At 45.5% G+C, this 144,179-nt stretch overlaps 1 protein-coding gene across 2 annotated transcripts; it reads right to left on the minus strand.

Moving 5' to 3' along the window:
- Positions 1-12,235: 12,235 nt before the first annotated feature.
- Positions 12,236-107,322, minus strand: RIMKLB (ribosomal modification protein rimK like family member B). 2 transcript variants are annotated; one of them, XR_006281219.1, is made up of 10 exons: positions 106,411-107,322; positions 104,952-105,460; positions 97,467-97,689; positions 40,640-40,870; positions 38,577-38,663; positions 35,427-35,630; positions 24,443-29,016; positions 23,838-24,018; positions 12,673-12,752; positions 12,236-12,436 (listed from the first exon to the last, which is right to left on the minus strand). XR_006281219.1 is itself a non-coding variant. In XM_038410906.2 (7 exons), the coding sequence occupies exons 3-7, from the start codon at positions 97,639-97,641 to the stop codon at positions 28,553-28,555; spliced, it is 1,161 nt and encodes a 386-aa protein (XP_038266834.1). In that variant the 5' UTR covers positions 97,642-97,689; positions 104,952-105,460; positions 106,411-107,322; the 3' UTR covers positions 24,035-28,552. The 2 variants fall into 2 exon arrangements, 1 of the variants encoding a protein (XP_038266834.1); XM_038410906.2 differs by lacking the exons at positions 12,236-12,436; positions 12,673-12,752; positions 23,838-24,018 and having other exon boundaries at positions 24,035-29,016.
- Positions 107,323-144,179: the final 36,857 nt, after the last annotated feature.

Below are 144,179 nucleotides of genomic sequence, written 5' to 3' on the forward strand. Positions count from 1 at the left end.
CTGTATTTTCCCCGAATGCATCCGATGAAGTGAGCTGTAGCTCACGAAAGCTTATGCTCAAATAAATTTGTTAGTCTCTAAGGTGCCACAAGTACTCCTTTTCTTACTTACTTTCTTGTAACTGTTGTTCTTCGAGGTGTTGTTCATGTCCATTCCACATTAGATGTGCGTGCGCCACATGCACGAGCATTGGAAACTTCTTCCCTTAGCGGCTCCCGTCGGGGCCCCCCCGTGCCGTGCATATATACCCCTGCCAGCCTGACCCCCTCCAGTTCCTTCTTGCCGGCAACTCCGACAGAGAGGTAGGAGGGTGGGTGGTGGAATGGACGTGAACACATCTTGAAGAACAACAGTTATGAGAAAGTAAGTCATCGTTTTTTCTTCGAGTGCTTGTTCACGTCCACTCCACATTAGGTGAATTAAAGCTTACCTCTGGAGGGGGTAGGAGTCACGGAACAACTGCTCCGAGGACCGCTCTGCCAACTGCCGCGTCCTCTCTGGCCTGCTGGTTGACTGCATAGTGAGTCGTGAAGGTGTGCACCAAGGAGCAGGTGGCTGCTCTGCAGATCTCCTGGATCGGGACCTGTGCCAGGAACGCCGTGGAAGTCGCTTGTGCCCTGGTCGAATGGGCCGTGACCGCCTGGGCCGGAACACCTACGAGCTCATAGCACATCTAGATGCAGCTTGTAATCCAAGAGTAAATCTGCTGCGCCGACACCGGGAGGCCTTTCATTCTCTTGGCTACAGCCACAAACAACTGCACAGATTTGCGAAAGGACTTGGTGTGCTCCAAGTAGAACGCCAGTGCTCGACGCACATCCAGGGTGTGCAAGCTGCGGTGACTCGGGTCCATATGGGGTTTCGGGAAGAACATCGGCAGACAAATGTCCTGGCCCAAATGGAATTGGGAGACCACCTTAGGGAGGAACTTGGGGTGTGGCCGGAGCTGCACCTTGTCCTTGTGAAATACTGTGTACGGTGGCTCAGAGGTGAGGGCCCTCAGTTCGGACACCCTTCTGGCCGAGGTAATGGCAACCAGAAATGCCACCTTCCAGGAAAGGTGGAGGAGAGAACAGCAAGTGAGGGGCTCTAAAGGGGGCCCCATGAGTTTAGAGAGAACCAGGTTAAGGTTCCATGGAGGGACTGGGAGACGGGAGTATGGAAACACCCTCTCCAACCCCTTAAGGAACTGTCCCATCATTGGGTGGGAAAACACCGAGCCCCGCCGAGAACCCCGGATGGAAGGCGGAGATGGCCGCCAGGTGTACTTTGAGTGAGGATGGGGCTAGCCCTTGCTGCTTGAGGTGCAGGAGGTACTCCAAAATGGCCAGCACAAGGGCCTGGCACGGCCGCACCTGACGGGGTTCACACCAACATGAGAAACTTTTCCACTTGGCCATATAGCTCGCCCTGGTAGAGGGCTTTCTACTGCCAAGCAGAATCTGCTGCACGGGAAGGGAGCACAGGGCATTTAGCCACAGAGCCTCCACGCCATCAGGTGCAATGACTGTAGGTCAGGGTGGAGAAGCCACCCGCTGTCCTGCGTAATGAGGTCCTGGTAAAGGGGCATGACTACTGGGGCCTCCACCAACAGCTTGAGGAGTGATGTATACCAGTGCTGATGGGCCCAGGCTGGAGCGATGGGGATCACCGCTGCCCTGTCCCCTTCGCACCTTGAGTAGGACCTTGTATACCAAGAGGAGCGGGGGGGAAGGCATACAATAAGCCCCCTCTCCATGGGATTGCAAACACGTTTGCGAGCGAGCCCGGGTTGCAGCCCTGGAATGAGCAGAACCGTCGGCACTGGGCGTTGGCCCTGATGGCAAACAGGTCTACCCGAGGAAACCCCCACCTGCGGAAGAGCAAAAGCACAATGTCCGCCCTAAGCGTCCACTTGTGCATGCGGTATGACCTGCTGAGGGAGTCCGCCAGCTCATTTCTTACCCCCCGGAGATAAGACGCCTCGAGATGTATTGCATGGGATATGCAAAGGTCCCAGAGGAGGAGTGCCTTGTCACAGAGTGGCGAGGAATGGACCCCACCCTGTTTGTTTATATAAAACATGGCAGTAGTTTTCTTTGTCAGAACTGTCACGCTGTGACCACTTAGAGTGGCGTGAAAGGTCTGGCAGGCGAGACTAACTGTCCTGAGCTCCTTCACACTGATATGGAGCGATCGCTCTGCTCTGGACCACAACTCCTGTGTCATGAGGTCACCCAGGTGAGCCCCCCCTTCCATGACATGGCGTCTATCACCAGCGTCAGATCCGGCTCTGGGGCGGCGAAGGGGATGCCTTCGCAAACCACGGGCTGGGACTGCCCCCACTGCAGGGAGTCCAGCACGTCCCTTGGGGCTGTCACTACCAAGTCCAGGGGGGTCCCTGCCTGGGTGGTATACCTGAGCGAGCCATGCCTGCAGAGTCCTGAGTCTCAATCTGGCATGCCTGACCATGTGCGTGCATGCCGCCATGTGACCCAGCAGCCACAGGCAGCACCTGGCTGTTGTCATTGGAGATTGGCGCAGGGAGGTGACCGCTTGCTGGATAGCCTGGAATTGGGATATTGGAAGGCTTGCTCTGGCCTGCACCGCGTCCAGGACTGCCCCTATGAATTCCACTCTCTGCGTGGGTACGAGCCTGGACTTGGGGATGTTGACCAGGAGCCCCAGCTAGTGGAAAAATCTCAGGGCCACCTCCACATGGCCCCACACTTCCACCTCGGATCGGCCCGCCAGGAGCCAGTCGTCGAGGTACGGATACACCTGGATTCTCTGCCTCCGTAAGAAGGCTGCCACCACCGCCATGCACTTCACAAACACCCGTGGGGCCGTGGCTAGACCAAATGGGAGAACAGCAAAATGGTAATGTTCTTGGCCCACGGTGAAGCGTAGGAACTGCCGATGTGCTGGGTGGATGACGATATGAAAGTATGCATCCTTCTTGTCGAGGGCAGTGTACCCCAGATCCAGGGAAGGGATGATGGTGCCCAGAGAGACCATGTCGAAACGGGCCTTGACCAGGAACTTGTTGAGCCCGCGTAGGTCTAGGATGGGGCGAAGGCTCTCTTTGGCCTTGGGGATGAGGAAATACTGGAAGTAGAACCCCTTCCCCCTTAGGCTGTGTGGCACCGCCTCTACCGCCCTGCCTCTAGCAGCGAGCGGACTTCCTTCTCTAGGAGATGCTTGTGAGAGGGGTCCCTGAAGAGGGATGGGGAAGGAGGGTGGGAGGGAGGAGAACTGCAGCAAGTACCCCTTTCACACCGTGTGTAAGACCCAACAGCCCGACGTAATGTTGGACCACGCACAGGAAAAACGGGACAGGTGATTCAGGAAACAAAGGGAAGGATCCAGTGATTGGTCCGGTATGATGTCCTTGAGCACACCTTCAAAAGTCTGGCTTAGTGCCCGGCTGGGGTTTGTGCTGGCTTTGGTTCTGGCCCAGCACGTTATTGTTACTGTTGTGTTGAGCCGTCGCCTGTTATCCCTGCCTCGCCTACGGTAAGGCTCATGCCTATGGCGAGGCTGGTACTGGCATTGAGGGGGAGATGCGGCTTAAAGGGCTTCCTCGGTCACCGGGGTGTGCATACCCAGCGACTTAAGCGTAGCTCGTGAGTCCTTAAGGCTGTGCAGCTTCGTGTCTGTCTGGTCTGAGAAGAGCCCGGACCCTTTGAAGGGGAGGTCCTGGAATGTATTCTGGACCTCGGGTGGCAGGCCTGACTCCTGGAGCCACACTGAGCGCCTCATGACCACCCTTGACGCAATTGGTCTAGCCACCATGTCTGCCGAATCCAGGGAAGCATGGAGAGAGGTCTTGGCTACTGCCTTGCCCTCGTCCACGTGAACTCCTGTTGGGAACTTTGCATGAGGTTGTCCTTAAAACTTCCCCACCACCGCCCAGGAGTTGAAATTATGCCTGTTGAGGATGGCCTGCTGGTTCGCAATCCTCAACTGAAGGCCCCCGGACACTTTTCTGCCAAAAAGGTCCAGGCATTTCACCTCCTTGGCCTTAGGGGCTGGGGCCTGCTGTCCATGGCGCTCCCTTTTGTTTACAGCTGAGAACACTAGGAAGCACGGATTCGGGTGGCAGAACAGGAACTCATAGCCCTTAGATGGGACAAAGTATTTACGCTCCACTCCTTTGGCCGTTGGAGCGCTGGAGGCCGGGGTCTGCCATATGATCTTGTAGTTGGACTGGATGGTCTTAATGAGCGGGAGCGCTTTTCTGGATAGACCTTCAGGGCTCAAAATGTCCACCATGGGATCTGCCTGCTCAACCGTCTCATTGCCCTGCAACCCCAAGTTCTGGGCGACCCTGCGCAGCAACTCCTGGTGGGCTCTATGGTCTATCGGTGGAGGACCGGACACTGCTGTACCTGCCACCGCCTCATCCAGGGATGAGGAGGAGGTTAGCTACTGCTCGACTCCCTCTGGCTGGTCCTCCTGCTCCCCTTCTCCTGTGGGAGGGGCCTCTGGCTCGGGCACTGGACTCGGTCCCGGTCTCTCCACTTTATCCTGTGGGTATGCTGGAGGCCTGGATACTGTAGCCTCCGGTACCATCTGGCATCGGTGCGGGGACTGAGATCGCTGCACCAAGTAATTTGCCCTGGGTGGGGCCCCTTGGCGCTCCTGATAGGCCCAGGGGGTCCAGAAAGGCCAATGGCCTGGCGGCCCCCATTGGCGTTGCCAGCCCAAATGAGGGTCCCTGCCGTCCGGGGCCTGGTGAGGGTAGCTATAGCTGCCAGTGACGCCAACGATCTACGCTGATGAGAGAACAAGCGGCTCCTGGCTGAGCGGTACTGGTATCCCTGGGACCGGGAGCAGTGTCGGCATTCCCTGAACCGGGACCATCTGCAGGAGTCCTCCAAAGAGGGCCATCTCGACTCATCCCGGTGCCAGTCTCTGGGTGGTGCTGGAGAATGGTGTGCCCTTTCTGGTGCTTCCTCACACCAACCCGCTCCCGGTGCCACGACTTCCTTCTGGGCCACTGGTAACTGAGTCCACGGAGTCGGAGCTTGACGGGGACCAACTCCAGGAGCGGTGACGGGACAGTGTCCTCAAGCGGCACACCATTGCCAGCTTACCCCTCGATGGCACCCGTGGCATGGATGCCAGAGCATTCTCCCAATATGGGAGGGGGCTCGCCGCCAACAGCTCAATGAGGTCCTTTGCAGCCTCAAAGGTGCCAGGCATGGAGGGCTGATCCGTTATGCCCTTGAGCCCACCCTCTGCACTGAGCTCACTTAAGTCTGGGCTCGGTGGGGCTTGTGTGCTGGGACCACTGGTGTCGGCGCTGGTACCATGGCCTTCCCACTCTTATCGGCGCTCAGGGCCTTGGGAGGCGCCAGCCTCCTGTGCAGAGAACGACCATGCCTTCCTTTAGGCTCCGCCGGGTGCCGCACCAGGAAGGACGATCGGTGCTGGGGCCTAGATTGGCACTTCGGGGATGACAGTTTACGGTGTTTAGCCGGTGCTAGGTCTCTCGATGGCTCCGGGGCACTACGCACCGAGGAAGCCTGAGCCGGCGTCGGGCGCTCCAGGACCAGTGGCTGCAATGCGGCCTCCATCAACAGCTGCTTTAAATGAAAGTCTCTTTTTTTCCTTGTTCTTGGCTTAAATGCCTTGCAAATCCTACACCGCTCAGTCTGATGGCAATGTAGACACAAGTCGTGGGGGTCACTAACTGGTATAGATTTGTGGCATGTGGCGCAAGCCTTGAAGCCGTGGGCCTGCAGCCCGGAGCGGGTGCTGGAAGTCTCCAAGCACCTAATCACTTAAGTGTCCATAATAAAGGTATGTTAACTAACTGATAACCGCTATTCTAAAGGCTAAGGGACTGCTCTTCTGAGAGAGAGGTTGTTCCAACGTTGCTATGGACGGTAAGAAGGAACTGGAGGGGGTTGGGCTGGCAGGGGTATATATGCACAGCCCAGTAGCGCCACTCAGGGAGCCCCGCCAGCCCGACGGGAGCTGCTAAGGGAAAAAGTTTCCGATGCTCGTGCACACGTGCACCTAATGTGGAATGGACGTGAACAAGCACTCGAAGAACTGTTTATACCAGGGCTTCTCATGGGCCAGTGTGTAGTTCCCTCTCCAACCAAGGGAAGAGCACAAAGGAACACAAATAAGATGGGGCAGATGACACTCATTTATCCTAATACAGTGTAGTTGAATGGCCCTTGAACAACAGCTGACCAGTTCCTTGTGGGAGTTGGCAGAATGAAAATTTGAGAACCAAGTAGCAAGGAAAGGGTGGAGAGATCACAAAGGAATCTCTACCTCTTATGAAGCCATGGTCGCTCTCACTTTTCTCAGCACTGATGCAGTGTTCTGACCTCCCTTACTTCAGTTCACTCCATTTTGGCAGTGGACCTAGACAGCTCCATTTCACTTTACTAGCTGCTCACTGCTGCTGTATTCGGGCTTCACATTCCTACAAGGGAATGCTTAATGTCTAAATAACAAACCTGGTTTTCACTAGAAAAAGGACAATAGGCCTTTTGGGGGATTCATTTGAATATCAAAGAGTGGCTGTCAATAGCCACTGAATAACAAATATGAATAAGCCTCTGTGATTTGGAAAGGGTGGGGAAGCAGGCAGCTGAAACAAAATTGCAGAGAGCAAGTAAGGCTAGTGGGTAGGAGCTGGAAAAGAATGGGGAAAGTCCCAGAGAAATTCCGAGGAAGCTACAAAGCCACTATGCTCTGGTGGCAGCCATTCTTGATATTGATATTTGAGGGTGTTGTTTTAGGTATATGTTCCAATGCAAAATAGCTGCAGATTGCCGATACTGGTATAGAGACTCTGCATAATATTAATCACATGCCTAGCTTCCACTGACATTTAATTAACACACAAAGACCAAGAATAAGAGGCACAAATAAGCCCGGAAATCAAAGTTCTACAACAGCTGTGTGTGATTGTTATAGTGAAGGTGTGTGCAGAAGCCACTGTCTCAAGGGAAAAAAATCATCTCGACATGTATTGCAAAAGGTTTTTTGGTTAAGTCAGAGAGCTGGCTACAGATTTCACTACATGTACAAATTTGTGCACAAATCTACTAATAATTTTTTTTAATTGTTTAGTTGTGTAATGCCCTGATAGTGCAAAATCCTGTGGACGGACATTCAACATATATATAATCAGCTAATGAAACAGCCTATTTTGGGGACAGAATGAGTGATCCACAGATCTCCTTATTAAGATGATGTTTTAAAAAAGTGAATGGTACAGAGTTTAAGCATGAAGTTTCTGGTTACCAGGGAATAACGTACAGACTAACTAGTACATCCTGACTCATTGCCTCAAGGCAAACATGAGAGAACAGAGTCTCATCCCCACTCCCAAAAAGTTCATTCACTGAGTGGAGTTGAAACTGGTCAGTACTTGGAGGGGATAACTAAGGCAGTGGTTTTCAACCTTTTTTCATTTGCAGACCCCTAAAAAAATTCAGATAGAAATGCAGACCCTTTGGAAATCTTAGGCCACAAGTTGAAAACCATTGATCTAAGGGACAGCCACATAATGAAGTGGGTTACTGATTTAGTAAGGGGCACTCTTTCCCAAATCTGTGTTAAGTGGTAATCCTGGCGCTAGGGGCACTGTACAATTGGAGCAACCATCGTTGGATGAATCATAAAACACAGCCCTTCACTCAGAGATCCTATGATATTTTTCTCCAGGACCTTGTCTTCACTAGAAAAACATTTTTATTCTTCCCACACATGAGCTAGCACATGTTAACCTTGTATGAACAAAGCAGGGCAGTTGTAGTCTTAAACACAGGGAAATATGATGCTATCAATGTTAAAGGCCCAAGCATATTGATAGCACTACTGTATATAATTTAACACTGATTCTATTTGTGCACAAATCTGCTAATAATAATTTTTAATTGTTTAGTTGTGTAATGCCCTGATAGTGCAAAATCCTGTGGATGGACATTCAATATTTATGATCAGCGAATGAAACAGCCTATTTTTGGGACAGAATGAGTGATCCACAGATCTTAAAGTACTTTACATGGGCTGTCAAGTGTAATTACTAGAGCTGTCAAGTGATTAAAAAAATTAATTACGCAATTAATCATGCCATTAAATACAATACTATTTATTTAAATATTTTTGTATGTTTTCTAAATTTTCAAATATATTGATTTCAATTACAATTATATTTATTTTGATTACAAATATTTGCACTATAAAGAACAAAACACTTTTTCAACTCACCTACTACAAGTACTGTAGTGCAATCTCTATCATGAAAGTGGAACTTCCAAATGTAGAATTATGTACAATAAAAACTTACGTTCAAAAATAAAAATGTAAAACTTTAGAACCTGAAAGACCTTGTTCAGCCAACCGCTCAGAAAACAAGTTTCTTTACATTTGCAGAAGGTAATATTGCCTGCTTCTTGTTTACAATGTCACTTGAAACAGGTGTTTGTATGGCACTGTTGTAGCCGGCGTCACAAGATATTTACATGCTAGATAGGCTAAAGATTCATATGTCCCTCGATGCTTCAACCACTATTCCAGAGGATGTGTGTCCATGCTGATGACAGGTTCTGCTCGATAACTATCCAAAGCAGTGCAGACCAACGCATATTCATTTTCATCATGTCAGTCAGATGCCGCCAGCAGAAGGTTGATTTTCTTTTTTGGTGGTTCAGGTTCTGTAGTTTCTGCATCAGAGTGTTGCTCTTTTAAGACTTCTGAAAGCATGTTCCATGTCTCATCCCTCTCAAATTTTGGAAGACGCTTCTAATTCTTAAACCTTGAGTCGAGTGCTGTAGCTATCTTTAGAAATTTCACATTGGTATCTTCTTTGCATTTTGTCAAATTCGCTGTGAAGGTATTCTTAAAACAAACGTGTGCTGGCTCATCATCCAAGCCTTCTACAACATGAAATATATCACAATATGCGGGTAAAACAGAGCAGAAGACATACAATTCTCTCCCAAGGAGTTCAATCACTAATTTAATTAATGCATTATTTTTTTTTAATAAGCATCATCAGCATGGAAGCATGTCCTCTGGAACAATGGCCAAAGCAGGAAGAGGCATATGAATCTTTAGTGCATCTGGAATATAAATATCTTGCGACGCCAGCTACAACAGTGCCATGCAAACGCCTGTGCTCACTTTCAGGTGACATTGTAATTAAGTAGTGGGCAGCATTATCTCCCGTAAACGTAAAAAAAGGGTGTTTCTCTTAGAGATTGTCTTAACAAGAAGTAGGACTGAGTGGATTTGTAGGCTCTACATTTTACACTGTTTTGTTTGAGTGCAGTTATGTAACAAAAAGTTGTACTTTCATGATAAAGAAATTGCACTACAGTACTTGTAGGAGGAGGACTGAAAAATACTATTTCTTTTATAATTTTTACAGTGCAAATATTTGTAATAAAAAATATAAAGTAAGCACTGTACACTTTGTATTCTGTGTTATAATTGAAATTGATATATTTGAAAATAAAGAAAAACATCCAAAAATATTTAATAAATTTCAATTGGTATTCTATTGTTTAACAGTGCGATTAATCATGATTAATTTTTTATCGAGATTTTTTTAATCACGCGAGTTAATTGTGATTAATGGACAGCCTTAGTAATTACCCCCATTTTCCACAAGGGGAAACTGAGGCACGAAGGTATTAAATAATTTGCTTGAGATCACACAGCAAATCAGTGGCAGAGCTAGGAATAGAGCTTAAATGTCTTGGTTCCTTGCCGGATGCCCCTTCCTTCGGACCATGCTGCTCATCATGCATGGAGCAATATGATGGTAATTTTCCATGGTACAAACCTCATCTGGAAGAAATCAACAAGCTGTATGAAATCACAACAGCTCATAACCACAACTGTGTAAAGCAATCCCAGATTATACACAAAACAGTCCAGTGACCTAAATGCTGACCAAACACAGACCCCTGGAAAACACAGACCCCAGGGACCACTGTCTTTTTCAAATTTCAACACAAAGGATCCTGTGGAAAGAGAATTGTGGACCAGTTTGCAGTACAGAAAGGACTGAAAGAATTCACATAGAATGGTGACTTACTAGTTAGCCAGTTTCAGCCATCTGGGATTTTGTTTCGGGCAGCTGATCAAATTGCTGAGGCACTGCAGTCAGCTCCCACTTCAGCACATTCTTATGTACTGTTACTCAGCCCATAACAAAGCTCTGCAAAAGTATTTCAGTACGATAATTTCTATCAAATCACGCACACATTTGGACCTAGTTGGCTTCTGAAAGTCTAGATGGCAGCAGTCTGCCTCCACCTCCCGTCTATACTAGGGAGCTTGCAACAATTCCTCTCAACATGTGGACCTCATAACACAGTTCGGTGTGCCTTGGTGATCCCCAGATTGAACCTGTGTAAGGTGCTTCATATGTAGGGCTACAGTTGAACTGACATACCAGAGCAGATTGGTGGTCTATCACATCCTGTGTACTGTCAGAAGTAGCTAGGATCAAATGCTTCAGAAGGAGTAAAACCACATAATGGACTATTATGGAATAATATGCCTAAAGAAAATTTGTTCTTGACCCCAGGCACTTGGGGATTGCTTATGCCCAGAACCATTAGAGTTTATATCCTTTAGATATAAAAAGAAAAGGACTTGGGGCACCTTAGAGACTAACAAATTTATTTGAGCATAAGCTTTCGTGAGCTACAGCTCACTTCATCGGATGCATTCAGTGGCTCCTTTAGATATGTGTATCCTATCTAAACCAACTGTAGATGTTTTTATTCACATAAAACCTAATCCTTTATTGAGTCCTGTTAAGTTCTTGGCCTCAGCCTGAATTGTACTTTGAAACTAACTACTTTGACACTGCATTTTACCTGCTTACTTAGTAGTGCTTTTTGAATGAAATATATTATATTGGTACTCCCTAAAACTGCACGAGCTTCCAACCTGGTCAGATGAAAGGAGTTAGTTTTAACCTAAAAGGCTCTTTTTGTGCTTTAGGTCCTGGACAGACACCACTTCTGTGTCTCGTAACATCCTAGATGGCTGCCATCAGCTATGGCACTTGAGTTTGGCTCTAGCTTTGCATGTCCAGAAGATCTCAACAAAGGGGTATAATGTTGAATTTTGTCAATCCTTATAGTACTTTGCAAAGCCTTCTACAGTCTTTGCCCTGGCTCTTAAAGAGGAACGTGAAACTGAAGTTCTTGGCTTCTATCAGGAGGAAAGAGTTCATTGACTTTGTGTCTATTTAGATTTCTTGTAAATTTGTTTCAATCTTTATATCACACACACCTAAAACTTTCCAAAGGCAAATTATAAAGTTAGCATTAGTCCAAATGTACTTTTCTTATATAAAGAAAAGGAGTACTTGTGGCACCTTAGAGACTAACAAATTTGTTAGTCTCTAAGGTGCCACAAGTACTCCTTTTCTTTTTGCGAATACAGACTAACACGGCTGCTACTCTGAAACCTTTTCTTATATATTGTATTTTACTAATATCTTGCAGTTCCCTACCATGGTGAAATGTTCAGAAGATGCATGTTCTACATCTCAGGTTCTTTTTTAAACACACATTCCTAACTATCACATGAAATAGATATTGTAATAAGTATATGGCTACCTAGGACATTACTGTTATAAGTATTTCACTGTGACCCCTTGGAACTTCATTGCAACCATTGTGGTAAAACTCAGACCCTCCTACTTCAAAAGCACAATCTAACCATTTAAAGCATTTCCATTTGGTGTCAGCAATACATGACCTATGACACACAGCTCAGCGGTTCTGACTGGTGCACACACTCTGCCGTAGGTCATTAGGTTTTGTATTATGGTTTTATTGATTTTCATTTTAAAACTCTGCTGGAATAAATATTTTGTTTTGGTTTTTGGTTTCTTTTAAGTCACTTGTCTTATTATCTGGATTTATAGCAGAGATCTGATAAAACTGAAGATCTGATGTTTAGTTTCTAAAACATTTGGGAAAGTAAATTCATCACAACTCTACCCCATGCCCACTCCATAAAGCGTTTTGGCATCTTTCAGAATGAAACGTGCTAGGGAAATACAAATTCTCCGTCCTGTATCTTTAAAATATCCTGGAGTTAGTGACAGGTTTCTGTCTTCACTGTACCAGTGCTGTGAGGTCATCACATTTCTGATGTCAGCTGACACTGAGAAATTAATCACAAGACAGAGGAAGAGAACAATACGTTTACAGAGAAACGACTACTGAAAAGAACATCAAATTTCTGTAAGTTACAATTCACAACACTTTAATTTAGTTTTTCCATGTAACAAAGGCAGCATCACTGTGGCTGCTATCATTTCATCTCAAACTCTGGCTGTCGTCCCACTTATTCAGTTCTGCTCTCTCATCCCTTCATCATCGAGAGTAACGGAGCGAGAAAAAGTATTCCCATAAAGGGGAAAGAAAGATCTCTTGCCGCTTCACAATGCCTAGAGAAATAAACCACAGAAAATCAGTCTCCTTCATGAGAATATACAATCAGAAATTCAAGCAGGCATCACAAAAACTACCACCACCAATTGGCAGTCTTAGAAGACATGCCAAGAACTAAATAGGCCATGGAGACCAAAACTCCCCTCTTGACCTTAAGGAAGGTCCCTCCAGCTCAGGGGGTGAGGAGCAGTAGAGGCTATGTGCCCTGAGGGAGAAGTTTGACCACTGATACCTGTGTGTTGCCTGTCCTATGGATAGAGGATTTCAATCTCTGGGGCTGCTGATCCAGCACCTTTCACCAGTATTACATTCCTGCAGAAATATTTCATATGGAGAGAAATGTGTGTAAAATGTCTACCAGAGTCAAACTGCAACCTCTCTCTCTCTCTCTTCCCAGCTCTCCCACTGACAAAGCCTTGGAATCTGCCACATGGAAGACAAACATTTCTGGCATTCAGGGAGGGGCACAAAGCCTCCTACAACAGATTGTGATTTTGGGCTACTGCTCCCATATGCTGCCCCACAGATGGGCAGGAAAGGTAATTAGAATGATGGTGTTGGTTCTATCATCCTTGTGTTTGTCAGATGGATAGGGCCGTATGGTGTTCTCACTCCCCTGAAGAAACTTAAGCAATTCATCTTGAGTGTCTTCCTAAAGCATCTAGAGTATATTGCAAGTTGTGTGCATAACATACAACAGCAGAAAAATGTCAATACCTGGACAGAGCGGAGACTGACTGACACAGTATTCCACACCAAAGTGGTGACGAAGAAAAACTTTGCACAAGGATACTGGGGGAAATCCAATTCTTATAAAAATGGCAATGAAGTCTTTAAGGTATAGACAGAGCCAGTGCTGTCTTCCCATCCCCCACCAAAGACATCCTGCCATCACTAACCATCTTGGCCTCTACCCCACAACTGCATTAAGGCATTGAAAAGTGGAGCTAGTACATGTATATACCAGTACTACCCATTCCCCTCTCTCTGCTGAAGTTTTAGGTATCTGGGCTCATGGAGCTGTGCTCCACAGCACTTCCTGCTTATTTATTTATCTAGGTAATAAGAATATGAATAATATGCACTTCTACAACTCCTCCCTTCCAAGAATCGAAGTGCTTTACAGGCATTAATGAATTAAAGCCTCACAACACCCCCATGAGGGAAGTCAGTATGCTCAATTTCCCCCCATGCTGCTTTTGTGAATAATGGAGGAAGCCTGCATGGTGAAATTGAATGAATTCCTCAAGGTGGCAGCAAGTTTGTGGCAAGGGCAGGAATAGAACCCAGGATTTCTAACTCCCAGTCCAAGTAATTTAACCATAATAGCATCCTTCTCCTTGTCAAATTCAAATTACCACACAATTTTCCAAAGACTCCGCCATATAATACAAAGAGTTCATATGATGGACTCAGAACAAAAATCCCTCGGAACAGTAACTATACAAATCTTTTTATGTTACCATAAAACAGTATCTATTATCAACTAGATTCTAGTTTGCTGCCCAACCACAAAATATAGGTCCGTCTCATACTGCCCTAGTTTAACCCAAGGATTTAACATTGCTACATAAATGCAGTGTATCTATAAATGAAATAACGGTACAGGACCACAGGAAAAAAATCATGAAAAAAATAATTGGAGGTCAGAAAGCAGCTGCCATTTTCTGCAGCAGTTATGTACTATTAGTGCTCTGCAAATTCAAAGAAAGGTTTTTGTAGTGCGCCCCAAAACAGAACTCTCCCTTACCATCATGCTGAGCATGGTATAAATATGCAGGCAGACTGAATAAAGACTGGATCCAACCACCACCTCTTTCCCTTTGTGGAATAAGTCTGAGCGTTCACAGGGGGGAGAAGAGAGTCTAAATGACAGTATTTTAAAGGATATGCCTAGACTATTATAAAAGGTGTATTTTTAAAACATTAGCTAAATATTTTAAAACTCTAGAGTTGACCAGGAAAGCTGTATTTTAATAGGTGTTAAAACCCCTCCTGGGAGTTTCCCTCAACCAGCTAACATGTTAAAATACAACTTGCTTGCTCTACAGACATTTGAAAATACCTTATTTTAAACATTTTAGCTAACATTAAAAAAAACACCTTTAATCGTAGTCTAGTCAAACCCTAGAACTAAAATTCACTGGTAGGTAGGTTTTGGCTAGGTACCCGTTCAGTCTAATCCTCCCCCCTCCTCGATCTCAACTCTCAACAGCAGAGGGCTTTCTGCAGCCAGCCATTCTTTTAGTAAGACATATACACAACCACACCAGGAAGCTATAAAAAGCCAGCCACAAAGGATGCAGTTATTCAAGGCAGGCAGCACTTTCAACTTCCCCCTCCTTCCGTTTCTCTTCCTCCTTTACTAAACAGCAGATCTGATCCTCTCCCAGCAATATCAATGAGTGCATGATTGGAACCAGACTAGATGGAACCTGCCTTTTATTTTACAGGCAAAATTACTGCTTACCAAAAACGCAGCTATGTTCCCCTCCCCCTTCCCACTCTGCTCCCTACAGGAGAGAAATTCCAGAGACTGGGAACGGGCAATGAAGTGACAAAACCATCGCTCTCCCACCCCCCAGGCACTTTGCTCTTAGGAACAGTGCTACACAAAGAGAAACCTCTGCATATCATAGTGATGCTATTTCTGTCTTTCTTATGCCGTAACTTGCCACCAAATCAGAAATGGACAATACCACCAAATAGATATAAGGGATGAAACCCACTGATATCTTTTTACGAAACCTTCTTCTGGGAAAGTGTTCAATCTACTGAGCCTCTGCCATACTGTTCCTCTCTGTCACTTAAATACTTTGGCAACACTTGCATCGCTTGTCATGCCATTAAAGAGAGTTTTGATTTGCTATCAGAAACTGTCCCCACTCCCTCTCTGCCCCCCATCCAGCCCCTGCATTTTTTTCTGATATGCTATAGAGGAGAGGAAAAAAAGAAGGCTTCTGAAGAGAACAAAAGGAAAATGGAGAAATACCCTGACAATGCCCTGCCTCAGCAAAATGTAAATGCCACTCTTTGTCCCAGCCTAATCCACGCTGGCAGGGCTGGGGGGGGAAGGGGGGCAAGGGCTGGGGTGACAGGGGAGGCTGAAGCCCCTCCCCTTTTCATTAATGCACCTCCTCTTCCACCCCCCTTGGACTCTGAAAAGAAATACAAGCCATTCCACTCCCTTCTTGGATCTCTTTACCAGTGGGGGTTGCAGCAAACACAGGGCACTCTGCTCTGTGCTGCATCTGGTGGGGAAAGTAGACTGGATAGACATTAAAAGAAAAGGAGTACTTGTGGCACCTTAGAGACTAACATTTATTTGAGCATAAGTTTTCGTGAGCTACAGCTCCCTTCATCGGATGCATTTGGTGGAAAATACAGAGGGGAGATTGTGTGTGTGTGTGTGTGTGTGTGTGTGTGTGTGTGTGTGTGTGTGTGTGTGTATCACACACACACAGAGAACATGAAACAATGGGTTTTATCATACACACTGTAAGGAGAGGTTTCAGAGTAGCAGCCGTGTTAGTCTGTATTCGCAAAAAGAAAAGGAGTACTTGTGGCACCTTAGAGACTAACAAATGTATTAGAGCATAAGCTTTCATGAGCTACAGCTCACTTCATCCGAGGAATGCATCCAATGAAGTGAGCTGTAGCTCACGAAAGCTTATGCTCTAATAAATTTGTTAGTCTCTAAGGTGCCACAAGTACTCCTTTTCTTACTGTAAGGAGAGCAATCACTTAAGATGAGCCATCACCAGCAGCAGGGGGGGAGGGAGGAAAACCTTTCATGGTGACAAGCAAGGTAGGCTATTTCCAGCAGTTAACAAGAACATCTGAAGAACAGTGGGGGTGGGGGGGAGAAATACGAAATGCATCCGATGAAGTGAGCTGTAGCTCAGGAAAGCTTATGCTCTAATAAATTTGTTAGTCTCTAAGGTGCCACAAGTACTCCTTTTCTTCATGGGGAAATAGTTTTACTTTGTGTAATGACTCATCCATTCCCAGTCTCTATTCAAGCCTAAGTTAATTGTATCCAGTTTGCAAATTAATTCCAATTCCACAGTCTCTCGTTGGAGTCTGTTTTTGAAATTTTTTTGTTGAAGGATAGCCACCCTCAGGTCTGTAATCGAGTGACCGGAGAGATTGAAGTGTTCTCCAATTGGTTTTTGAATGTTATAATTCTTGATGTCTGATTTGTGTCCATTCATTCTTTTACGTAGAGACTGTCCAGTTTGACCAATGTACATGGCAGAGGGGCATTGGTTGGCACATGATGGCATATATCACATTGGTAGATGCGCAGGTGAACGAGCCTCTGATAGTGTGGCTGATGTGATTAGGCCCTATGATGGTGTCCCCTGAATAGATATGTGGGCAGAGTTGGCTACGGGCTTTGTTGTAAGGATAGGTTCCTGGGTTAGTGGTTCTGTTGTGTGGTGTATGGTTGCTGGTGAGTATTTGCTTCAGATTGGGGGGCTGTCTGTAAGCAAGGACTGGCCTGCCTCCCAAGATCTGTGAGAGTGATGGGTCGTCCTTCAGGATGGGTTGTAGATCCTTGATGATGCGTTGGAGAGGCTTTAGTTGGGGGCTGAATGTGATAGCTAGTGGCGTTCTGTTATTTTCTTTGTTGGGCCTGCCCTGTAGTAGGTGACTTCTGGGTATTCTTCTGGCTCTGTCAATCTGTTTCTTCACTTCAGCAAGTGGGTATTGTAGTTGTAGGAATGCATGATAGAGATCTTGTAGGTGTTTGTCTCTGTCTGAGGGGTTGGAGCAAATGCGGTTATATCGTAGAGCTTGGCTGTAGACAATGGATCGTGTGATATGATCTGGATGAAAGCTAGAGGCATGTAGGTAGGAATAGCGGTCAGTAGGTTTCCGATATAGGGTGGTGTTTATGTGACCATCGCTGCTTAGCACCGTAGTGTCCAGGAAGTGGATCTCTTGTGTGGACTGGTCCAGGCTGAGGTTGATGGTGGGATGGAAATAGTTGAAATCATGGTGGACTTCCTCAAGGGCTTCTTTTCCATGGGTCCAGATGATGAAGATGTCATCAATGTAGCGCAAGTAGAGTTGGGGCATTAGGGGACGAGAGCTGAGGAAGCGTTGTTCTAAGTCAGCCATAAAAATGTTGGCATACTGTGGCGCCATGCGAGTACCCATCGCAGTGCCGCAGATTTGAAGGTATACATTGTCCCCAAATGTGAAGTAGTTATAGGTGAAGACAAAGTCACAAAGTTCAGCCACCAGGTTAGCCGTGACATTATCGGGGATAGCGTTCCTGACGGCTTGTAGTCCATCTTTGTGTTAGACGTTGTTATGCAAAAAATGAAAAACAAACATTAATTTAATCCCCAGTTTTCTTGCATCTCAGAAATCTTTGCTGAACACCTAAAATGGCTACCTCAAGCCTTGCCTTTGTGAGTAAGGCTCACATTTCTATACCCCTACCTCCCCAATTCAACTACCAAGATCAACTGGAGATGCCTTATGAGTAGGGCCCTACCAAATTCATGGCTGTGAAAAACGTGTCATGGACCATGAAATCTGATCTTTTGTGTACTTTTACCCTATACTATACAGATTTCATGGAGACCAGCGTTTCACAAACAGGGAGTCCTGACCCAAAGGGGGGCGGTCTGATATTGCTACCCTTACTTCTGACCTGCCTTCAGAGCTGGATGGTTGGAGAGCGGCGGTTGCTGGCTAGAAGCCCAGCCCTGAAGGCAGTGCCCCACCAGCAGCAGTGCAGAAGTAAGGGTGGTAATACCATACCATGCCATCTTTATTTATCTGCTGCTGCTGGCAATGACACTGACTTCACATCTGGGCTCCCAGCCAGCAGCCACTGCTCTCCAGAGGCCCAGCTCTGAAGGCAGCACCGCCGCCAGCAGCAGCACAGAAATAAGGGTGGCAATACAGCGACCCCCCTACAATAACCTTCCGACCGTCCCTGCAATCTCCTTTTGAGCCAGGACCCTTACAGTTACAACACAGTGAAATTGCAGATTTAAATATCTGAAATCATGAAATTTAAGATTTTTTAAATCCTATGACTGTGAAACTGACTAAAATGGACCACGAATTTAGTAGGGCCCTAGTTTTGAGACTAACGTTTTTGGTTAGGGGACTGACTATTACCTGCCCTCCTCACGCCTCTTGGTAGCCTCAGGGTAAAACTCACACTCAGGGTAAAAAATTGTCATTTTACTACGAGAAACATAGCAGCATTTTTAACCAGAATGACCATCTGTCTCCATGGACAGGAGCTGTGCTGGTTTCTACACCATGCCCATCCCCAGGTCCACTGCAACACTCAGTTTTTCTCCTCCATCTTGTGAAGGCTAAAAAGCCTTTTCCACAGGAGAGGAGGGTGGGTATGTTTCTTATTTTCTTCCTCTCAACGGACAGATGGGGAGTGCTAAAGCTGAGCAAGTTCCATTTTACCGTCTTGACTCCACTGCTGCTGAAACATTCACTTATGCTTTTGACTCTGCTTGCCTTGACTATCACAATCTGCTCTCTGGCATTTCAGTCTCTTAACTCTAAATACAAAAGCCTTCTTCTCTACAGCTCCTGCCATTTAGAACAACATTTGTGTATCACTCCACTGACCAGAACTCTCTTTACAAATCTCTACTCAAAACACCTTTCCAATTTGCACCTAGACCTTAGTTTCTTGTGCCCTCTGAAATAACCTCGGATCAAATCGTGCTTACTTCCCACACAATAAGTACTCCAGATGGTTTTAATGGGACTACTCAGATAAGTAAAGAAAACAGGATTTTGCCCTTAGTATTTAACCAAGCATAATATTTAAGTGCAAAGTGAACAGGGGATAGTCTTACTGAAGAAAAAAGGGACAACAGTATATTATTCACTGTATGCATTTTAATCACATCCAAGTAACATTTCTGCCATATCAATGTGCTATAACCGCAAGAACCTTCTTTCGGACTTTAAGACATTCTGGTGGGACAAACAGCAGAACAGTCTGTCTTGCCAGTTAATAACAGAGCTATTTTAGAAGGCAGGTTGCACATTTTACAAGTTACTTCTAAGGTACTTGATTTAGAAGCCAAATGCAGTGAGGTATGCTGTAGATTTACAAAGTGTTCATTATAACTAAAGGGTCATACATTTTGTTGCTTCTGAGGGCTGAGTGTATTGCACAAACCAGGTTCTCCTTGTAGCCCCTTAGTCCCCATAAACTACCTGTGTGCCACCCTCTCTATTTCAGGTACTCCCTGTAACCCTCATGAGCTCCTCCCTCTATTCCAGGGGCAAGGTGTGCCGTGCCCCCCCCCCCATTTCTTTTCTTTCTGTCTGGGAGGAAGACAGACAGAAACATGGATGCCATCAGGCTGAGTGTTAGACTAGGTCTACATTGCGCAACTTACAGAGGCACAGCTGTGCTGCTAAAGCCTTGCGCTGTAAAGCATGCAATGTACCTGCTCTTTGTCAGCAGGAGAGCACTCTCCTGGAGAGAAAACAAAACCACATCCAACAAGGGGCAGTAGCTTTGTCAGCAGGAGAGCATCTCCCACCAACAAAGCGCTGTCCACAGCGGTGCTTTTCATTGGTAAAACTTTTGTTGGTCAGGGGGGTGTTTTTTCCCCTCACCTGAGTGACAAAAGTTTTACTGACAAAAGTGCAATGTAGACATAGCCTTAGACCTTGCTTTGCATAGCCAATGAATAGGTAGTTTCCAGTAAGTATCTTTCACTTCTGTCTTCCATGAAGACCACACAATATCCTTTCCACTGTATTTCTAGGGTGTCTATCACATACAGTATTCTAAGTATCATAACATTTACATAGTTATATGGAGAGTGGATTTTATAATGACCTCTGCTCTTCACCTCTTCCTAGCTCAATAGCTTTTTGATTACCATGTTGGGTTTGTTTTTGTTGCTGTATTAATTCCTTATATCCTGTTATTATATAAAACTTTTTGATATTCTATATAACAAGTATAATCAGACAGGTGGGTTTTTTTAAATGAATTCCATCACTGATTTTAAATATTTGGAAGCCTTTTTCACATTTCACATTGTAAGCAATTTAACTTTTTGCACTTCACTTACCAATTTGACTTACTGAACTAGATCAAGACTAGGTGGGTGAGGCAGTATCTTTTATTGGACCAACTTCTGTTGGTGGAAGGGACAAGCTTTCAAGCTACATGGAGATCTTTTTGAGGTCTGGGGAAGGTAACCAGAGTGTTCAAGTTAAATACAAGGTGGGACAAACTGTTACACATAAGGGTTTGCCAAGTGTTGTAGGAGACCACTTAAAATGAAGTGGGAAATTAACACGTCTGCAGTCATAGGACAAAGGAAGGTTGTTGGCAACAAGGTATGTTAGAAATTGTTATGCGTCATAAAATCAGTGTTTCTGTTATGTCCATGGTTTTTGTGTGTCTAGCAGAGTTACAAAGTTACCTTCCCAGGTTCATCTTTTGAAGATGCTTTGCAGGTTTCCTTTGAGGAGAGGACTCGTATCCTAGGACCAATATGGCTACAACAACACTGAACCTGATGGGTTAGTTTCAATTTATATTCACATGCAGCAGTACAATGGTAGAGAGGACAGTGTAAATCCCAAGGAGATGACGACGACGACGACTTCTTATTTATTATTATTAATAAAGTATCATGGAAAATATTTCTACTCACATTAAGATTTTGAAAAATATTTTTCTAAGGAAATAATGCACTGAGCTGACTAGTACACCCACCACTGCTCTATACTGGCTGGAATCAGAATGGCTTCACTGTGTCAACCTCTACCCTGCTAATGGAATGTCCTTCAGTTCAAGCAGCTGAGCCCTGTGCATTTACTGAAGGACGATCTCCGCTGTTGCTGTGAAATTTTGAGTGGCCACGGTGTGCAGAAAAGTGACAACTGTGGCATCCTAGGCAGCACTGACTTGGACTATAAAACTAAGATACACAGCTAGTTGCATGCTACACAATATGCAGTTAATGCTCCCTACATACACTAAATGGATGAAAACTTGTCAGAATAGTACGATGAGAGCACTTGAGATTAAAGAGGTGACTGATTTTAACGTACATAGGAAAGTATTTTGGGGGAGGAAATGCTAAATATATTTATCAAGTGGTGTTTGTTATTATAGATTAATACTCAGAAAAATTCCAGAAAGGAATATATATAAAGTGAATAGCACACAGAGTAGCTAAGCATATTGGCTATGAGTCTTCTGGTTTCAGGGCTGATCACTGGCTGGGGGTCAGGAAGAAATTTTCTCCACATTTGACAACAAGTAGTATTATGGGGGCTTATGTCTCCCTGTGAGATATCCAAGTGTTAGCCCACGTCAGAGGCAGCTGGAAGTGGGATGCTGAATGTCAGATGACACCAGTCGAGAAGGGCCAAGGTGCTCATTCTACTATGATAATTCCTATGATGGGTAAGAATTGAGTAAAACCACACTCACCATTCAAAGTGACAGTTCAAGGACTCTGCCTCTCTCCTCTGTCCCCCTTACTTCAGTTAACATTTTGCAATCCATCTCTCCTTGAATTGTAGGTTTCGCAGGTCCCAGCCACATTAGTTCCTTCTTCTGCTACTGCCACCTACCAGTTTTATTATTCTGTTGCAGCAGAAGGGCATATAGAAGAAGTTCTTGTTCAGCACTCACATAATTACACAATAGGGATCCTTTTGTCTAAGTTGCCAAGACTTATTCAAGTTTCTCCAACATCCTCCCCTCACCCAACACACTTTGCAAAGCACTGGACACAAGCAAGATTAGTATCAGGCTTTGAAAGCCATTCCAGCAACAAGGGAGGGGCAGGAGAGTAGAGGATTGAGACATCAGCTTCAGTGGACTGAAAGAGATTTTCTTTTCTATGCTTCCCACCAAAGACTGTTTATAAACACTCACAGGGCTTAACGTTTTCTACCACCAAGAAAACTTTGAAGAAATATGTTAACTGTGGGTCTGAGTGCAAAGTCTAGAGGCAAGTTCAGATCTGGTTAACTTAAGGTGATGGGGGAAGAAGGAGGGTTCAGACCTATCTTTAAAAAGTATTAGAAATCCGCAGATCTTTCCGCAAAACAGAAGACACCCAGCCACATGCCTGAAAGCCTACTGTGTCTTTCAGCAGCTGATTCACAAAAATATACACAAATAAAGGAATAGGCCTGCCCAGTGGTGAGACGAGAGAAGTGGGCGTGTCTGAAAGGAAAAAGCATTGGAAATGTGAGTATAACAGGTCTGTACAATTATCTTGCATGTGAAATTAAAGGCACAAATTCTACACTCTGTTATACCAGTGAAAATCTGGTCATTTCACTGATACTTCAGATTAGCATAACAGAGCAAAATTTGGCTCTATCTAAAATTACTTCCCCCCCACCATCTTGTTCTGAGTATTGCTGCTCACACAAGCTGAATATACCAGCACTGTTCTTTTCTAGAGCACAGAGGAAACAAACTGAGATGGTCACAAGTCAAATTTTTTTAATGCTTACGAAGATCGGAGTTATTCACATATACAGAAGATCTTCAAAAGGGCAAGAGTACCTAGAAATAAATTATACGAGGGAGCACTTGTAAGCCAGCCTGAAGTGTCATACTCGCCCTGCTCAGAAACGCCCTCCAATACCCACTTCACCTCTTTGCTTACACCTGTAGAACACGGAATCTCCTAGCCCACAAAGGATTTGGGAGGTTACACTGTCAACAACTGCAAAGTGCGTTGAGATCAGTGAATGTGAGGTACTACAGAAGGGCAAATTATTTATTGGTCCTTGGATATTATAGTTAGGGGGATCATTAAAAATGCCCAAAACATATACAGTCAGCCCAGATGTAGTTCTATTTAGCAGAGGTATTCTCCCATTTGCCATGTCCCCCATATCTGCAAAATTTTAACCCTAATCCAACCTTTTTAATACTAGTTTTCCATACCTTTCAACTCCCAATTGATGCTGTTAAACTTTGTGCTCACCGTGCACCTGGGAAGCACCATAACCCTGTGAAAACTTAAGCCAGAATACCATATTGGAAGGAAAAAGTAGAGAGATACACAGAGGATGGTCAAATTTGTGTAGTTAGACATCATCCCTCCAATCATTCTGACACAGCAGTGGTATTTAAGCCACCCTCACAGTGGCTCACCTGAGCACATTAAGAGAGAAACCCCGAAAAATTTCTTAAAATCTATCTTGTACAAGTGGGGGTGGGGAAAAGAAGGAAAGTAGGATTTGCTCTCTAAGCTTCATTACTGAGGACATCCTTTGAGAAGCTTCATCAAACTAGTGGGTGGATGGTGGAAAATGGGAAGGAAGAAAGGCAAACACGTGAGGGTTGAAAAAAGAAAAGAAAAGAAAAGAAAAAAAGAGCAGAAAGAGTGAATTTACCTGCCAACAGGTCGGTTTTGGATGCCACCAAACTGCTGCGTTTACTGTTTTACCAGCTTGCATTACTGGGGAGAAAAGTTTAGGAAGGAACATTCTCAAGGACTTTTCATAAGCTCTCACTCTTGCCATCAGAAAGGGGAGAAGGGAAGTTTTTCTCTGGATTGTTTGACTTTTTTGGCTCCTGAAAAGTTTTGCAAAGAACAGTAAGAAAGTGCAAACTGTTAGAACACATCTTTTTTAAAGAAAAAAAAGAACACACACACACACACACACAATAGAACAATTTCAGTTAAACAAAATTACAATGCCCACCCAAAACCCACACTTCACTTTCTGACGTTGGTTTAAACAAATGAAAAAAACCCGAACATTTCAACTGAAAATTGGAACACAAGGGGTTTGGAGATTACCAACAGTAGGCTAAGATCCACCATCGGAACACTCTCCAAGGTCAAGAGAGACGTAAAAGAAAAACAAAACAAAACAAATGGAAAAGGCAGCAAACACTTGGTTATAAATCCTGCAATGTGTTAACATTTTAAAGGAATTCCTAGAACAGTGAAAAATTAAAAATGAAGAAAAAAAACAGTAGCAGCAGAGGTTACCTGTCTGAGCACCTACAATTCCATAGAGAACAGGAGTGGGTCGTGTGTCTCACACCAGCCATAAAGCCCATAAACCTTCTCAAAAAGAGCGAGCCATGAGAAAGATATTGTACACACGGGTTGCTTTCACAAAGTCTCTCTAAGCCCGTGAGGCCCCTTACATATTTAACCAAATAGGGCTTTTTGCATTTGAGGAAAAAGAGAGGAGTTTTAGAAAGAGTTACTGATATCACATGTGGGATTTAAAAGTCCAGTGCAACATTTGAAGAAATGTCCTCTTTTTTTTTTGGCCAACATAAACAGTAGTTCCAGAGGCGTTTCCTGGGCAGATATCACACATGAAAGACTGCAAATGTGAAGCAGGAGGGGGAAAAGCCATCAAAGCATGACCACATAGCTCAGAGGGGGTGGAACACCAAAAAAAATAAATAAATAGTCCATGTGTATACAGAGCATCACTCTTCCATCACGTGTTACAGATGAGGCATTGTAGCATTCCAGAGAGGGATGATTTTATAAAACACATCAAAAAAATTAAAAAAATACTTAATATACAAAGCCATACAGACAATTTAGAATTAAACATGGTAAACAAAGAATTTTAAACATGTGACCAAATCACACAGCAGAAAAATTCACAACTCCCCTTCCCCCCAAATCACTGTTACAAACAAGATGACAAATTCCATCAGGTTTAAATTAAGAAAACTTATTTCTGCAAACAAAAGTTTCTGCTTGGCTCACTCAAATTTCTCTCCCCTCCCTTAAAAAAAAAGATATATATATTAACAACACATGCACCACCATTATCTGTATCAGCCCTTTTTTTAAAAATCCTCAGTGTATCTTGATTACGTGCCCTTTCCAATATAAGCTTCCAAACCAGAATACGACAGGTAATGTTAGCTCTATTAAGGCAGTAGAATATGGAAAGCGTTCTTTAGGATGTAGAACTGAAGAGAGCATAACACATAGTGCTGAGCTATATAGTGTTTAGATGTGATGGGAGGCTTGATTTTTTAGTTGTATTACAGGCATACATGTGAAACCCATTTTTTCTTCCCCACTATATACATCTCACTGACCACGAGACAATGGGTAGGTTGCGGGGAGGAACCTACAAGATTGATTCAAATAGACAAAGCTTTGAATCCTCAGCAAGGCTTTCCGTAAGCAGTATCAAGAATTACTGTCTACATTAGTGTGTCTAAAGTTTTAACTCCTGATCCTCCCCCATAACAAGCACTACCCATAAACTTTTCTCCAATCTTGCAAAAGAAGCACCAATCTCACAAAAGGATCTCATCACAAGGGAGCCAGCCACAACACAATACCCTTCTGTCCATTTGCTTGTGTGTTTCAGAATAAAAGTATGTGTACCTCTTCTCAAATCTGTATTACTCTGAAGTGTGAGTAGGAAATTCTAAAGGCGAGATGCATTAAGTCGTCCCTGCTGCCATAGCCTCTTTCCCTCAAGCAATGTGGGGACTCAAAACAGCTCAGATCATATAGCTGTTAGCAGCCTCTTTCCAATAAGTTATCTTTGCAAACTGTGACAGTAGTGCAGAGGCCCTAGCTGATTACTTCCAGCTGGCATGGAGCTGACTTGTCCACCCTCCCTCACTTATATCCCACACAGGTGCTCACAGTGTGTATATTAAAGTAGGGCTGGAAACTGCAGGCTCAATCAGGGGCTCAAAGGGAATACAGAACACTATTTAAAAAACAGCTCCTTAGTAAGCAGATGAGGGAAGACGAGCCTGTGAGGAGGCAGAGCTTTCCCACCCTGTAATTAGAAAGTTGGGTTGGATGTAACCTGTACTGGGGAGTATTGATTTTTTTATACAAGGGAAAACCTTTTTGTTTTCTTTTGTTATAATCTGTGCACTTGAAGGTTCAGGAATAAAACTTCAGAGATGACCTTGACTGTTGAAACGTCTTTTGTTGCTGGATCATCTGGATCACTCCATCAGCTAACATCAACAATCAACCTTCCACTTGTTTTTAATAATAATATTTAATTCTACAAAAACCCCTCATTTTATTACATTCCTTTTTAAAATTAAAAAAACTGTACAAATAAGCATGATCAAACCTCCATGAAAGCAGGTTAATACTGTTCTGTTTATTGCCTCTTGAAGTCTCTCTCCGTAGTGTCCATGAGTTGTGTTTGTTTAAGATCCGAGCGAGCGACGGTAAAGCAGCAGAGCAGCGGAGAGGTGAGGAGGGGCCACAGGGGTAGGAAGCGCAGAGCCTCAGCGGATACATGGGACATGCTCCTTTAAAGTATCCAGATAACAGCAGCATTGCACACACACAAACACCCCTCCAAACCCTCTTTTCACAAAACCGTCTTTCAGTCGCAAACATTTTACTTTTTTTCCCCCTAAAAAGAGGCGCGCATATATATATCTATATAGATATATATCTATATCTATATATATCTATAGTTCCAGTGCTTTATGAACCCAGAAGGAGGGAAGGAACAGGGAGGAGGTGAGGAGGAGGAAGATGGGGACTTCAAAATGGACCCAACACTGCTGTTTTGGTTCTTTGTTTCCCAAAACGGCTCAAATTGAATGAGAAAACACACAGCCAGAAGGACTGAGGAAAGAAAATCGGTCAGCCTGAAAAAATGAAACTGAACAGCCCCAAACCAAAAATAAATAAATCATAGCACACACACATACACAGGGTCCAGGATCCATCTATTCATTGCTTATGGCCCTTTTATATTTTTATTCTAGCTGAGCCTTTTTTTTTTTTTCTTTAAATCTGCTGCATAGTTTCCCAAAGCCAAGAACTGTGTATTTTTCCCCTGGATCCATGTTTTGGAACTCAGCTGACATCAGAGTTTTCCACATTGAAAATGTCTAAATACAAGCCTAGTAATAATGGTAACGAACGAACTTCAGCTTTATCCTAAATGTCTGAGGTTTCAACCAACCTTTTCCCTCCTCCACACCCTACCACATTTCCCCGAAAAAAAATGACAAAAATAAAAGAATGATTTACAGGCTTCAAGTCAGCGTTTTGTTAAATAGTTTGTGGTGTTCTCACTTTGGCTACTGTTAAAGATGCAGGCATAGAGAAGGGTGTGTTGGACTAGCATGTATTAAAAAAATGGAACATTAACATAGCATCTCTCTCTCAAAGACTAAAACACTAACAAATACAAGTCAATGCACATTTGTTTTAAACTAGTGTAATTCTTTTTCACATTGGATTAAACATTATTTTGTACACCGAACATTACAATGCTGTTTATCTCTTCCAATCGTGCAAAAATAGTTAAAACATGCCACTTCTGCCATAAATGAGAACATGACTGATTCCTCTACACACCTGTCCCAGGATTTAAAATGATAAAAAAACCCACAAATTTAAAAAACATCCCCCCCCAAAAGCTTTATAAACAAATATGGACACATTTTAGTGGACACATGCCAGTTAATACTGAGATGGCAGAAGTCGCAGGTTTGTACTGAAAGCTCAAGTTTCCTGTCCCTGCCCCATCACTTAAGGCCAGATCCTGCAAGGTCACAATGGGCTGATTTTAAGAGATGCTGAACTTTCACAGCTCCCACTTATGTGAATGGGAACTGCAGATGCTCAGCACCTTTGAAATATCAGACCTTAAGCACCCTCAGCTCTCTTGGAAACTAAAGGCACTCAAGCAATTCACAAGATCAAGCTCTTAAAGAGGCAGGAGAGAGTTCACTGCTGCATTAGTTCACAGATACTTTTGGAGAATTGCAAGATAGCATTCCAGAACCAGAAGTGTGAATTGCACTATAATATTTCCCCATCAATACATATGTTCTGTGATAAGCTTGGGACCACAGCTGCACATAAATAAAATCCCCACATGGATTTGAACTGGGTATCACTGACTAGAGATTGGCTGCCAAAAAATGAAACCAATCATAAATTCTGGAGGATTAAAAAGTAAGAGCAGCAATCAGAGAATATGCACCTTTTAATCTCACTTTTTTGATTAATTCCCTCCCCACTCCATTCATCTCCCTGAGCTTCTCTGATAAACAGCATTGCAAGTTGGTTTAAAAAAAATTTACAAGAGTTTTGTTGGTAATGTATTTACACGTGGCATCATTCCACAAGGAGTTTGATCTCATTGGCTAATAGCTGGTTCATGTTGAATAAAGCCCCCGGGAGCTTGGTGAGCAACTCTCTCTCCGTGGTCTCAGGGTCGCTGTCGACAGAGCTGGAGCTAGCACTCATATTGTCGACAGCGGCACTAGCTGGAGGGCCCAGCTCTGGCTCGCTAGTCTCGCTGGCCGTGGACACCACAGAGAGCAAGGACATACGCCGCGTCAAGCGACCGGGGGGAAGGAGAGAAGCGGCATAGTCCGCTATGATACCAGCTACATCTAGATTACAAGCCTTGTCAAAGGCAATGAAACCTACATTTGCATTGGCCTCACAGACGTAGAACGAGCCATCATCTTTCATCAGTAGGTCGATGCCACACACGTCCATCCCCAGGATGTTTGACACCTGGACTGCCAGCTGCTTGCCTTGTTCACTCAGTGAGCACATCATCCCTACACCGCCTGACAAAAGGGAAAATAAGGGTCAGCCCTCAGGCTGCGATCTGGTCAAATGTCACCTGCTGAGCATGGTAGGTAGGGATGGCTCAAGTTCTTGGATGGGAAACATCCAAGGCAAATCCAGAGTGCTGCAGGGAAGGGTGTGACCACTTTTGGTCAGGAAGGATATCAACACATTTTTTATTTGTACGGGTGTTAAAGCTGACCTGCAAATTAAAAAAAAAAGCCATGTGTCTGTTTTGCTTCTTTGTTCCGTTAGAAAGTGGTCTGACACAGTGTCATCCCTCTGCCCCCCACCTAAGAGCATTGCTTGCTTCTCCTATTAGCTACTCAGATCTTTGCTATGCTGGAAGACTATGGTAACTGAAGAATTAGTGATATGACATCAAAAAAGATAAGCCTGAAAGCTAAGCAGTTGAGGAAAATGAATTTTTAGTTTTCCTTGTTAACATTTAACACAGACTATTCTTAAAAATTAGATTGACCTAACTACATCAATGAAAAATTTTGCATCCTGTCCTACATATTTAGCGTGACCTAACCCCTTCTGTGGACATAGGAAGCATCTACACTATGGACTTGGCTACACTTGCGAGTTAGAGCGCATTAAAGGAGCCCTGGGCACACTAGCTCACTATCTGTCCACACTGGCAAGGCACGTAGAGCACTCTGACTCCATGGCTAGCGCGCTCCTGGTACTCCACCTCAGTGAGTGGAATAACGTTTGGTGCACCCCCCGCTGGAGCACTGCGGCACCAGTTTGGACACCCTGGTCTGTTAGCACGCTCTGCTCAGCCTCCCGAAGTGTCCCACAATGCCTGTTCTAGCCTGTTCACTCTGGTCATCACTTTGAACTCTACTGCCCTGCCCTCTGGTGACCAACCATCAGACCCGCCCTTTAAATTCTCTGGGAATTTTGAAAATCCCCTTCCTGTTTACTCAGCCAGGCGTGGCTGGCTCTCAGCGCATCTTTCCAGGTGCCCATGCCTCCACCCGCCAGGCAATCCCCCCAATATAGAGCAATGGCAAGGTGCTGGACCTCATCAGTGTTTGGGGGGAGGAAGCTGTCCAGTCCCAACTGCGCTCCTGCCATAAGAATTATGATACCTTCGGGCAGATATCAAGGTACATGATGGAAAGGGGCCATGACCGGGACGCTCTGCAGTGCAGGGTTAAAGTGAAGGAGCTGCAGAATGCCTACTACAAAGCCCACGAGGCAAACAGCCGCTCCGGTGCTGCCCCTGCAACCTGCCGTTTCTACAAAGATCTGGACGCGATACTTGGGGGTGACCCCACCTCCATTCCCAGGATCACCATGGACACCTCAGAGCCCAGTGCAACAAGACAGGAGGAGGAGGAGCAGGAGCAGCAAAGCAGGAGCAAGGGTGCTGAGGTGGAGGAAGACGCCCCGGCATCCCTAGATGCATGCTGCCAGGAGCTGTTCTCAAGCCAGGTTTAAGGTAGCCAGTGCTTAGGGAAGGACAAACACCAGAGGAGGTTCCCAGTAAGTGGCTTTTATTTTGGGAAAGAAGTTATTCGGTGTGGGCTCTTGGGGCGAGGAGGACTATGGCTGCATGCATGCCTAGATGCGCAACAGGGCGTTGATGTGTGCTCTCTCACATCGCGGTAATCGGCCTCAGTGATCTCTTCAAAGGTCTCATCCAGAACTTGGGCAATGCGCTTGCGCAGGTTTCTCGGGAGAGTCACTGTGGTCCTTGTCCCAGTAATGCTAGCTTGTCCGCGCCACTGTGCCGTGAGGGACAAGAGGATCATTGCTGCACACAGGCAAGCTGCATATGGGCCAGGGCGGAAGCCGCATTGCAGTAGAAGACCCTCCCTTGCTTCCCAGGTCACCCTCAGCAGTGAGGTATCTTCCAGGATGAACTCCTGTGGAAAATGTGGGCACAGTGTTCAGTATGGGCCCCTGCTGCTGTTGGCCCTCCCCAAGGCACAGAAACCCAGAGGACAGTACAGCCGTGAAACAATCAGTCACACTTGACTCTGTACTTACTCACCATTTTGGGGCTCCCATGGTTATGTGCGCTGGCTTTGGGACAGGCAAATTATGCTATTGTGTAGACTGTGCTTGCTCTTAAATATGGGGGAATCATTGCTCTGTCTGGTGTGAACAATGCTGCCTCGGTTAAGTGTTGCACTTTGCCTTTACAAATGCGACCTTGAGATCTCAGCGGTCCATGTTATCACTGGCTGAAAGACTCTGAAGAATCAGAAAGAGGCCACGTGGAAGCAAGGAAGACATGTTGCATGAAGTAATGCAGCATTCAAATAATGAAAATCAAAAAGTGCAGGAGTGGCGGGACAGTGAAAGGAGGATCCGCCAGCAGAATGAGGAGTGCCGGCACAAAAGCGCGATGCTCCGGCAGCAAAGCACGGATCGGCTGATAAGCATAATGGGGCACCAAGCGGATTTAATCCAGCGCTCGTAGCCATGCAGACAGAGCACTACTGCGCCCACCCGCCCCGCAGCCCTTGTCCCAAAACTCTTTCCCTTGTGCCCCCATGCCACCTCCAACCCATTTTCTCCAACATCTGGGTTCTTACCGCCACCAGCTGCCTCCAACACCTGTAGCTTCACCACCCAGCCCTGAAAACTATGACACTTACCCAACTGCACTCAACCCCCACCACCCATGCAGTATAGCCATCCTGAAGTGCAGCACTCATTGCACAGCACTCCAGACAGGAAGGCTGAGTATGATAACAGGACATATGCAAATCTGTGATTGTACCTTCCCCACCCCACCCCACCCCCTTGCCCTTTCTGTTTCCCAAGCAGTTGCGTTTCTTTTCAATAAATGGATTTTTTGGCTTTGAAAACATTCTTTATTATTGCATAAAGTAAAAGATACCTTAGCCCAGGAAAGAAACAGGCACTGCAAGTCAGCATAGCAGACACAGAGTCCTACTAACATTGGAACCACTGCACTTCGCTCCCGTGCAGGGCACCAGACATTACCGATGGCTTTCAGCCTCAAATTGCTCCCTCAAGGCATCCCTAATCCTTGCAGCCCCACGCTGGGCCCCTCTAATAACCCTGATCTCTGGCTGTTCAAGTTCAGCCTCCAGGTGTTGAACCTCCAAGTTCCATGCCTGAGTGAAGCTTTCACCCTTCCCATCACAAATGTTATGGAGGGTAGAGAACGCGGATATAACCACAGGGATGCTGTCATCGGCCAGGTCCAGCTTCCCATACAGACAGCACCAGCGGCCCTTTAAATGGCCAAAAGCACACTCCACAGTCATTCTGCACAGGCTCAGCCTGTTGAACTGCTCCGTGCTGCTGTCAAGGCTCCCTGTGTAGGGTTTCAAGAGCCATGACATTAAAGAGTAAGCGGCGTCTCCAAGGATCACAATGGGCATTTCCACTTTCTCTACGGTGATCTTCTGGTCTGGGAAAAAAGTTCTGGCTTACAGCTTCCTGAACAGGCCAATGTTCTGAAAGATGCATGTGTCATGCACCTTTCCGGGCCAGCCTGCATTAATGTCAATGAAACGCCCACGGTGATCCACAAGCACCTGGAGAACCATAGAGAAATACCCTTTCCGATTAACGTACTCTGAGACTAGGTGGGCTGGTGCTAGAATTGGAATGTGTGTGCCATCTATCGCTCCTCCTCAGTTAGGGAAACCCATTTGTGCAAAGTCATCCACCAGGTCATGCACTTTACCCAGAGTCAAGGTTCTTCTGAGCAGGATGCGATTAACGGCCCTGCAAACTTGCCTCAACACAATTTAAACGGTTGACTTTCCCACTCCAAACTGGTTAGCGACCGATTGGTAGCTGTCTAGAGTTGCCAGTTGCCAGATTCCAGATTGCAACAGCCATCCACTTCTCCACCAGCAGGGCAGCTCTCAATCTTATGTCCTTGCACAGCAGGGTGGGGGCGAGCTCCCCACACAGTCCCATAAAAGTGGCTTTTCTCATCTGAAAGTTCTGCAGCCACTGCTTGTCATCCCAGACTTGCATGGCGATGTGATCCCACCACTCAGTGCTTGTTTCCCGAGCCCCAAAGTGGCATTCCACTGTGGTGAACATGTCCATGAATGCCACAAGCACACTCATGTCATATGCGTTACAAGAGTCGATATCGTCGGAGCCCTCACTGTCACTTTGGATCATAAGGAATAACTCGACTGCCAAATGTGATGTGCTGGCGAGTCTCGTCAGCATACTCCTCAGCAGTTCAGGCTCCATTCCCACAGAAGGAAAGGGAAGATAGAGCGCACAGTACAAAAAACGTTGAAAGATGGTGTCAGATGTGGACCAAGGCACAGGAGTTGCTGGGATGCGAACCGGTGCATCACAGGGCATTGGGACAGGACCCAGAATGCCCCACCCCCTTCCCACAAGCCACAGCGCCAGAATGGGAAGAGGTGCTCTGTGGGATAGCTGCCCATAATGCACTGCTCCCAATGCCACTGCAAGTGCCGCAAATGTGGCCACACCAGTGCGCTTGCAGCTGTCAGTGTGGACAGACTGCAGTGCTTTCCCTACTGCGCCCTCTGAAGGCGGGTTTACCTCAAAGCGCTCTACATCTGCAAGTGTAGCCGTGCCCTATGACACCAAAAAAAGCACAACCGCAGCGCTGTAGCTGTTCCACTGTAGTGCAAACAATGCCTTACTTAATTCAAATGCCTAATGAATATTTGAAAGAAAGGGCATCTTTGTTGAAGATTTAGCACCCTACCCTTTAAGCCAAAGTGTGGGCTCCCAATACTCATCTCTAAGCACTCTTAAGAAGCCTTTGAACAAGACCAGGGAGGACCAGACATAGTATTCCAAATATTGCTAAGGTCACAAGTAAAAAAAACATTTAACAAAAACCTTTTAAGGCCACCTTTACTCAGTATAAAGCAATCTTCTCCACCCCACCCAAAAAAAACAAAAGGGAGTACTGCTGACTCCATATTTTAAAAATCTTTTGCAGATTTCTTAACTCCAGTGTCCAGGTTGAATTCTAGATTGGATAGCATATTTTGATTCCCTACAATTCCCCTTGCAGTTTCAATTGTATAGTGTTCTTCATTTCCTGTACTAAAATATTACATAGCACAGCTGTTTAATGTTAAAAGAGCTGCCCCAGAATGCCTATATTTCAGTGGTGGGTGGGTAAGTGTTCAGAGGTATATCTAGATTTCAGACATGTATGCGCACGTGTTTTGCCAAGCTCTTTGGGATCTTTGCTTTAGTGTGCCATATACACTAATGGCCTGATATTCAAAGCTCCCACTGGCTTTAATGAGAATTGTGGATGCTCAGTATCTTAGGAAGAATTAAGCTATAGAGTATTCTATCTGAAACACCTTTCCTCAAGTCATCTCTCAAAATGAGTCATTACCCCTAGTATCTGTTACACTGAAAATTCCCCAATTATCCAAACCTTTTTCATCTCCCACAACATTTGAAGCTGTAGTGCAGGTGAAGGAGGTGGTAAAAATGGGGCCCAGCCAGGGCCAACTCTCCCCCCACAGCACTCCCCAGACCCAGAACTGTGCAGGGGAGGATCCCTTCCCCCCACACACCAACTTTGAGTACACTAAGAGCCATGTGTCTTTTGGAAAGAAATTGCATGGAGGAGCCAGTCAGAGACGGAAGCTGGTCCAGCAGCTGCAGAAAACACTTCAAGCAGGGGCTGACAGACACTGATGTCAGACAGCTCTCTCCAGTTTTCACTCTGAACATTCTCTCCCCTGTGCTGACTGGTTTGCTCCAACCCCTCCCATCCCCATCTTTCCATCTAGTTCAGCAGTTCTCAAACTGTGGAGCGCAACCTCATTTTATCAGGGTTGCCAGGGCTGGTTTAGACTTGCTGGGGCCCAAGGATAAGGTTTCAGGCCCCCTGCCTGGGTCTGAAGCCCTTGGGCTTCAGCTTTGATGCCCCCCGGCCTGGTGAGGTGGAGGTGGAACTTCAGCTTTGCCTCTCCTCCCCTCCCGGGATGGCAGAACTTGGGCAGGCTCAGGCTTCGGTCCCCCCTCCTTGAGTCCTGTAGTAATTTTTGTTGTCAGAAGGGGGTCACGGTGCAATGACGTTTGAGACCTCCTGATCTAGCTTATTCCCTTCTAATATAACCCCACTGAAAGACCAAAAATGTCACTAACATGACATTTGCCACCTTGCATCATTCACATTGCTTGTGCATCCTATCTTTCTCCCACACTGTCTTATCTATTTAGACTATTAGCTCTTTGTGGCAGGGACTGTCTTATTCTACGTTTGTACAGTTCCTAGCACAATGGGATCCCGTCCTCAGGAAGCCCCTGGAAATTACTGTAATAAACATCAATAAATAAAAAATAAAATGTGCAACTTCTCATTTAAATTGGGATTGCCACTCATCTCCCATTGGGCTCCACAAATTCCAATCAGGACCACAAACAATGCCATTCCTACCAAGTGAACAGTTGCTCTGCATCCTCCCATCTGTTGAGCAGCGCAGCATGGTCCCCACCACGCGGCCGCCTACCACGATGACACGCACATCCTTGCCATGGGACTCCTTGACATATTTCTGGAACAGGTAAGGGGCTTCATGACGAATTAAATGGCTCAGGTCTGCCAAATGGTGCTTATCTCGTGCCAGGAATACAGCTTTGCCTGTTCCAAGAGAAAACATTGAGAGTGGGAACTGGTGAACGAAGGCAAGAGCCACTAGACTTGTCTTGTTTCAGAGTAGCAGCCGTGTTGGTCTGTATTTGCAAAAAGAAAAGGAGTACTTGTGGCACCTTAGAGACTAACAAATTTATTAGAGCATAAGCTTTCGTGAGCTACAGCTCACTTCATTGGATGCATTTGGTGTTTTTCCACCAAATGCATCCGATGAAGTGAGCTGTAGCTCACGAAAGCTTATGCTCTAATAAATTTGTTAGTCTCTAAGGTGCCACAAGTACTCCTTTTCTTTTTAGACTTGTCTTGTGTTATAGATTCAGCACATGAAGAATCTCCAAAAAAACTGCCTATCCTCATGAGCTGGATATATTTTATATCCCTTTACACATTCTCCTGTGTAGATCAGTACTCAACTGCTTCAGTGCTGCTGAATGTACCAAGTACTGAGACAGTCAGTGTGGTAAATCAGCCAAAAAAGCTCTTTAATAGAGAAACTGGGCCTTGTAACTCCCACCCCTTTTGGGACAGGTGCCTGGTGAGACAGGAGAGGAGACACAAACCACAGAGAAGCACACATGCAATCAACAGCACCACCTCTCCCCCATTTCGAGCAGAAAGCTGGAACTTCAAGGTATAAAAACAAAGTTAACTTAGAACTCTACCCAGATGCACTGTAGGAAGTATGCTATGGCATTAGTCCACTGCTGTAAAATCATCATAATAATACATGAGGAAAATAGGAAGTATGCTATGGCATTAGTCCACTGCTGTAAAATCATCATAATAATACATGAGGAAAACAGCACCCCCGTACCCACAACATCCCAGTAGTGGGGTGACAGATGTCCAATGGAACATAAGGGTTTAGAGAGAAATGCAGCTGTGACTTGACACTGATGGAGCTGATAAAATGAGACAACTTCAGCAGCTTATTCCACCAAAAATAATATGGGGCATACTGACAGTTGGTGAAAGAGGGCTAGTTTGTTTCTTTAGAAATTCAATGCCCCTTGCCAGCAAACTATTCTAAAGACTTACTTCAGTCAATCTCTGATTTGTTCTTTTTACTCCTCACTTTGTTTCCTCAGCTCACCTCACAGAGACTTCCCATCCCTCCACGTAATCTCCCCAGTGTCTGTGAAAGGCACTTCTGGAACAGTCTCCACTACTCTGCAGCTCATTTCCTTTCCTTCATCAGCCTTATCTCTTAATTGCTCTCCTCTTCTGTTTACACCTCTTGTATTATGTGGCACATTAGATTTACATTTTGCAGTAAGGCACCACCAATTTATGTGGCAGAGCTTCACTGAATTATGCTGCAACATTACTGCATGACAAAATCCCTTGATAAACTGCCTCGTTTAACGAGGAAATGGGAAAAAAAGCAGAAGGAAGAGGAGATGAAGTACTGTGTTGGGGATACCACCTCAGCAGGCTCTGCTCCTTCAGGGCTTAGAGTCTGTGTAGCAAAAGACTCTTATGTAACATGGAGCTGCTAAAGCCAGCCATAATGGAGCACTGCTTCGGAAGGATTTAAGATGGTACCGGTACCCCCTATTCAGTCCTGGTCAGCACTTAAGCTCATTCTCCTCATGCTGCTGCTTGTCCCCTACTTCCCCACTCTCCTAGCTACTGTGCTCCCAAAATGGGGATGAAAAAACTAGGACTTAGAAGATGGTAGGAAACTTCCCATTTCAGTGGGATTATGTTGTACCAGAGATGTGAAGCATTTTGATAAAAAACTATGTGCTCATTTGCACTGATGCAAGTTGCACTGCTAATGGCCTTAAGTGTGAGTGGTTAAATTTATTCACCATATACAACATGTAAGCCACTGTTTTCTAAAACATCATTTGCTATCTGCTGTTCTGTATTTAACTTCGAAGTATTTGGGGGGGAAGCTTTTCATCTAAGAATCCATGCCACTGAAACAACACTGTACAGAGACACTGGATTAAGTGTGTTTTAAAGTACCTCTTATAAACAGGGGTTTATGCAAGCCCAGGTTGGGGAAGGAGAAGAAATTTGATAGCTGTAAGATAGCTAATTGATTTTTTTTAGTAGATCTAATCAGCAGAATACCATGTAGTGTCAAGTTAAATCCAGGGTCCCACATATTCCAGAGATATGAAATTCACCCTTTACTGCATAATCGTGCTCCAGAGTCCAAGGCTCTGGCTACATAAGAAACTTTCATCACTAACTAAAATCAGTTTTTAACATTAATTTAGTTAAATTGGTGCAATCCCATGTGGAAACACATCGGCTTACACCTGTCTTCATTTGATAATTTACTGATTTAACATTAAGATAAACTGATTTAACACTTAATATTTAAATTACAAAATGCGGTTCTTATTCAGTTATTTGAAGCTGCTGCTGAATTTGCACCAAAGTCACAAAATCAAAAATCCAGTAGTAGAATTTAGGTCCAGTTTGGTACTTAATGCCTTGATTAAACTGAAACCTGACTATTGACAATGCTAAGCAGAATGAAAAAGATATTAAGATTCACTGAATTGAGATGTAGTCTCAAACTTATTTAGAAAATTTCCCCTTATTTCCACTACTATTCCAAGTCCTGGAGCCTCTCTCCACAGTTGTGCTCGTGCCACTCAATCAAAAGCTGTAGAAACCTTCTGCTATTCCAGTCCTGGCACCTCACACGGCTCTGCCAATGCACCACATGCAGGACCCCTGTTATTTCTATTCTATGTTCCTTGAACAAGTTACCAGCTGATTTAAAAACTGCCTCCCACGTTTGAAGTCTGTTCAACGCTCAGAAATAATTCAGAAGTTGGAAGGATTTAGAGAAGGAAATCAAAGTCTAACCCCCAACATAAAACCTCTTCAAGCCCCTTTCCCTTCACCACACATGGAACCCTGGAAAGCCGGTTACCACCACATGCCTCTTCCACTAATCCCTGCACCCACCTCGGTGACCCCGTGTGTTCTTCACCACCATGGGAAACTCCAGCACCTCCGCTTCATCAATCATTTTGGCAAAGTTCTCATGACCACCTGACAAGAAGAGAACCAAGAAATGTTATAAATTGCCAATCAGGTACTACTAATCTAATCTGTGACTGATGGATACAGACTATACCCCTTCCACCTCTGATCTTGAAGACAGCAGTGTAGGCCAAAGGTTAATAGAAGGCAGGTCATTCAGAAGGGCCAGCACTTCTCTGACACATGTTATCTATGAAACATTAACCCGTATTAACTGGGAAAGGGTATTGTTGCCCTTATCTTCCTTCCAAATATGCCCCAATACTCCCTGGAACTCCTGATCCCTACCCATCAGGATAAACCCAATCCCCAAATCTTAATTCCCCCAAACTCTATTGTTCTTTCCTGCTCCCTATTCCTTCTCCATGTTTATCAACTCCCACCTACCTGCCTCCCATCCACCTGGCAGGGAACCCATAGGGGGATGCTCTGGAGACACAGCTCCATCCTGGCTATGTGTAGCAGGGGAACAAGATGTGATACAGGGACCAGCACCCCCCAAATCCTGTCCCATTCTACCTCCCCAGATTCCTAGATCTGAGTTCCTCACATCTCAGCCTGCCTCCCTAACTCCGGGACTAATGTTTCCACTCCTCCATCCCACTCCATCTATAAAGCCACTAGAAGAGTAGTTTTTAAATGTTGTTTACCTGATAACAGCCTAATGTTAGGCTGTTACCTGATAACAGCCTAACGAGCTCAATTCACCCTTCATTCAGAGGGCTGATTGTAGTGTGGGCAACAGAAGGGAGGGAGTTAGAGGGACAGAGAAAGAGAGCCCTCAGAGGCTTGTGCAGTAAAGCAGAGAACTCAAGTCAGGGAGATGGTCTGAAAATCAGCAGCAGCTGCCGCTGCCCTGGATTTTGCTGCTCACAATGGAATATGAGCAGCTCAGCATCTCCTGCTTTTCTTGGCAATATCACCCTTTACAAGCCACCTACCACTTAAACAGAAGAGAGGGCAACTCTGAATCCAATGTGTTATATAGACAGGGAGAGCTGTGCAGGATGGGAGACACTCTCTCATTACCCCTCATGCTTCATGTCCCCCCTTCTCAAAGGAACAACACACATCTCCCCTTCCCCAACAGCTGGGACATCTGAATCTCTAATACAAGGACACAGTCACTTTTCAAATAAGTATGTTTTATTTATATCACATTAGTTTATGTAACAGGTGGACAGATTTTATTGATGGATCAGTTCTCTTGTTAACTGAGACTTTGTATGACAGATCCCATTACTAGAGCCTATTGGTGCATCTGCACAGAGACAATAAGCTTCCCCCTTTCCTTGGCAGAAAAGGAGGCTGAGAGGGAATCTTCCATTCTTAAATACATTACAATTAAAAACAAAGAAGTTCCCATACTAGATCAGAGCACAAATCTATTTAGCCTAGTATCCTGTCTCTGACAGTGACCAGTACAAGACACTTGTGGAAGGTGCAATAAAACCACTTGTAGACAGGTCTGAATAATCATCCCATAGGGGAAGTTATCTTCCTAATACCAGACAGTTTTTGATAATAAAGCACGAGGATTTGTAACCCTTATGCATTTTTTCCTATCCAATTAGCTGTGGATATTCTTGATCATATACATTTCTAATTCTTTTTCAAATACAGCTAAATTCTTGACTTCAGTAACGCATCAAGTTCCACACGTTATCTGTGTGTTGAACAAGGGACATAGCTTTTTCATCTGAAGGTATCAAAGTATTTTAGATAATAATCTTCACAATACCCCATCTTACAGATGGGGAAAGTGGGGCATGGAGTTTAATGACTTGCCCATGGTGTCACAGCAAAGCACAAAATAGAACAATCAAGCAGTCCTGACTCCCAGTCCCCAATCTAGCCTCTACACAACACTTCTCTAGGGCAGTTACATAGTGCAACCCAATAATAAGCGCCTTGCCGAACTTGACTAATGTCCCACCTGCTATAAGTGCTTTTAGTATGCTGCCCTTTTAACCCAATGGGCTTACCATAGGAGAAGGTGTCTGGGAGAGGCACACCATGACCAGCCAACTCCTGGAAGGTCCAGAACTTGTTGACGCAGTTGAGGATGGCTTGAGGCCGATTCATCAACCGGCAGCCCATCTTCTCCAAGTGGCGAAGGACCGTGATGTCACTGTCGCTCTGGACCCAGGGTGTTGGCACACGTACAACCACCACCTGTGGATAGGCAGTAATGAGCTCCCCATTCACCCGGAGACCTACAGAAGGGAAGGAAAGGAAAGCCATTCCAATCAACTCCAAGGCTCAAGAAGATGACAGAAGGATAAACAAAGCATAGAAATAATTATAATACCAGATCACACCATCGATCCATCTGTATTCTGCGTCTAACAGATGTCTAATGCCTTTTGTTTAAATGGCACCCCGTTATTCTTATAACGGACCTAGTCAACTGTGCCACTTTGTACCCAGAGGAAAAATCCTTCCTGTCCCCCCCATTGATATATTTAAAACTAGATCTGGACAATCCTGGACTAGCCCTCAGAGTGATGAATTATTAGAGATGGGAAAATACCAATCTAATCCAACAGTCTGTGTCTGGAGGGATGGGGTGGGGTGGGAGGGAAAGTTGGAGTGAAATAAGTTGCAGTAAAGTAAGTATGATGGCGCTGCTTTTAGAAGATGTAAAGTCTCCTGAGGAGGACCTAGCAGATGACAGTGAATAGGGAGCCGAGAAGTCATTTTGACCATCTTGTCAGGTCAATAAAGTGAAAACTGATGGAAACTCATGAGTCAGTGCAATTCACTGAGGTGATGGCACTTGCTATTGGTACCTTAATGGTTAAAGAAGGAGCAAAGAGATAGGAAGAGAGATAACAATGTGCTTAGATTTCCATAAACAGTGGAAGCCAGCTGGAACAATTCAAATCTGGTACTGTGTATTTGCTGACTATCCCCATAACAAAAAAGGGTATTTATTTTTAAAATAAGGCTGAAAATCCATAGTATACAACTGCTATATCGATAGTTTGTGTTTCATTTTGCTTTTAAGGAGCACTTAAATAAATGCTTTTTCTTGGAGACAGGTCTTTTCTGCTCCTCTTTCTCTCATATCTCTCCTCCCACCTAAGATACATTTCAGATCATGCCTTTAATAGAAGCCACCTCTGCCCTGCAATGCATGGAGGAAGATGCCCTCCTCACCTTCACATGCACACAGAACCTTTTTTTTGGGGGGGGAGGAGGGGGAGAACAGAAAACAGAGCCATTCCCAATACCCATCCCTTTCCCCAATCCCCTCTCCTACTATTGTGCGTGTATACACACGCACACACACACACGAGAGAGAACGAGCGCATGCGCGCGCACACACATGCACACACACACACACACACACACACACACACGAGGAAGGCTGCTCTGAAAGCTCACCTCATTAGCACCAAGCAGTGCTGCATTGCAGCTGACATGACTTGCGTATTTAAGCAAGCACGCTTCACAACACCATTTTACAGTGCTTTCTCAAACAAGATTAGAAATAGCCACTGCAAAAAATCCAAGTGGGATGCAAACATCAGGGAGAGGACCATCATCTCCTTCAACATGAAAAGGAACTCTGATTTGCAAAGCACAGAACTTTGATGTTGTCAGAACAATTATATAGTAGCATTCTCCATTAGACACACTCTTCCCCACCTAAATCTCCATTCACACCCACTTCTCATTATCCTATTTACATGCATGTATTGAGATACATGGAAGTTGAGTAACAGTTTACATTAGTGAGAAGTGCTTTTTCAACAGTAGCTGTTGTATATTTTTGTGTTGTGAACTGGAATTATGCAGTTTTCTGATGAAAACAATCTCTCTCAATCCATTTTGGCATTTTCTCTTTAAAATGGAATATACTAAATTGAGTAGGTTTTGGCTTCAGGAGTTTGCAAAAGGGATGCAGCAATCTGAAGGAGAAGTATAAACCATCTCCAATGTCCTCCTAAATATTTTGGACCAGATTTGACTGTTACAACTGGTATAAATTCAGTCAGACCATCAGCTCCCATGGAGTGACACTGGAATTACAATGATTTAACCAAGAGGATAACTGGCCCTTTGTTTAGATTCTAACTGGTCTGGACACTGTTCTCTCCAGAACAAAAAGCATTTTCTCTCCCTTTAGAGAAGACAGTTTAAAAACAAAGAGGAAAAAGGCACTCAATGAAATGTATAATTCGAGTCACTGCTACTGACGTGCATCATAAAAATTAGCTGCAGTCTCCCAGCAACGGAGTACTGCAACTAGAAGCGGCTCCATTAAGGTAAACAGGAGACCCAGATCCTGCCATTTTGAAAAAATAAGCTTTTATTTAGCATTGGCCCTGAGATGCAGTCATTTGTAGTTAAATGAACATCCAGGAGAACTGAATGCCCTGATGAGTAGATTTATCAATCCACTCATTAGGCTGTGGGGCATGCAGCAACATGTTTATGTATATGACTAATTAGCTTTTCAAAGAACAAATCTATACATACAATACGAAATAAAAACCAAGATACCAGAGAGTTATAGGAAGTGACTGAATGGCTTGAGAATTTTGCAAACAGTATGCAGAGTATCTCACCTCTAAGTACTGGAACCATTCTGGCCTTTGGACAGAAGTAATAAGTTACTTCCCAGGCTATTTGGCATCCTGCGTGAAATGAATTAGTTTCAGGCCAGCATTTAGCAGGCATCTGTCCATATACAAAAAAATCTTGAACATGACTAGCTGGCTGCCTCAGTGGCAGTCTCAGGCTAGATCCACACTACCGCGGGATCGACACTGCTGTGATCAATGCACAGGGGGGTCAATTTAGCGGGTCTAGTGAGACCCACGAAAACAACAGCACAGAGCTCTCTGGTCAACTCCAGTACTCCACAAGGAACGAGAAGAGTAAAGTAAGTCGACGGGAGACCATCTCCCATCGACCCAGCACAGTGTAGACACCGCAGTAAGTCGACCTAAACTACATTGATTTCAGCTACGTTATTAACTTACGTTATTCAACTTGCTGTGGTAGCATAGACATAGTCTCATGAATAGGCCATGTAGACATAGCTATCCACTCATCCTCAGCCCTAGCAGGTTTAGACACATTGGGAGGAAGGACACATGTATTGACACTTCCTGTATTTCACTGGTATCCACTTGGGGCCTTTTGCCAGCAAAAATATTCGCTTTAATGGGGGGGTGGGGGTGGCCAATTCCTATATATGTAATGATTATAAAGCACTTTGGGATTCTTTGGCACAAGGAGCTCCTAAGACTACACAAGCTTGAACAGCGCCATAAAAAACCAACAATCTTACATTTAAACAGGGTTTTACACTTAGTAATACAGCCATTCCTTAGCCCTGCTCTGCAAGGCAGATGTCTTCACAATAGAATGTGGCAGTTCTAACTCTACTTGGTGAATTTAATTCACTGTATTCAGATGATGCTGTAAGAGGAATTTTAGCACTGCACAATGTAATTACTTAAGATGGAATTTTGCCAGGATATTTCACTCTTGGGGGTGGGGGTGAAGCTACAGAGCTTCAGTTTTCGCTCTCACATGAAGCGTAGCCTCTCAAAACAACATCTGATAACTAAGTAAGACAAGCACTCCTTGAATCACCAGTACACTCATATAAGAGCCAGCCCTATTTTGATGGTGAGCTAGATGGGATAACAGCTTCCTCTCCACAAGCTGGATTGACCGCCATTTTATGCATTTCTCTAGGAAAGAATGCTTTCTCCCCATCTCTTCACACCAGAGGTCTCTCTAGCTGCTTCATTGTGACAATCCATCCATTAACTGCCTTTTCTGCAGAAAAGGCAACTGTTCCTAAGACATGAAACATTTATAGAGGGAAGATTACATTCCAAAGAAGTATCAGAGGGGTAGCCATGTTAGTCTGTATCCACAAAAGGAGGATCCACAAAAACAACAGTGGCACCTTAAAGACAGATTTATTTGGGCATAAGCTTTCATGGGTAAAAAACCCCACTTCTTCAGATGCATCTGAAGAAGAGGAGGTTTTTACCCATGAAAGCTTATGCCCAAATAAATCTGTTAGTCTTTAAAGTGCCACCAGACTCCTCATTATTCCAAAGAATATGTATCCTTGTTTAAATGTTTCAACTTTCGCTGTCCCCGCCTTCTTTCCAAGCTCAACAACTATCATTAGTGTTTCAGCCACATAGCCATCTGTCTCTCTCATGCTTCTGAAGCTGCTAGGTTGAGAATGCAGATACACTTTTGCACTGAGGGCATTATAGTTCACTGAAAAGGACCAAGCTATTTCAAGACACCACGTCCAGGTCTGATCATCATCTTAATTCATGCACCAGAAGTATTTGATAGTGTCTGACATCTTTACAGCTCACTATGCCTACCCTTCTCCCCCCAAATCCTTTATAAACTCTACAAGAATCACTTCACCAGTAGCTGTTCAGATGCGACAACAACATTACACTTCCTGTCCTCAACTGGAAACACAATTCTTCACAACAGTTTAAACAGCGGAGTGAACTTTAGGGAGACAGAAAGCTATTCAGAAAAAGGGTACAACACTCCCATGGAGTTGCAAAAATTGCCAAAAGATTTTAACAAGTTTCTTAACAAGTTTGTCATCTCCTCATAACAAATACTTGACATTTATAACAAAACTCTTCATCTATCGCTCTCAAACCTTTTTACAAATCTGGTTACACATTATCACTCCCATATTATGGGTGGGTAAACTGAGGTAGAAAGAGGTGCAATGACTTGCCAGGATATCCAAGTCTGTGGTACTCAGGAATCAAACCCAGGTTTTCCGACTCCTAGAGTTCAGTGTTTGATAACTAGAATTTTCATACAAAGTTAAACATGTAACATAATTTTTAACACACGAACACAAAAAGAGTATTGTATTATATATATTTACAAATGTAGTTACACAAATCAAACATCTAGTTATGTGCAAATTCTAAACACCAACTTTAAATGATGTTGCTATCAGATCAGATGTAAAAGGCTGCATCTCTGGAGTATAGGAAGACACATAGGTAAGATGCATTTAGGGCGAGGAAGGAAAAACTTTATCCATGAGAAACCTTGGACTTGCATAATTGCTGCTTACTCAATGTTAAAATCTGCAACACAAGATTTCCTGGCTTGGTATTGCCAAACTCGCTGAATTCCTGGCCCAACACCAACTGATAATAAAAATGCCTTGCTTAAAAAAAATCCAGTGTCACGTAAACAAGCCTGGAGGAGTCTATGACATACACACCAAGTCAAAAGGAGCATATAGTTGTGCAAGTTCCCTTTTCAGCATGCTGCAATTGATCCAGCAACACAGAACATTTGAGCATCTTGGACCTTCCTTTTTAAAGCTGGCTTCCAACTAGACATTTTTTCTACATTTCATCTGTGAACATACCAATGATGAATGGTGCCCAAATGAAAAACTGGATGATTGAAGTTCTCTATTTAACCCAGAATAGGTATAACTGTGCAAGTTTCCCACACCATCCCACCAATGGGAGTTATCATTGCCCAAGAGAGACCATCTTTAGGAGTGAGAGCAGAGTTCAGCTTCTATGACTTGTTCTATCCTTGGAGTCTTTGCTGAGATTGCCAGTAAGTGCCAATGGAATGGTGTGGGGGTTTTTTTTTTATCATTAATTATTAATTATTATTATTATTAGGAGTATGCAGACACTTGTCCTGTTACGAACAGGGGGCAAAAGATCTAACTGGCTTTAAGATTAAACTCGATAAGTTTATGGAGGAGATGGTATGATGGGATAACGTGATTTTGGTAATTAATTGATCTTTAAATATTCATGGTAAATAGGCCTAATCCCCTGTGATGGGATATTAGATGGGTGGGATCTGAGTTACCCAGGAAAGAATTTTCTGTAGTATCTAGCTGCTGAATCTTGCCCATATGCTCAGGGTTTAGCTGATCGCCATATTTGGGGTCGGGAAGGAATTTTTCTCCAGGGCAGATTGGAAGAGGCCCTGGAGGTTTTTCGCCTTCCTCTGTAGCATGGGGCACGGGTCACTTGATGGAGGATTCTCTGCTCCTTAAAGTCTTTAAACCACGATTTGAGGACTTCAACAGCTCAGACATAGGTGAGGTTTTCACAGGAGTGGGTGGGTGAGATTCTGTGGCCTGCATTGTGCAGGAGGTCGGACTGGATGATCAGAATGGTCCCTTCTGACCTTGGTATCTATGACTCTCAAAAAAGTCATCAAAAATGCCTTAAAGTTGTCAATTACAACAGTAAAATGAGCACACCCAAAAAAATGCACCTTCCTTACTTTATACATTTGCCAACTTCACTGACCCATACTAGACTTTAAGCCCATTAGATCTACAAAGCCCACAAAAGATACAGGGACATAAGCTCTTGAGCTCCAGTGGTGGAATCTTTACTACCACTGAAAGCATCAGAATCAGAAAGGACAGAACTCCTGCCTCACTCAGAGCACAGGATAGACTTGCTCTGGAGATAAATCAGGGTTGTGTAGTGAGGGAGGTTTTGGCTATAGGACTTGTGCCTCATTTTTTGCAGAAGTTGGAAGGTATGTAGTTAAAGAGGCAGGGAGAGAAAGGATGGCCTCATAGTTAAGACAGGTTTCAGAGTAGCAGCCGTGTTAGTCTGTATTCGCAAAAAAGAAAAGGAGTACTTGTGGCACCTTAGAGACTAACAAATTTATTTGAGCATAAGCTTTTGTGAGCTACAGCTCACTTCATCGGATGCATTCGGTGGAAAATACAGAGGGGAGATTTATATACACACACAGGGAACATGAAACAATGGGTTTTATCATACACACTGTAAGAAGAGTGATCACTTAAGATGAGCTATTACCAGCAGGAAGGAGGGGGGGGGGGGAAGGAGGAAAACCTTTTGTGGTGATAATCAAGGTGGGCCATTTCAAGCAGTTAACAACGTCTGAGGAACAGTAGGGGGTGGGGTGGGGGGAGAAATAACATGGGGAAATAGTTTCATTTTATGTAATGACCCATCCACTCCCAGTCTCTATTCAAGCCTAAGTTAATTGTATCCAGTTTGCAAATTAATTCCAATTCAGCACTCTCTCATTGGAGTCTGTTTTTGAAGTTTTTTTGTTGAAGGATAGCTACTCTCAGGTCTGTAATCGTGTGACCGGAGAGATTGAAGTGTTAAGATAGTTGAAGTATGTAGTTAAGACAGTTGAATGCTGCCCTGAAGAACTGGATTTTACCCCTGCTTTTTAGAGTTGCTATATGAAGCTAATCAAGGCACTTTAACCAAACTTTTCACAAGTTTCCACTAATTTGAAGTGATTTAAGTGATGGAATTTTTTTTAAAAGGTCCACTTGCATCATAGATTTAACTGGACACAGTCAAGCACTAGGCCCTTTTTGTCAGTTTTGATGCATCAATTCAGAACCACCACAGAAAGCTCCCCCCCACATCCTGAATATAATCTTAAATCCAAAGATACAAGAGAGAAGAGAGATTTGTCCTTAGTAAAGTGAATAGTTCAAGCTGCAGTTCTCAAAGTTCTGAACCTGTGGGTTTTTTTTTGTTTTTCCTCTCTCCCCTGAAGAATTAGCCAAAGAACATTTCTTGCATAGATTCCTGAGCAAACCACAAAAGACAGAGGGTGAAAAAATGTGAACCTGCTACTAGGAGCATGATGCTAACTACATATTAGTTAGAATTCAAGGGACCATAACAAGTATATTACTTATTTAGAACTCTTCTCTGGATTTATTTCCACCTATCTTATCCTTATATATTCATCTTGTACTAGCTCCCTTTCCACCTTTTCCCAAAAATCTCATTCCTCACTGAGTGCTCAAGAACCTTCTCCTCTGCAGCTCCTCTCATCTGAAAAAGCCTCAATGTATCAACTCAAGAATACCACAATTTGTTTCAATTCTCTCCTAAAGCTCTTTTCTCCCCTGCCCATGCCTCTTTCACACCATCTATGATGACTCTAATGTACACCGAAATGGTATCTTCCAAAATACTTTAATGCTGGATGATCTAGTTTTATTTCTCTTTCCTTGGTCAATCCACCCTTTTATTTATTAAAGTTACAGCATGCAGCGGTGTCATTTCTAGCTCACCTTGGGCATGAGATCTCCCCTCTCCATCCAAACAGCTTTATAAAACACTAGGGCTATAACAGTTAACACGCTTTTCTTATAAATGTGTTTTTACATAATTCCATTTGAAACTATAACAAAACAAAGATTCAAATGCCAAATTACAAATAACTAAGCCATTTTGGAAGCCATTCCATTTTGGCTACTGCTACAAATCAGTTTTTTCTATGATGTATTTTAATTAACTTCTCATAACCTGAGAAATCAGAAACTAGTTACAAAAGCAACAGAATCAAGAGTTCTAAACTAGGTAAGAAAGCATATAATTTCTTGACTCAGCCTTGAATTCAATTCTGCAAAAAGAATGCTTTTAATATTGAGATTGATTTAAATCTGTTGAATTTAATATTTTTCAGATAAGTTGAAGGTATCTACTAAATCAGGAGATATTTGGATTTGTTGATTATAATGAAGCCAAGGCTTTAATAGCTTACATTAATGAGCGTCTGCATGCAGAGGGAATTTCGTTTTGATGATATTGTGGAGAGATTCCTGAATTTAAAAAACCTAGTATTCTTTTACAAAGCACTTTAAACAATTATTAATCATTTTGATAGATTCTTCTTGTCTACCTTATGTCCAACTAAACATCTTAATGAATGGAAGGTTTATTCTAATTAGGAGAAATATTCAAAAGTACGCATGTGATTTAGGCACCCAGCTGCCATTGACTTTCAATGAGGGTTGGACACAATTGCTTTTTGTGTCCTTGAAAATCTACCACCATTAAGAGTATTTATAGAGATTCCCCATCACCCTGTTATCTAGTAAGTGTCAAATAAACTTAAGAAAAGCACTAAAAAAAGTCCTGAAAAATCAGAGTTTCCTCTCAATTTCCCAGAATTCCAGTAAAGGGGTGTTTGTTATGTTGCTGTAGCCATGTTGGTTCCACTACAGGTGTATTAATTTATATTGTATGGGAGCATATTTTAAAGAAATTGTCATAATTACTTGATAGAGGCTTTATCGAAGGACTGTACTTTGAACTTCAAATGGAATACAGTTAGACTTGGGGTGCAGATTAACTTATTCTGACTGGTTCCATAGTTTGGGTCCTGCTGATTGTCCCAGTGCCTGATAGTGCAAGTACTGTCCCCGGTTCCTGTGGAACATAGCTTTAAAATCCTAGAGTGTGAGGTGGTGTCAGATTGAGAGCTGGCTACTTTAGAAAAGGATTTTGTAGATTAGTACTTGGATTTCTGCAAATGGGGAGCCAGCTGAGTTTGTGAAGCAAAGAAAGTCATATCAGCCTTTCTTGCTTATAGGCTTGTTGCTGTGTGCCACGCTAACTTCAACCTTCTTGCAGTCGTCACTTTCAAAACCAACAAAAAAAAAGGAACCATATTAGTGGAACCAGTCTGGGATCTCATGAGATATGAAAGAGAATGGGAGGGCACAGTGAGGCTGAAGCAACTCCACAAGAAAGCAGTTTGGGGTCATCATGACTGTGGGATGTGTCTGACAGGAATGAGCAGAACCAGTATAGTGCTACCCCACTTGGCTCCTAAATATTGTGTGTGCACTTCATCAGTACTGTATAAACAACGTCAAAGGCTGCAACGAGATTTAGCATTATAAGCGCAGAAGTCTTTTTTGCACTATCCAAGGCCAGGGTAAGTTTACTGATCAGCAAAATTAGAGAGGACACTGATGCTCTGTACTGGTCCAAAAACCTGACTGTGGATCCGGATGACAAATAGATGCTTTTGTAGTTTGGAAACTACCACCTCCTCAAACAGAGGGGGTTAGAGATTGGTTCAACAATTGATAAAGTTACTGAGGTTAAGCACAATCTTCTTCACTATTAGATGAAGTACTGCATTTTTGTGGTGTCGGTCCTCTTTGAAGAAAGCACTGAAGATCTCTACTATAATGGATACCAGGGTCTCTAAACTGCTTATGTTTAAGGACTTCTTTCAACAGATTCTACTTCTTTCTTTTCCATTATAATTCTGTCATTCCTTCCTGAGATTATTAAAATATAACTAGGAATTAAAACCACTGTTCAGACCAGCCTACACTTTGAGTATAGGAGGAACTATGTTGTGATCAAGGTCCCTGTTATAAATATAAAGGGAAGGGTAACCACCTTTCTGTATACAGTGCTATAAAATCCCTCCTGACCAAAGGCAAAATCCTTTCACCTGTAAAGGGTTAAGAAGCTAAGTTAACCCCTCTGGCACCTGACCCAAAATGGTCAATGAGGGTATTTTCCACCAAATGCATCCAATGAAGTGAGCTGTAGCTCACGAAAGCTTATGCTCAAATAAATTTGTTAGTCTCTAAGGTGCCACAAGTACTCCTTTTCTTAATGAGGGGACAAGATTCTTTCAAATCTGGAGGGGGGGGAGGGACAAAGGGTTTGGTCTGTCTGTGTGATGCTTTTGCCGGGAACAGATCAGGAATGCAGCCTCACAACTCCTGTTAAGTTAGTAAGTAATCTAGCTAGAAATGTGTTAGATTTCCTTTTGTTTAATGGCTGGTAAAATAAGCTGTGCTGGATGGAATGTATATTCCTGTTTTTGTGTCTTTTTGTAACTTAAGGTTTTGCCTAGAGGGATTCTCTATGTTTTGAATCTGATTACCCTGTAAGGTATTTGCCATCCTGATTTTACAGAGGTGATTCTTTTACTTTTTCTTTAATTAAAATTCTTCTTTTAAGAACCTGATTGATTTTTCATTGTTCTTAAGATCCAAGGGTTTGGGTCTGTGTTCACAAATTGGTGAGGATTCTTATCAAGCCCTCCCCAGAAAAGGCGGTGTAGGGTTTGGGGGGATATTTTGGGGAAGACATCTCCAAGTGGTTCTTTCCCTGTCTTTGTTTAAACGCTTGGTGGTGGCAGCACATGGTTCAAGGACAAGGCAAAGTTTGTACCTTGGGGAAGTTTTTAACTTAAGCTGGTAAGAATAAGCTTAGGGGGTCTTTCATGCAGGTCCCCACATCTGTACCCTAGAGTTCAGAGTGGGGAAGGAACCTTGACAGTCCCCCTTAAGCTTTTTTTTATAGTTTAGATGGGGACCTCCTAACTGATTTCTCTTCAGTTTATCATCATTTACACTAAAGTACTCCATAGCATCTTCCATATGAAGATCTCAAAGCATTAACTTAGAAACCTTCCCGCTCACATTATAACAGGGTATTCAACACACAGAAAACCGCATTCAGCAGATCTTTACTTACTGCCCTTTTCAGACCCCCTTCACTACTGAAAGCCTGAAGAGCAACAATAAATACTGAAGCAAATATAAGCAATATTCTCCTTTACAGATGTGGATATTTCAAGTACTGGTTGGAGAAAGTTCTGTCAACTGGATTGACAAGCTACTCCCTAAATACTTCTCCCACTGCTATGTCAAAGAGTCTTCAGCATTGTGGGATGAGGCTAGAGACCCAAATATAGCTAATCTAAATACAAATTCTGGAAGCTCAATCCTACTAAATATCATTGCCCATCAGTCTGTATTTCTCATACCTTACCCCACAGCTATTGTTAGAAAACCACATAGAAAAAGTGTTCCCATTCCAAGTTGAAAACACCTGAAATCTGGCTGTTTAGAGGGTTTTCCCAACAGCTGAAGAAAGTTAAGAAAAGATTCCAGCAACAGAGAAGGGTCGGGCCTTCCTGCCCATCCCAACCAAAGTGAATCCCAACCTGCTGGCTGTGCAGAGCAGGGAGTGGAGAGGAGGATGCTGATGTTAGGGTGTCCCCCAGCCCCTGTACCCCATCTCCACAAAGAAGGGGAGAGCAGACAGCCTGGCTCAGGACTCAGAGCTGCTGCGGTCTGACGTCTGAAAAGTGAATGAGTGCATGCCTTTCTTAAAGAGACAGCACACAGTTTGAGACTTCCCCAGCAGCCAGCGCTCGCGCTCTCGCTCTCTCGCGCTCTCGCGCTCTCACACACACACACACACACACACACACCCCTCTCTCTCCCCTCTCCCTCCTCCCCTTGCCCATGTACCCCATCTCTGCAGAGCGGGGGAAGGGAGACAACAGGGCTCAGGACAGAGCAGAAGAGCTTTCAGTGAGTGCCTTAAAGAGACAGTGCAAGGCGTCTCAGAAATTTCCCCAGTAGCACCCCTTCTGCCCCCCCAGTCTCTTTCACACTCACCTCCCAACACATACTCGTATTATTGCTATGGTTATTTCCTGGTACTTCCTGAAATGCACATATATTCTCTGTAATTTTATTCTTTCAAACTGTTATTTTAGTGTTTTGACTGGTCTATGCATTTCATAATTTTTATTTCTTTTACACTGAATTTTAATTCTTTGAGTAGCGAGTTCTAAAATACCTAACCTGTGCTGGCTGGAGTAATTATCCCTATGGTAACTTTTTGAAAATATATATCATATCTAGGTTTTTTGTTTCTACTGGTAGCGCACATCCACACATACCTTGGTGCACCTAACAAAATTTATTCCACACATGGATGGAAAAAATTAGAGGGAATATTGCCACCTAGTGCCATAAAGCCTTCCCAAACCTTCTGAAATGTGCATCGCATGGAATTCACCTTCCCGTTGCTGGAACCTTTACAGTTTCCATAAACATCCCATGTGATCACCTCCCTGCTGCCAAAAACTCTCTCACACATTTTATTTCAGTGCAACTCTGTGTGTAACACTTAGTTGGAAACAAAACTATCCTTTTTAAAATATGTAAAATAAAATGTTATTTTGATGCAAGTGTGGGTGAAGACTAGCCCTAAGATTTAAGAGGCCATTTCAGTCTCTCTCAACAACAAACTTCATGTTCCACTGCTCTTTTTTGGTGGGGTAAAGAAAAAAAAATGGCTACTTACCTATACTGTAAATGTTGTTCTTCAAGATGTGTTGTGCACATATACATTCCCCTTTAGGTGTATGTATGCAAGACGCACCTGAGTCAGAAACTTTTGCCAACAGTGCCACTAGGGTGGTACATGCACTCCTGTCCTCCTTGTGCTCTCAGATGAGAGCATAAAAGGGGTGTGTCTGCCACTCTCCTCTCCATTCCTCTGCACTGCTATATGTAATAATGTCCAAAGTAGTGACAAAGGTAAAAGGGTCATGGAACATATGTGCACAACACAGTTTGAAGAACTTCAAACAATTGTCCTTACAGGTGAAGGGGCTTTGGATCATCTGAACAGAGACCGTAACACTATCTTGCCAAAGTTGGCATCGTCACGAGAGATAGAAGATGGTGTAATGTCTGGAAAAGGTATGTCCAGATGACCCCAATGCTGTTTTGCAGATATCTGCTATCACAATATTGATCAGAAATGCTGACATAGTGGACTAAGCCCTGGTGGAGTGAGACTATTTTAGGTGGAGAAGAGACTTTAGAAAGATCATAGCAGAGCTCAGTGCAGCTGGAAATCCAAAATGAAGTTCTCTGAGCTGACATCAATTGGCCTGTAACACTCTCAGCATAGGCTACAAAAGGATCTAGTGCGTGTGTGTTCCAAATAGAACATCAAAGCTCTATGAACATCTAAGGTGTGAAATCTTCTCTTATGCTTTGGAAGAACAGCGTTTAAGAAAAAGACTGGAAAATGAAGAGTTTAGTTCAGATGGGAAGTTTACACCTCTTTAGGCATGAATTTAGGATGTGGCCTAAGGGAAACCCTGACTTTATGGAAGACAGTGAAAGGAGAGTCAACCAGGAGAGCCTGAAGTTCTGAATCCCTCCTTGTGGAAGTGTCTGTCACCAAAAACTCCATCTTCATAGACAATATAGGCAGTGGGTTGTCACTATTGGTTGAAAAAGGGATCCTTTTTGAGAGGACTATTCTTGGAAGGTGGAACGCCTTTAAGGAGACACTCTTTCTTATAAATAGATTCCATAAAACAATAGTTTCCTGGCATAGTTCAGATTATCTTGCATCTCCCTATTTGTTCTGATAAAACATGGCAGTAGTGTTGTAATAAGAACTTGTATCACCTAGTTCTTGATGATAAACATCTTGCAGGCCTGACAAACAGCTTGAAGCTCCAGGATATTTACATGAAGTGAAACTTGCTATGGTGACCAAAGACCTTGAGCCTGAAGTTGATCAAGATAAGCCCCCCTCCCCCCGACTTTGGTAGATGCATTTGTTACTAGAATCATATAGTCTGTTCTGGGGACAGAAGTGAAACTCCTTTGCACACATTCCACGCATCCAACCACCAATCTTCATGTCCGTGGATGCCTGGAAGGATGATACACCAAATGAAACCAGGCCTGCAGACAGCAAAGGTGAAGTCTGGCATGTGGAGATGCATATATGTGCTCAAAGCCAAGTAGTCTAGAAGCTGTAGGCAGGCACGCAGTGATGTTGCTGGGTTGGACTTGGGGCTTTCTGAAAGAAAGGCTGTGGACTAAAATCTTTCCCTTTTAAGATAAGACATAGTGGTTCATGGTGTCACGGTCAGCTCCAATGAAGTTATGTGCTGTGTTGGTTGCAACTGTGATTTGTCCAAATTTAGTTTCAGGCTCAGATGAGAGAACAACTGTCTGATGACAAGGATGCTGTTTGTGACTCCATTGCTTGATGCTCCGTGAACTAGCCAATCGTCCAGGTAAGGAAATATTTGAACACAAACAGCACCAGTGGGCTTCTACCACAGCCACACACTTGGTGAAGGCCCATAGGGCTGATGACAGCCTGAAGGCAAATACTGTGCACTGGTAATGGAATGAATTACCTGCTATGAATTAAAGATGCCTCATGACCACAGGAAGCATCGCCGCATGGAAGTATGAATCCTGCAAACTCAGGGCAGCACAACAATCTCCAATTTACAGAGAACGGATAATGAAGCAAGAGTATTCATCCTGAACTTGATTTTCTTCATGAAAATTTTTGGCTTCCTTAACTCTAGATTTCCTCAGGACCAAGAACAATTGGAAACAGAAGACTTTGCCTTTGTGTTAGTAAGGAACTTCCTCTGTACTGCTTGAAGTAATACAGTCTCATGAGATTTCCCACTGAGAAGGAATGGGGAAGGTGAGATGGAAAAGGGGAGGGAGATGCACAGGATAAACGTACCCCTCTGCACCGAGCATCCACTTGTCTGATGTGATGTTTTCCAAAGCACAGTGGAAGAGGGACAGGTGTGTTCCAAAGGGAGGAGATGTGGTTAGTCTGCTATCCTCAACTGAGCAGTCAAAATGGTTGCTTGGAGGTTGGGGTAGTCTGGTAAGAAATGCCTGCTGGAGACTAAGGCAGCAGGAAACATGAAGGAGGTCTTGATCTTCTGTTTGAGGAATCCTTGCATCCTCTGCTGGAAAGAGGATCTACAATAAGGTTGTGGCCTAAACAGTTTCCTCTTTGTAACTGGAATGTAAACTTCTAGTGAACAAAGCGTATGGGAGTCTTACAGGGTGCGCATAGCATCATCGTCAGTTTTGTTGAAAAATAGTATAGATCAGAGGTTCTCAAACTGTGGTCCGAGCTCCATTCAAGTGGTCCACGGATAGTTCCCTCTCGGATGCGCACCTCAGTGGCCGCAAACAAGAGAATGAAGGGCCACCGACCTAATTAGTGGAGCTGCGCAGGTGTGGCTCCACTAATTAGATGCCTGGTGTGACATTCTGTACCTCGTGGGAACACCCTACACCCCCATGTTCATCCTTATAATATGATTGTGTGGTATCTAATGCAAAGTTTGTCATGTTGGGTGTCTTCGGAAGGCTCATGATGTACTGAGCATTGTTGTTATGGTAATGTTATGGTAATAGTTATGGTAATGTTATAGGTTGTAATTTCATGTATACAGTTATGAGGCTAAAAATGTGTCCTCATGGCTTGTCCTCATGTCCTTGTCCTCAAAAACTCTCCAGAAGCAGAGGGGCAGTTCACACCTCATCAAGGCATGTATGGGACAAACCCAGCCCAGCCTCACAGGAACAAAGGACACTGGCCCAGGCAACAACAAAGGATCTGTTGGACTCTCTGAGTCACCCCCACTTCCTTTGGTCAGTTTGGGACTGCGATGAAGTAATGCTCACCTGACTCAGAATGGGATGGGGGGCAAAGCCAAGAGGAAAAGAACGAACATGATAAAAGGGAGAGAAGTTTGCCATGCTCTTCCTTTCTCTTCCAACGACATCTACAGATCACCACCACCAAGCGACTGAAGCACTTATCAAAGGGGAGAGCCTGGCTGAAAGGCAACCAGCCAGTCTCTGGTGAGAAGCATCTAAATTTGTAAGGGCAGTGAAAGTGTTAAGATCAGCTTACAATGAGTTTTGCTTTTATTTCATTTGACCAAATCTGACTTGTTATGTTTTGACTTATAATCACTTAAAATCTATCTTTGTAGTTAATAAATCTGTTTATTCTACCTGAAGCAATGTGTTTGGTTTGAAGCGTGTCAGAGACTCCCCTTGGGAAAACAAGCCTGGTACATATCAATTTCTTTGTTAAATAGATGAACTCATATAAGCTTGCAGCGTCCAACGGGCATAATTGGACACTGCAAGATGGAGGTTCCTAGGGTTGTGTCTGGGACCAGAGATATTGGCTAGTGTCATTCAGTTGCACAATCCAAGGAGCAGTTTACATGTTAGAGGCTGGCTCCCAGAATCAAGGATTGGAGTGACCTAGCAGATCCTGATAACACAAGAGGGGAACGTCACACCTGGACCCTGGAGAAAACGCACCTGTAAGGTGAGGTGGTGGCCTTGGCGGGAATAGGGGGAGGTGGGAGGGGGCAGTGGGGTGAGAAGAGGGGTGGGGGAAATTTGGGACGTGCAGAACTGTGGCGGCCAAAGAGGTGACTTTCCCCAGCTCCAGGGCTGCGGCTGCCAGCGATAGACAGCCCTCTTTCCCAGCCTCAGCTCTGTGGCGGGGGAAGAGACCCCCCTTCCTTCCCAGCCCCAGCTCAGGGGCTGCCACAGCAGGGGAGAGAGCATATCCATCGCATTAGAACAGTAAGACTACTGATATTAAAATATGAGTTGTGTGCTTTTATTGTAGAACAAAAAACCTTAATTATTATTAAGGGTTTTTTTTATATAGCACTTTTATCCAAAGTGCTTTACAATAGTTATCTAACAGTACAAACAACATTTGGAAAGATCATTAAGTGGTCCGCCAAGACCCTCAGAAATTTTCAAGTGGTCTATGGAAAAAAAAAAAAAAAAAGTTTGAAAACCACTAGTATAGACCCGTCACAGGGTAAATCTTCTACTGTATTATACAGTTTCTTCAAAACACCAGAAGCCTGAAGCAAGGAAGAGCATCTCATGGAAAAAACGGTTACTCGCTTTCTCGTAAATGTTGTTCTTCGATATGTGTTGTTCATGTCCATTCCAACCAGGTGCGTGCACGCCCTGTGCATGCCAGCTGGAAGATTTTCCCTTAGCAGCATCCGTAGGATCGGCCCGGGCGCCCCCTGGAGTAGCGCCTTCATGGTGCCCAATATAGGGCCCTGCCGACCCTCCACCCCCTCAGTTCCTTCTTGACAGCTACTCCAACAGAGGGGCAGGAGGGTGGGTATTGGAATGGACATGAACACCACATCTCAAACAACAACAATTACAAGAAAGCGAGTAACCATTTTTTCTTCTTCAAGTGATTGTTCGTGTCCATTCCAACCAGGTGACTCACAAGCCAAAGTTCAGGAGGTGGGGTCGGAGTCATCCACTGATTGAAGCACAGCTCGTCCAAAGGCCGCATCATCTCTGGCCTGTTGTGTAATCGCATAGTGAGTTGTGAACGTGTGTATCAAGGACCACGTTGCCACCCTGCAGATTTCCTGAGTAGGAACTTGTGCCAGGAACACAACAGGAGGAGGCCTGGGCCTTGGTGCAGTGAGTGGTAATCGGTGGAGTATGCACCTTCGCCAGGTCATAACACTCCCGAATGCAGGACGTGATCTACGACGAGATGCGCTGGGATGAGACAGGGAAGCCCTTCATTCGGTCTGCCACGGCCACGAATAGTTGGACGGACTTCCAGAACGGCTTAGTCTTCTCTGTATAGAAAGCTAGCGCCCTACGTACATCCAGTGAGTGAAGCCTATCACAGGAGTGTGGCTTGGTGTAAAACACTGGGAGGAAGATGTCCTGGCTCATGCGGAACTGGGAGACAACCTTAGGGAGAAAGGCCAGGTGAGGTCTGAGTTGGACCGTATTCTTATGAAAAACTGTGTAAGAGGGCTCAGATACGAGGGCCCTGAGCTCCGACACCCTCCTAGCTGAGGTTATTGCCACAAGGAACGCCACCTTGTACAAGAGATAGAGCAGGGAGCACGTCGCCAGTGGTTCAAAAATGGAGGCCCCGTAAATCCGGAGAGGGCCAGATTAAAGTCCCAAGCCGAGACCGGCTGACAATGTTTGCGGGAAGAGCTCATCAAGACCTTTGAGAAAACTACTGAACATTGGGTTCGCAAAGACCGAGAATCCATCTGCGCCTGGATGGAAGGCAGAGATGGCGGCCAAATGGCCCCGTATTGATGACAGGGAAAGGTCCTGTTTCAGGTGAAGGAGATAGTCCAGTATGAACGGTATGGGGGCGAGCGACGGTGACTGACTGTGTTGTTCCGCCCAGATGGAGAAGCTTTTCCACTTGCCCTCGTGGAGGGTTTCCTAATGCCAAGGGGGACTTGCCTGACTTGATCTGAGTAGGTCAGTTCCACGGTGTTTAGCCAGGGAGTATCCAGGCTGTGAGATGGAGCCACTTTAGGTTCAGGTGCCGGAAGCAGCCATGGTCCTGCGCGATCAGGTCCGGGATCAACAGCAGAGTGAGCAGGGTCGCCACAGACATTTTCAGGAGCGACATGAACCAGTGCTGGCGTGGCCATGCCGACGCTATCAGTATGACCTGGGGCCAGTCCCTGCGGATCTTGAAGAGCACCTTGTGGACCAGCGATATCGGTGGGAACGTGTAAAACAGGCGGCCCCCCCACAGGAGAAGGAAGGCATCTGCAATGGACCCCAGGCTGTGATTCATGAAGGAGCAGAACAGAACAGTTGACATTTCCTGTTGCCACCAGTGGCGAACAGGTCTATCTGGGGAGAACCCCAGAGATGAAAAATATTGATAATATTGAGATAAAAAAATATTGCTCGGGCATGTAGGAAAGATATCAGGAGGGCCAAATCGCACCTGGAGCTGCAGCTAGCAAGAGATGTCAAGAGTAACAAGAAGGGTTTCTTCAGGTATGTTGGCAACAAGAAGAAAGCCAAGGAAAGTGTGGGCCCCTTACTGAATGAGGGAGGCAAGCTAGTGACAGAGGATGTGGAAAAAGCTAATGTACTCAATGCTTTTTTTGCCTCTGTTTTCACTAACAAGGTCAGCTCCCAGACTGCTGTGCTGGGCATCACAAAATGGGGAAGAGATGGCCAGCCCTCTGTAGAGATAGAGGTGGTTAGGGACTATTTAGAAAAGCTGGACGTGCACAAGTCCATGGGGCCGGACGAATTGCATCCGAGAGTGCTGAGGGAATTGGCGGCTGTGATTGCAGAGCCCTTGGCCATTATCTTTGAAAACTCATGGCGAACGGGGGAAGTCCCGGATGACTGGAAAAAGGCTAATGTAGTGCCCATCTTTAAAAAAGGGAAGAAGGAGGATCCTGGGAACTACAGGCCGGTCAGCCTCACCTCAGTCCCTGGAAAAATCATGGAGCAGGTCCTCAAAGAATCAATCCTGAAGCACTTAGAGGAGAGGAAAGTGATCAGGAACAGTCAGCATGGATTCACCAAGGGAAGGTCATGCCTGACTAATCTAATCGCCTTTTATGATGAGATTACTGGTTCTGTGGATGAAGGGAAAGCAGTGGATGTATTGTTTCTTGACTTTAGCAAAGCTTTTGACACGGTCTCCCACAGCATTCTTGTCAGCAAGTTAAGGAAGTATGGGCTGGATGAATGCACTATAAGGGGGGTAGAAAGCTGGCTAGATTGTCGGGCTCAACGGGTAGTGATCAATGGCTCCATGTCTAGTTGGCAGCCGGTGTCAAGTGGAGTGCCCCAGGGGTCGGTCCTGGGGCCCGTTTTGTTCAATATCTTCATAAATGATCTGGAGGATGGTGTGGATTGCACTCTCAGCAAATTTGCGGATGATACTAAACTGGGAGGAGTGGTAGATACGCTGGAGGGGAGGGATAGGATTCAGAAGGACCTAGACAAATTGGAAGATTGGGCCAAAAGAAATCTAATGAGGTTCAATAAGGATAAGTGCAGGGTCCTGCACTTAGGATGGAAGAATCCAATGCACCGCTACAGACTAGGGACCGAATGGCTCGGCAGCAGTTCTGCGGAAAAGGACCTAGGGGTGACAGTGGACGAGAAGCTGGATATGAGTCAGCAGTGTGCCCTTGTTGCCAAGAAGGCCAATGGCATTTTGGGATGTATAAGTAGGGGCATAGCGAGCAGATCGAGGGACGTGATCGTTCCCCTCTATTCGACACTGGTGAGGCCTCATCTGGAGTACTGTGTCCAGTTTTGGGCCCCACACTACAAGAAGGATGTGGATAAATTGGAAAGAGTACAGCGAAGGGCAACAAAAATGATTAGGGGTCTAGAGCACATGACTTATGAGGAGAGGCTGAGGGAGCTGGGATTGTTTAGTCTGCAGAAGAGAAGAATGAGGGGGGATTTGATAGCTGCTTTCAACTACCTGAAAGGGGGTTTCAAAGAGGATGGCTCTAGACTGTTCTCAATGGTAGCAGATGACAGAACGAGGAGTAATGGTCTCAAGTTGCAATGGGGGAGGTTTAGATTGGATATTAGGAAAAACTTTTTCACTAAGAGGGTGGTGAAACACTGGAATGCGTTACCTAGGGAGGTAGTAGAATCTCCTTCCTTAGAGGTTTTTAAGGTCAGGCTTGACAAAGCCCTGGCTAGGATGATTTAACTGGGACTTGGTCCTGCTTTGAGCAGGGGGTTGGACTAGATGACCTTCTGGGGTCCCTTCCAACCCTGATATTCTATGATTCTATGATTCTATGATGGAAAGTTGAGTTTGCTACATCTGGCCGGAGGGACCACTCATGGCAGTGAAAGATCTGTCCGAGACTGTCCGCCAGCTTGTTCTGCACTCCTGGGAAGTATGACACCTGCAGGCATACAGAGTGCTCCACACAGAAGTCCCACAGCAGGAGGGCTTCCCAGCACAGGGGAGAGGAGCGTGCACCCCCATTTGTTGATATAAAACATCGCCGAGGTGTTGTCCATGAGGACTACAATGCACCTGCCCGCTATGTGGGTTTTGAAAACCTGGCACGCCAGGCGCAGTCCAGAGACCTGTAGCCAGGAGCCTCGTTTCATCACCACCCCTGTGGCCAAAGTGCGCGAGGCTGCATCAGCTGGTCTAAAGCCGCTTGCAGAGAGGACCAGGAGATCAACTTCCCCTCCTCCACCAGCGCTGAGAACTCCGTTTGAGAGTCTTGCAGGAGGAGCTCCGCGAACTTAGCCATCGCCGAGCAGGTGTTATGTCCGTAGCGGCTTACGATGGCCTGCTGGTTGGCTATGCGGAGCTTCAGGCCCCCGGTCAAATAGAACTTCCTGCCAAACAAGTTCAGTTTTGTCGCCTCCCTGTTTTTAGGGGTGGAGCCTTGAAACCCCTGGTGCTCCATCTGAAGGTGTTCGTTCCCCTTAGATGGTACAAAATAGCGTCATTCAGTTCTCTTGGACATAGGGGCCAGAGAAGCAGGGTCTGCCACAGAGATTAGGACGTGTCCACTACCATCTATCAGTGGCAGGGCAACCCCCATTGGACTGGAGGGAGCGAGGATGTCCACAACAGGGTCCGATTCCTCCTCCACCTCCTCGGCCTGTATCCCCAGGCTTTAAGCAGCCCGTCACAAGAGCTGCTGGAGAACATGCTTGTCCTCAAGAGCTGGGGCCGTCAATGTCCCTGCAACCGCGTCATCAGGCGAGGATGAGAAAACCGGCAGCGGACCTTGCCATGTCCCCTTGGCACACAGTATTCGGGCTGTGGTGCCGGAGCTGATGGGAGATTCCGCACCGGGGCCAGGGCCGCTAAGTCCACTGGTGCCGAGCTCGACGATGCTGGAGCCCTCGGTGGCACTGTTGCCTGGAGAGACGGTGCCGGAGCTGGTCGTGCCAGCGGTGCCGTTACTTCGGATGACGGTGCCGCTGTCGACAGTGCCGGCATTGTCTGCAGCACGAAGGACACCGAAGACACGAACGCAGTCTGGGATCTCGGACCGTGGACCTGACCCTGGCTCTTGTGGTAAGCCCAAAAAGGCCATTGAGAAGATGGCTGCCACTGCTGCACCCACAGTGCCATGTATGGCTGGTGGCTCTGGCACGACATGGACCTCATGCTCCGCACTCTGCTGGAGCGATAAGAGACTGGTTCCGAGTAGGATGATCATGGAGGAGCAGTACCATGAGGCCGGGGAATGGTGCGGCCCTTCTGTCTGAGTGGGCAGCGCCAGGGATGGAGAGCGGCGCACCATCATGGCTGACTTACCCCTAGAGTGGAAAGGGGGGTGCGCAGTCACCGGCGACTTGTCCCTCCTCTGAGGGGAGGACAGCACTGGGAGGCGCATCAGGTCTCTGGCCACTTCAAATGCCTCGGGCTTCGATGGGAGCAGTATGTCACCCTGGCGATCCGGGGACCAAGGAGGGTTCAGACTCGACTGGACACCAGCCGGGGCAGGAGTCGATGAGACCCTGGAAGGTTGCAGGGAGGAGGCGATCTGTCCCAATGCACTCATGGAAGGGGCAGACCCCTTAGCTTTTGAGTGAGGGGACTGACCCTCTCCAGCCTCTTCTTCTTTACCAGCACTGGGGATTGAGAGCAGTGCCTTGCTGAGGTTGACTTCTTATGGCCCAAGCCGTGGTGGTGCCTGGGGGCCTTAGAGTCCTTAGCTGGTGCCATTTTGCATGCCGTTGGCACCGGAACACTGCACACTGATGAGGATGCGCTCGGTGCCGGTTCAGCAGGTGCCGGGTTGCAGTGTGGCCCTAATGCTGCCTCCATCAACAGAAGTTTAAGTCTCTGTTTCCATTCTTTGAGGGTTCTGGGTCGGAAACCCTTACAGATACGGCACTTTTGTTTCTGGTGACTCTCTCCCTCTGCACCAGAGGCAGGAAGAGTGAAGATCACTCTTAGGCATAAACTTGCCACAGCCCTCACAGAGTTTAAACCCTAGAGAATCAGGCATACCCCAAAAGGGGAAAACATTGTTGGGGGGACCCCCCAAAAAACTAACTACTAAAGAATAACTATTAACTGAGAAACTATATACACGGTATGGTATCAGACACCGCTAAAGCACTTGCTACAGGAGAGAGCAACATTCCAGCTAGCTGTCACCAGCGATAAGAAGAAACTGGGGGGTGGAGGGTAGGCAGGGCCCTATATTGGGCGCCATGAAGGCGCCACTCCAGGAGGCACTCAGGGCGACCCTACGGATGCTGCTAAGGGAAAATCTTCCGGATGACATGCATGCAGCATGTGCACACCTGGTTGGGATGGACATGAACAATCACTCGAAGAAGAATCATGGCTACTGAATGAGAGGCTGTAAAAGTGGCCTCAACAGGCACTTGAAGAGATGTTCTGACCATGAGTTGCCCCTCAAAAAGTAGAGCCAGAAACTGTTCCTTATATTCCTCTTGCAATTTGTCAGTAAACTTAGAAATTGCACACAAATTAATAAAAATATATCTTGACAAGAGAGACCAACAATATTCCACTGTTACTCTTCATACGAGGGAGGCTAAGCCTTTTACCCACATAAATTCAATCTCTTGAATTCCCTGTTTTTAGGAGTGGCTTTAGAATAGGATTAATGAGACCGCTCCAACTCTCACCGTAGGTGGCGAGAAGGAACCGAGGGGAAGATGGGAGACACCCCTTTTTTGCCCTCATTTGAGAGCACAAAGAAAGCAGGGGTGCACATGCCATTTTGTGGTATTACTGGCAAAAGTTTCTGACTCAAGTACATTGGGTATATGTTAATACACACATATATATACACACATATATACACACACACACACCCCTACCTGCAGTGGAATGTATATGTGCACCACTCAAAGGAGAAATACTCAGTGCACCCAAATGTGCACTGCACATGGATTTGGGACTTGTCACAGGACACACATTTTAGAGAAAACAGCTCTCAGGACCATGAGCTATAAATTGATTATTGTCAACTGGCAGGATTAAGAATTTGCAATGGGAGATGAGGCAAACACAGCAAAAGGATCTCAGCTTTCTCTAGCCCTGTTAAGATGTGCTTGTTTTCCCTACACAAGTTACATGATTTACACTGCAGTGCAGCAGCAGGCACTCATACAAGGTCTGACACTAGAACTATAAAGAAAACACAAGTGACCTCAAGACTACTGATCTCAATCTGAGCTCGCTACAGGATCTTCCAACACACACCAGGTACACAAAGGTCAATAATTAAGAACTTGGCACGACCCCTGATTATTTTATGAAAAACCATGGTATTACACTTGAATACAGCTCTTCAAACTGTTATTAGAAAAACGTTCAGAGATTACTACTACTCCATTCCAAAGACAGCAAATTAAAGCAAGCATAAGGAAAGCTCTCTGCTGTCCAAACCTCTGGTTTCCAAAAATAGTTAGTTTTGGCCTTTAAAGATATCATGTTCAATACAGAAGGACACACTGCAGCCAGACTTCAAGTTTGAAAATGTGGTTTTGATAATTTAGTTAGCGCTACAAGTTGATATTTAACACTTATATATGCATTTTAAGCCTTACAAGCACCTTTAGCTACCTCTTGGGGGATGAAGTAGTAGTACTATCCCCATTTTATAGATGGGGAAACAGAAGCAGTGTAAGGTCACCAATTTGACCAAGGTCTCACAAACAAGACAATGAGAGAATCCCAGAGATAGAAGTTCTCTGTTGACACACATCAAGTCCATAAGCTTCCCCAGCCAGCATGCCTTAGTCCTGCACAGAAAACCCCAGCTCTGCAAGAAGCTCATTTTAATGTCTGACGCTTATATATTTTTCCAATGACCTTCCTCATTTGGCAGCATTTTGGATGTAACCCACTAACTGCCAGTTTGAATGCCTTTCAATGCCAAAGCTCTTGACAGTATGTACAGAAACTATTTTATTTGACTATGTTTTGCTTCAAATTCACAGTATCTGACCCACCAAGAATCCCACCCTTGATCCATTCCCAACAGAATTGGATACATTCACTCATGCAGTGTGAGCCCACAATACTAACTATTCTTAACAAATTATGCCCCTTTCCTCTAAATGTGTTTATCAGCACTTTTTATATCTTGAAAGAGTCAAGCCAGCAAAAAGGAAGAGTGGCAAGAAGTATACTTTAGAAATTATTTGTAAAGGATACTAAATGAACCAGACATGAGATCACAGATCTCTGCAGAGAGCTTTTACCATCCTCTTTTCCCTTATGTTTACAGACCCATGTTCATTGCACTAGCCCAGGATCCATTTGTAAACACAGAATGGTCAGTCAAGCATCTCTCCCTCCAAAAGTGCTTCACTCTCCTGGCCATGCAACCTTTCCCCGAGCAGAAGGCACATTCATCAGCATAGAGTGACTCATGTTTCCAGACAGTACAGCTCTGTGCAAATGTAACTGCTATAAAGGCCCAGCTGCTCACTTCCTTATTAGCACAGTCGGTGATCATTTGGTTAACCCATGGTAGGTCATAATTTCAATGCCTACTGCTAATACTTTCCCCACATTTACATAATAATTATAAAGCCAGGTCATGCTGGTGCACCCGACATATTAAGCCATTTTCAAGCAAGTCTCTGTAGACTTCAAAGCCCTAATAACATGTTCATTATTTAAACATGCATGTAAAATATATACAATGATATTACATACAAAAGTAAGTTAAAAAAAATATTAAGATTCCAAGCAAGCCCGCAACAGTTAGAAAATGGAAGAATTAAGGTTGCCTGTGCAAATGGAATTCGGCCTCCTTTTGCTTATGCTTTATGATAGTCTTAATTACATGATCACAAACTCTTTTTCTCACAACACCTCTCATTCAGTGCATAGACGGATGAGCTCTGGTGTGAATCAGGGCTGCGTAGAGAAGGAGACTTGCCCCCTGCTGCATTTGTTGCAGAACTTGGAAGATATGTAGTGAATTTCACCAGGGTGTTGTAAAGAGAAATTCATTAATGTTTGTGAAACACTAAGATACTGAAGTAATCAGTGCAATAGAAAAGACCATGAATAAATTAATAATTCTGTCTTCCAAACACGGGTTGCAATAAATAAACCATAGGGTCAACACACCGACCAATGAGAAGAAAACAAAAAACTGAACAACCGTTCATTAAGCGGTGAGCAACGTCCAATTCTGTGCACTGAATGAGGCAGTGCTTCTGTGGAAAAAAATAGTATTTGATCATATAATAAAAGTCTATTTCAATACCTACTAACCAGGAAGCCAAATTACGTTGCACAAGCAACCTTTATTCCAGTGCTCTTCACTATTTTTGAAGTGAGAGCCACTTTGGCAAAAAATCTTCAATGTGAGAGCCACAATAACCCGACACAGACTGTTGAACATTCCAAGTTCTTTGTTGGTTGATATGGGGGGCTGGCTCTAGGAGGGGGCTCAGGGCTGGGGCAGGGGCTTAGGGTGCAGGAGGGAGTATAGGGGGCTTGCTGCAGGTTGGCTGGTGGAAGAGCTATTCAGAACCTGCCCATTGAAGGGGGCGGCACTTACTTTGGGCAGCCCTGGCCCCTCAACTCCTGGAAGGGGCCAGCGCAACCCTGCAGCAGGCTTGTGGCTCTGTGCATTGTCCCTTTCTGCAGGCACCACCCCCACAACTCCCATTGGCCACAGTTCCCCGTTCCTGGCCAATGGGAGCTGCGGGGGTGGTGCTTGCAGGTAGGAGCAGTGCGCAGAGACCTCTGCTCTCCCCCTTATCCCCCAGAGGCATGCTGGTCGCTTCTGGAAGCGGCGTGGGGCTGGGGTAGGCAGGGAGCCTGCCTTAGCTGCAACCCCACTGCGCCACCAGAGAGCGCAATCGACAGGGAGCCGCATTTAGTTTCCATGGAAGCTGCCATTGGCTCGCAGGCCTTTCAGTGAAGAACACTGCTTTATTCTGCCATTTCTTAACTTCCGAGGGCTTGAGTTTGCAATCTTAATGTCCTTTTAACATTGTTTTGTGTGTAATCAAAAGAAAACTGAAAACTAATAGCTACCTAAAAACACAAAAAGAAAAAGTTACTAAACTTTTTCTGTAACTGTTGTTTTTTAAAATCCGTTGCTCAAGTCCATTCCACTGTAGGTCTGTGCACACCTCGTGCACAATTGCTGGAGACTTTTCGCTCAGCAGTACCCACTGCGGAGGTGTGAATGCCTTCTGTTACATCACGCCACTGCATGCGGGCATAAAGGGCGGAGCTATCCCCACCCCCCTCAATTTCTTCCGAACAGAAAGATTCTGATAGAGAGGGGAAGGAGGAAAGATTGTGGAACAGACATGTGCAACACATCTTGAACAGTTACAGAAAAAGGTTAGTAAACCTTTCTTCAAATGACTGCACGTGTCCATTTCACTGTAGGTTACCCACAAGCAGTTCAAACTGGAGATGGGCTATAAGTCTTCTTGAAGCAGGATTTGTATAACCACTTGTCCAACTCTGGCACCATCTCTAGACTGATGAGACATGATTTAGGAAGAGGCAAACATATGGATTGAGGACCAGGCTGCAGCCTTACACATGTATGAGAAGGGAGCACAAGAATTCTGCCTCTTGATATGCAAGCCAAACAGATGGCCTGAAGCTCCCTGACATTTATATGGAGCTTTAGGTCACGGACAGACCAAAGACCTTGTGTCTAAAGGGATGTAAGTAAGCTCGCCAACCTCGATCTAATTCATCTGTGACTAGGGTGAGTGTCTTGTGGAAGAGCAAAGGGGACTCCCATACAAACAGTCAGTGGTTTTATTCACCAGGCCCGGGAAGACAAGACCTTAGTAGGCACTTGAACCACTCTGTCTATATGATGATGGTCTGGTGAATACACTGCAGCCTGCCAGCTTTGTAGTTTCCTGAAGTGCAGCCTGGCATGCTGCACCCATTTAAGTGCACGCTGCCATGTGCCCTTGAAACTTAAGGCAGTTTTGTGCTGTAATGACAGGATGCATCTTTAGATCTAGAACAAGATGGGGCAAAATATGGCCCACAGGCCAGACCCGGCCTGTCTAACATTTCTGTCCGGCCTTCTCTGCACCTCAACCCCCTGCCCCAGGTCAGGACCCCTTCCTACACTCAAACTCCCTCCCAGACCCTGCCCCCCCCATGCACCTCAACCCCCTGCCCCAGGTCAGAACCCCCTCCTGCATCCGAACTCCTTCCCAGATCCTGCACCCCATCCTCTGCCCCAGCCCAGAGCCCCCTACTGCACCAAACTCCCTCCCAGACCCCACACCCACTTCATTAATATAGTAGAAATTAATATACCAAAATTCGTGGCCCCCCTGTGAAAATTATTGCCCACCCCTGATCTAGAGCAATGACCCATATCGTTTGGAATCTCAATCTTGGCAAGAAAGCCAAGCGGGGAGGGATAGCTCAGTGGTTTGAGCATTGGCCTGCTAAACCCAAGGTTGTGAGCTCAATCCTTGAGGGGGCCATTTAGGGATCTGGGGCAAAAACTGGGGATTGGTCCTGCTTTGAGCAAGGGGGTTGGACTAGATGACCTCCTGAAGTCCCTTCCAACTCTGATATTCTATGATAAGCCTTGGCCTTTGTAGACTCCAGGACCATCCCAATAAATTATTTTTCTTTGTACTAGAGAAATCAATCCTGATTGATTTGGTGCCCCAATGCACTGACGCTGAACTGTCTAGTGGCCATGCTGGACAGTACCTTGGACCTGGATCAACCTCTCATTAACCAGTCATCTAGTTAAGCGAATACACGGACTTCTGACTTTCACAGGAACTCCACTACCAAAGCCATGCACTTTGTGAATATGTGAGGAGCTACTAACAGGCCAAAGGGCAGCACTGTGAATTGATATTGGGATCCGTTGACCATGAACCTGAGGAATTTTCAGGGGTTCTGGTGAACTGCCATATAAAAATAAGTATCTTTTAAGTTACGAGCAACATACCAGTCCCTGTGATCTATGGAAGGGATAACAAAATTTTGATTGGTCACGCTAGCTTATTTTCTTTAGGAACTTGTTTAGCGGTCTTAGATCTAAAATAGACTTGATACCCTCCCTTTGCTTAGGCAACCATGATAACAGATGGTGCTACCTGCCCCCTATAATATACAGGTGTCATGGAGTCCACTAAGCCACAAAGTGCAGAATCAGAAATAGAACCCAGGACCCCTTCGCTCAAACTAAGCAACGCTTCAGTTTAGATCAGTGTCCTCCAATATGGGATGTAGGAAGAAAGCTACCCTAATCTTTTTTGAGAGGCTTGAAAGAGGAAGGAAGGACTTGATCCCAATGATCTCATCTCTTATTAGGAAGTGAGAGAGGATGGCAGTGTTGGTCTTAGGACATTTTATGCTTTTAAATCTTGAATGACTGAAATCAGGCACCTACGTAAGTGGCCTGATTTTCATCCTGACAAACATATGAGGCTGCCAATGCCCAGTAACTTTGAAAATTAGGTCACTTATACAGAAGTCAAAATATGAATTATATTCGTATTTAGAAGCAAAATGCCTGGAATCATGAAGGACGATGTTCTATTCTCACTTCTGCCGCTTACTCATTTTGTGACCTCAGGCAAGTCCCGTAACATCTCTCGACCTCATTTTCTTCATTGAGAAAATGGGAATACGAGCAGATCTATGTTACAAGGGTATCTGGAGGTTTAATCAATTAACACTGGGAAGGAGCTTTGCAACCCTGAAATGGAAATTGCTATATAAATGTGGGATATTGTGGCTATAAACCTAGAAGATCCTACGATCTTCAGCTTCCAAAAAGTGACACGGCATCTACTACTGACAGAACACTGAGACTCTTCTGCACCTATGATATTTACACTTCTGTTCCAACATATATATTCAGCACCATTACCTACTGAGTTGGAATAGAGTTTGAACTGATTCTCCCAATTTACTCAACCTGACAGAGTGGTATGCGTGTGTCAACTTTCTTCCGAGTGTCATTGTGAGGGGGTGGATTAGGCCCAGAGGCACCCTGCTGGAGGCCTCATGGCCCCGCCACAAACGTCTCAGGAAAGGAGCAGTGGAGAGGTCCTCCAAGCTACCTAGAGCAGCAGCGTGGGACACAGCCAATGAGAGAGGCTGCACAGAGCAGCCAATCAGGCCCAAGCAGGCCCATATAAAAAGGAGCTGCAGGGCCAGAGTGAGTTCAGTCTGCTTGCAAGGATCGGGGAGCAAGAGGTGCTCCTGACTGACTCTATGGGCTGCAAAGGCTAAGGCAGGTAGTTGCTGGCAGGGACCAGGAAAATGAGGGAACAGCTTCTGGCTGATTGCCAAGACTCAATTAAGATGGGCTACAGGGAAGTGGCCCAGGTGAATGCAGTTAGTTAAAAGGGCGTGGCACATGGCTGATACTTAAGAGAGTCCCTGGGCTGGGACCTAGAGTAGTGGGAAGGCCTGGGTCCCCCTAGCCTCCACCCATCAGCCATTGGGGAAGTGGCTGTGCCCTGAGAGAAGGGAGTTTAGACAGGCCCAGGGAAGGGACTGTATGTGCACCTGTTACTCCCTCTTCTCCAGAAGAAGGCTGAACTGAGACTGACACATCTAAAGAGCTGGAGTCAGAGGACTAACGGGAAGGCAAAGAACCTCCAGGGAGGAAGCCCTGGGGGTGCTGCTCCATCCCAGAACACGAACCTTCACACACAAGCGGGCCAACTACAGTACTGAGATCGGTCCTCAATCTGACCAACAGGGCCTGAGCTGGGGAGAGCTAGAGAGACATTGCCAATGGAGGGGCACTGTGATGGGCCCGGTTGGACAAAGGACCGAGCCCAGGAAGAGCTGCAGGGCATTTTGGACTTACACACCCAGAAAGGGTGTTTGCCTGTTTGCACATGGACTGTGTGATACTTGGCCTGAGTAACTGAAGACCTGCCTGACAAGCACAGCAGCAAACAGGGGGCACTGTGAAATTGAGAAAAACTGCAGGCATGCACACACTCGAACAGGGGGCGCTCACAAAAGGTGGGTGCCACCCCATTACAGACAGTCTAATTGGCTCTAATTCAGCTATGAATGTTCCTTTTTGTAGACAAATCCTTAGTTTATTGCTGATTATCTGTTCTGAACAGTTTTAAGGGCTAGTTGTAAATAACCAAGTTGAAGGCTACATGTTTACGTGCAGAGGTTCAATTTTCATCTGCCCAAAATTAATCAGTAACTATGAATTTCTTTTAAAACTATATTTCTTACACTTAGCCAGATTTCCTGTGCTCAAACAAACCATTAGGTCAGTTTGTCACATCCTCCTCCCAGTATACAGCCCAGGGAAATGCACCACAAAGATGGCAACAGATAATTCACTCTGGAGGAGGGAGCCTACCAGGCTGGTAATGCATTTGGAGTTTTGCAGACATCAAATCTGGACAGACTGGCCTAAGAGATTACACCAATGATTAAGCAGAAACAAGACTGGACATTACAGCTCTGCCCATGGCATTCCCCCCCCTTATCTCCATTTGTTAAACTGACTCTCAAAGTTAGATACATTTTCTTTGTTCAGAATTGAGGTTAAGTATGCAATTCAATCCGAACACCAGCTACTTCTGTGTTGTCAGTGCAAACATATTGAAAAGAATCCTTTTGCTCCAAGTAAAAGTTCTGCGGTACTGTCCCAACAAGGCAAGAAAATAGATACTAGATGACCAATTACAGATCCTTTCCAACACAAACTCCTATAATCCTAGATGGGCATTTTCTACTCTTCTGAGGATATGTCTACACCACAATTAAACAACTGCAGATGGCCCGTGTCAGCTCCCTGGGACTCAAACTACACGGCTGTTTAACTGCAGTGTAGACATTCGGACTCAGACTGCAGCTTGGGCTCTGGGACCTCCTGAGGGGGAAGAGCAGACATACCTTGAATTCCAATACCCTCACTCGCTAGAACTAATTCATCATTTTAAATACTACACTATAAGAAAACAGGATAGACTGAAGGATGAAGTCCTTGTGGTTCTTCACGGTGTTGTCCCTATCTGTATTCCACTAAGAGTTATATGCATGTACCATGTATCCAAAGCTGGAGATTTTGTAGCAGTAGTCCATTGGTCTGCACATGCGCCCTTGCTCCTCCTCATGGTTTCGACCTCTGAGATAAAGGGTGGGGCAGACCAACCACCCCCTCAGTTCCTTCACTGCACATCAAATTCACAAATCTTGCAGAACCTCCAGTTATAGGTAAGTAACCTTTTTCGAGTGATGGTCCCTACTGTACTCTGGCTTCAAAAAGATACGTAGATAAGTGTATGGGTTGGCTGAGGTGAAAGCAGTAAACAACTTTTTCCAGAAACTTGGGATGCAAACACGGGAAAACTTTGTCCTTATGGAACATGGTGAAAGGGGGGGTCCGCCATCATGGCCCCCAATTCACCCACCCTTCTCACCAAGGTAACAGCTCTCACAAAAGCAGCCTTCATGGAAAGAAGGGAAAGGCAGCAGGAGGCTAGAGGTTCAAAGGGCAACTTCATCAATACCATGAGGACAAGGTTGAGGTCCCACTGGGGAGCGATGGATTTAACAAGAAGATATATCCCCATTGAGCCCTTCCAAAATTGTACAGTCAATGGGTGAGTGTCAACCAAGTTTCAGAGTGGGGTGGAAAACACTAATGATCACTACATGCACTTCGATAGAGCTGAGAGAAAGTCCCAATGCCTTCAGGATAGGAGAAAATCCAAGAAGAGAGGAATGTATATGGTCTCAGGATCAAGATCTTTGCATTGAGCCCAGGAGGCAAAGCATTTCCATTTGGCTTGGTAGGACCACTTCATGGATTACTTCCTGCTACCCGAGAGGATTTCTATCCAAAAAACAAGTTCTCAGGTGAAGCATTTGCGGATCGGGATGTCTGATCCCACCATTGTGTTGCCCGAGCAGTTCCGGGAACATCAGTAGCGGGAGAGGAGGATGCTTCAACATGCAGAGAAGAGAAGGAAACCAGAACTGGTGAGGCCAGAAAGGGGCAATCAGAATGACCATTGCTGTCTCCTGCCAAATCTTGAAGGATGTGGGGAAGGAGTGCTAAGAGAGGGAAAGCATAGTTGTTCTGGTCCAACCAGCCAATGACTAGGATGTCACCTTGGGAGTGGACTCTGAGCCCGCCCCGGAACAGTACTGGATGCATTTGGTGTTAGTGCGGGAGGCAAAGAGATCCCTGACTGGAGTCCCCAAATGGTGAAAAATGTCTGACCATAGAAAATTGTGCAGCTCCCATTCATGATCAGCCACGAAATTCCTGCTGAGAGCTTCTGCAATCATTTTCTTAGTCCCCAGGAGATAAGCCGTTGACAACAGGATACCGTGTGCAATGCACCATTTCCAGTGGCAAACCACTTATGCACAAAGCACTGGCAATCTCCTGCCCCCTTGTTTGTTTATGTAGTACATTGTAGTGATATTGTCCAACATGATCAAAATATGGCGGAAGCATATGGACAGGAGAAGTGGGTGATGCTATCCATACTGACCTAAGTTCTAGGTGTTTATGTGCATCCTGGATTCCCAAGTAGACTAAGTCCCTTGCATCATGTGTTCATCCATAATGATGGTCATGCTTGGGGAGGACAGATGGAACAGCATTCCAGTGCAAACCTGATCTGGGTCCATCCACCGCTGTAGGGAGGTCATTGAAACAATCAGTTCCAGCAGGGTCAGGAATCTGTCCTGCAGTAGGTAGGCACGCACAGAGACCGCATTGATGCGTGCCCTGATGAACTTGAGGGACTGTGTGGGGTCCAGTGTCGATTTTCCAACATTTACACTCACCCTCAAGGAGGAGAGGAGAGAAGCAGAAGCAGCAGGGAAGTTGATGCTTGAGCCTTGCCTCTGGATCGCACTGACAGCAGCCAGTTGTCAAGATAAGAGAAGATGAGGATCCCTTGATGCCGGAGGTAGGCCACCACTACAGAGATGACCTTGGTGAAGACCTGGAGGGAAGTGGTGTGTCTGAACGGTAAAACCCTGTATTGGAAATGCTAAGGGCCCAGGGTAAACCTCAGGAAACATGTCGGTCAGGTGGATATCTATGCAAAAGCAAGCATCTTGCATATTGAGAGCCGTAAACCATGTCTTTTTGTAGCGAATGTCTGATGGCCGTGAGCATGACCACACGAAACTTTGGCTTGTATATGAAGCAGTTGAGATGACTGAGATCTAGGATTGGTCTCCATTGTCCCGTTTTCTTGAGTACCAGGAAGTAGGTGGAAGTAGAACCCTGGCCTTGGAAGGCCGTGGGCACAGGGTCTAAGGCCCCTCTCCTCAGAAGGGAATCTAACTGTAGAACGAGGATACTGTCATGAGTGGTCCCGGAAGTGGGATTGGGAATGTGAATGAGATGGTATACGATCGAGTTCACGTTGCTATGTTGAATGACATCCAGGACCCACTTATCTTATATCACATGCCAAACTGGTATAAAGAGAGCAAGGCGAGTGGGGTGCAAGAACAGTAGGGCGCAATGTGGTTGACAGTTCTCTATTTGCACTCAAATATTTCTAATGTGAAGGTTGAGCATGTGGTGTTCAGAACTGTGCTGACAGGCCAGGCGGACGGGGTCAATGAGGATTTTGACACTTGTGAGGAGGCTCACAGGGCCGCTGATGGAAAAACTGAGGAGCTCTGTACAGTTGTGCAGGTGGCGGCAGATAGAATTTACATTTGAGTGCTGGTGTATAAACGTCCATAGATCGCAGGGTGGCTCTAGTCTTTGAGTGTAGTGAATCATCAGTCTTCCAGTTGAAGAGGCGAGATTTATTAGAGGGGAGGTCCTCAACTGTGTGTTGTACCTCCGTCAGGAAACCAGAGGAACGTAACCAGGATTCCCTCTTCATAACTATACTTGTGGCCATAGTGCCCAGACATGTCCATTGAATCTACCACAGCCTGGAGTGTCGTCCTGGAAACCAGTTTGCCTTCCTGTAAAACAACCTGGCACAGTCCTGCTGGAGAAGTTTGTTCGCAAATTCTGCTAACTAGCCATAATTCAAAAAGTCATATTTTGCCAGTAATGCCAGGTAATTAGAGATGTGGAACTGAAAGTTCGCCAACAAACAGACCTTACGACCCAGAAGGTCCAGCCTCTTTACCCTCGTCAGTCAGTCAGAGTGGAACGTGGGTGCTGCTGCCTGGCCTGCTCTGTAGCGGCTTGAATAACCAGGGAACTGGGTGGGGGGTGAAAAAACAGACACTCAGTTTTCACCGGTCCATAGTATTTCTTTTCTGTCCCCTTCAGAGTGGGCGCACAAGTTGTCGGGGTATGCCAGATGGTGTGGGCCTGTTGGAGAATTACACTGTTGCTTGGTAGCTCCACTCTGTCCAGTACCAGTGTATGCAGAATGTCCAGTAACTGATGCTGGCTGTACCCTACACCTCCTCCAATGGAATATGGAATACCTCAGCCACCCTTAACAATTCCTGTAAACAGCAATAGTATTTCGGAGAGAGGAAGGAGTCGAGGACACTGCCGCATCCAGAGATGAGAGTGGGGGAACCTCTCCAGATCTGGCAGCATGACATCCAGAGACGAGGAGAGAACCGCTCTGGATCTGGCAGTCGGAAGTTGGGCTGACTGGTGCATCCTCCAACCCTGGTTCTGAATGTCTACTTGACAGAGACCAGGGAGGTGAAGAGGGGAACTCCTCCTGGGTAGATCGAGATGGTTCCAAAGGAAGATTCTGGGGCCAAGATCCCTAGTATGACCAACCATGTGGATCCAGCAGTTGCTGTGGCATGGAGCTGGGTACCACTGGCTCCTGTGCTGAGGGAAGGGAGGATACTGCCAGTGGGCCAACAGAGTCTTCAGATATTCTTGCCGCCATTACAGGAGCGGTGGACCATGTGCACTTCTGAGTCAGATGCCAAGAACTCAGATCCTTGTTCAAATGGTGGAGCCAAGTGAGTCTCAGGGGAGTGCTCAGGGACACAACCTGAAGGTGGCAAGTCCAAAGCTGGGGAGTGGAGTTTCTTTGGAAGCAAACACACCAGAAAGCATGTGTATCTCACCTCATCTAGGGCAAACAGTTTTTGAGGTCCAGGAGTTAACTTGAGTTTCTCCAGTGTCAGCAGCATGTGTTCCACAAACGGAACCAGAGCTAGAACGGGGATAGAGGATTCTCTTGGAACTGATGATTCCCGTGGCTTCAGCAGTACAGATGAAGAGTGTATGTGAGGCTCAGCGACCGGGACCAGTGGGTCTTTTTGTCGTATTTGTGGGGCTTGGAACACGCTGCTTCTCTGTGGCCAGAACTCATGGAAGGTGCAGCGTCTTTCTTGGGCCTTGAGGAAGACTTACAGCCATGCTTATGCACATGCTTCCTTGCCTCACAGCTAGGCCCTGGCACAGGGTCCATAGCACTGGTACTAGTGGAACCAGACTGGAGTTCTGTAATAGGAGGCGCACTCCTTGACTGCTCAGGCCGATGTACAGAGGGATTCTCCGGCCTGGATCCAACTGCAGCCACCTGGCGACCTCCACGAGGTGCTTCTTGATGCAGAGAGCCTGGCGTTCCCAGGTATGGGCAGAGAAGGAGAGGCAGATATTGCACCTGCATGCAACATGGGCTTCGTCCAAGCAGTAAAGGCAGCATTGGTACTCGTCGCTGATTGAAAACAAGGAAAGGTAGGAAGCGCAGATCTTCGGCATAATCCAGTACCCAGGTGTACGTGCTGGGGGGAGGGGCTGGTAGGTGGGAAATTCCCAAAGCAGCATCCCTAAGTCCTTAAATCCTAAGAAAACTACTACTAAACACTAAAACCTACTACTAAAACAATAAAACGTTAACTATATACAAGATTGAGTATTGTATGGATGGCCAACTCCTCAATCTTCGATGTCTTCAAGCAAAATCTAAGCTCATGAGAATTGGCATCACTGACCTTCAGTATGCAGATGGCTATCATTCTTACACACAGGGGCCAACCTACAAAGTACCCTAAATCTTTTTGCAGATGCCTGAATCTCTCTCTCAACATCAAGAAAACCTCAGTACTCTACCTGCCCTCACCTGCACAAACTACTCTTTGTACTCCACAAATAACCATCAGCGGAGAACCCCTGGAAAATGTGGACCATTTTCCGTACTTTGGCAGCCACTTCTCCCAAACAGGCAGCATTGACACAGAAATTGAATACAGGATCCACTGTGCCAGCACATCTTTTGAAAGACTACTCAAACGAGTCTTCAATTATAGGGATCTACAAATAGATACCAAGATCCTGGTTTAGAAGGCAGTTGTCATCCCCACACTTCTCTATGGGTGAGATACCTGGGTGACCTACAGAAGACATCTCAAACAGCTGGAGTGGTTCCAGAAGCGCTGCCTCAGGAGCATTCTCAGGATCAGGTGGGAAAACCAATGCACTAACATCAGGGTTCTCAATGCAGCCAACATCAGCAATATAAAAGCACAGGTCATGAAACATCAACTCCGCTGGGCTGGCGATTGTGTATGTATGTCCGACAATCACCTCCCAAAGCAAGTACTCTTTTCTCAGTTAAGTCAGAGAAGAAGGGCTCATGGAGGACATCGGAAGTGCTTCAAAAGACATACCGAAATTACACCTTAAAAAGGGAGGCATCAACTCAAAAAACTAGGACGACTTGGCGCGGAACAGAACACAATGGCACCATACCATACACCAAGCCACAGCTCACTTTGAGGAGAACAGACGTGCTCATGAGACAGAAGCGACAAAGGAGGAAAAAAAGGGGCACAACACTCCAGCCAACAATTATGTCTCCTCCAAGATTATCCCTATCACTTTTGTGGGAAAATCTGCAGGGCAAGAATTAGGCTCCTCAGCCACTTAAAAAAAAATCACCAATGAATCCCCTTGGCAGACATCATCCTCGCATCAAGGTACAGACGAAGAAGACAAGAATAAAACAGCCTTTTCAGTAAAATGGGGAAAGTATCACAAGGGATGAGAGAACAGCAGAAACTCCAACTTGGAGAGTAGTGAGAAGAAACTGAGGGTGCAGTCGGTCCGCCACACCATTTACTGCCTCTGTCGAAACCATGAGGTGGAACAAGGACACATGCATGGATCAAAGGACACTACTACTTTCAAAATCTCCAGCTCTGGACACATGGCACATGTGTATAAACCTCAGTGAAATACAATAGGACCACAGAACACCACTAGCTTGTTCCAGAGAGTTTGATCTAGAGAAGCATGATGCCTATCTAGTCCAGTTTCTTACCTTCTCGATGCAGAAATCAGATGAGTGCATTGGTCCATCTAGCCCTAGTATCCCATCTCCTGCTATAGTGGATCAACCACTGATTCATCTAGTCCAGTATCCAATCTCTGCCGATACTTGTAGCAAAGGAGGAAAAAAAATCTGTAATACATCTGGATATATTGTGTAACACTGTATAATTAGGTGATTGAGAGTGTGTATATGAAGAGGAAGGGGAGTTTCTTAATGCAAGCGACCAGCTGAAGCATGAGATTTGATCAGCTCTCATCTTGCCTTCAAAAAAGGAACACTCTCCTCTTATCCTCCAATCTATCAGTGAACACATGGCTCTGGAATTTAGGGGCCAAATTCACTACTGGTGCAACCCCATTCAATTCAAAGGAGTTAAACCAGGGATTAATTTTGCCCTAAACCCTCGTCTACACTACGGGGTTAGGTCAAATTTAGCCATGTTAGGTCTATTTTAAAATGAATGTGTGTACACAACCAACCCTGTTCCGTCATCTTAAAGGGCTCTTAAAAATCAACTTCTGTACTCCTCCCCAGTGAGGGGAGTAGCGCTAAAATTGACCTTGCTGGGTCAAATTTGGGATTGTGCAGATGCAATTCGACAGTATTGGCCCCCGGGAGCTATCCCAGAGTGCTCCAATGTGACCGCTCTGGATAGCACTTTGAACTCAGATGCACTAGCCAGGTACACAGGAAAAGCCCTGGGAAATTTTGAATTTCATTTCCTGTTTGGTCAGTGTGGCGCGCTCAGCAGCACTGGTGACCATGCAGTCCCCCAGAATCGCAAACGAGCTCCAGCATGGACCGAAAGGGAGACACTGGATCTGACTGCTGTACGGGGAGAAGAATCTGTGCAGGCCAAACTCCGTTTAAAAAGAAGAAATGCTAATTTATATGCCAAAATTGGACAGGGCATGGCGGACAGAGGCTACAACAGGGACACACAGCAGTGCTGCATGAAAGTTAAGGAGCTCAGGCAAACCTACCAAAAGACAAAGGAGGCAAACGGTCGCTCCAGGTCAGAGCCCCCTACATGCCACCTCTATGATCAGCTGCATGGCATTCTAGGCGGGGGACCCTACCACTACCCCACCACTGTCCATGGACACCTGCAAGGGGGGGGTGGGGGGGAGTCTCGCAACAGGGAGAAGGATTTTGTGGCTGAGGAGGAAAATGCGCAGCAGGCAAGCGGTGAATCCATTCTCCCCGGCAGCCAGAACCTTTTAGTCACCCTGGAGCCAATACCCTCCCAGGTGGGATCCCCGACCCTGAAGCCAGAGAAGGTAGCTCTGGTGAGTGCACATCTGTAACTACAGTACAGGGTTTAAAAGCAATAATGTTTAATGTTTGATTTGCCCTGAAGAATTGGGATGCATTCGCGGCCAGTACAGCTATTGGAAAAGTCTGTTAACATGTCTGGGAAGGAGCGGGAATCCTCCAGGGACATCTCCATGAAGCTCTCCGGGAGGTACTCCGAAAGCCTTTGCAGAAGGTTTTTGGGGAGGGCTGACTTATTTCATCCTCCACAGTAGGACACTTTACCACGCCAAGCCAATGGCAAGTACTCTGGAATCATTTCAGCACAAAGCATGGCAGAGAATGGTCCTGGGTTTTGGTCGCACTCAAGCAACATTCGGTCTTTATCTTTCTGTGTTAGCCTCAGGAGAGTGATATCATTCATGGTCACCTGGTTGAAATAGGGGAATTTTTGTAAGGGAACAGTAAAAGGACCCCGTTCATGCTAGGTTGCTTGTGCTTGGCTAAAAGGGATCATCCCAGAAAATAGCCACGCAGTGGGGTGAGGGGAGGTGTGTGCTGCACATCCACTTAAGAACCGCAGCCCCTCCTTTTAAATGTGAAACCCAACTGGCATTGCTTGCTATGGGAAAGGATGGTGCTGCAGTCTGAAACCATTCCCACATGTTATGAAGGCATAAGCCAACCCCACATACCAAAAGGCTTACCATGGCTGCCTGGAAACCAGATCCTGTTGTCCGACCATTTGTGATGTGTCACCATACTGGCAGGCGCTCAATATAAAAGGCAAAATACAACCTTGTACCTAAAGCAAATGTACTGTCTGTTGTGAATTGCTTGATTCACTGTGAAAGAGTCTCCCTTTTGTTCTCAAAAATGTATCTTAAATTTTACTCTCCCTTTTTATCTACCCCCAGGTGCAAATGTTTCTATGCTCCCCCTATCATCTCCATCCCTGAGGTTATCGCAGATTAGAAAGTGGAAAAAAACGTACTCGTGATGACATGTTTTCCGAGCTCATGCAGTTCTCCCGCACTGATAGGGCACAGCTTAATGCATGAAGGCATTCAGTGGCAGAGGCCAGGAAAGCATTAAGTGAGCACGAAGAGCAGAGGCAGAAGGCGATGCTGAGGCTAATGAGAGAGCAAACTGACATGATGAAATGTCTGTTGGAGCTGCAGAAAAGCCAACAACAGTACAGACCCCCCCACTGCATCCATTGTATAACTGCCTGCCCTCCTCCCCAACCTCCTCACCCAGACACCCAAGAACGTGGTGGGGGAGGCTCCAGGCACCCAGCCACTCCACTCCAGAGGATGGCCCAAGCAACAGAAGGCTGTCATTCAAATAGTTTTGATTTTTAGTGTGGCTACAATAAGCAATGTGGCCCTGTCCTTCCCTCCTCCCGCACCCCACCTCACCTCACCTCACCTCAACTGACCCCTTGTCAGTTGTTATTTCACTTTTTTTTTTTTTTTTTTTTTTAAAGAAAAAGAATGCATGGTTTCAAAACAATAGTTACTTTATTTCCTTTGCCAGCTGTGATCGAAGGGGGGAGGGTGGTTGGCTACAGGAATTAAAATCAACAAAGGGGGCGGGTTTGCAGCAAGGAGAAACACACACAACTGTCACACCGTAGCCTGGCCAGTCATGAAACTGGTTTTCAAAGCCTCTAGGCGGGCTGCGCATCAGAGCTGTGCTCTTCTAAATCACTCTGGTGTCTGCCTGCTCAAAATTGGCCGCCAGGCGATTTGCCTCAACCTCCCACCCCACCATAAACGTCTCCCCCTTACTCTCAGATATTATGGAGCACACAGCAAGCAGCAATAACAACGGGAATGTTGGTTGCGCTGAGCTCTAACCTAGTCAGCAAAACAGCGCCAGCGAGCTTTTAAACCTCCAAAGGCACATTCTACCACCATTCTGCACTTGCTCAGCCTATAGTTGAACTGCTCCTTACTACTGTCCAGGCTGCCTGTGTACAGCTTCATGAGCCATGGGAGCAAGGGGTAGGCTGAGTCCCCAAGGATAACTTGGCATTTTAACATCCCATGTGGTAATTTTCTGGTCTGGGAAGTAAGTCCCTTCTTGCAACTGCTCGAACAGCCTGGAGTTCCTAAAGATGCAAGCATCATGAACCTTTCCTGGCCATCCCACGCTGATGTCAGTGAAACATCCCTTGTGATCCACCAGTGCTTGCAGCACCATTGAGAAGTACCCCTTGCAGTTTATGTATTGGTTGGCAAGATGATCCGGTGCCAAGGTAGGGATATGCGTTCCATCTATCGTCCCACCACAGTTAGGGAACCCCATTGCAGCAAAGCCATCCACTATGACCTGCACATTTCCCAGAATCACTACCCTTGACAGCAGAATGTCAGTGATTGCATTGGCTGCTTGGATCACAGCAGTCCCCACAGTAGACTTGCCCACTCCAAATTGATTCCAGACTGACCAGTAGCAGTCAGGCGTTGCAAGCTTCCACAAGGCTATTGCCACTCGCTTCTCAACTGTCAGGGCAGCTCTCATCTTGGTATTCCTGTGATTCAGGGCAGAAAGCAAGTTCCATGAAAGTGCCCTTACACATGCAAAAGTTTCGCAGTCACTGTGAATCATCCCATACCTGCAAAACTATACGGTCCCACCAGTCTGTGCTTGTTTGCCGGACCCAGAATCGGCGTTCCACTGCATCAACCAGCCCCACTGCCACCATGATGTCCCAACTGCCACAGCCCGTGCTTTCAGGAATGTCTGTGTCCATGTTCTCATCACAATCGTCCTCGTGGTGGCGTCTCTTAGCCCGGTTCTGCATATACTCCAGGATAACGTGCAAGGTGTTTACAATGCTCACAACAGCAGCGGTGAGCTGAGTGGGGCTCCATGCTTGCCGTGGTATGGCGTTTGCATGGGTAACCCAGGAAAAAAGGCACAAAACGATTGTCTGCTGTTGCTTTCATGGAGGGAGGGAGGGAGGGAAGAGAGACTGACAACATGTACCCAAAACCACCTGCGACAATGTTTTTGCCCCTTTAGGCATTGGGAGCTTAACCCACAATTCCAATGGGTAGCGGAGACTGTGGGATAACTTCCCACAGTGCACCACTCCAGAAGTCGATGCTAGCCATGGCATTGAGGACACACTCCGCCGACTTAATGTGCTTAGTGTGGACATACACAAACCACTGTATAAAACCAATTTCTAAAAATAGACTTCTATAAAATCTAATTTCGTAGTGTAGACATACCCCAAGGATATAAAACATACAGTTACAGAGCAAGCACACACACTAGATTTCCCCATTCATTCCAATGACTTGCACATTATAAGAATGGATGCATCTGTCTCTCTCTCTTTTAAACCAGAGTGTGGTTTCAATCCAGTATCTGCAATATATGGCAAGAATGACTGTGTCTGTAGTAGAGGTGGTTGAGTCAGAAGCCTTTTCTACATTATGGCTGAAACAATTCCAGTAATGAGGGCAATCCATCAGAGTTTTCTTGATCATTGAGAGTAGACTATTTCTCCTCCCATCCTCAGGTAACAGTACATTTTGCCTATCATGATGTTTAGAAAGTGGCTTCCATCCAAGCTCAACATGCTGTGGAAACATTAAAAGGGCACTGTCAAATTAAAAAAAAAAAAAAAAAAACCCGTCTGAAAATGGTGTACATGCTATTATCACTTGCAATACCTACCTGAAAGAGATAAATAAAAGGAAAAAATACATATATGTGTTTGTTTACTTTGTGTATTTGACAGCAGTCTAGTCAATTTCCCCCTGTATAGTCAGTTTCCCTTATTTATGACAGTTTCATACAGTAATGGGAAAATAAATTGAAGGAAAATGTTATTGTAAAAACAACAAAAATTGACAGAGTGACTCAGGAGCAGGTGCAGATCTCAAACTATTTTTAATTCAGCCTTTGAAATTAAGAGATTAAGGTCCCTTTAAATCTCAACCTTATGAGGTCAGTCAGAATTCTGGGTCCATTTTACTTATGGTAAAACTGACGCACAAAAAGGCTAAGTGACTTGTCCACAGTCAAAGAGTGAATTGATGGAATTTCTAGGAATAGAACCTGTGTCTCCTAATGCCCAATCCCGTGCTTTAAGCACTAAATTACCTTGTTTCACCATATGCCATCTAACCAAGATATCCTAATATCCAGCGTCCTTCACACCCACAATCCCATGTAGTAATCAAATGATGTGTGTTATCATGAACTGATGACCTCTAGCACTGCTCTAGGGAAAGGTGAAAGTAATTGTCATTCCCTGAAGGGAGTGGGGGTAGTTGTTTTCTGATCAAATCTAGTGAGATGCTTAAATTCAACCCTCCGCATATGACATAGATAAGCATCCTTGATCCAGGTTTGATCCATTTTGACACAAGATTGTTTTCCCAATACATCCATCCTTGGGATTCCTTGCAATGATCCCAAAATCCAGCCACGTTCTTCAGCATTTTCAAACACAGTGACCTGCTTGGAGGTTCATGCTGCAGCTTCCTTCAGTTCTAACTTTCTTGCTCAATGGTCTAAAAGGTGAGCAACAGAACAGCCTAACTTCTAAGAGCATTTCTGAGGTGATGAATGAAGAAATGGTTCCCCACACAAAGATTCTTGTCCTTCTACCTTGCTTAACTGAATCATGCACAGATGATACTCTGGGTTGAGGCCAGTTCTACTATTGGTGGGATATTACTGAGATCCCCTGGAGTGACTGAACAACTTTAAGATAGCTATGCACGCTTTTAGCCTTCATTATGTGGAATTAGCCACAACAGAATACCAGCCAGCCAGCCGCACAGACAGCTGCAGCAGCACAGGAGCCAGCAAACAGAGCTGTAAACAGGGAAGATTGAGTGGGAGTTTGCATGGGGAGTTTGGGGGGGAAAGACTAAGAGAGCCAGGCAAAGGAACTGACAGGTTAGTGAAGGGAGTGTGGGTTGGTCTGGCAGTGTTTTCGTGCTCATTGGGGGTTTGTTTTGCTGTGGGTGGTGGTGGTTTGGTTTGGTTTGTGTTTGCCAGACTAACAGGACGTAGGTGAGAAGGCAATGACAGACACAGAGGCAGCAGTGGTAGTGACCCAAGCAATGGAAGACACAATGAAGATGACTGGATGTAGAAGCTGCGGCATGTACATGATCCTGGAGGGGGGACCTGAAAAGAGTTTCGTCTGCATGAAGTGCCGCCTGATAGAGCTGAAAGAAGGAAAGATCCTAGGATTGGAGATGCAGGTGGAAACTCTGGTTGAGTTTACAAGGGGATTCGAGCGGATCATGAAGCAAAGACATGAGGAGGCTGAAGGGAAAAGCTCAGACTTGCAGATGGAAGCAGGACCAAAGAACTCTGAGGGGAGACTGCTGGGTGAGGAAAGTGGACAGTGGAAGCATGCGACTAAGAGAACCAGGCAGAGGAAAAGATGAGCTAGTGAAGGAGAAAGATCAGGAACAGGTTTGTGGACTTGGAAAATGAAGAAGGAGCACAGCAGGTGGTCACTGAAGGTGAGAGAGCAAGGAAGAAGAGAACAACTAGTCCTATAGGAAGAGGGCAAGAGTCAATGGAGATAACACCAAATATGAGCCCCAGGAGGATACGGGATGGGTTGCAGAGGACTGCAAGGGACTATAGGAATTGAGAGGACTTGCAGCCAGAGGAAACAGGGGATGGTGCGATTCTCCAGTCTATCACCAGGAAAAGGCAGGTCTACGTGATTGGGGACTCCTTACTGAGAAGGACAGACAGGACTGTAAACAAGAGTTGATCCAGAGAACAGAAGGGTGTGCTGTCTGCTGGGTGCAAAGGTACCAGATGTGGACCTGAGGCTGAAGAGGATCCTAACAGGAGTGGGAAAGAATCCACTGATTGTCCTCCATGTGGGAACAAATGATACAGCTAGATTCTCGCTGGAACGTATCAAGGGAGACTATGCCAGTCTGGGGAAGATGCTTAAGGAAACTGAGGCTCAGGTGATCTTCAGTGGGATTCTGCCTATTCCTAGAGAAGAGCAACAAAGGTGTGACAAAATTATGATGCTCAACAGATGGCTCAGGCACTGGTGCTCTAAGGAAGGCTTTGGGATGTATGGCCACTGGGAAGCATTCATGGACAGAGGACTGTTCTCTCGGAATGATCTTCATCTGAGTAAGAAGGGAAATAGACTTCTAGGATGGAGAATGGCACAACTGATCAAGAAAGCTTTAAACTAGGAATCTGTGGGAGATGTCCAGGTAATCTCCACGCCGGATTTTAACTTTGAGAGGAAAGAAAAAGTAAGAAAGGATACAGCCGTGAGTAGGAGAATGGACATAAGGAGGAAGGGTAGTGTACATACCCGTCTAATAGGTGATACTGGCAGTAGAATGTCTGTGCCTAATCGGGTAAAGAATGTGAGCATGGCCAAACAGCAAAAATTAAGATGTTTGCACAGTAATGCAAGGAGCCTAGATAACAAAATGGAGGAACTAGAGCTACTGGTGCAGGAAGTGAAACCAGATATTATAGGGATAACAGAAACATGGTGGAATAATAGTCATGACTGAAGTATGGGTATTGAAGGGTATGTGCTGTTTAGGAAAGACAGAAATAAAGGTAAAGGTGGTGGAGTAGCATTGCATATCAACGATGAAGTAGACTGTAAAGAAATAAGAACTGATGGAATGGATAAGACAGAGTCTGTCTGGGCAAAAATCACATTGGGGAGGAAAGCTACTAGAACCTCCCCTGGGATAGTGCTTTGGGTGTGCTATAGTCCACCAGGATCTGATCTGGATATGGATAGAGACCTCTTTAATGTTTTTAATGACGTAAATACTAATGGGAATTGTGTGATCATGGGAGATTTAACTTCCCAGATATAGACTGGAGGACAAGTGCTAGTAATAATAATAGGACTCAGATTTTCCTTGATGTGATAGCTGATGGATTCCTTCACCAAGTAGTTGCTGAACCGACAAGAGAGGATGCCATTTTAAATTTGGTTTTGGTGAGTAGTGAGGACCTCATAGAAAAAAAATGGTTGTAGGGGACAACCTTGGTTTGAGCGATCATGAGCTAATTCAGTTCAAACTAAATGGAAGGATAAACAAAAATATATCTGTGATTAGGGTTTTTGATTTCAAAAGAGCTAACTTTAATAAATTAAGGAAATTAGTTCAGTAAGTGGATTGGATTGAAAAATTTGTGGATCTAAAGGCGGAGGAGTCCTGGAATTACTTCAAGTCAAAGTTGCAGAAACTATCAGAAGCTTGCATCCCAAGAAAGGGGAAAAAATTCATAGGCAGGAGTTGTAGACCAAGCTGGATGAGCAAGCATCTTAGAGAAGTGATTAAGAAAAAGCAGAAAGCCTACAATGAGTGAAAGATGGGAAGGATCAGCAAGGAAAGTTACCTTACTGAGGTCAGAACATATAGGGATAAAGTGAGAAAGGCCAAAAGCCATGTAGAGTTGGACCTAACAAAGGGAATTAAAACCAATAGTAAAAGGTTCTATAGCCATATAAATAAGAAAACTAAGAAAGAAGAAGTGGGACTGCTAAACATGGAGGATGGAGTGGAGGTTAAGGATAATCTAGGCATGGCCCAATATCTAAACAAACACTCTGCCTCAGTCTTTAATGAGGAGCTTAGGTATAAGAGTAGGACGACAAGTGGGAAGGAGGATATGAAGGTAGATATTACCACATTCGAGGTAGAAGCCAAACTTGAACAGCTTAATGTGACTAAATCAGGGAGCCCAGATAATCTTCATCCAAGAATATTAAAGGAACTGACACCTGAAATTGCAAGCCCATTAGCAAAAATTTGTAATGAATCTGTAAACTCAGGGGTTGTACCATATGACTGGAGAATCGCTAACATAGTTTCTATTTTTAAGAAAGGGGAAAAAAGTGATCCAGGTAACTACAGGCCTGTTAGTTTGACATCTGTAGTATGCACGGTCTTGGAAAAAATTTTGAAGGAGAAAGTAGTTAAGGACATTGATGTCAATGGTAATTGGGACAAAATACAACATGGTTTTACAAAAGGTAGATCATGTCAAACCAACCTGATCTCCTTCTTTGAGAAGGTAACAGATTTTTTTTAGACAAAAGGAAATGCAGTGAATCTAATTTACTTCGATTTCAGTAAGGCATTTGATACGATTCCACATGGGAAATTATTAGTTAAACTGGAAAAGATGGGGATCGATATGAAAAGGTGGATAAGGAACTGGTTAAAGGGGAGACTACAACAGGTCACGCTGAAAGGTGACCCGTCAGGCTGGAAGGAGGTTACTAGTGGAGTTCCTCAGGGATCGGTTTTGGGACCAATTTTTTTTATTACTGACCTTGGCACAAAAAGCGGTAATGTGCTAATAAAGTTTGCGGATGACACAAAGCCGGGAGGTATTGCCAATACAGAGAAGGACCTAAAGTTTGCTGCTGTTGCATAATCTCATGGCTATACTCAGCAGCTACTATTACAAACCCCGTTACTTGTGGTCCACAGTTGCCAAGTAGTGACTCCCACCTCTAGGGTTTAACCTGAATCAATTTGGCAAGTCCTTGGAAATTCAGATTAGAGGAAGCAAGAGACACAAAGTTAATGGGATAGAACTTGGTTACTACTAAAAGGAAAACTGAAATGGCTTTTTTATTTGTCAAGACCCAAGTCAGTAGTTACAAGTGTCTTGCACAACTGCTGATGTAAGTAGCAAAGGAACCTGCTCTCCAATGCACTGCTTTACTAATTATCCAATTTTGAGATATAGTTGCTGGGAAAGCAAATACCAGGTTTCATCAGGTAAGCAAAAGGAAGAAGCAATTTTTAAATTGAATTTTTAAATGCTGGTAATGTCAGCAGAGAAACCAAGGATTGAATAAACCACAGATTAACCTTGCTTTTCCTCCTAGAGATGACCCTGACTAGTCAAATTTGAGGTACACTGGGAGGAGGGCAAGAACAGAGGAATCTTGCACTTTTGCTGTTCTTGCTCATGGAATAAAGACCACAGTAGCTCTAATAGGCACCCATCTCAGCACCTTTCATGAGCACTAAATTCACCTAATTTCTAGTCACTGTTAGGTATTTTGTGCTCAGGGCAGTTTGCTCTCCAGCCTCTAGTGTGGAGTTACATCATCAAGGGACAGTTTGTGATGGCTGCTGCCAGCAACAGGAGACATGCCAATTCTGCAGTGCTGGACGAGGCTGGCCAAGGCTGCTGGCCTCCGTTCCATCATTCCCAGAGCCATTTGCTGCATATTGTAGGGAGGGCTCTCAAACAGAGCTGTATGACTAATACCAGAAAGATGCTGAAGGGAGCAGCAGCAAAGCATCTGGATATAGAGCTGACTGAAAAAGAGACAGATGAAAACACCTTTTGGTAGATTTAATGGCAGCTTTTAGAGAGCTTTAGTGAAGGGGGACTGTTTTTAAAACACAAGAAAACATCTTTCCACCAGAGATGATCCGGGTCCGCCCCTTATGTTGTACTGAAAAGAATGATAGTCATTCTCTAATCCTCATTGCTCCTTCCAGTTCTCTCAAGCTCCAGATATGCCCACATGTCCTGGTCTCATTATTCCCTTTAGCATCTTCATCTGTCACCACAGGAACTTGATGAGACAGGATCTCAACAACTTGTTTCCAACTCAATGACTGAATCAGTAACAAGGGGCAGGTTGCATAAGGGAACTGAATCAGGTCCCAGGATGTGGTGGAGAGGTAGGTCAGGATGGACTTGCACTAGACTGCATTCTTCCTGGTCGCAGCCGCCTGACCAACCTCAGATGCTTGGATCAGCATCTTCTATTGACTGTAGGGGCAAGCCATTCTCCGCAACCCAACATCTCGGTTTTATTAACATCTCCCTTTCAAAATATAGAAATAAAACCGGCTAGCCAGTTCCCAGACATCATCCATCTGGCAACAGACAGGCCAGCTAACCACAGCGTGGGTCTTTTCACTTATGCACATACCACTACTCTCCCTTCCTGTAATCCCTAATCCAGGTTCTCATTCATTTTTGCATCCCCAATTGGCGGGGAGCCCAGAAGATGCTCTAAAGACTGCAGTCTTAGTTTTATGACCAAACAGTATTTAGGACACACCACCTCCATTCAATCCAACAGCTCTAACTGCTGAAAAGATCATGAAAGAGCTTCTCTGGTTTACCTCACAACCTCTCTTCTCCAATATCAGAGGCAAGGAGGAGCTACTACTCTCAAACTGCTAATAATTACAGAGCAAGGTTTTCAAAGACAGATGTTCAGGTGAACAATTTTGGTGGAAAAGGGGTTCAGAGTTCCTTAGTGATGCTCTCACCAGCATCTAGGTCCTAGGCTCCATTTCTCTGCTGGCCAGTTCTTTAAAAAAAAAGAAAAACAAAAACAAAAAAACATGCAAGACCTATACACAGGCAAGGGACAAAAACCTATTCAATTCTATACAGATAACCATTGGGTTATATATCTTTGTCCATCTCCCTCTTCCACTCATAGCAAAATTGTTTCCTATAGTCTATTCTCCAGAGCTTTGTTTAGTCTAGTTTTAAATGTCCCAACCAAAAGAGAGGGACCAACGGGGCATGAGGAATGTTGCCTTGGGAAGACTATTCCATAGTTTAACAAAACTCTTACTGTTAGCAAACATTTTCTTATATCCAGACTAAAAATCACACAATATCAATTTCATCCCATTTACTTCTAGTCACGTTCAGAAGAACACAGCAATTGCCATACCAGATCAAATCAGTAGTCCATCTAGTTTAATAATACAGTACCCTATCTCCAACAGTGGCCAGCAGCAGATGCTTCCAAGTAGAGTACAAGAACCCTAAAGTTGGCAGTTATGGAGTTATCCTGCCCATAGGGAAAATCACCCTCCACTTCCTTTAACACAGGGGTTCTCAAACTGGGGGTCGGGACCCCTCAGGGGGTCATGAGGTTATTACGGGGGGGGTGGGGTAGCGAGCTATCAGCCTCCACCCCAAACTGCGCTTTGCCTTCAGCATTTATAATGGTGTTAAATATATTAAAAAGTGTTTTTAATTTATTGGGGGGGGGGTCGCACTCAGAGGGGCTTACTATGTGAAAGGGGTCGCCAGTACAAAAGTTTGAGAACCACTGCTTTAGGGGCATAAACCAGACCTAACTCATGAAAGGTTTCTATCCCTTCCCAACTTTTTAAAAAAAAAAAATTACTGTAATTCTGGATGTTCGCTGTTTCCCTATAAATATACAATCCTGTTTTGAATCCTGCTAACTTTTTGACCCGAGTGGTATTTTATGGCAAGGAGTTCCACTGTTAACAGTGCACTGCATAAATGGATAATGTATTTCCTTTCATCAGTTTTCAACTTGCTGCCTTTCAATCTCACTTAGTGCTCCATTGCTCTTATTTTGTGAGGAACAGTGAACAGAAGGGCCCAATCTACTTTCGCTGTACCATTCATTATTTTGTATGACAACTTTTTATATCCTCTGTTATTCATCTCTTTTCTAAGGTAAACAGTCATAGTCTTTTTAATCTCATCATATGCAAGTTTTTTCTTAAAAAGAAAAGGAGTACTTGTGGCACCTTAGAGACTAACAAATTTATTAGAGCATAAGCTTTCGTGAGCTACAGTTCACTTTTTCTTGTTGCTGATCATTTTTCTCTCTGAACCTCTGCTGTTTCTGCCAGATTTTTGAAACAGGATGGCTACAACTGCACACAAGCCGAGTGAAAAGATTTTTTTTATTTTTTTTTTTAAAGTTACAACCTTAATTCTAGCATTTCCAAACTTGCGGGTTCTTTCCTTTTCAAACTTAAAACTTTTGGGTTTTTTTTTTTAAATTTAATGTCCTAAGTTTTAAACAAAGGCAAACACAAACTCCATTATACCCAATCATAACCACCACCTTCCCCACACGTTTTAGCAGCATTTGAACCCTACACCTCCAGACCTGCAGTAGATGATTTGTGATTTGATCTATGATTTGTGCTAAAATAATATGAGCTGGCAGCAGCAGGAGGTCATTATCCTCTGTGGATCAGTCACTTAAGAAGAAACAGTGGATTATATCTGCAGGGAGTTAGAATATAAGAATGGCTATACTTGGTCCATCTAGCCCAGTATCTTTTCTTCTGACAGTGGCTGATGTTAGATGCTTCAGAGGCAATTAACAGAACCAGGCAATTATTGAGTGATCCATCCCCTGTCATCCAAGCCCAGCTTCTAACAGTCAGAGGCCTATGGACATCCAGAGCATGGGGTTGCGTCCCTGACCATCTTGACTAATAGCCATTGAAGAACCTATCCATTAACTTTTCTAATTCTTTTTTGAACCTAGTTATACTTTTGACCTTCCCAACAACCCCTGGCAACGAGATCCACGGACTGTATTGTGTGAAGAAATACTTCCTTTTGTTTAGTTCTAAACCTGATCCTATTAATTTCATTGGACAACTCCTGCTTCCTGTGTTATACAAACGGGTAAATAACGCTTCCTTATTCCCTTTCTCCATGCCATTCATGATTTTATAGATTTCTATCACATTCCCTCTTAGTCATCACTTTTCCAAGCTGGACAATCCCAGACTTTTTAATCTCTCCTCATACAGAAGCTGTTCCATATCCCTAATCATTTTTGTTGCCTTCCAAAATAGATATTACCATTGGAAAAAGTACAGAGTGGCAGGGAAAACAGAACTGCACACAGTGTTCAAGGTACGGCCATACCATGGATTCATATAGTGGCATTATGCTATTTACTATCTTATTATCTATCCCTTTGCAAATGGTTCCTAACATTGTTAGTTTGACTGCCACTGCACACTGATTGGATGTTTTCAGAGAACTATCCACCACTCCTAGATCTCTTTCCTGAGTGGTAACAGATAATTTAGACCCTATCATTTCATATGTATAGTTAGGATTATGTTTTCCAATGTGCATTATTTTGTATTTATCAACATTGAATTTCATCTGTCATTTTGTCACCCAGTCTTGTGAAATCCCTTTTGAACTCACAGTCTGCTTTAGATTTCACTATCTTGAATAATTCTGAATCTGCAAATTTTGCCACCTCACTGTTTACCTCTATCTCCAGATCATTTATGAATATGTTGAACAGCACTGGGCCCAGTACAGATTCTTGGGGGACCCCGCTATTTACCTCTCTCCATTTTAAAATCTGACCATTTATTCCTACCCTTTGTATTCTATCTTTTAACCAGTTACTGATTCATGAATGGACCTTCCCTCTTATACCATGACTGCTCACTTTGATTAAGAGCCTTCAGTAGGGATCCTTTCAAAGACATTCTGAAAATCCATGTACCCTAATGCAACTGGATCACATTTGCCCATGTTTGCTGAACACCCTCAAAGTATTCTAATGGACTGGCAAGGCATGATTTCGCTTTACAAAAGCCATGTTGGCTCTTTCCCAACATATCATGTTCAGCTGTGTCTCTGATAATTCTGTTCCAAGCAATTTACCTGGTTCTGAAGTTAGGCTTTCCAGCCTGTAATTGCTAAAATCACCACTGGACCCTTTTTAAAAAATTGTCATTATATTAGCTATCCTCCAGTCATCTGGTTCAGAGGCTGATTTAAGTGATATGTTACATACCACAGTTAGTAGTTCTACAATTTTGTGTTTCAGTTCATTCAGAACTCTTGGGCGAGTACCATCTAGTCCTGGTGACCTATTACTGTTTTATTTATCAATTTGTTCCAAAACCTCCTCTATTGACATCTCAATCTAGGACAGTTCCTCAGATTTGTCACCTAAATTGTATGGCTCCAGTGTAGAAATCTCCCTCACATCCTCTGCATTGAAGACCGATGAAAAGAATTCATTTAGCTTCTCGGCAACTGTCTTGTCTTCCTTGAGGGCTCCTTTAGCACCTCTATCATTCAGTGGTCCCACTGATTGTTTGGCAGGCTTCCTGCTTCCGACATACTTTTTTTTTAAAGTGTCTTTTGGTAGCTACTCTTCAGATTATTGGTTGGCTTGCCTAATTATATTTTTACACTTGATTTGCCAGAGTTTATGCTCATTTCTATTTTCCTCAGTAGGATTTTACTTCCAATTTTTAAAGAACACCTTTTTGCCCTGACTCTTTTACTCTGTTTAGTCATGGTGGCCTTATTGTGACCCTCTTTTTGTTTTTTTAATTATTATTTTGGGGCATACATTTAATTTGAGCCTCTATTACGTTGTTTTTAAAAAGTTTCCATGCAACTTGCGGGCATTTCACCCTTGTGACTGTTCTTTTTAATTTCCATTTAACTACCTTCCTCGTTTTTGTGTAGTTCCCCTTTTTGAAGTTAAATACTACTTTGGTAGCCTTCTCTGGTATTTTCTCCCCCACAAGTATGTTAAATTTAATTACATTATGGTTGCAATTACTGAGCAGTTCAGCCACGCTGGACTAAATCAAGAATTGCTTCCCCCTCATGGGTTCCAGGACTAGCTGCTTCAAGAAGCAGTCATTAATGGTCTCCAGAAATTTTATCTCTGCATGCATTGTGAGGTGACATGTACGCAGTCAATACAATGATAGTTGAAATCCCCATTACTGAGTTTTCTATTTTTGTAACCTCTCTAGTCTCCCTGAGCATCTCACAATTACCATCACCATCTTGGTCAGTAGTATATGCCTACTGCTATGGCTATTATGGCTGTTATTATTAAAGCATAGAATTTCTATCCATAGAGATTCTGTGGTATAATTTGGTTCATTTAAGATTTTTACTATATTTGACTATGCTTTCTTTCACATATAGTCCTATTCCCCCACCTGCCCAACCTATTCTGTCATTCCTATACATTTTATACCCCAGTATTACCATGTCCCATTGATTATCATTGTTCCACCAAGTTTCTGTGATGCTTATTATATCAATATCCTCATTTAACACCAAGTTCACCTATCTTAGTATTTGGACTTCTGGCAGTTGTATACAAGCACTTTTAAAATTTGTCTATATTTAGTTGTCTGCTTTCATGTGACCTAATTGAGTAGGACTCTTTCATTTGTCTGTTTCTCTTCAGCTCCTACCTGTACACTTTATCAACCTCTCTCCTCTCCTCTTTACTAGGATATAGAGTTGTCCCATTATACAGGTAGTGTAGCTAAGCACACAGCACTAGCAGATTCTTTCTGAGAGGCAGTGTGATAAAACAAATGAGCTTGGATTTGCCATATTAAATATGTGGATTCCATTCCCAGCTGTCAGAGTGACCTTCTGTAGCTTCTCAGTGGAGTATGATGCCTTGTTCAATAATAGTTCTGTGCCCTTCACAAGTTGGTATAAGAGATGAGTACAGAATACATTTCTACTGGATCTATTCCAGAGCATCTTCCCCTAAGCCAAAAGGTATTTTGATGGGGATGGGTAGAAAGTGGCGGAAGCAACAGTGGAAGACGACAGATTCATTTTGCCTGTGTCCCATCTGGAGATTTGGTACTGTATATAGGTGCAACCACAAGGGGGAAAAAGCCTGCAAGGCAGGGGGAAGAGATGACTAGGAGGGAGAACGTGGTAAAACAAAAGACAAAAATGAGGAGAAAGGAAGAGGAAGGCTAGCCCTAAGCAAATTTCTCTTCCCACCCTTCTAGCACATTTTATACCACTCCTTTAAACAAATATAAATATTATTTATGGTATTTTGCATCACCAAGGAGAAAAAAAAAAGTAAAAATGTTAAAAAGCTAGGGGACAGAACATGTTTCCCTCTCTGCCCATCCTTCCCAGCAGTTGTGCCTATAGTTCTGTGTAGTTGCCTTAGCCCAGCACAGGGACAGTAGAGAAGCATGCTCGGTGCAGACAGAATCTTCTGAAATTTTAGCAGTAAGACTCTCATAAATGCTGTAGAGTACAATACAGCTTGCACAACATGTTAATCAACTACTTTAAACTGCCAAATCTGAACAGACTTCATGGGGAAAACACAAAACACCTATTTGACCACAGGATCATCTCCTTGACAAATGTCACATTCCTCATACAAATCTCAGAGCATTAGAAATCTTAAAGGTTGGAAAGATTTTGATAATAAACAACTTTACATAAGTGTCACTATTGCTCCTCTTGCAATAGTGGCATTGTATTTTCAATATTATTTTACATCCCATTCCTTATACATCCTAACATCTTGTTTTCCTTTTGATCACTGTTGAAGAGGTATTCACCTATTGTCCACAGCACCACCAACCACCTTTTCCCAAAATGTTACAGCTAATTCAGAACTCACTAAGGTGTAGCAGTAGTTCAAATTATTTTGATGTGCAGTACTTCGCATTTGTCAACACTGAATTTCATTTTGTTTTTGCTTTTTAAGTCCTGTCTTCTTCAGTCTTGACTAACCTAAATAACTGTGCATTGTTGAAATTTTACTTCCTGTCCGCTCACTTCTTCTTCCAGATACCTTTTCATTTTGGTGTTTACACTCATCATATTTGAAGAGGACACACCTTAGTGATCTTTTAACTAAGCTACAGATAGTCAACTATTTTAATCGCAATATAAATCAATCCTTCCAACCCCATAACCACTCATATTACCCTTCTCTGAAATTCCCTTTTGATTTGTTTGCTTGCTTGACTATCTAGGCTGAGTTCAGAACCCAACCTGCAGAGAGATATTCATGTGTTACCCTCACAGCTTCCCCTAAACATAAGTAATCAACTTACAAATGCACACAAAATTAAATGAAGTCAATTCTCTAACTCAGCGATCCTGGAGGTAGTTAACCTTGTATTAGTTCACTATTGTCTGTTGAAGAGAACCCGCACATACAGTAAGGCTGGGTTGCCAAAACATGACTCCATGGCTCTAAAACAGACTTGCTCCCCTCATTCTGCAGAGGGAGAACAAAGCTTATCCAACTGCAAGCCAACAATTTCTATTTGATGATCAAGTACCCAAGAGTAATGCGTTCATATGAAATATTAATTTAGATTAGATGTACTGATCCTGGCATATGTGCACTTCATTGTCACGAAGTTTAGCCACCCCTGTATTACAATCTCCTTGTTAGATCCCCTCCCCAGACCACACTCCAACCTTCACTTCATCCTCACCCAAGTTTCCATGCTCAATGGTCAGTACCACTTCATCCATCACCAAGGCCCGAAAGTCTAGTTCCTCTTCACAGCACTTGGCCTTGAGCGCCCTCAGGATCTCCTGTTGAGGGTAGTCTTCCCTGATACGACGATCTGTTAAGAACCACAGCCTGGGAGCAACTGAGCTGCACATCTTGTTTGACTAGTCTTGTAACCTCCGGGATCTCCTTTTAATGGAACTCTAGGTAAGGGAGAAGATAAGAAATCAGACTACAAAGGTTTCTAGCTACATGCTTCCCACCATCCCTCAAACCTCTTCCCTGTACACACAGCCCTGTCCTTGGTTCGGGGGGGGGGGGGGAGGAAGGGGGGCGAAGGGAATATATCTATACAGCACTTCCTATCCGAGGATCTCAAGGAAGCAATCAATGTCTTATAAATATTAATTAAGCTTCACATCTCCCTTGTGCGGATATTCAGTATTATCCCAATTTATTGATGGAAAAACTGAAGCATACAGAGATGCAGTAACGTGTCTAAGACTGAGCCTATGGCAGAATCAGGACTCAGGTCTGAGTCCCAGTTCTGTTCCTTAGTCACAAGGCCATCCTTCCTCACACACAGAAAATATCAGTGGATTCCAATCCACTCTCACAAGTGCTGAAAAGTACTGAATTTGAACACTGTTGGTGGAGATGATCCCATCAGGTGACCAGTGAGGCCATATGGATTTGCATTGTTGTTGCTCCCCATGCTTTGGCTATATAGAGGACATCAGTCTCTAGTGACGTTTTACCATCTGCTAACATCATTAAAAACCGTAAAGCAATCAAGGCAGACTGATATGCAGACTGAAAAATCCACTCCATTGATGTGTAAGAAACCTTCCTGGATGAATTTGAGGAAGCATGAAGCAAGCAACAGAATTCACGAATACTTACACTTTCATTTGTTTAAATATGAAGTTTCCTGTTCTCCTGGTTGCCAAAAAAAGGAAAAGAAAACTCTTCTGAATCCAACCTGAAACAGGTACTATCTACTCAAGGACTTGCCTATGCTAAGATTTTCCCTGGAATCAGCCATCAGTGGTCAGTAACTGGTAGACACAAAGCGTAGACAGGCAAAGCTGCTACTCAAGGCTTTCCCAAGCAGCAGCAGGATGAAATTAAAACTGGCCATTTTCACCTGCTATTTGGAACCCAGTGGGCAGCAAGGAAACTGTCAAGAACCATATCAACATCACATATCAACCTAGGAGCAGCAGCAGGGTCAAGGACCAGAGCTCTTCATGCAGGAGGAAGGACAAACCAACTGCTGGGGGAGGGCAAGTAAGGGAGCAGACCTGCCCCCTGTGGCAGACAAGAAGGTCTTTCAGAAGAAGTGTGAGAGGGAGCATCTTCTCCTTCCAGCAGTGAAAAGGTGTGTGGAATGGAAAGGGCAGGGATTCAAGTTTTATACTCCCAGTAGATAGAAGTTACAATACAAAAGTCCCAAAGCAGTGTCCACAGCACCCCAGTAACAATAATTTCTCCTTCCAAGCACCAAAAGGTGGCAAGGGGCAAGGAAAGCCCAGACCCCACTGGCTGACAATTCCCCAGCCCTGCCCTACTTCATCTTTCATATTAGCCTCTGAGAAGTAGGTTAAGGTTTCCTTCTATGGTTAGCAGGTTACTGAAGCTCTGCTGGCAACATACTTAAATAAGCACTGGAAGAGGATCTATAATTCAGAAACAGCAGAACATAAGAACGAAGGAAAAGCCAAGTTCAGGAGGTTTCTAGTCAATTTATCCTCCTTTCTGCTCCCTACAAACATCTTCTTACTATCAATAGACAGAAACAGACCACTTACTGTCTCTCTCCTCAAAAGAATGCTATGCCCATTAGAAAGGCAGACCCATCTCATTTTAAATCCAGCCATAGAGCATTAAGGGTGTAAAGAATACAACAGACAGATGTTTTGATTTTTAAGACCACGTCAATCAGAAGCCATTATAGATCTGCAGCATGTGTTTCAAGGGACTTGTCTACACAGGGAAGTTAGTGCACACTAAGCTAGGGTGTGAATTTAAAGTGCACTTGTTACTCCCACACTAATTCCCGATGTAGATACACTTATTGCAACCCCTCAGACAGAGACAAACACCTACAAGATCTCTATCATGCATTCCTACAACTACAATACCCACCTGCTGAAGTGAAGAAACAGATTGACAGAGCCAGAAGAGTACCCAGAAGTCACCTACTACAGGACAGGCCCAACAAAGAAAACAACAGAACGCCACTAGCCATCACCTTCAGCCCCCAACTAAAACCTCTCCAACGCATCATCAAGGATCTACAACCTATCCTGAAGGACGAGCCATCGCTCTCTCAGATCTTGGGAGACAGACCAGTCCTTGCTTACAGACAGCCCCCCAATCTGAAGCAAATACTCACCAGCAACCACACACCACACAACAGAACCACTAACCCAGGAACCTATCCTTGCAACAAAGCCCGTTGCCAACTCTGTCCACATATCTATTCAGGGGATACCATCATAGGGCCTAATCACATCAGCCACACTATCAGAGGCTCCTTCACCTGCGCATCTACCAATGTGATATATGCCATCATGTGCCAGCAATGCCCCTCTGCCATGTACATTGGCCAAACTGGACAGTCTCTACGTAAAAGAATGAATGGACACAAATCAGACGTCAAGAATTATAACATTCAAAAACCAGTTGGAGAACACTTCAATCTCTCTGGTCACTCGATCACAGACCTAAGAGTGGCTATACTTCAACAAAAAAGCTTCAAAAACAGACTCCAACGAGAGACTGCTGAATTGGAATTAATTTGCAAACTGGATACAATTAACTTAGGCTTGAATAGAGACTGGGAATGGATGAGTCATTACACAAAGTAAAACTATTTCCCCATGGTATTTCTCCCCCCCACCCCACCCCCCACTGTTCCTCTGATATTCTTGTTAACTGCTGGAACTAGCCTACCTGCTTGTCACCATGGAAGGTTTTCCTCCTTTCCCCCCCCTGCTGCTGGTGATGGCTTATCTTAAGTGATCACTCTCCTTACAGTGTGTATGATAAACCCATTGTTTCATGTTCTCTGTGTGTGTGTATATAAATCTCTCCTCTGTTTTTTCCACCAAATGCATCCGATGAAGTGAGCTGTAGCTCACGAAAGCTTATGCTCTAATAAATTTGTTAGTCTCTAAGGTGCCACAAGTACTCCTTTTCTTATTGCACACTAAGAGTGATCCCAGGCAGTGTGTGTGTGTGTGTGTATGTATGTGGGGGGGGGGGGAGGCCGGGGGACAAAAAAAAAAAAAAAAAAAAAAAAAAAAAAACCCTTACAAATCCTAGCTCCCAGGCCTCTGCTCTGCTAGCACTATACCACATGATCACCACCTCTTTCACATCCTAAGTAGGCCATGCTGGGGTCTAAAGATATCTTATCCCCATTACTTTAGCATTTCTGATCAGAAAGACAGTCTGGACAATTCAGCTTCAAGGTCACATTAGAACTCTTCGTTCAGTCAAAATTAGTTATTAGGGACATACTGAAAAATATTACAATTTATTCTGGTAACGCCAGCATCTCAAGGGTCCTGTCCACATTCTCAAGAATATTCTGAGGAAAATGTGCCTCTCAGAGCTTGTCTACACTTAAAAGGCTGCATCATCATCGATGCAGCTGTGCTGCACCAATGCAGCTTCACTGCTGTAGTGATTCAGTGAAGAAGCTACCTACACCAATGGGAAGGCTTCTCCCATCAGTGTAGGAAATCCACCTCACAGAGAGGCAGCAACTATGTCAAGGGGAGAAGCCTTCTCATCAATATAGCATTGACTACATCAGGAACTAGGTCATTATAACTGCATATAACTGTGAAAAATCCACTCCCCTGAGCAATGCAGTAAGACTGACATAAGTTACTAGTGTAGACCAAGCCTCAGACAGCTGCACGCAGCATCAGCTTGATAGGCTTTCAAGAAGTCCTCCCTGGAAACTAACCCCACCCACCTGAATCTAACAGACAAACAGCCTGAGACAATGCTGGGTGTGTGTTAAAACATTTTCCGCAGTGTCTATGGGAGTACCAAATCCAAAATATGCATGCATAAGGGAGAAGGAGAAACAGGAAATATTTAAATATCTTCAGAGATTAGAAGTGGCTGAAAAGCCTTTGCACTGAAAGCCACAATGGCCAAACTGTGAACAATCTCTCAGCAGGTGCTCAACCCACTTACCTGATCAAAAGTGACAACAAAAAAACCCATCAAGGACAACAGCTAACTGAATGTCAGTTAGACTATCCCTGCAATCACAGATTGCATCTGCTTCAGAGATTAAATCAGTCACAAAACCTCCAGTGATTTGATTATGGATGGAATTGAAGTGCCATCTCAACTTTTAGCTCTAGTACTGCTGATGCTAGGTTTCACTCTAGCATCTCCACACAGCTCCTTTTCCCTTCGTTTGCAGTCTTCCTCAGGGTACATTTCTACATGGGAATAAAAGACCCGAGGCTGTGTCGCAGGCATTTAATTGCTGTGTAACATATCCTGGTTGTCATCTTGTTCCCTGCAACAGTCTAGTGGAACACACCTATACTGCCTCAAATCATATAAGGTTTTATTCACTAAGCATGAAGGGAAAGTAGGGAGATCAGACTGGCTATCTTTAGAGTCCTAGAAACCTGAAATCCTCTGTTTACACTCAGAACTGGTACAGCAAAAGCTTCCTATCCCCATCAACACACCCTTGCCCTGCACATAAGAAACTACTTCCAGGAGCGAGAGGGGAGTTCAATTTCCATGGACCACTCATTCCTTGTCTCCAGATTAGTGACAGCCAACAAAAGGGACAATTGTGGAATTCTATTTTTTGTTTTTGATGTGAAGAGTTTTCCTTTAGAAGATGAGAATCCAACAATTCATTTTATATTGTGCAAACTGAATAACTGTCAAGATAGTAAGTCCTTTAGGTATTACTGAAAATTGGCTGAATTAGAATTAATCATCTAGTGTAGAAGTAAAATTGTTCCATAGCCTTTTTCCTCAAAATGCCACTGTTACAAGAGCTGCTGCATTTAAAAATCAAAAACAAAAACAAAACAAAACCACACACACTTAATTTCTTCCCTGAAGGAATGCTGAATGAAATTTCAGATGTTTCACAACATTAGGACTCCATGTCATTTAGCCTCAATTGTCTGGCTTGTGATCTGTGGTTATGGTAGAATCCTACTGTCTACAGAATGCTCTGGGGCACAAGGTATCGGAGAAGATCTCTCACATTAACTCGTTTCTAGTCTTTGGGTTAGATCCTGGTCTCAGTTACATCACAATGTATCCAAAGCAACTCCAGAGTTAATAACTGGGGAGAAGAATAATAGATCTCCAGGTTTGTTTGATCCCTGCCAGCTCAGATTTGAGGGCTATCATGGTAATCAATAATGGGGAAAAAAAATCTGATCATCCCAAGGAGGTGGTGGTAATCAGGAAAAAATCCCCACCCACCACCCTTTACTATGTACAACATTGCTTGCTCTTGTTTATGATTTGTAACAAAGCACCTACGCTCTCTTTGGCACATTATTGGGAGAGGAAGGGTATTTTATTTTCCACAAAATCATCGTGAATTAGCTGATGCTGGACTACACTTTAAACAGAACAAGTGCCTCTTCCATGATAGCAATTTCTGCAACCCTATTTTGGAGGCCACAACTTAAGACTGTGGGATCAATAGCTATGAGACTAGCAAAGGACCTTTGAGAGATTGTCATAAATAGAGGTAAGAAAGATGGCTAGACCATGGTTCATCAGAATTATTATTGCAATGTCACAGATGAGATAGGGTGGGACAGTTAGCAAGATACCATCCATCATACATTGGTAGGAAAGACTCTGGCTGAATTTCACAGTTATTGTGCAAGGGGAGCAAAGTGGTAATTGACCACATTATGGGACCAGAACTGCTCTTTATGTCATGCTGAAAGAAGAACACTAAGAAAAACAATTTTAAATTGAAGTACAAAACTCAGCTAATTCTACCTTCTGTGCATAGTTACCAAGGCAATCAGCACCTAAGAAAAAACTCACAGAAATAGTTATAGGTTTCAGAGTAGCAGCCGTGTTAGTCTGTATTTGCAAAAAGAAAAGGAGTACTTGTGGCACCTTAGAGACTAACAAATTTATTAGAGCATAAGCTTTCGTGAGAAGTGAGCTGTAGCTCACGAAAGCTTATGCTCTAATAAATTTGTTAGTCTCTAAGGTGCCACAAGAAATAGTTATGCATCAAGAGTATATCCAATAGGAAAGATATACACAGATAAGGACTTATTAAAAAGAAAAGCTTTTGACCATTTATTATATTACTTTAAAATAAAAAACAAAACAAATGCTACCCTGTCTCCTGTCACTACAGCTAAACGGGGATGCCCAGGGACAACCACAAGTAGTAGAGTCCCTTTATTACAGAAATAAGAATTAGTTGCAGTTTTTATAAGATTGTGTACAAACATGACTGCTTCAAGGGCTTTAGAAAGAACAAGAGACTACAAAAACAATGGAATCAGAAAATAAATAAATAAATAAAGGCCATGGTATCCTGAACAGCAGCAGTGCAATCTGTCCATCAGTCCTGCATGTCATCTGCCTTCCCCATATATACATTATACAATTTAAAATCACTGCAGGCAGGTGAATCCAAAGCACACCTCTTTGAAAGCATATGCACTGTACTCACACACCCCTCTTCCTCATCCCCCTTGGATATTTGTAGAGACCACTGCAGTCAACGGAGGAAGGAATATATTAAGCATACTGGTAAACAGACTGCGGAAGAGAACAAAAATCATCTTCCTTCTTCACCCCCTCCCCCAATTCCTTCCCAGTGTGCCCTCTCCTGCAGATAGGCAAATACTCAATTGGATCCTCTGACTGAATCCCATACTACTTTTATCTGTTCAATCTCTTCCCTTCACTGAGTAATCTTAAAGATACCAGCAGCCCTTCTCCACAATCCCCCTCAAGACACACTCATCCCCGCCCCCTTTCTTTCCTCATCTCTCCAGGCTTGTAAGTAGATGATAACATTCTTCACCCATACACCCCAGTTTCTGATCGCCAGTGAGGAATCTATTCCCTTGCCTCCCTGCCTTACAAAGCTGATATTGGGCAACATTAACTCCCCCCACCATTGACCTGTAAACATCTCCTTTCTCTCATAGCTGCCGCAGCTATTACACTCCTCTTTAGTGTGCGCATAATGTATAAATTCCCCATTGCTTTCTGAGACCAGCATGCCTCTGTCCTTACCACCACCACCCTGCAGAGTGGGTGTGTGATATAAACCCCCCTTTCCTGATCCATGTACATAGCCACTTCTCTCAGATCCCTTCCCCCACCCTGCTCTCAATCTCTGTGCATGCCTCTCTTGTAGCAGTGGGGGAGGGGAAAAAAGCATTGAATGAATGAATGTGGTATGACTTACCAGAGGTTTGGGGAGTAGGAGATGAAGGGTTGTCAGAGATGGGTGCTTCTTTCAGTGCCCCCAGTAACTGGTGCTTCAGTTCTGGCTCTCTCAGTGAGGTGAAGGCTTGCAGGTACCCTTCTTTCCTTGGCGCCCCCTGAGAAGAGGGTGCTAATGATGTCCTCTCAGGGCCTCTCTGATCTGCACTCCAAGGGAGGGAGCAGTGTCCTGCTGGAGCCCCCAAAGCCAGGAAAGGAGTGATGAGGATTATGTTCTCCTGGTACTACAATGGGTGATGCCTGGCTTGTGCCCCCAGGGACCAAGGTATGTTGGGGAAGGGGGTGGGGGATTTTAAAAGTGATTCCCAGCTCCTCCCCCCCCTCGGGGGAGAGGAGGGTGGGGAAGAGAAGTGAGGATATTGATGTAGAGCTGTGGCAGCCTGCGCAAAAAAACAGATTCAATCCAATAAGCCCCTCACGTCTCTGCTTCCTCAGAACTGAACCCCTAACTGAGTCTGGAATCACCAACACCTATGGAAAGAAAGACATATTAGACATAAAAAACCCAACCTATTAAACAGGAAATGAGATTGCAACCTGGAGAAAAGAGAATGAATGAGAGACACAAGACACTAAGAAAAAGCTGAGCAAAAATCAGACGGATATAATGGGGGGGGGGAGGACTAAGTAAAACAAAATAATTTACATAAAATATATGAAATTAGAAGTCTTAAAAGGAAACAAATGAGGTTCCACTTGGGCAATTGGGTGTTTAATACAAATAAATCAATATCTATATCTTAATACAGGCAGAAAATTCTATGCTTAGAAGAATAAAATTTTATTCTACACACTTTAAATATCACATTTTGAACCCAATCAAGACAAAAATTAGATTAACAGAACCATGTTTAAGGTCAGAAGCATGCTCATGTGAATGAAATCACAGCGTCCTAAAGCCCAGTGGTTTCTAAACAGAAGCGAATAACCAAAAGATAAAATTCATTTCTAAAAAGTGTTTGCTTATATGATGTAATACATTTAATTATAGAATTAAATGCTTGTACAGCACTTTCATCGGCCTTGACACTATGCATCATAAGTGCCTGATCGTTGAAGTTAACAATACACAATTATCCTTTTAAAAATCAAAAAGGCAACAAAAGAGAAAAAGAAACCCAGTTAAAAGGGTTTTTGTTAGGAGTATGTGATACAATGCAAACATATTAAAACCATACAAAAAACACCCCCATATTTGCACACCTTTACGTACAAAAAGGTTTTAATATCTGTTTACACGTTGATGCATGTGAATATACACAGACGCCCGCAAGCACGGGTGCGTAAATGCAGATATTAAAGAACACAAATAAATACCACACAGATACAGAATTATCACAGCAGACATGAGTCGGAGGTGGAGGCCACAGCACGATTTCAAATTCAAGCCAGAAGAAACGCGGTGTTTTAAAGACACAAACCTGGCCGCTGCTTCTGTCCTCCCGGCAGGATTGTGTGTGATGGTTGGAAAGTTGGGGATGGAGAATTTAAAATTCTCCCCTTCTCCGCCAGGGACAGTGTAAAATACACATAGGGGACCCAACTAAACCAGTGGAAACCAGGGGGGAAGTGGAGAGAAAAGAGGGATAATCCCGAGAAAACTGGCCACTAATTAACCCACCCACAGAGAAAGAGGCTCCCGAGCATGCCCCCAGCAATAGCTATCCACGGCAGCCCCCCCCCGCAAATTATTCATGCTACTTAGGGCAGCTAATCAACCCGCCCAAACGTCCCCCATCTGGTCAGCAGTTGAGCTCCCCGCCACACACGCCCCTGGCCTTCACACCCGCTACAACCAGCCTGGAAATAACAACCGCCCCCCAAGGTCCGCCCCGGCCCAGCCCGCACTCCAGGCGAGGCGAGGCGGCGCGGCGCGGCGCGGCGCGGGGGCCGGGCTGCTGGAGGGGGCCCAGTGGAGACTCGCCCCGCGAGAGCAGGGGGTCGCTCGGCGACGCTGGATGAGGGGGTGACGGTCGCCCCTTCCCTCGGCCCCCTCCGCTGTCTCCCGCCCCCTCTGACGGGGAGAGGAGGCAGCCCGGACTCGGCTGTTCCCCGCTGCGCCCCTCCTCCCCCTGCTCCTCCTGCTGCGGATGCTCCACTCGCGCCGCCGCCGCCGCCTCCTGCGCCGGCTGCCGCCCGACTGAGCCGGCCCAGCGGGAGTGCGCGAGGCCCCGACCGCTAACATACGAGAGGGGTGGCCGCCGGGCGAGCACGCGCACTGGGCAGCATCCCCCTCGGCGGCTGCCTCCGGGCGCGCGAGAGGCGCAGAGGGGTCCGCCCCCGTCCTCCGGCCCGCGCTGCCTCCAACAGCCCACGCGCCAAAGTGCGCCCGGGCAACAGAGCCCGGGGCGGGAATAACCGTCACCCTGTGCCGTGCCCACTCCGGCCCCGCCCCTCTCACCCGCCTCCAACCCAGAGGGAGCCCCGCGCGATTCCTGGTCACCCCGCTTGCCTGCCACAGGCCCTGCTCTGAGCGTGAGGCACCAGGCTAAGCGCCTGCCACAGGCTGCCCTGCACGCCCTGCCCATGCGGGACACGCCTGACCCGACTCCACCGAGACGCGTGTGACCCTCTTGCCCCCCCTGTGGCACACTAAACCCATTGCCCTGAGTGTTGGGCACTCCCAGCCCACCACCCTGCATGGCCAACACAAGTGTGAGACACCCATCCTGCTGCCCTGCCATAGGACACACCCAGTCACCTTTACCCTGACGTGAGTGACACACCCAGTACCCCTGCCATCACATATCCACCATGGTTCACACAGACTGACATGAGCGTGACACACAGACACCACCCCACTTCCCCCCACGTAATACTGTTGGCAAGAAATGGCTCTTCTGACACACCCAACACAGTAGCCAACCCCTTGCCCACCAGTATGTGGGACGCACCTCTCATGCTTCCCCTCATACTCACACTTGTGATGCACCTAATTGTCTACCCTCTATGCACTACACGTACAACACACCTAACATACTGACTGTCCTGACCCCTATCCCCAAACATGAACACACTAGACACCCTTTGCCATCACATGATACACCTAACGCATCATCGGTTGTCCCCATGCGCTCCCACTCGCACCAACCTATATTCCCAACATGCTGTCCCAGCCCATCCATACAAATGTAACATTCCTCCCTTATACCTTTTCTCCCATGTGTGATGCATCCAATACACGAATGCTGCCCTTCATTCCCTCACATGTGTGACATGCCCAAAACATTAGCTGTCCCATGCTGCCTCACATCTGAAACATCCAATAGACTGCACTGCATCACAATGAGTATATGATACACTTAACTGGCCACTCGTGTCTAACATCTAACACACTATCAAAACCATGACACACCCATCCTGCGGCCCCACATTCCCACAGAGATAACATTCCTGCCAATCTACCTCTGGACACCTTTACTTGTGACACATCCAGATGGCTGACCTTCATCACCACACATCTGATATGCCCATTTTACCGTCCTTTGCTCTCATGTGTGACATTCCCAACCCACCAGCCTGTATGTGTAATACTCTCAACCTGTGCCTTCTGAGGTATGCCCAATCACTGCCTGGCTCCACCAAAGATGTGACACACATAACCTGCCATCTCTAGCATTCACAGCATGCCTTGTCCCCAATGTGTGATACACCCAAACAGCCACACTGCCATGCATGTAACACGCCCATCCTGCTTCTCTCCACCTCCCAAGCATGTGATAGACCCATCTCAACCAAGTGCCCTGCTCTTCCACGTGAATGACTGATGCTGTCTATGTCCCCATGGATGAAAAACCCATTCCAATTACCATCAGCACACATGACACACCCAGAGCCATTCCAGCTGTGAATCCTGCAGCCGCAGGGATTGCCTGGATATGGGTGTGTCATGCATATTCCATACCAAAGACCCCATATTCCATACAAAAGATTCCTCTGTGGCACGATGGGCCCATTTTCTGCAGCAGCAATCCCCAAATTATCTGGCAGAAACCTCTAAACTCTACTGCAATGCAAATTTATTTTACTACCATGTAATACCCTTTATTCCTAGCCCCTCCCCTTCTACCCTGCCTCCCCCAGCCAGATGTAGGGCTCATAGTTAAAAATACTCACTGATGTAAACATTGTTGATTATTTTCAACAGTGACTTTTTTGAAGATGTTTGTTTGCTGGGCTCTCCAAAGCAACCTGGCTCCACTCCCCAGGCCTCAGTTCCCAGGCTGTTGTCCAAGCAGTCTGGCTCAGAACCTCCTTCCAAATGTGCGGCATAGAAGAGGGGAGCTCAGTTGACTTGAGTGGCCTATGTCCCTAATTGCCCAGGCCTCATCTGAAGCACTGTTCTCCAGACAGCCCAGGTTGGCTGCCTACACTTCCAGTTTCCCCTATTCCATGGCTGCAAATTGGATGCCAGTTCTGTCTCCATGGCATCCTGCTGCCTTGCTCCATTTAGCAGTACAGGAAAGATGTACTATATAATCCATTTAATTCACTGCTGTGGGGAAAGCTGAAGAGCAAGAGAAAGCTGCAGGCAAGTCCCAGCAGGGTAGGGAGACATACAACAACAAAACCAAAAATGCTGGGCACCTGGCTGCAACAAAATGACAAATTATGTGACAAAATTGCTGAATTCTGTAGCATCTTGGAAAAACAGAGTTAATGATTGCACTGAATCACTGTTCAAGGCATGCAAGAATGCCCCAGATGTCACCCCAGCACTTTTTTGGGGAGCTGGAATAGCATTTGTGCTTCTGATAAATTTTAAGTAAACTAATGATTATTGGTTATTTATTTCCCTCTGTATTTTGCAGTATGGATGGCCAGCACCTCTGCAGTGAAATTTTGCATTCCGGCACTTCTCTTTTTAGGAATTGAGCGCTGTAGTGAGTTCACATCTCTCAGTGCTATCATTTCAGGCTGTCTGCAGTTTAAGGGTGTGTCAACACAGGGAAAAATAATTATAGCACTCTAGTTATACTGGTTATACAGTAGAACCTCAGAGTTACGAACACATCAGGAATGGAGGTTGTTTGTAATTCTGAAATGTTCGTAACTCTGAACAAAATTTATGTTCTTTCCTAAGTTTACAGCTGAAAATTGACTTAATACAACTTTGAAACTTTACTATGTACAAGAAAAATGCTGCTTTTAACTATCGTAATTTAAATGAAACAAGCACAGAAACAGTTTCCTTACCTTGTTAAATCTTTATTTTAAACTTTCCCTTCATTTTTTTAATAGTTTACGTTTAACATAGTACGGTACTGTATTTTCTTTTTTTTTTTTTGGTCTCTGTTGCTCTCTGATTGTGTACTTCTGGTTCCAAATCAGGTGTGTGGTTGACTGATCAGTTTGTAACTCTGGTGTTTGTAACTCTGAGGTTCTACTGTATTGGCAGTAGTATAAATTATTCTGGTAAATTTCTCCATGTAGACAAGCTCTAAGGCAGGCGTCACTACATCCGTTCATGCTTGGTTCACATTTTTGAAGTTGTCTTTGCAATCCTAATGACTAAAACCATATTTGTTTCGAAATAAAAGGTGAGCTACTAGAGCAAAATTTTGTGGCAAGGGATGAATTCTACAGTGGGGAAATCATGGAATACGTGGAGTTTTGTCCATATGTATGAAAATTTGCTTATGAGGAGTATGAAAAGGAGAAAGGAGCTCTGACTATTGGAAAGAATCTCAGTATGGTGAACACAAAGCTGCTGAGCTCCCTCTCAAGCCTGCTGGGATCCCTCAGCCTGGTCCTCTGACCTCAGGTGAGAGCCCAGGTCTGGGAGTTACTGCTGGACATCACCCACAAGCTGTGTTCTAATACTGAACTTGTGCCCATCCTTCCACCTACCTGCCTGTCTCTCTGGAATGGGAGATGTAGCCTTAAGATGGAGGTCCTTATTACGTGTTGTTTGGCTGCTGGACTTGAGGTACATTGAACTCTATCACACACATTCCTTGACTGCTGGACTGATAACCTTGTTCTGGTGCTGGGCTGGGCTGAGGTAGCCTGTCCTCAGGAGAGTGTTTCACTATCTGGGAGCTAAGCCCTTGTCTGAAGACAGTCTAAGGGTCTTTTTGCTGTTTGTCAGGATGGTAGGCCAGAGGCTCCTATCTGTCAATCTTGTTCCCTGGCACATGGCTAGGGCCCTATCAAATTCATGGCCATGAAAAACATGTCACGGACCATGAAATCTGTATTTTGTGTGCTGTATACTATATAGATTTCATGGGGGAGACCAGTTTTCTCAAATTGGGAGTCCTGACCCAAAAGGGAGTTGCGGGGGTTCGTACTATCACTACCCTTATTTCTGCATGGCCTTCAGAGCTGAGCGGCCAGAGAGCAGTGGCTGTTGGCTAGATGCCCAGCTCTGAAGGCAGCACCCTGCCAACAGCAGCACTGAAGTAAAGGGGTTGGCAATACCATACCATGTTACCCTTACTTCTGCGCTGCTGCCTTCAGAGCTGGGCGGCCAGAGAGTGGTGGCTGCTGACTGAGGGCCCAGCTCTGCAGGCAGCAGCGCAGAAGTAAGGGTGGCAAAACCACACCCTGACATCCTCTTCTGTGCTGCTGCTGGCGGTGGCTCTACCTTCAGCACTGGGCTCCCAGCCAGCAGCCACTACTGTCTAGCTGGCCAGCTCTGAAGGCCGCACCACTGCCAACAGCAGTGCAGAAATAAGGGTAGCAGTACCAAACCCCTCCTACAATAACCTTGCAACCTTCCTCCCCCATCACAACTCCTTTTTAGGTCAGGTTACCTACAATTACAACACCATGAAATTTCAGATTTAAATAGCTGAAATAATGAAATTTACAATTTTAAAAACCCTATGACTGTGAAATTGACCAAAATGGACCCTGAATTTGGTAGGGACCTTCATATGGCAGTGGATGGAGAGACTCTGAAGAGTTCAGTCCTTGTTGCTCCTGTGCTGTTGGGCAAATGAACTCGATGGGGTTGTTGTACATTCCCTCTTGAGGAAAACAAAGCTTTTTAGGCTGTTGAAGGTGAGGTCTTTCTCAGCAACTACGGGCCTGGTCCTAAGTCAAAGAAATGGGGATGATTCAAACAGAAAGTTTGATGGTAACATTTGCACTCTGTGCTAATGCACCAGAGAACAATGTCAGCTTTACCATTAGGGCAATCAATATAAAATTATTAACTTTAATTGGACAAAAGCTAATTAATGAATAATGGACCCCACTGCACAGTGAGCATCATGGTCACCTTTCTTTTTGCTTTTTCCCTTGCTCATCTTATGTTGATAGAAAGACGTGGTATAATGCCTGATATGTATAATGTAAGGACTGTTCCAGAACCTCTGTATATCTGAAATAAGATTTCATAGTTGTTTTCATGAAACATCTCTTGACACTAGGATCACTAAAAATGCAAGACAGCCCTTTGGTCTTGAAACACAACTAAGTCCCAAATTTAGAGGGTGTGATTAGCATGTCAGAAGCCTTCATATATAAACTCTTCTGTGTGTGTATCATTGGATGTGTTGGATTTTGATAAGAAATGTGGTGGAAAACTCCTGTCTGTACATTCTGGTACTGATGGAAATGTTGGAACAGTTAATTGGAAATACATTAATGCTTCTTTTTCTGTTCACTAATCCTTTTCAAATGTTTGGATTGTAGTGAATGCATTTGTTTTTCACCAAGTATTTGCCCAAAGGTTTATGCCAATACATTTCAGCCTATGAATTCTTTCTTGTGAAATGTTTACCTTAACTATTCAGTTGGTCACCTAAGTAACACAGTACTATTTCTGCCTGTTTGGATGATGCAAGAATAAATAAGAAATAGAAGGCAAGGCAAAGGCCCCTGTTCAGTACCACTCATGCATGCCCATGCCTCTCAGCTATGTCACATCCTATTAGTCACCAGACATCCTCATTTAAATCCAGGGGTGGCCAACCTGTGGCTCCGGAGCCACATGTGGCTCTTCAGAAGTTAATATGCGGCTCCTTGTATAGGCACCAACTCTGGGGCTGGAGCTACAGGTGCCAACTTTCCAATGGGCCAGGGGGTGCTCACTTCTCAACCCCTGGCTCACAGGCCCTGACCCCACTTCACTCCTTCTCACCCCCTCCCCTGAGCCTGCAGTGCCCTTGCTCCTCCTCCTCTGACACTCATGAAGCAGCTGATCAGGATGTGCTGATCATGGAATTATAGAATATCAGGATTGGACGGGACCTCAGGAGATCATCTAGTCCAACCCCCTGCTCAAAGCAAGACCAATACCCAATTTTTGCCCCAGATCCCTAAATGGCCCCCTCAAGGATTGAACTCACAACCCTGGGTTTAGCAGGCCAATGCTCAAATCACTGAGCTATCCCTCCCCCCAGTGGGTGGGAGCTGATGTGGGGCTGATGACCTATTACTAAAAAGAAAAGGAGTACTTGTGGCACCTTAGAAACTAACAAATTTATTTGAGCATAAGCTTTCGTGAGCTACAGCTCACTTCATCGCATGCATTCAGTGGAAAATAAAGTGGGGAGATTTATATACATAGAGAACATGAAACAATGGGTGTTACCATACACATTGTAACCAGAGTGATCACTTAAGGTGAGCTATTACCAGCAGGAGAGGTGGGGGAGGAGGGGAGGGAACCTTTTGTAGTGATAATGCGGGTGGGCCGTTTCCAGCAGTTGACAAGAACCTCTGTGGAACAGTGGGGGGTGGGATAAACATGGGGAAATAGTTTTACTTTGTGTAGTGACCCATCCACTCCCAGTCTCTATTCAAGCCTAAGTTAATTGTATCCAGTTTGCAAGTTAATTCCAATGGAGTCCAATAAGAGACTGCTGAATTGGAATTAATTTGGAAACTGGATACAATTAACTTAGGCTTGAATAGAGACTGGGAGTGGATGGGTCATTACACAAAGTAAAACTATTTCCCCATGTTTATCCCCCCCTCCCCCCACTGTTTCTCAGAGGTTCTTGTCAACTGCTGGAAATAGGCCACCCTGATTATCACTACAAAAGGTTCTCCCCCCCACCCCCCCCCCGGCTCTTCTGCTGGTGATAGCTCACCTTAAGTGATCACTCTGGTTACAGTGTGTATGGTAACACCCATTGTTTCATGTTCTCTATGTATATAAATCTCCCCACTGTATTTTCCACTGAATGCATCCGATGAAGTGAGCTGTAGCTCACGAAAGCTTATGCTCAAACAAATTTGTTAGTCTCTAAGGTGCCACAAGTCCTCCTTTTCTTTTTGCTAATACAGACTAACACGGCTGCTACTCTGTGACCTATTACTGTGGCTCTTTGGCAATGTACATTGATAAATTCTGGCTCCTTCTCAGGCTCAGGTTGGCCACCCCTGTTCAAGGCTATGACACTCAGCTCAGTAACCTCCTCTCCAATGCATGAGACACCACCAGCCTATTATTCTGTGCCCCCATATGTGACACACCATCCAACTCCCACTTCACCTGGGAGAAACCCAGCCCATTGCCCTATATTCCTTATGCCCATGATGGCAATCACACTCCCAACCCTGCTGTACCCCACTGTGTGACAGATGCTCCCAACCAATGTCCACAAGTTTATGATAGACCCTCTCCACCCTGCAACCACATGTGTGTGACAAACCTACTTCCACCTACTGTGTTGTGCTTTTTCACGACAGGCTAGGGTTAGGAGTGAGCCAACTGCACACCAGTATGTATAACAAATCAGTGAGGAAACCACTTGACCCTAGGGAGGGGAGGAGCAAAAACAATCAGTGGTCGGAGGGAATGGCAGAGGGAAATCCCACAGAAGTCTGGAGACAGGAAGGTGAATGGGGAGTTGCAGAATGGGAAGAAAGGTTGAGAGCAGGCAATTCAGTTCTATGATCTGCAACCCACTGATAGAGATTAATTTATTTGGCGCTCTCATGTACATGTGCATATGGGTAGGCTTGTCATGTGACTGTGTGTAATTACTTGGGTGGCTAGTGTATGTGTGACTATGAATACAAAAACAAGCTGAGAACAGTGTAGATTTTTAGAGCACTTACTAGAGTCAAGCTTTAAACAGAAACCTAGCTTTAACCTTCACTATAGCCCCTGCTATAATCAGGGTGTATAAGAGGGCATTTTTCTGTCATTGAATGGGTGGGGGTGTGCTAGTGTGCAGGGGTACATGATGTTGAGCATGTCAGTGCATGGGATGTTAGTGTGCATGTGGCTATGTAACTGGGTGTGTTAGTGCGTGGGCGTGCATTAGTGTATGTGCCAGTATATTATTGTATAGGAGTGCTCACGAAGGAGTGCGTGTGAGTATATTACAGTGTGAGTATGCGTACATTAGGCTTGGTTAGTGTGAGTACGTGACTGCATTTGTGTCATTGCATGGTGTAGCAGCGTGTAAGCTGGTTGTTTATGTGCATTGTATTGTGTGTGCGCATCTAAATCCTCCATATTTCCCCCTGCAGCAATAGCTGTGAAGCAGCAACGGCAGTAGCAACTCAGCTCTCTGCAGTCTGCACATCACCCAGTGCCAGCCGGCTAGAACCGGCCCCAGCAGCAAGGTCTCTGCAGTCAGAGTCAGAATGGCAAAACGCCCGTTTTGCCTTCCCCCTCCCGCTGCTCTCCTCCATCTCTCCTCTGAGCTCAGTGCGTGCTGAGCAGAATCACTGAGTTAGCTCACAAAATGCCTACGCGCTATTTAGAGACGCAGGCAGGACGGGTGGGGCTACATGGGCGGGGGGGGGGGGGACGAGATCGGCTGAAGCAGGGGGGAGAAGGAGGGAGGCGGAGGAGAGAGAGGAGCTGGAAAAGGTGCTGCTAATTTATATCTATTTACATTTTTTCTCTTTTTCGTGCCTGTTTCTTTCCCCTCCTGAATTCCAGAGCTGGAGACATTCAATCTGTAGAGCTGGGTGTAGCTTAACTAATGGGCTTGGGGAGGGCACCATAACCCATCTGTTAAGCATGTGAAGGGCACAAACTCCTAGGATGGAGAATTGTTTGGTGTAAACTAGAAATAATGGGATGAAACTGAACCCAGGGATAAGGTCTGTTAGATTGTGGAACAGTCTCCCCAGAAAAGTAGTGCAAGTTCATTTGCTCATGTCATTTAAAACTAGGACTAGTGGACAAAACCCTGGAAAGTAACTGTAGTCCTGCACTGGTCCCGGGAGGAATGGGCTAGATGTGACATAACAAGACTTACTCTGTCTGATTATAGCCATTTGAGGGGTCAGGGTGTGGGGTCTAGATAGCACACTTTGCTTGGCTGGTAACAAAAAGGCCAGAAGTTTGTGATACCATAATTTTGTATACATTAGAAAAAGGGAAAGAGATAATCAGGCAGATAGAGTTACAAATAGACACATAGGGATAGAATTGGAGAATCATGTAGATCAACGGTTCTCAAACTATGGGGAGAGCCTCCCAAGGGAGGTGCGGGAATGTGTCAAAGGAGGCGCCAGCTGTGTGCTTTGTGTGTGTGTGTGTGTGTGTGTAAGAGCTCTGGCTGTCAGCCCCAGGTGGCTGGGGCTCCTGCAGAAGGGCCGTGCACACTCGGGAGGTGGGGATAAAGGGAACAGCTGGAGCCACGCCACCCAGGCTCGGGCTCTCTTTCCCCCCCACCCCATCCCTCACCAGAAGGCAGCCGAAGCTCTGGCTCTCCTTCCCCCAGTCCCCCCAAATCCCGCACCAGGAAAGGATGGAGCTCCAGCTGTCAACCCCAGGGTGGCAGTTGCAGTGCAGAAGTAGAGATGGCAATGGGGTGCAAAGTCTGCTGTGAAAAGTGATACTGGTGAATATAACTTTTCATTGCCACCCTTACTTCTGTGCTCCTGCTGGCTCAGCGCTGCCTTCAGAGTTGGGTGGTCAGCCAGCAGCTGCTGCTCTGCATGTGGCATTCTGCCTTCAGAGCTGGGTGGCGGTATATGTACTTGGGGAGGGAGAGGGGGAATGACTACAGACACAAAGAAGGGGGACACAATCACATACATTTCATAACCACTGACATAGGTTGATCTCAAGTCCACTGCTTAACCAGCCAGTAGTTAGTCCCATGAGGAGGAACAGTGCAGCTGCTGCTAAAATGGCACTGCATGGAAAGAAAATAATATTGGGGAGTTAGAGAGATGGGAGGAATATGGTGGCCTTTGAGAGAAAGTTTAATTTAGGGGGCACAGAAATGGGCTGAGATTGATGGTGGCAGTTTGAGGTGTTCAGCAGCACTTTGAGAGGATTTTTTTGATGAGACCCCAAGATGTAGAAGGTGGACGGTGGGATGGGCTTCTATGTATCCTCTATCATCCACCTTGTCCTTTTCTTTTCAGTTTTCTGCATCCCCATCTTTCTCCCTCTTTTTCTGTCTCTCCATGTCTTTCTCATTTTCTTTTTCTCTATCATTCTTTCCTTCAGGCCTCTTTCTCCCTTTGCATCTTTCTGGCCCTCTCTCTTCTCTAATTCCTTCTCTCACTTTCTGTTTCTTTCTATTTTTTTCTTTCTATATTTCAGCCTTGTGAAAATTCCTTCTTTCTGTCTCTCCCTCTCTTGTTCTTGCCATCTATTCTCTTTTTTCTGTTTGATTGTCTTGTTCTGGCCCTCCATCTCTTTCCCACACTCTGCTTTGCTGAATGTTGATGGTATTTCAAGGGTTGGTGGGCATGGTTTGATACAGGTGCAGAGTGCTGTGTCTTAGGGGCAGGACCGGAAAAGGGATGATAAACATTTGCCCTATGAGCCAAAGAGCTTAATAGAGCATGTTAAAGAGCCTCTGGGGTTATCCCAGTTCCCATGATATTTTACATCTGGTATGACAATTGCACGAGATGATGAGTTCGATGGGGGTGAGGAGCTTTTGAGACTAAACGCATTGTTGCAGGGAGTGATCACTCCATCAGATTCTCTTTAAACTGTCTCCTGGCACTGAGCAAGTTTGGTTATATGTTCAGTGCCCTTTGCCTGTACTAAACAGATGGAGCAGATTATCAGAACCGGGGGTGTGTGTCTAGGATCTTCTATTCCCTGTGGGGGCAGCATTACACAAGCAATGATTAGGAGGTTGATTGTGGTGTGGGGTGACTCTGCTCCCTTTTCTTCTGCTGCAGCCAGTGAAGGTATGGAGGAGAAAGAGATGCTTTGCAGAGTGGGCAGAAGTAGGTCACTGCAGCTGGCAGCTGTAGTTGGTGCAGTGTGATATCGGCAAAGGATGGTGGTGGGAGGGGGGAATGGCCAGAGCGGGGAGTGTGAGAGAAGCATCTGAAACAGAGGAAAAGAAATTGTGTGGGAGTCGCTGGGAGGAGTTACAGGGGCCAGGCAGCCTCCTGCAGGCTGATTGCATGAATACCAGACACACCTTCAATCTCCTTACAGTTCTTCCCCCCACCATCTGTATCTCCCACTGCATGCCTCTGTGAGATCTTCTCATGTGTCTCCGAGAGAAAGAAAGTAGAAGAGATTCCGGGCTTGTTTCTCCACTGCTTTGAGCTCAGTGTTGTCATTTTTATCTGGGCAAAATGGTGTGTGTGTAAGATGTCACATGGTGTAGACAGTGGAGAATCAAGCCTGAGGGGAGAGAAAGAAATTGATGGAAGAAATGAGAGAAAGATGAAGGGATAGAAAAGGATGGATGAAATAAATGACAGAGAGGCTGATGAAGAAAGGATGATGAAAGAAATGTAGTGCAAGATATTAAAAGAAGGGGAAAGGAAGCCGCCAGAAAGAAATCTGGACAGTGAGTAAGAAACAGATGGAGAAAATAGAGAAAAGAATAGAGGCAGAAAGGAAAGAAAGGAAGAGAAAAGGGAGGAAGGGAAATGTGCTAGGCAAAAATTATCAATGCTATATTCATTCTAACTGCTACTGTGTATGTGGGGGGGATCATTTTCTCTTTATAAATGCATCCAGCAAAGGGAGCATGTTCTCATTGCCTCTGCCAGAATTCATGAGGGCATAAACTTTTTCAGCCAACTCTTCCCCCACCATCCCCACCCGCTTCAAAGAAAATCAGTAGTTCCGGCCTTACCAGCTCCACAAGGTGTTGCAGTCCTGAGAACCCTACCCAAAACTCTTCCAGTGCTCCCTCAATTCTGACCCGTACCACCCCTTGCTAGTTCAGTCCTGCCTCAAGCTACCAATTCCTCCTATGCACCTTACTCTTTACCTGCAGCACCTCCTGTTATTCCATCATGCTTCCTCTTACCCCACCCCCAGCAGCTCAGCTCATTCATCTTGGTTTTAACCCACAGCACCTCCTGCTATTCCTACACATAGCTTTACTGATGCACCTTGACTCTGGCCAAAGATCATATTGTAATCTTCCTCTCGAGTACAGTGAAAATATATTTAATATACTTTTCAGTTTGCATCATTTGACCTTTTGTATGTTTCTACATTTGTTCCATAGCCCTGCCTGCTATAGTTTCAGAAAGAAATAGAGAGAGCTCTAGTACTATTGTGTATTGTTATTGTACCACATAAGAATGCATTCATTTCTCTCTCTCTCAGCCATTCTCCTGTTGCCCTTGTGGCAGCCTCCATCTGCTGCCAGAGCTCATTCTGCCTTGTGCCTCTTTTGGCTCCATCTTTCAGACCTCTGCTCTCCAAGATGCTCAGCCAAAGTCAGAATGGTGCAGTAGTCTGCAGACACACAAACACACATCCTCCCAGACATCTCCACCCCCTCTCCTCTTGTGCTCAGTCCCCAATCTCTCCTTCCTGCCCTGACGCTGGCAGTGTGACTACTCCTCCCTTCCCTGCAGTGATCCCAGCCCTTACTGCAGTGCAATCCATCACTCCTGGCCAAGGTCTGTGTGCGAGTGGAGGGGGAGATCCTGACTCTGAATGGAATTGGGGGTGGGTACGGAATGTAACAGTCTCCTTTGCTAAAAAGGGAGAAAGGGCTCTCAGAATACAGACCCTTCTAGAACAGAAACCTCCTGCCCCATTCCTAGATACTTTATTTAGTCAGTCAGTTCCTGTGTTTCTTTGAAAATAATGTCTCTGCCAACATTCCAGTGAAAGTGACAGAAAGGAAACCAAGGAGACAGATAGACAGTGAGAGAGGTACAAAAAGATACATACAGCAAGAGAAACCATAAGAAAGAGCACAGAAAAGAGAGAAAGGGCTGGGGGGGGGGGCACATACAGCAAAGGGAAGAGGAACAGAGGAAGCAAAACAGAGGGAGAGAAAGAAAAGACAGGTACAGAACAAAACGGTAAAAAACACAGGAAGAAACAAGAAAGAAAGAGAGGGAAGGACACAAGTGACAGAAAGAAAGAGGGAGCTGAAGAGTGATCTATAGATAAAGGAGAGGGGAATAGATTGATGAGAGGAGATCATTTGAATTTTTAAGTGTTTTTATTAACAAGCAAAACAAACATATTCAAAGTGAATGTAAATATTTTCCACAGCTACATTTAGATGAGATTAACACACTTTTTATTTCTAAATGAAGTACAGATGCGGATATTATTAGTGGACAATAAAAATGATCTTTTCTACAAAGTGCCCCCTCTCCCTCTCCTCACTCTTGTGAGCTAGTGGGGCACTTCAAAGATAGCTGCAGAGATAGATAAAAGAGATGAATGATGAAAACATCAGTGAAGTCTACATTTAGGCCTTGACAACACGGGAATTGTAGCCATCCGGGTCGCTGCACCACTGCAAACATCTAATGTAGACATGGTTTATGCTGGTGCAGATCATTCTACACTGCTGCAACTTACCTCAGTTTTGAACTAGGATAAATTACACCATAGCAACCCCTTAATGTGTGTGTATTGTGACAGGGCAAGGCCAGATGGCTATGGAAGAGTAGTGGGAGATAGATATATTAGCTCCAGGCTAAACAAATCCCTGGTATCAGGATAAGTGAAATGGCAGCTGCTCCAGGTCAATTAAGACACCTGGGGCCAATTAAGAACTTTCCAGAAGGCAGGGAGAAGGCTAGGTTGATTGGGACACCTGAGCCAATCAGGGGCTAGCCGAAACTAGTTAGTTAAAAGCCTCCCAGTCAGTCAGGTGGGTGTGCATGTCAGGAGCTGTGGGAAGAAGTTGCGCGGTTGGAGAGGCTGAGTAGTACACACCATATCAGGCACAAGGAAGGAGACCCTGAGGTAAGGGTGAAGTGGAGCTTGAGGAAGTGAGGGCTGCTGTGGGGGAAGTAGCCCAGGGAATTGTACATGTCATGTTTCTAAAAGGTCAGCTACCATAGCTGATACTATTAGGGTCCCTGGGCTGGAGCCCGGAGTAGAGGGTGGGCCCAGGCTCCCGCACCCCACCTTTGCCCCCTGATTAATCACTGAGACTGGGAGACAACAGAGACTGTGCACGGAAGGATAACTTCTCCTCACCTTCCTCGCTGGCTTATGATGAAAATGGCTCAGTAAACTGTAACCGTTGTCTCTAGAGAAAGAAGGGTTACGCGGAGGGTCATAGTGAACCTCTGAGGCTAGTGAAATCTGCTAGGACAAGCGGGACCCACGGAGGCAAGGACAGAGCTTTGTCACAACTGTTGTCAGCAGTGGGATTTTGTTCACAGTGTGGCAAAAGAAAGAGGTTTTAAAAAAATAAGTGCACTAGGGGTTTAGATTTTTTTTTTGTTTTGGTATTTGTTTGTTTGCATTGTACCACAATGGAGGAGGTGGTAAGAGCTCTGGTACAAGCCATGGCTGCCCAGCAGGAGGCCACTCGGGTTCAGGTAATGGCACAACAGGAGTCTATGCGGCTACAGCAGGAAACCAATCAAATATTGATGAGCCAGGCAACCCAAGATCATGCTCTCTTGAGAGCGGTGGTGGACCAGCTGAAGATCCTCACCACCCAGGCCCAGGGGTCTGACGGAACGCAAACCCTGAGGGCCACTGGTTGTCTGCCAAAGATGATGTAAAGAGATGACGTAGAGGCATATCTCCTCTCATTCAAAAGGACTGCTCAGCGTGAGGCATGGCCCCAGGAGCAGTGGGCCAGCATCTTCACCCCTTTTTTGTGTGGAGAGGCCCAGAAGGCCTACTTTGACTTACCTGCCACAGATGCCACTGACTATACCCATCTGAAGGCAGAGATCCTAGCACGAGCAGGGGTAATGGCAGCAGTAAGGGCCCAGAGGTTCCATGAGTGGAAATACCAGGAGAACAAACCCCCAAGGTCCCAGCTATTCGACCTCATACACCTCGCACGGAAGTGTTTGCATCCTGAGGTGTGCAGGCGGGAGGAGATTTTGTAAACCCTGGTCATAGATGATTACATGGGGGGACTGCCGCCAGATCTCCGCAAATGGGTAGGCCAGAACGATCCGTCCACGTATGACGAGATAACACTGGTAGAAAGACAGATGACAGCCAAGGGACTGACCCGATTACCCAAGGAAGGCCCCTTTCGAAGCAAGCACCCAACCCCAACCCTGGAAGGTTGGGCAGCCAAACCCCCGGGGAGTCCTAGGTGGAAGAAGGGGGGACCGAAAACCAGCGGGGATCCCAGAAGGAAGGGATTGGCCTGAGAGGGGGGAGCCCCAGGACTAAACCCCCTAACCCCTGGGATAGGGGAGTGATTAAAAGCAATTATAGATGTTATGCATGTGGGGAGCAGGGACACATAGCAGCACAGTGTCCCAGCACTGAGGAGCCTATGCAATGTAACTTGGGGGATTGGGAAGTCCCATGCTCCCTTGTCCACCTCGTGGGGGTCTCATTAGCCCTGCATAATTACACCAGGCCACTGAGGATAAATGGAGCAGAGACTACAGCACTTGTGGACTCTGGGAGTGCTATCACCCTCATATCGGGTAAGCTGGTAAAAAATAGTCAGCTGCTACAAGCCAAATGCGTAGCAGTGATGTGTGTGCATGGGGCCATGTGCCATTACCCCCCCATCCCAGTGGAGATAAAGGTTCAGGGAAACCCCATTGAGGTGACCGTGGGCATAGTTCCTAAACTCTCATATCCTGTAGTCACTGGGAGGGACTATCCAGGGTTTGATAATTTACTCCCCCCAGAGAGGCTGGAGGGAGGTGGGTCCCTGAGGACAGCGACTCGTCACCGGGGGAATGTCAACCCCTGATGTTTGCTGAGATTTCTCAGGATCTGTTCTCAGCCCCCCAAAAGACCCAGACGACTAAAAAGGAGAGGAAGGCCGCGAAGGCCTTGAGAACCCGGATCCTGACCCAGGGCCAGAAGACCTCCTTAGTAGGCAGATGGACGCGAGCAGCCAATAGAGAAACTTCCACCACAGAAGGTGAGCCAGAAGCTGCCCCCAGCCATGCCGGCGGTGAGCTGTTAGAAGAAGCAGAAGCAGAAGCCGGCCCCTGGGAGCTTGGGCAGGTTAATCCCGGGAGAGAGACTTTTGGGCAGGACCAGGCGGAGGACCCCAGATATGGTAATGCCAGGAAAGAGGTGGCCGAGATCGATGGGATACCCGTGGATGGGAAGGTCCTGGGTCCCGTACCTTACTTTATAGTGAAGAAAGATCTCCTGTACCGCGTGGTGCAAGTGCAGGAGCAAGAGATACAACAACTTCTGGTGCCACGAAAACATCAAAAAGCCATATTGAGTCTCGCCCACAGTCACCTGTTTGGAGGACACCTAGGGGTAGAGAAAACCCAGGCATGGATCCTGCGGAGGTTCTTCTGGCCAGGAGTACATGAAGATGTCCGGTGATACTGCATCTCTTGTCCCGAGTGTCAGTTACATAGCACTTGCGGGCTCCTTTGATACCTCTTCCAATAATAGAGGTTCCTTTCAAACGGATAGCCATGGATCTGGTAGGGCCCCTAGAGAAGACAGCTCAGGGCCACCAACATGTGCTTGTTGTACTGGACTATGCAACCCGGTACCCGGAAGCTGTTCCCCTGCACAACACAGCTTCCAAGACAATAGCTAAGGAGCTAGTACAGATCTTTGCCCGGGTTGGGCTACCCAAGGAGATATTGACTGATCAAGGGACACCTTTCATGTCCAAGTTGATGAAAGATCTCTGTTCATTGTTCCATGTACAAGCCCTACGAACCTCTGTATACCACCTGCAAACAGATGCCCTTGTGGAAAGGTTCAATAGGACCCTCAAGGCCATGATCAGGAAAGTGGTGAGCCGGGATGGGAAAGATTGGGATACCCTATTGCCTTACCTCATGTTCGCCATCCGGGAGGTTCTGCAAGCCTCCACGGGTTTCTCTCCTTTCGAACTACTATATGGGCGCCACCCTCGGGGCATACTGGATATAGCCAGAGAAGCCTGGGAAGAGGAGCCAAATCCCGGAAGGAACATAGTGGAGCATGTACTGCAGATGAGAGATCGGGTAGCCCGAGTTACACCCATTGTACAGGAACACTTAGAGAGCACAGGAGACCCAACGAACCCATTATAACCACCAAGCAAAGCTTCGACGGTTCCAACCAGTGGATCGGGTGATGGTACTGGTGCCCAAAGCAGAAAGTAAACTGTTGGCCCAGTGCCAGGGACCCTACGAAATAATTGAAGCCGTGGGAGAGGTGAACTATAAGGTGCGCAGCCAGGCCGCTGGAAATCGGAACAAATTTACCACATCAATCTTCTAAAACCTTGGCATGATCGAGAGGCATGCTTAGTCATGCAGGAGACCCTTCCCCAGGAGGATAACTTACACGAGCAAGTGAGGATATCATCTGACTTGATGCAGATCCAAAAGATCAAGGCAGCCGACATGATTAATCGCAACAGAGATGTGTTCTCTACCAAACCAGGGCGGACGACTAAGACCTATCACCATATCCGCATGATCCCCGGAGCCAAGATGTCATTGAGACCCTACCGAATCCCAGCAGCCAAAAGAGAGGAAATCAAGGCTGAAGTAAAGAAAATGTTAGAATTAGGGGTTATTGAAGAATCTTACAGTCAGTGGTCCAGTCCAATTGTTCTAGTGCCTAAATCTGACGGTACCATGAGATTCTGTAATGACTTTCGCCAACTGAATGAAATATCCCAGTTTGATGCATACCCCATACCACACATCGACGAATTGGTTGACCGACTGGGTAGTGCCCGATTCTTGACTACACTGGATCTGACAAAAGGGTACTGGCAGATTCCTCTGACCAAAGAAGCTAAAGAAAAGACAGTATTCTCCACCCCGGATGGGCTATTCCAGTACACCGTCCTCCCTTTTGGGCTACATGGGACCCCAGCCACATTCCAGCGCCTCATGGATAAGCTGCTGTGCCCCCATACTAGTTATGCAGCTGCATACCTAGATGATGTCATCATCAATACGCCAGACTGGGGAGCCCACTTGGAGAACGTTGAGGCAGTACTGCGCACCTTAAGGTGGGCTGGCCTCACTGCTAATCCCGCTAAATGCGCCATAGGGCTAGCAGAGGCTAGGTACCTGGGATATATTGTGGGAAGGGGCATAGTGAAGCCCCAAAGGAATAAGCTAGAGGCAATTCAAAACTGGCCCCGGCTGACCTGAAAGAAGCAGGTCCGTGCGTTCCTAGGCGTGCTAGGCTACTACCGACTGTTTATTCCCCACTTCGCCACTAGGGCAAGTCCCCTAACGGACCTGGTGAAGGCCCGAGGTCCAGACATGGTAAAGTGGACCGATGGAGCAGAGGGGGCATTTACAGACTTTCGGACGGCCCTCTGTAATGACCCCATACTCATAGCCCCAGACTTTAACAGGGAATTTGTTTTACAAACAGACGCTTCCGAGGTGGGGTTGGGAGCAGTTCTGTCGCAAATGGTGGGAGAAGAGGAACACTCAATCCTCTACCTAAGCAGAAAGCTTCTGCCAAGAGAACAGAAATATGCAGTAGTTGAGAGAGAATGCCTTGCTGTCAAATGGGGTATGGAGACACAGTGTTATTACCTCTTAGGCTGGCGATTTACTCTTGTGACGGACCATGTACTCCTCCAGTGGGTGCAGCGGAATAAGGAAAAGAATGCAAGGGTCCCCAGGTGGTTCTTATCCCTCCAACCATTCCAGTTCCGCATACGGCACAGGGCTGGATGCCACCATGGCAACGCTGATGGTCTGTCACGAGCATACTGCCTGGCGTCTCAAGTTGCCCAACTCTATGGTGTTGAGCGGGGGGGGGGGGGGGGGGGTTGTGACGGGGCAAGGCAGATGGCTATGGAAGAGTAGTGGGAGATAAATATATTAGCTCCAGGCTAAACAAATCCCTGGTACCAGGATAAGTGAAATGGCAGCTGCTCCAGGTCAATTAAGACACCTGGGGCCAATTAAGAACTTTCCAGAAGGCAGGGAGAAGGCTATGTTGATTGGGACACCTGAAGCCAATCAGGGGCTGGCTGTAACTAGTTAAAAGCCTCCCCGTCAGTCAGGTGGGTGTGCATGTCAGGAGCTGTGGGAGGAAGTTGCGCTGTTGGAGAGGCTGAGTAGTACACACCATATCAGGCACAAGGAAGGAGACCCTGAGGTAAGGGTGAAGTGGAGCTTGAGGAAGTGAGGGCTGCTGTGGGGGAAGTAGCCCAGGGAATTGTACATGTCATGTTTCTAAAAGGTCAGCTACCATAGCTGATACTATTGGGGTCCCTGGGCTGGAGCCTGGAGTATAGGGTGGGCCCGGGCTCCCCCCCCCCACCTTTGCCCCCTGATTAATCACTGAGACTGGGAGACAACAGAGACTGTGCACGGAAGGATAACTTCTCCTCATCTCCCTCGCTGGCTTATGATGAAAATGGCTCAGTAAACTGTGATCCTTGTCTCTAGAGAAAGAAGGGTTACATGGAGGGTCACAGTGAGCCTCTGAGGCTAGCGAAATCTGCCAGGAAATGCGGGACCCACGGAGGCAAGGAGAGAGCTTTGTCATAGTATATATATGTTTTACACCAGTACAGCTCCAGGAAGTGGCAATTCTAAAAGATGCTATAGATTGAGTAGGAACATGCATGGGATTGGGGGTTGGAAAGGAAGTCCTTCTTTGGGCAGAAGCAGCTCCCAGGAAGAAAGGAGGAGGAAGCCCTCAAGCAGGGACCTAGGGAGGAAAAGAAACACTGGAACAACTTCCTCCTATCTCACTGTGGGGGGTAGGGGGAAGGCGATATGTCTGAGCTCTGAGAATCTCAACACACTTGGTTAAACCTGGGGGCTTTGCATCCCATGTGACAAAGAAGGATGCTTGGTTATGGTATGTGGAGCTGCAGGAGTGAGGAGCTGAATGCATATTGGCTGAACACTCTCAGCCTCCCTCGTGGGCTCCCAGAAGGGTTCTCCAGCCCATCAGAACTGGTCTTGATGAAGCAGAGGTCCAGGTGGAGAGAGTTCTACATCCTCAAGGCCATCACAGTAAATGCACAATCATCTGCAAAACAGAAAAGGATCAGGACCAAACTCCCCTGAACTTTGGAGATCTGAATTTTCATAGCTGTCCCCATCTTTAGACTGGGGTGAACACAAGCCCTGATCTAAATACCCCAAATTTAGGAGAAGATTGGATCTGGCTTTGAACTCTGTGGCTTAGGTCCATCTCTACTGCCAGCACAGGGCACAATAGGGGAATGACTCAAAAGATGGTGTCAGAGCTCAAGTAATAATCGATCCTATAAGAAACTTTCTGGCTCCCAGGAATATTCTCCTTGCCAGCCCTGACTCAAATGAACACACTGTGTTACATTATTGAAATGATACATTCAAACATGTTACAGCAACTCATTAATTTCTCATTGCTGAGACACAGTAACTAGGCATTAAATTACAAGTATATGTGAAGGCCAAGGAGATACAGAGATAGAGAGAATGAAATTAGCTGGAACTGATGGCTTCCCAAATGCATTACAGACTTTATACTCAGGGATCATTCGCCCGCCCAGTGAAAAGCGGTGATCTCTGGGGTGGAAAGCATCATGAGAGTTTGAATTGCCCCAGGGCAGTTGGTTTTGTTTTGCAATGAAAATATTACATTGCCTGCACAACAACTTCCCTAGCAACATGTTGTGACCTTAGGATCAGTACTGACTCAAGAGGGAAGAACACCCCTTGCTGAGCCATTCACACTACTCCCTGACATGTGGAATCCCATCAAATCACACTAAAGCTTTGGGGATCTGAATACCCCTGTGACTCAGAGGGGAGAGTTTCCCTGTGGCACAGCACCCCCTAGCATTATATTGGGTCACTGGGGTTGGCACTTTTCCCTCGAGTCACCCATATCACTACATGCATTCACCAAGGTTAACTTGGAGGTCCTCCAGATCTACTTTGCTGGGGTAAGATGCCTGCAGCCAAGTGAGAGAAAGAGGGGAATATAGGGAGATTTTTGAGTTTCCTGGAGGTGATCAGATCTCCTGAAATATCAAGTTTCATGGGGAAGGACTGTGGAGAAAAATCAGATTCTTCTTCCCCCAAAACCTCCCAACTAAAGAAGTGCAGAACCAGATCACTCAGAAGCAGAGGGAGATTTAAAGGAAGAGCCATAAAAAATTAAATTGACTAGGGACCCTAGCTCTGAAGGTATATGAAATGTAATCATAGTGAACTAGGATATGTGGAGTGCTGTAGCTCCCTCCAGTGTCCACTAAGTGCAAGGGCACCATCCTCTATACTTTTTTCATTTACAGGTGTCCTACTTATAATATTGAATTGCCTCCAGGAATATTCACAATAAATAGCAATAAATTCATTGGCATTGAAGGCTAAACCAATGCTAACTAATATCACAAAGTCTTTCTCCATCAATCCCCAAACTTCCAACTCCCCTGGGTATGCAAATGAGCCTTGCAGCCTGCCCAGAAATACAAAAACCTCAGGCCCTGTTGGACCAAGTTGGAGGGGAAAAGGGAGGGTGTGTGTGAAGGAAACTGAATCCAAGTTGATGACCCCTCAGTAAGAACAGCCTGCCCATAGCTTCCCAGAGGTTTAAAACTGAGGGTTATTAACCCAAGTGCAATGTCTGATTTTGGCTGTTGTGGAGAACACAATGAGAAGGTAGGTGGTTTCTGAGTTATAAAAGACTCAAACCACAAAAAGATTTAGAGATCAAAATCAACCACCTTGAATTTTTTATGTGGCACCCGAGTGTAATATGGTCCCTATGGGAAATATGTTCTGTGCTATCTGAAGTTTCTAAATGCTTTTCAGGAACTCAATCTGTAGAGCACATTGCAGTTATTCAACCTAGAGAGCAAAGGCCTGAATTACTGAAATGAGGTTCCAGCTTCAAGAGAAAAAGTACCACCTCCTAGACAAGCACAGGTGGACAGAAGCACTCAGGGACATCACTGCTGTCTTGAGATCTAGAAACAGCAAAGGCTCCAAGAGTCTTTTTACTCAGGTGTCAGGTATCACCTCCACTATTTCTCTTTGTTGCTTCATCACCTTATTGGCATCTCCTCTCTCTTGTCTGGATTGAGTTGATGCTAACTAGCCCTCATCTAAACCCCAGTCTTGGCCATATATAAAGAATTGCATTGGCTGGCTCCAATGGAACAGATTGATAGCAGTGTAGCCCAGAATGCCTCATTAGCTCCCCTAATGACTGCAGGACTCCTGTAATTCCTCTCACCTTCTGCCCCGCCTTCCACTGCCTCCTGGGACCAGTTGTCCCCTTCTCTTTGGAAGGGCTGGAAATAGGAAGGACCAGCTGGCCACTGACTTAATTTTTCATCCCCAGTGGGGGCTTGTCCAAAGGCTCTCTGAGGGTGGAAAGTGCTGGCTCACCCACTGCAGAAGCTCTGCACCAGTAGGGGAAGGTAGCACCCCACCAGGCCTGGTGTGGTAAGCAGGACACATTGAGGATTTCCCTAGCACCTGTGCACTATGAATTATTGGGTTAGCATGCAGTTTCTAGAGAACCACTGAGGGTTACAACTCTATGCCTCATGGGGCACTGCCTTCCCCTACAAGGTTTCCATCTCCTGCTGCCTTATTAGTGAGGGATCTTGGGCTACTTCCTGCCCTTACTTCCTTGGGATTGGCTGCAGGACTGACTATGCCTGGCAGCTCCCTTGAGCCCAGGAGATGGGGGATGATTGGCCAGCCAGTGCCTCCCAAGATCAAAGAAAGGAGCTGTGAAGTACAGGAGGCAGTAGTAGGGGAAGGAGATCACTGAGCACCATCTCCAAGTGAGCAACAATAAATAGGGAGGCCTCAGGCCCTGTTAGGGGAAGAGGTAGGGAAGCTGGCCAGCTGAGAGTGGAGAGGGAGGATATTCCAGTGGAGGGAGGGGAGGTCATGACTTTGCTCCCTCAGGCTCACAAAACATTTTGAAAATTTTAAGGCAAGGCTGTTTAAGTGGGTTCAAGTTATGATATGAATGATCACACAATTCTCTCTTTCTTCCCCTTTCTTTTTCTGTCCCGCCTATCTGTCCTTCTACTCTCTTTCTTTCTTTTTTCTTTACCTTCACCATATACCCAATAGCAGACAAAATGGCAAATGCAATGCAGAAATTGCTCCTCATTCCTCCTGTACATTCTGATTTCTGCTGTCTCTCCCCACCACACACAGTCCAGTTCCCTAGGGTGAGCCCCCTCCTATAGCCCATTTTGCCAAAGCAGCTAGTGAAGGGAGGATGCTTAGCTTTCTAGCTCCTGGCTCATAGACACGGGGTGATGTCATCACTCTCTCTGCCAGCTGATTCGCTGGTTGCCAGGCACTCCATCTGTCAGCTTTCCATGAAAATCATGCATTTTAGTTCTGGGCTTTTTCTCTCCTCTCCTTTGTTTATCTGATCCTGCTTTCTCTGTTCCTGGGACATTTTTGTGCTCTTTTCTTGAAACACATATGTGGCCATCTAGGACTTCACGATTGTCACCTTGCTCCACTCGGAACATCACAGCAGCAGCAGCGATGGAACTGCATTCCTCCTGCTCCAAAAGCCCAGGAACTAACCACTTAAGCTAAAGGAGATTCCCCATTAGCTGTTACCAGTATAGGGTGTATGACACAAAGTGCAAGAGTCCTGTTTTCAGTAGAGGTCAATGGTACATGTATAAGGCATCTGATTTTAGGTTTTAACAGATAAACATTGGTAATCCTCCCCAAAAATTATAAATTTGAGTTTACCCAATAAAAACTGGAAATGGTTACTCAATTCATGTTGACTTCACCCTTTTCCCAGTGTAATTTGTGTATAAAGGTGATATTCCTTTTCCCTGGCTTGTATCTAAAGACTTGTTTACGTGGAGCAGTAATGCAGACTATGCAGGGATCTGATTCCTAAAATGCACTAACATGTTGCACATTAGTTGGGCCATGTAGACCCTTCTTGGTGCACACTAGAATTTCCTAGTGTGCTTTAATGTGGTGCTATTTCAAACAATATTATGTGTATATACCAAGAGAAAGTTCAGAAAAACCCTGATTTTTGGACATCTATATAGAACTCAAAAATAGTTACAAAATAAACCTTGAAAATGAAATTAATAAACCCCCCAAAGCAGAAGCCCTATGTACGTACATTTAGCCAGTTAATTTATATGATTTCCCTACCCATTGTTCTTGTGCTCCATTATGTTCTTTGAATAATCCTGAATTCCTCTTGTTACAGCACAGCGATGGAGCCAGGACTCAGAACCAGGATATATATATCTGGAATTTGAGTGTCCTGTGGGATATTAGTGGAAAATAAACTTTAAATATAATTCTTCTCAAACTGTAACAAATTGCATTAAAGAATGATACACTCAGGTCCCCAAATACTTCTGGAAATGGAAATAAGTGTTACATTTGGGGATATTCAGGGATGGAAAGAAAGGAGAAAGGAAAAGAAGGGAGATGTATGAAAAAAATACCTAGAAAGAGTTACAGAGGGAAGGAGAGAGAAATGTATTAAGAAAAAGATACAATGGGAGATTAACAGAGGAGGTAGGTTGTGGGGGAGAGAGTGGGAGGGGGGCAGAAATCAGATGCCTTATACATGTACCATTGACCGCTACTGAAAACAGGACTCTTGCACTTGGTGTCATACTCCCCATACTGGTAACAGCTAATGGGGAGAGAGAGAGAGAGATTTTTTTGACTTTTAAAACACTCTTAGTAATATCAGGGCAGAAACACAGCAAAAACAAAAATACAAATTCAAAAACAGTTGCCAACCCCCGAACAGTACAAAGTGCAATTCCAATAGTCTAACTTATAAGCTAATATCTTATATTATATATTATAAACTAATAATTTATAGGATCAATTTATTCAGTCAAATAGCTTATAAGTGTATAATATCTAAACTCCAGAAGAAGGCGTAAAACCACTAAAAATCTAAAAAAAACCCAAAAAACCAAAACTAAAAAGAACATCAGCAATCCCAGTACCAAATAATTTACATCTACTTTTTAAAATGGCCATCTTTGCTTGACCCAGAATAAACTTTGCAAGGCATAGCACAGATCTATTTGTGAACCTAAACTTAACAGTCAAAATAAATACAGTAGGAGAAAAATCAAGGGACAAAAATAAATAAATAAATAAATAGATACCCTGAAGTAAAACAAATAATGGCTGTAACCTGGCCAAATAAAAAATGTAAGAAAAATAGTTTCCTCTGTGTCACAAAAAGGACATGGACTTGGACACCTGTCCAAGTGGAGTCAAAAGTTGCACAAATACATTCGTGGCAATAACCCCGTGAAGAATTCTCCATTGGAGATCACCTATCTTCTTTGTGATTAAAGACTTGTTTACAGTTCACCAGAATGGATGGGTGGAATCCACCACCAGAAATTGTTTTCCCCATACTGTATCAGGATCATCAACAAGCATTCAAAAATGACATATCTTTACCACAAGCATAAACAGTGACTTATGGCCTAAGGTATTATAAATAAGTTCAGAAGACCCACTGAAGGCAAGCAAGCTGCTAGGCTTGTAAACATCCCAATCCACAGCAGGATCAACAGGCAGGAAAATAGAAGCATTAGTATAATCAGGAATGGTTCCCTCAAGGAGGCAACTGTCCAGACTGGCAATATTACCCCTAGGAAGTGCTGATTCCACCTCTGTTAAAAACCAAGAAACCCAGCAAATGGAATGAAAACCAGGCTTGACAGCCAATATATCAGCTGAGACCCACGTAAAATGGTAAAACTAATTACATTAACCAGTTTTGTTATACCTGCTACAATAAGGGAAGAGACAAGACTCCTAGAAACAAGACTAGGAATGTGCATGGCAGGGGTATAAACAAGGAGTTCAGCAAGCTGTCCTGGGAACTCCAGCTGCCTGTCCTGTTGCCTCATCTTAAAAACAATCTCTAAAAACTGAACAACAACTCTAAATTGAGGCACCAGGGTTCAAAAAATGTTCCAGATCAGAACCCAAACCCCTACAGACCAAAGAAAAGCAAAGGCCAGTTGCTTCCAAGAAACAGGCTTATCCCCAAACTGCAGCTGTTACAGAGATTGTAACTGAAAAGTAGTGACTCTGCTCAAAGGATCAATGAGACCTTGACCCCCCTGGCACAACCAGCAGACACAAACCATTCTGCCTCAGCCAACAATGGCCATCCTAGCAAAAGTCCAAAAGAACCTTCTGAACTTTTTCTTAAAAGCATGGAAGGGGATCCAAAACTATACATTTGTGCCACAACATGGAGGCTGATAAATTACTAATGACTAACATCTGCCCTCAGACAGAAAGTGGAGGCAACCACCATTTTCACTTTTGCAAGTTCCTCTCCAGCTTTTTCATAAATCCCTGCTATTTCCAACCCAAAATATCATCAAGTCCCCGCAAAATATCAAATGCATTAAAGCCAGTTTGGCATCACAGTAGTGCCCTGGAAAAACTGGAAGGTTGGAGATTACCCAAATCCCTAGAAGCAGTGTGTCACTCTTCCAATTTATGTGAGCCAAGGAAGCCTGCTCAAAAGAATGCTGATGTTCAGTCAAAATCTGGACATCGCAAGCATGAGTAATAAACACAATCACATCATCAGCATGTGTGGAGACTTGCACCAGAGAACAAGCTGGAACAGGAAGAGAAAGGCCAGAAAGGTACTTTCGCAACATGCATAATTCACAGCAAAATGCCTAGTCCTCACAGTGAAAGCACTTGGCCCAACAATGTCTGAAAGTGGGCAATGATCTTCCCCTCTTCATGTTTCTTTTCCAGGCCAAAGAAAAACTGAGTAGTTGCATCCATTTGAGAAAAGCCTTTAAATTGGGCCCTGACCAGTATACCTGGAACTTTGCTATCCAACAGGTCCGGCAAGAGCAGTTTTTTATATTTCAAGTTCTCAGACAATCCAGCATCATTACTACTATGAAAGACTTTTTCAGGTTCCACAATCCCCAACTCTAATTCCTCTATACTTCAGCAGAGGCCCAAGGTTGTCTGCCTTGTGCATTGCTGACAAAAATATTTAATAATTTTATCCATCTCCCTCCGTTGCCTCCAGGAGGGGAAAACATCCTTTGAGGCAACCCAGAGTCCCAAAAGTGAACATATTGTAGAAGGTTTCAGAGTAGCAGCCGTGTTAGTCTGTATTCGCAAAAAGAAAAGGAGTACTTGTGGCACCTTAGAGACTAACAAATTTATTAGAGCATAAGCTTTCGTGAGCTACAGCTCACTTCATTGGATGCATTTGGTGGAAACAAACATATTGTAGAAGGTGAGTGTTAAAATGCCGGTATGGATGATGGTCTTGCATAGAAGGAAGAGACAACACAAATAAGACGAAACCATAATCTGAAATTCCAGTAGGGACAATGCAACTAGAAAGCAAAGACAAATGTTGAGTAAAAACACAAAAAGGATCCAAATGGGCCATAGAGAAAGAGCTGGCACTAGCAAGCCAATCAGTTTGGTTGCGAACTTCTGTGTGGGTTTCTTGAAAAAATAAAAGTGTCCACCTTTTTCTGGGACAGATACTCATAAAGAGCCAAACTTTTGTAATGTCCCTCCATCCATTCACATCAGAGAGCCATATACAAATGTATCCATCAGACCAGTACTCATTAGAAAAAAATAAGAAAAAGGCAGAAACAAAAAACCCCTCCTCCCTCACAAATCTCAAACAAAAACACCATATTTTCATACATCCATTAATCCCCAACATTTCCGTTGGTCAAAGAGACATGCACTTTGATCATCAGGTTTTTTCAATCTGTAGCACTTCTGTTTGTCAAACTCAGAGACACATCTCATAGTATACTGAGCAGACAACACAATGAGACTAAGCTCAGGAAACCAATCTGACACCTCTACTCCACATTTCCCCTTAGCCAAAGCCAGAAACCTATCAATAGCATCTAGGGTATATCCCCCATCAGGCATTCTGGGCCCAGGAATCTGAGGTCATCATCCCCCACATTCTCAGGCTTAGAGTCACTGCTGACCTCAAGGGTTTGGAGTGGGGGCGGGGGGGGGAGGGGAACGTCAGAGAAACAGGAGGAGCTCCTGGACCGAGGGGGCAAAACTAATGCCTGAGAATTCTCCATGTCCCCAACCTCAGCAGCATCCTTAGCAGTGTGCTCCCTACCCTGTTCAAACTAGCCCGCTTCGCTGTACCCTCAGAAATTGGAGCTCCCTTCCCAGTCAATGGCCATTTCTTGCTTTGGGGCTTTGCCAATAAGCCAGAATCCACAGCCCAGGCTGTGGATTCCATAGCCTCTATTATGCAGTCAGGCTCAGGCTGGGAGGCCACTGAGTTAGGAGCCACAAAACCAGTAATGCCATCTCTCCCAGGTTGTAAAGGGGCACTAATGCTCCAGACCCAACATCCCAGAGACATCTGGAGCCTGTTGGGACCCAATCTCTGCCACAGCCACCCCACTCTGTGCTTCAATCTCAGAAACCCCACATTTCCAGGCACAGGGTCAGCATTCCTAGGGGCAGCCTGCTTCTTGGGGCACCGATTAACCAAATGTGTCAGACTCTGCTGGGAGGTTCAGTGTCTGAGCCCCAGCGGTATTGCCTAGCAGCAAGAGCCTGTGGGTCCAGCAGTGGGAGAACCTGGGCCTTCCCTGCTCCACCAGCTTCCAACGCAGGGCCCTGTGGCTAGCCATTCAGACATGTGGCCTGGAGGGTGGATGCCACCAAGGCCGCTCCCTGGGTCACTTCCTATTGCATTCTCAGCCCTCTCCACAGCCTCAACAAGGGTTGGCTTCTGAACTCATGGAGAGGAGGGTGGTTCTCACTGACTGATCCGGAGGCTCTTCTCCTTCAGTTGCAGCCCTCCCCGCATATTCCCTGTCTCCACAAGGGTTTTTGGTGGCTCTGCAGTAGAGTCTGGTGTAGACAGTGTGCTGCTCCAGCAGCCTATCAGCTTAGGACTGCTCCCTTGCTCTGTTCACCCTGACTGAACTGGGCCGTTCCTTTTTGAGCTCTGCCTCCATTGTAAGCATGCCCAGCAGGTACAGCTGGGCATGACTTTCTGGGCCCAGTGCTGCTTGTTAACCCTTGGCTCCCCATTGTGGGGCTTATATATCCCATCACACACCATCACACTCAGGCTAAGACTGGAAGGTGAGTCTTCCTCCTGCCACCTTCCCTCCATCCCAAAAAAAGAAATCAGCATTTGTGTGTGCCTGTTGGTGATGAAGTACCTGGAAGTCATAGGGCTCCAGGAAGAGGAACCACCTCATGATCTAGGTGTTGGTATTCTTCATGGAGTTTATCCAATGGAGGCAGGGCATGGTCTATGGTGAGTAGGAAGGAGTTCCCTAGGAGACAGATTCATAGACTTTAAGATCAGAAGGGACCATCATGATCATCTAGTTGAGTGGTTTTCAATCTGTGATTCATGCACCCACGGGAAGTGGGATCCCAGACTGTGTGTAAGGGGTCTGTGAAAGGTTGTCATTACCATACATCAATGGTTTTCAGCCTGTGGTCTGCAGATCCCTGGGGGTCCACAGACTATGGCTAAGATTTTCAAAGGGGTCGTTACCTAAGATCCCTGTAAGGTATGTAGCCACGCAGCAGCCTATTTAGCATCGTGCAGGCGCTCAGGGAACCTGCCCAGCTGGGACCTGCCACAACTGGTCCGAACCCAGCCCCAGCCCCAACCTAGCCCCCAACCTGCCATAGCTGGGGCAGCGGCACCTGTCCCTGGGCCCAACTTAGCCCCCAACCTACCGGGGGAGGGGCACTCCTGCCCCAGCCCAAACCTACAACCCAGACCTGGCCTGGACCTGCTACGGCCAGGGTGCCTTCCCCTGGCCCAAATCCAGCCCTGACCTTGGCTATGTCATACATCACCTCCATATTGGTGCACATAATGCCTTCCTCTGTAGCATGGGGCATGGTTGACTTGAGGGAGGCTTCTCTGCTCCTTGAAGTCTTTAAACCATGATTTAAGGACTTCAATAGCTCAGACATGGGTGAGGTTTTTCATAGGAGTGGGTGGGTGAGATTCTGTGGCCTGCGCTGTGCAGGAGGTCGGACTAGATGATCAGAATGGTCCCTTCTGACCTTAGTATCTATGAATCTATAACAAAATTCATTCAGCATGTGTGGAAAAAATTAGAGGGAACACTGGCGTACCTCCATTTGAAATTTTTTAGGAATCCACAAATAATAAAAAGTTGAAAACCACTGATCTAGTGTAATCTTCTGCACATTGCAGGCCACAGAACCTCACCCACCCATTCCTGTAATAGACCCCTAACCTGTGGCTGAGTTACTGAAGTCACAGAATCTCAGAAATGTAGGGCTGGAAGGAACCTCAAGAGGTCATCTAGTCCAGCCGCCTGATCTGAGGCAGGACCAAGTCTACTGAGACCATCCTTGACAGGCATTTGTCCAACCTGTTCTTAAAAACCTCCAGTGACAGGGCTTCCAAGGGAGGTTGTGGAATCCTATTCCAGTGCTTACCTATCCTTACTGTTAGAAAGCTTTTCCTAATTCCCTACCTGCAGATTAAGCCCAATACTTCTTGTCTTACCTTCAGTGGAGATGAAAAACAATCAATCACCATCCTCTTTATAACAGCCTTTAACATATTTGAAGACTTATGAGGTCTCCCCTCAGTTTTCTTTTCTCAGGATTAAACATGCCCAGTTTTGTTTTTTTTTTAAACTTTTCCTTATAGGTCAGGTTTTCTAAACATTTTTTCAGTTTTGTTGCTCTCCTCTGGACTCTCTCCAGTTTGTCCACATCTTTCCTAAAGTGTGGTGCTCCGAATTGGACATAACACTCCAGCTGAGGCCTTCCCAAGTCCTCAAATCATCATTAGGGCTATGATTTTGTTAGAGGTCATGGAAGTCACGGAATCCATAACTTCCAGAGACTTCCATGACTTGAGCCTCCAGCACCTGTAGGGTCCCTTGCCACCCCTAGCAGCTGGGAACTGCGGGGGCCAAGCTCGCAGCTGCCAGCTTGGGCAGGGGTGCCCCAGAGCTCCCAAGCAGTAGGGAGACCCCAAGCTCCTGGCCACCACAGGTGGTGGGGCCCCCCCTTGAGCTCCCGGCCACCCTAGAGGTGCTCCGCAGCTCCTGCCTGCTGCGGAAGCTCTGGAGCACAGAGCCGCCATGGACGGCTGGGGTGCCGCAGAGCATGAAGCCGCCATGTGCAGCTAGAGTGCCCTGGAGCTCCGAGCCACAGCAAGCCATCGGGGTGCCCTGGAGCTCCCAGCTGCCATGGGCTGCTGGAGTACCCTGGAGCTCTGAGCCCTGCCACGAGCAGTAGGGGGACCCTGCAGCCCTGAGACAGGCCCCCCTGGGTGGTGTGGGGAGCCTGCAGCTCCCTATTTTGTCATGCATATTTTTAGTAAAAGTCACAGATAGGTCACTGGCTTCTGTGACTTTTTCTTTATTCATAGAATCATAGAACTGGAAGGGAGTTTGAGAGTTCATCTAGTCCAGTCCTTGCACTCATGGCAGGACTAAGTGCCTGTGACCTATCTGTGACTTTTACTAAAAATGTGACAAAATCTTAGCCTTAATCATGACTTAACTTCAAATTACAGAGAATCCACCATTTGAATTAGTTTAAACCTGCAAGTGACCCGTGCACCATGCTGCAGAAGAAGGTGTGGGAATAGCTTCAGTGTATTGTGTTGCATAGTCCACGATCAATAATGTGCATTTTCTCAAGGGGCCCCCACTAAATGCCCACCCATTCAAAAGGTACTCCCAGCACTGAGAGTGGAACCAGGGTGTTCCTTTGGTTCCTCCCAGCTGACATTCAGGGCATGAGGCACAAAAATTGCCTATTTCTTTGTGTATCCCCGGCCAGAAGAACCTGAGGGCCGTTCTCTCCCACGTCTTTTCTCTCTCCAAGTGTCCCACACATAGCACCAAGTGTGCTGGGTGGAGAACCATATGGCAGAACTTTTTGGGGACCAGGAGCTATCTCACTGTCTCCTGCATTTGGGGGTCCCACATTACCCTGTAAAGCCATTGATTCCGGAGCTTGAAGTGGGGCCACTGCTTTAGTTGTCGAGATTTATGTTTTTCTCCATCAGAGAAGGCTATCTGCTCCCATGCCCAGCTCCGCATCTGGACCTGTTGTTGTTCCTGCATGAAATCTTCATTCTTAGGTAGCCATATAGGACTTACTCCTTTGGGTGCCCCTGAGCTATCAGGCAGCTGGGTTGACATTCCTGGCTGACAGGAGTGATCTTCCCCAGGGTCTTCCATTTTGCCCTGCCCCATAAACCCCCTCTGGGATTGGGTTGGTTTCTATTGAGGGGGGGTCTCCACTCTACCATTTCAGGACCTCCTCAACCATTTTCAGTCCTGCCCTAGTATCCTGGGGTAGACCAGGGTGCCCAATAGCCCTATCCAGTAGGTCTTGGTTTAGCCCCTTATCCTCAGCTGCACTTCCATTGTGGGGTAGGGTTACATGTCCCAGTGTATGCACTGGAGATAGATAGGAGTGCTTAACATGTCGAGAGACTACTAAATTTTCTTGCACGATTGTTTGGTTGCATCCAGAGTCTACCAGGCCTGTTACCTCAGACCCAATGACCCATACTAGGATTAGCATCTTGGCTGGGTGCTGTCTGCAAGCCTTAATGCCTGGTCTGGGTCCAGGTCTGGCTATAGCTGCAGTCCATAAAGGGGTATCCCTACCTAAAGTGTCCTTTCTGTCCACACTCAAAACAGTTACCCTTTGGAGCTGTGGCTGGCTGGCCCTCCTCTGGGATTGTGGGGGTTTCCCAGGGGGCATTTACCCCCCTTGATCCCCTTGCAGCTCCACCTTGATGTTGGGGATCAGGCCCCGTGGACAGGAGCAATCTAAAGTGGAGCATCCAATTAGTAATCCTGGGCTCTCCCCCACAGCCTGGCCTCAACTATGTGTCGGTGTCCTGAGTTCAGGTGCCTTGGTCCTAAGCATCAGCGAGGCCGGACCCTCTGCAGCCACATAATTCTCCATTAGGGTTACGACCTCTGCCAATGTTGCTGGTCGAGGGCGCTTCACCCATCCTCTCCCACCAGCCTGGAGAACCTGGATGAACTGCTCCAGCATGATAGGCTCTGCGACTTGTACTCCAGTCTGCTTCTTGGTGTCCAGCCAGTGCCAACGCTGTTCTTTCAGGCACTGTGCCACTACCCCAACCACGCTCCCGGTGGGTATTTTTCCTTCCTGAATCATTGGTGGAATGTCTCGGGGTTGATAACTATGTAGTCTAAAATGGCTGCTTTTACACTAACGTAATCCAGTGTCTCTATAGGGTCCAGGATCCTGTAGGTGACTTGGGCAGGTCCCATCAAATACGGGGCTATGAGGACAGCCCAGTGTTCCTATGGCCAGCACGCTGCAGCAGCCAACTCCTCAAAGGTAGCCAAGAAGGCTTCTGGGTCACCCTCATGACCCATTTTCATGAGCTTGTCGGGCAGCCCAGGGGGAGGGACATCACCTGAGTGTCCTGGCAACGCAGCGTTAGATGTGCTCTGGGCCTTCAGGATTTCCGCTAATGTTGCGTAGGCATTGCTGTTGCTCCTGCTGCTGTGCTGCCAGCTCTCTGAGTAGCTGCTGCTGGGCTGCTTGCTGTTGCTGCCGGCAGTTATCAGTTGCAGTAGCTGCCCCTTGTTGTTGCTGTTTTTGGAATGCCTGCTGGTGTTGGCTCGCTGTTATCCATTTAATCAGCTTTTCTGCATCCATGGTCTCCTTTGGGCCAGTTTTGTTGGTAGGCGCACCATCCTCCTATCGGAACTGGATTGATGCCCCATGTTCACCACCAGTTGTCAGGGTCTTTGGTGGTCAATCCCCGGCGGTATTGCCTAGTGTCGAGAGTCTAAGGCTGGTGGTAGGGGAACCCAGGCCCTCCTACTTCAGCAGGTGCAACCTAGGGCCCTGTGACTGGTCAGTTGGATCTGCAGCCTAGTGTGCAGACACCCCCCCACCCCAAAGCCTGGTCCCTGGGTCATTTCCTACCACATCCTCAGCCTCCTTCAAAGCCACAGCAAGGGTTGGCTTATGAACTCACTGGGCGGGGGGGTGGGGTGTTCTCATTGACTGTGATCTGGAGGCTCTTCTTCAGTTGTGGCCTCCTGGCCCTGATCTCCATAGGGATCTTTGGTGGCTCTGCAGCGGGGTCTGGTCCTGGTGGTGTGGAGCTCCTGTGGTCTCTCTGCAGGAACTGCCAGCATAGGACTGCGCCCCTGCTCTGCCTGAGCTGGGACATCCCCCTTTGAGCTCTGCCTCCATCATGAGCATGCCCAGCAGGTGTAGCTGAGCATGATCTTCTGGGCCCAAAGCTGCTTGTTAACTCTTGGTTCCCTGGTGTGGGGTTTATACAACTAATCACAGACTCCCACAATGAAAACAGGTCATGTCCTCAGTGGCAACAAACACATATATAGTCACACTTCCCAATCCTATACTTCAGGGAAACCTTTAAAACTTTGGAAGCATTTTTTAAACAAAGAATCATAGAACTGGAAGGGACCTGCTCTTAAAAGTCTCTAATGATACAGATTCCACAGCCTCCCTAAGCAATTTATTCCAGTGCTTACCTACCCTGACAGTTAGGAAGTTTTTCCTAATGTCCTACCTAAACCGCCCTAGCTGCAATTTAAGCCCATTGCTTCTTGTCCTATCCTCAGAAGTTAATGAACAATTTTTCCCCCTCCTCCTTGTAACAACCTTTTATGTACTTGAAAACTATCATCATGTCCCCTCTCAGTCTTCTCTTCTTTAGACTAAAACCCAGTTTTTTCAATCTTCCCTCATAGATCATATTTTCTAGACCTTTAATCATTTTTGTTGCTCTTCTATGGATTTTCTCCAGTTTGTCCACATCTTTTCTGAAATGTGACATTCAGAACTGAGCACAATATTCCAGTTGAGGCCTAATCAGCACATAGTGGAGCAGAAGAATTACTTCTCCTGTCTTGCTTACAACACTCTTGCTAATACATCTGTGACGGGGCTGAGACTCACCACCATGGTGCCTCCTGTTATAACTCTGGGAATTAACTCAGTTCATGTGGAGTGCTCTCTGCTGGCAGTATCCTGTCCATCTCTCACCCTCTGTTAGCATCCAGACCCACATTGCTCCCTTCTCATAGCATCATCTTCAGGACACCGCCCTCTGGCAGTGCCCCTAGTCCATACTCACCCCCTTCCCAGGGTGGGGTGGTTAACAGCAGTCTTTTCTCTTTACCCCAGCTTCAGTGGTCAACCACCTCCCCAAAATCTAACCCCTTCTATCAGGGGTCAGATGCAGTCTGCTGTGGCCACACCTACTGGCCAGGTGTAGTACAAGGGGGAAGGGAGGACCCAGACCCACCCTCTACTCTGTGTCCCAGCCCAGGTACCCTTTAACAGCCACCTCCCTGCTCGCCTTCGCTCCCCTTGTCCACTTCTCCTCTCTGGGCTGCTTCCTCTTCAGCCCCCTTGCATGCCCTTCTATCAGGGCCTGCAGCCTGGCAGGTATTGGACTGGAGCTCTCCTCAGCTCCCCCAAGCCTGTGCTGGTCTCCTTCACTCAGGAGACAGACCTTCTCCCTTGAAGGTCTAGAAGAGACTGCTTGCCTCTGGCCTGGGCAGCCTTTATATAGGGCCTAGCCTGGCCCTGATTGGCTGCCTCTTGCTCAGCCCTGATTGGCTCCCCGCAGGCCCTCTCTGATTGGCTGCCTGTCTGCGCAGCCGCTCTGGCCTTCTGTAGCCCAATCTGGCCTGGGGGTGGGGCACTGCCTCACCACAACATCCCAGAATGATGTTTGCTTTTTCTGCAACAATGGTACACTGTTGACTCATATTTAGCTTGTGATCCACTGTAGCCCCAGATCGTTTTCCGCAGTACTCCTTCCTAGGCAGTGATTTCCCATTTGGTATGTGTGCAACTGATTGTTCCTTCCTAAGTGGAGTACTTTGCATTTGTCCTTATTGAATTTCATCCTGTTTACTTCATACCATTTCTCCAGTTTGTCCACATTATTTTGAATTTTAATCCTATCCTCCAAAGCACTTGCAACCCCTCCCAGCTTGGGATTGTCCGCAAACTTTATAAATTTATTCTGTATGCCATTTTCTAAATCATTGATGAAGTTATTGAACAGAACCAGACCCAGAACTGATTCCTGTGGACCCCACTTGATATGCCCTTCTAGCTTGACTGTGAACCACTGATAACTACTCTCTGTGAACAGTTTTCCAACCAGTTAAGCACCCACCTTATAATAGCTCCATCTAGGTTGTACTTCCCTAGTTTGTTTATGAGAAGGTCATGCAAGACAGTATCAAAAGCCTTACTAGAGTCAAGATATACCACATCTACCACTTCCCCCTCCCCCCCATCCACAAGACTTGCTACCTGTCAAAGAAAGCTATTAGATTGATTTGACATGATTTGTTCTTGACAAATCCATGCTGACTGTTACTTATCACCTTATTATCATCTAGGTGTCTGCAAATTGATTACTTAATTATTTGCTCTATTATCTTTCCAGATACTGAAGTTAAACTGACCGGTCTGTAATTCCCTGGATTGTCTTTATGTGCCTTTTTATAGATTGGCACTCTGTTTGCCCTTTTCCAGTCCTCTGAAATCTCTCCCATCTTCTATGACTTTTCAAAGATAATAACTAATGGCTCTGATATCTCCTCAGTCAGCTCCTTGAGTATTCTAGAGAGACATGCCAAACGCGCGTGTGCAAAAAAAAAAAAAACACCATGGAAATTAAGCTTGTTTTTGGCCTAATTGGCTTGTGAGTTGCTTGTTGGCAAATTTTTGGCTTGTAGCTTGTTGCTTGTTGTAGCTTGTTCCTTCTTTTTTTTTTATCAGCTCGCAGCGAGTAGGAGCAAGGGGGGGGCAAGCGGGGCAACGGTTTAGAGAGTCAGGGGTGCACAGCGGGCCCACCACAGTCCCAGATTGCATGCCGGGGAGGGGGGGAATCTAGTCACAT

The sequence above is a fragment of the Dermochelys coriacea genome, chromosome 1, assembly GCF_009764565.3.
Source record: "Dermochelys coriacea isolate rDerCor1 chromosome 1, rDerCor1.pri.v4, whole genome shotgun sequence".
In the NCBI taxonomy this organism is placed as follows: domain Eukaryota; kingdom Metazoa; phylum Chordata; order Testudines; family Dermochelyidae; genus Dermochelys; species Dermochelys coriacea.

Excerpts from the sequence above, each read along its gene's own strand:
- RIMKLB (XM_038410906.2), bottom strand. The coding sequence starts at position 97,641 with ATGTGCAGCTCAGTTGCTCCCAGGCTGTGGTTCTTAACAGATCGTCGT. Across the intron at positions 40,871-97,466 it reads CATTGAGCATGGAAACTTGG|GTCTCCGGGTGAATGGGGAG; the intron begins GTGAGGATGAAG and ends TCCCTTCTGTAG. Across the intron at positions 38,664-40,639 it reads CCCAGACACCTTCTCCTATG|GTGGTCATGAGAACTTTGCC; the intron begins GTAAGCCCATTG and ends TCTTCTTGTCAG.